A 144179-nucleotide genomic window follows, 5' to 3' on the forward strand; every position below is an offset into this window, starting at 1 on the left:
TTTCTTTTGGAGTGGGACGTTCCTTCGAGTTGTTGTTGTCTTATTGGAGCAGAGCGAGTTGCAATTCGGACGTCCCTACCCCATTGAAGTTGACATTTAAAAATGGTTACGGTACGGGTTATGGTTAGGGTACGGGTTTTTAAGGTTAGGGTTTAGTAGGGTATGGAAGTCCCAAGGATCCCGGATAGCACTAACCAGTAGAGAAGGGAGGTTTTGATTTATTGTAGCCCGCGGCTCCTCTCCTGCAGGCCTCGATGTGCCTGGGGACCCGGTCATCGCATTCCTGTACTGTGTGCGCGAAAATAACCTTCTCTGCCTGCTTATTTCACAGCCTCAGCCTACAGGCTACCGCTACACAGCCAAAGTTTTTTGCAGGCAAGGCCCTAAGAGTGCAATAGCAAAACCTCAGTAAAACAATAGTCCTCATTTTGAAAGCGACCAATATTTTACGTTGTTGATTTATTCCGTTCTGGGATTTAATTTGTCCACTGGAAATTGTGTGTTCACATGCTGCTTCAATAGCCTATATTGGAATGAAACCTGCATCGACCATATATATACATATATATTGCTAGAGCCTAATAGTGCCTATAAAGTTGGAGTGAAACGTGTAGCACTATCCATAGCTGAGCTCACTTTGCAAGGCCCGTTTGAAATGGAGTCCATGACAAAGAAAAACAGAAGTGTCTGGCCCCCGGCTGCAACAGGTGTCCATCATAGTTCATCTCAGGTGACCATTCTCTATTTAATAGACCGACGGTAATGTTTTGACAAAGCTGAAATGGAACTTTAAGACCTTCTCATAAAGACTTTAGCCAAAGCCATGATGATATGGTAACTGTTTTTTTTTGTTAAACACACCAATACACTGTGGTGCTGCTGGGATTTATTTGTTTTAAACGTAGAGCTGACCACAACATTTTTTTTATAGTAAAGATGGTTGCCTATATGATACATTTCAAGACATGATAGTAAATGCAGACCTTGTTTATCCATAGGTTTTTATCAACGTAGGTTTAAAACTAAAATTAGGATTACCCTTTGACATTATAGGCTATTTTATGCAACTACCTGAATATCTATTTATTTTACAGATGCTTACATTAATAAAAGAAAACCGACGTTATGAATATATGCCAAATAATAATAATAATAATCATCATCATTGTTAATGTATTATTATAACGTTTTATCATCTGAAAATTATAGCCTATAATATTGTTGTTTTTGTAAATGTAGACGCTATTAATATTTTGAACAAATAGCCTAATGCCCTATACTCGTGTTCAATGTTCAGCATTCTGCCCCTATAGGTATATGGTTTCCCTGAAGGTAGGCCTGTCCTACAACGACATAGTGGCTCCTCGGAATATCTCATTAGGACTGCAGTATAAATAAATACAAAAAATACATTTTCCAAACTGGGCGTTGTCGAGCAGTAGCTACCTTGAATCATTTAAATGACGAGATAATATTACTTTTTCTTAGAATTTGCGATACACATCTTGATGCCCCCTAATTAACTAGTCGTTAGTGTCCTTCACATCGTAACTAGCAGTGACAAATTGCCTGGTGGTGTAATTAGCATATGAGCCAGAGTAGGATATGCATGGTTTAAAAACAACGATTTCATGTAATCCCCTGCCCGCACGCCGAGGAAAGGTGATGATCCGATGGTTTGGAGCAAGGTGACACTCGCACAAATTATATTGTAGAGTTCGGTCAAGTCATAGCCTAACAGGTTTACTCAAATAAATATTTTAAAGATATTCAATAAAACGAAGTAAAACTGCATAATCTAATCTACTTTTCCATAATCAAAGAAATCCTGTTACAGTAGCCGAATTGAATAGCAGCAGAACTATCGACACACCCTTCGATCAAGGAAACTGGTGTGGCGCCATAGTGAGAAAAATATGCCAATCAAAAGCAAATCCATGTCAAAGCATAGGCTACATTTCTTTAATTCAGAAAGGCTAGGAGTTGACCTAGTCATAATGTTGTTATGTTTAAAATATACTCAAAGCATTTCAAACTCATTTTAGTGAGCCAAGCCGTAGGACAGACGACTGTAGGACAGACGACTGCTGCAGAGACAAATAAAGAAACACATTCTGTCCCGAGACTGTGGGTGGTCCTCCTGTGACAAGAACACGGCATATTGAAAAAATGAAAGCAGAATGAACATGCTATTAAAACGATAACCAGTTGCCTTGGATATAATTTGATTAAATTACATTTGTGTGATTTGTGACCCGAGGAAGACGTATTATTAGTAATCCATGTTTTTATTCTTATTGTGGGTCCCTTTAAGAATTACGCTGATCGTTCCTAGGACAGCAGGCCTAGATGCATCATTATTTACGAGACAACTTTTTAATAGTGTTTCCCAAACAAGCACGTATAGACATAACGTTCACTATCTCCATTCAAATCTTACCTTAACATTCTAATTATTCCACAATAGTCTACTGACAAAGGATTATCTCCTAAAGAGATATTACCACCTATGGCTGCAAATAGGCTATTACATACATTTACATTAACAAAATCACAGATTGGGCACATCATTGCGCACATGTTGTCACACATTATGAAACACATTGAGGCAAAAATGACAGACAGTAACCTAGTCGTAAAATAGAACTCAATTGAACATGAAGTTGATTTCAATATGGTTAAAATGGTATATAGGCCTGTGTATCTTTTAATTCAGTTATCTCGGTTTTCATTTTAAGCATAATTGTATCTTCACTTGTTTGTAACAATTGCAAATACTTTGGCACTTTGTATTTAGTCAACTTCGTTTTGAAGTTATCGGCAGTCACAGCCAGACATATCTTGATTATTAAATGTTTAGCGGAGATCTTCTGTAAATAAAGTGACGTGGAAGGGCTAAAAGGCATCTAACTATGCACTTTGGCTGCTCTACGAAGGTCTGTATCACTCGTAGAGGCGCAAAGGTTTTTAAGAGCCACGTTACTAACGAAGGCTCTGGAAAACAGCTCGGCTACTAAAGATACATCATAAGAAGGTTCTAGTGATGATCTTAACGCTACGAAGGCTCTGGGTTAGGGAAACGAGGCACCGTCTTGTTTGGATTACAGCAGTCTATGATGCCGGAGGCTATCGACAATGGTGCATGCAATTGATCCCTTCATGTCCATGTGTTATAGTGAATATTTGAATCAAAACTATATTGAATATAATATGTGATACAATACCTAACATTCAATATGGCCACGGGGTGAACAGGGGGGTGCAGGCCCGTTATCTACGGTGTGTGTGTGTGTGTGTGTGTGTGTGTGTGTGTGTGTGTGTGTGTGTGTGTGTGTGTGTGTGTGTGTGTGTGTGTGTGTGTGTGTGTGTGTGTGTGTGTGTGTGTGGCACCATGCTTAAAGTGAGCTTCTCCTCTCTACTGTCAAAACGGATTTGGTTTAATTCGTTTTCTGAAGTTGCACTATGAGACAGAAACTGAATTTAAAGAAGATCATATAAAAGGTATACTCTAAGGGCTATCATTAACACGACACCAACAAAAGGAGCGCAAGAGACTTCATAAAAGTCTGACTACCATGTTTGCGTTCTCTTCAAAGGCTTTGGGTGAGCTGAAGGGGAAAGTGGAAGAGGGGAGTCAGCCCTCCCACCCTTTATCCCTAATAATCAACTGTCAAAAACACCCCACCGAGTAATTTAACCATTTGCACACAGATCTGGTAAATAAAAGAGGCTTTTTACGCCCCCCTCTACCTCGGAACATGTGCTCGGCCAACTTCGAAATGGAATAATCGGTCTGTTTTCTGCACTGAGACGAGTCCTGTCCCGCTACCTCCTTTGTATCTGTCCGGAGACAACACAGACGACATGAAAGCGAACAACCGCGCGCCTTTTGAGAAGATCGCTTTTCAGAGGCAAATGTGTGTGTGTTGTCTCCGAGAGGACCCCTCGCTGGGAGCGCATTGAGCATGGGTCTTCAGTGACAACATCAACAAACGGGCAAAACGCCGGAATTATCGTGGATTAGGATCCTTATGAAAAATGCTGCTACAAATTAGCAACGAAACCCCAAGAGATCGTGGGTATCCATGTAGAACGTTCACATTCAATTACAGGCCTCCAAAACTCCGATGTTCCCATTCATTTAGCCCATTGTTACTTGCCAAAAAAGAGTCCATTATAAACGCACTGAGAGCCACAAAAGAGGAATGAATACATGCCCACTCTTCCAGAATATATCTCACAGCAAAATGTGGGAGTTCAGACATCACAAATCTGGATTTGAACGCTTGTTGGCTGTAGTGGTACATAGGCTAATAAATGGGCTAATTTTTGAACATGTAAAATTGATAATTGAGTAGTAATACATACTCCTATCGTTGCACGCAAGATTTAACTGAGATTTAAACCTATGGCACTATTGCGTAAATGACTATGAACGCTTATAATCGTTTCAGAAAGCGGCTTGTAGTAGGACTATCAAAGACCTGCGTATAGCGTTCAAACTGGGCCTACACATACAGACTGAAGTGTGACCTCGGAGCTAGATAAATAAAAACGTAAGCATATTTTCTATTTCCTTGTGGGATTTTAGGCTTTGAAGTCTTAATGGATATTCATATTTTTGAGTAGACCTATGTGTGCAGGCATATGGCCAATAAAACGTTCCAATAAACAAGTTAACAAAGTATTTTTAAATTCACAAACATTTATTATTATTTTCATTACAACAAAAAATGACCTATGAACATTAAGTGTCTGTCTGTACACATAACATACGTTTCACTGATTGATTTCAATGAAATAGACAGGAACGAAAGCACAACAGTTTAACAGGATGAGAGGTAATGCGCTTTACACCAAAACCACATATCTGTCCACTGACAACATGAAACACTATCCATACAAATTCACCACAACACCGGTGTTAAGAGAACGAGGGGTAGTGGGAAAGGTTCCATTTGTTTAAATAACCCCCCTTGTCTCAATGTGCTTTCTAACAATTAAAACCTGAGTTTGCGTCTCGGTAGCCTATTAACAGTGCTTTATTTCACAACGCACACAATATATATAAAACAATATAAACCATAATAAAAATCTCAATTATAGTTAAGAAACAATTAAATCTTCCCTACAGTGAGATTACATGAAATTTAACTTGCGTTAAAATAGCTGGATCTTTGCTCACGATAGGTGAGGGCCAAGGCCAATGTCGGCCAACGAATACACTCAACATTGTCTTAGAATTTGTTTTCTCACTTCATCACGAATCTTCCATTTAGTGTATCCTATACATATTTACAAACCATAAATATAGCCACCTTTTCACTTTCCTCTCTCCGATCAGATCTAAGAAACATAAGGGGAAGAGCAACACTCTTATTTCTCAAAGAATGTTTATCCTACCTTCACATAAGACGAATAGAACCATAATGGATTAATAGGATTTCTGCAAGTTTTGCTTTTGCTGCCAGTTTAGAAATGACACATGTTTAGATTTGTAGTTTTGCTGGAGAATGTCTGTGAGCCAGGCTGAAGCATGGTTTCCTGCGAGAGGTTCAAGTGGTTCGAAGCTGAGGCGAGTGCAGGGTTCAACATGGCCAGGATCTGAGCCTGACTGTGGCTGCCCGACTGTGCGCTGTACGGGGAGGCTACGGAGTTAGCTGCACCGATTATATTGTCTATAGAGAAAGAGGGCCGAGTCGGAGTGTTAGTGTCCGTCTTGAGAGGCGCCAGGCCGGGCAAGGTAGGGCTTAGTTGAGGGTAGAATGGCTTTCGTAAATCAGCCCCTAATAGAGAGGGCAGGGGATGTGGCGTGGGGAATATTGAGGCTGGCGAGGGGAATCCACAAGATGTATTCTGGAAAGGGAAAGCGCCTGCTGGGAGGTGCGGATGATAGGGGTTATGTGCATGGAAGTTCTGCAGCTGGAGTCCGTAGTTGTACCCATAAGGGCCGTATCCAAACCCGGGCAGGAACCCCCCGGCGTCCCTGAGGATTTCGTTGGCTTGGTGCCTCTTGAAGCGCTTCCTCCTGCGTAAAAAACTCCCGTTGTCGAACATGTCTGCGGACTCCGGGTCGAGGGTCCAGTAGTTGCCTTTTCCGGGGTTGCCAGGCTCACGTGGGATTTTGACAAAGCAGTCATTGAGAGAAAGATTGTGACGAATGGAGTTTTGCCAAGCGGGGAATTTCTCCCGATAATACGGGAACCTGTTGCTAATAAACTCACAGATCTCGCTGAGAGTGAGGCGTTTCTTGGGACTCTGGAGGATAGACATGGTTATCAGGGCTATGTAGGAGTACGGGGGCTTGACTAGAGCGTTCTTACCAGGCTTATCATCTATCATGGCCCCTGACTCTATACCAACTCCAACCTGGTCAGCCGGACACTCGGAGCTGCTGAGACCGGGGGAGGAACCCCTCTCCCCCGCGTTCTGAGACAAATTATCGTCCGAGTCATTGTCCAGGAAATCGTGATGAAGGTATTTCCCATCCTTGCCAACGGAGATGTCTCCCCCAACCACATCTATGTCTACATCATCAGACAAAGCAGAGTTGTCGGACATATCCGTACCTAGAGTCATCCTTGGAGAGACTGGTTCTCTTCCTTCCTCTCGTTCCGAACCGAGTCTTTTCAGCTCCCAAGCTGGGTGTACTCAGTCCGTGCGTAAAGCACTCAACCGCTCTTCCGAGGACCAAAGCGAACTCCTGTTTACTTCTCCAAGCTGCATAGAAACATTATTGGAATCTAGATGAGCGCAAGACTAGGCTTGGATCCAGGTGTAACGCCACTCCAACCAGTTGGTATGGAGGCTGTGGTGTCTTTCACCGAGGATGAAACTCTTCTGAATTCAAGCGCAGGAAAACAAAACTGGAATGGAAAATTCAGTCAAGCTATTTACTTGAAGACCACTACAAGCATGTATACAATAATAATGTTTCTTCGTTGCACTCATTTGTGTTTTAGGTCGTTAGTTTACTGTTGCATATCTGTATGAATATCTTTACGCACAGGCACGAAGCAAGTATCCTGCGTCAGCTTCATACTATTCCCATTCATAGCTCTCAAAAGCTATTTATTCAGCCGTCCAAATCACGTGGTCACGGTGTCACTGTTACCAGGAATTGAAGGAACGGGAAAGGGAAGGGAAGACGGACACGGGAGGATGGGTGAGTGCACTACTTTACACCTTCTCTTGGGTTAACGATACTCCAATACACACACATCTTCTAAATATGGAATATCATCAAAAGTATTGGTTTTATGTTGTTGGAATGCATTGTAGCTATATCAAAAGACAAACAGGATGGACGTGTATTTGTTTGTTAGTCAGTGGATTAATTCAGTTGTCACTTGAATCTGATTTACAACATGATTCAAATTATGGCCTACTCAATTTCAAAATGAGTTATAAAATATCCAAAATATTTCGTTGTCCAATTTGCAATTATGCACGCTCTCATACCCTTCTAAACAAAACAAAAATATTGCTTTAGATGCAATACAAATATCCAAGATGGCTTTAAATCGATTTAAAAGTGCTCCAATAATTTCTTATTATCGTTGCAGTTAATTAAATAAGTGGTTATTTTGTTTTCTATGACGTTATGCGTTTGGGTCTAATATTATCACATATAATTGGCCTACCATTTTTACTTTGATTACCACATATGCTATTAACCATTGATAACACACAGTCATTGATAATACATAGTCATTGATAATACACAGTCAATGTAATACAATTGAAAAACTGTATTATTAACTGTACATTTTACAATATTGAAACCCTAATTCAGTCAAATCACGACATATGTTTTAAACAGTATACTTGTGTTTTTAAACTGTATAAATGTGTTATTATTATAATGTATTATTTGTATTAGCCTATTATTATTAATCATATTATTATTACTATTATTATTGAGTCCATTGGGTTTAAACAAACGTATGACTTCTTACTTCTGTCCTCTCAGAGTTAAGGAGAATAGAAGCCAACATGAAAATGTTATCGAAAGTGAGATTTACAAAGTTTCACTTATAATATATATATATAGAGAGAGAGAGAATATATATATATATATATTCTGATTATTCATTTGAAACATGGAGCTGATACAGTAATTGACAGCCGAAACTGACAGGTAAATAATATATAAGTCCACAGTGCAAGTTTTACAATTGAAAGCAATGTTTTTCAGAATTGAGACTATGGGATAATTTTTTTCCATGGAAAGAGTCCTTCGTGAATGATAAAATAATATAATTAGCCTACTACTGTGTAATATTAATGATAGGCCTAATTATACGACAAACAATAACAAGGTTTAATAATAATATGCCCTTTCATTATTTATTTTCAGAGGAGAAAGGCAGCACAAACTATGGAATTCCATGAACATGTCTTCCATTAATTCTCCGATCACTTCTCACGGGTTTTATGTTTAACTTGTCAAAAGTCATAACATTATCCATCTACATTTTCTACATCATTCACATATAGACAAACACATATGCGCCTGCAACCTGCTCTAATTCGTCTTCGTCAGAGTGCGCTATGTATGCTATGGACAGGACAGATGATGGGTCAGTGTGTTTCATGACAGCAGGGGAGCAGCGCTCGCATTCCAGTTCATTATGTTGCAGAAACATGGCGTTATTGTAATACACATCAGCACCTCATCCGTCTCTGTACAGGACCATCAGCTAACAGGACCCTTCATGTTAACACAGGCTTCTCCTGCCCAAAACACCACAGCAACTTTATTGGCAACGTTTGTGTGGGTTAAAATTGCTTTCTTTTGTTTATATAATATTCAAATCGATATTTCAACGAACCTTTCAGGATTTTCCCTTTACATGCCCAAATATCATGAAAAAAAAGGGGAAATACATTTTAGGCGATCCCCACCTGCAAAAGCAAGTTATCGCCCAGCAATGATACACTACATTTAATTTACCTAAATTCGAATAAAAATATCGTCAATTCATGCCAACTCAATTGGATACATTTTACATCTGATGCATGACTCTCAAGTTCAGTTGTTACGGAGGTGGAGAGCGGTTGAAGGTATAGCCTAGCCTAACCGTGCGGAAGTGAAAGTGTCCGGAGTCGACCATGAGGTCCTCTCAATTGTAATTTATCTAAACACACTCACTCAGTCAGCCAGTCCGTCACAGACCCCTTTCCCAATCCCAATCCTTCCCAGCCCAGGGCAGGTCGAGAGGTTGCATTGCTCACATCGCTGAGTTCAGGAACCAGACAGCTGCATGGGAGAAAGGCCAAATCTCAATTCATAATTGTTCTCTCAAGAAGCTATCTCGCCATCTTAGACTTGAGTTGATTTGGTGAGAAATAACATTATGTAGCCTTTGCCTATGATTCAGGGTTTGGGAGTAACTGATTACATGTAATCTGGTTACAAAAAACTGTAACTGTAATCAGTAACGTTAACAGCAAAAATATTGTAATCAGATAACAGATAGCCTACTTTAAAAAAAAACTAGATGATTACCTCTTGGATTACTTTTTTAAAAAACTAGATGATTACCTCTTGGATTACTTTTTAAAAAACTAGATGATTACCTCTTGGATTACTTTTTAAAAAACTAGATGATTACCTCTTGGATTACTTTTTAAAAAACTAGATGATTACCTCTTGGATTACTTTTTAAAAAACTAGATGATTACCTCTTGGATTACTTAAAAAAAAACTAGATGATTACTTAAAAAAAAATTGAAAGGATGTTTGAGGGAAAAAAATACATAATGACACCTTTCTGTTTTTGTCAATGACATTCAATTCAGCACTGAAAAAAGGTACACGTTTAAGTTTGTTCCAGCTGAGCAAGTCTGACAACAAGGCAGAGACCCCTATGATGATACAGAAAATGCGTTTGATGGATCCTTTTGGTCTTCTTCTAAAACTTCTAAAAGTAATCAGATTACATGAATGACTTTTGGTAATCCAAAATTACATTACTGATTACAATTTTGGACAGGTAACTAGTAACTGTAACGGCTTACATTTAGAAAGTAACCTACCCAACCCTGCCATTGATTATAGATGCACAATTACAATTGATCATCTTCCAAACCTAGACTTAGATTTGGCAATCTCATGCGTCTGCATTTCCTCCAGACCCAAAAACAAAAACACTGACAAGAACGAATGATTTAGGAGGCATGTAATAAGCCTTGGTCTATTTCAAAATCACACGAAGAAACAAACGAGTCTGTAATAGCCTATAGCATTTGCAGGATATAAACAAAACGTGTTTGTCTGGATTGCTTGGGACCACCATGGACTGCCAACTTCAAAATAGTGGTTTGTGCAGCCTTTATAGTGGTGGACATTGTAGCCTAAAAGTTTTTTGTTATTGCCTCAAAATATTACATTTTCCTCAAGGGATGAGAACATATTTTACTTCCATCCATATTGGACTTTGGACCGGAAACATAACAAACTCAACAACATCACATTACCATACGTTATTTTTCCTTTTTAGGCTGCTCTGGTTTTCAGTTTGTGACTTATTTGTATTGCATGACACCTAGTGGACAAACTGTAGAATCCGGCACCAATTCCAATCCACAAAGCACTCCAGACAAACGTTTGATAGAGACCGCCAGGTGTCGCTCCAACGACGGGTAAATTATAATCTATTAGGCTACAGACCAACGATGTACAGACTCGCCAGAGGTACAGTTCGACAGTTAGAATATCAAAGGTGCAGGGATTCAATTACAGATACATTTATGTATGTTATGTCCTTGCCGAGTTGTGCATAGATAGGCCCAAGAAGTCAAATATGCCTATTAGCTAGGCTATCTACCATTGGCCTACACGTAAGCGAATATATATCGTGCTCATTTTCGGCCAGAGCATGTAAAATACATCATATTGTAAAAAATCTAATTAAATCAAATTGTATTCGTCATGTACACAGTTTACAACAGGTATAAAGGTGCAGCGAAATGCTTGTGTGCCAGCTCCCTCAACAATGCAGATGGGGAGGGGGACAATTGTAGCAGTGCCAGCAGGCTATTTGTGGTCAATAGATTTGGCTACATTATACAATCTACATAAGCTGACAATAACAGCAACACTATATTCAACACTATATTATTTAGGCGTTAATATGTCTAGACCAAGAAGTCCGTTCGGCCTACGATCTTCTTGGTCAAGTCTGAAACGTGTGCGTAAACATGGATAAATGATAGAACTACAAACATTTATGCTGTGACATTACTTCCAATAACTCTTACTATAACAACCCATACAAATGATCTTACAAGTCATGCAAATACAATACTGCCTATATTCCCTAGAAGTTTGTAATAAAACAAAAGGTTAAATTATGAGACAGTTCAACACGATACACTCGGCCCACGATTCCTGATTTGGTCATTTTTATTTACACGCGGGAAACGAATTATATCAACACCATTAACGAAGTTATAAAGTAAGTATGTAGCCTATATTTCAGAATGAATGTGGAAATTCCCTTGCAGGCCTATATCTGAAATATTAATAGAACATATTTTGTTTGGGTAATTTAAATGTACAGGCTATTGGGTACACAGGAAAAACAAATACGGTTTATGGGAATTGGATTTAAATTATTATAATGAGCAATCAAATATTAATTTAAAGTAGGCATAATTTAAATCAGAGGGGTACGTGCAGATCATAGGCATATTCAGTTCAACAGATGCAAGGAACAAGACCACGCTTATCAAAAAATGTATTTATTACACGAACCAAAAACGGTAAATAGCAATGTAGGCCTATTCAACATAATTCACAAACAAATAAACTATTTACTTTTCACAAAATAGAACAGTATATGTGGCTAATGATATTGTTTAAGAAGTCTTCTTTTTGACAGGTGACAATGACTGGAATTGTCCTCGGACAAAAAAGTATACGCAGATACACATTAATATTAATTTCATAAAACACATAAGGTAAACGAACCAAAATCACTGAGAAATGAGCACAACTATAATGGAATGTATTTTGGCATTTCAAACAAAGAAGAGGCGTCACACCTATTCAAATGGAATGTATTTTGAGGCTCTATTGTTGTTTGTCTCTATAGAAATCAGGTCCTCACATATACCGATCTAGTCCTGACGCAAAGTTGGCTTGCCTCATGTAAGAGTTGTTGTAAGAGTTCATTGCGCTGGAGAGACCCAATAGTTGCTCAGTGTGTTCGGCGCAAGATCCGGAGCGCACGGCCGGTAGAGACATCCGGTTCCCGGTGCAGTACACCTGAGAAGTACCTGGAGAGAAACTGGATTGCGTCATGGAAGGCAGGTGGGGAGGGGATGCTGAGGAAGAGTATGGGTAACCGGGTGCCAGGTTTGATGACAGTCCCCCACCGCCTCTGCCCAGTGAATTCCCTGAGGGATTGACAGTCTGCGTCTGGAAGCAGTTGGAGGGGTCAGTGCCAGTGAGGGAGCAGCTAGCTGACATGGTGTCCAGGTCTCCACCGCCTAACCCCAGCGGGTTGAGCTCTCCTCCCTGCATCACTGACTGCTGGCTGATGATGTTGTCGATGCTGAACATTCTTGGCTGTCCTTGACTGACCCCGGCAGAGGTCTGATAATGATGCAGCATCCCCGGGTGGGGGGAACCTGCCAGCTGTGATCCGTAACCCGATCCTATTCCTGGGTACAGGGTGTTGGGGTATGCCGGTCTGCCCATGGAGGTCGAGGTGAACGCGCTAGAACTCTGCAAGTAACCAGGATAAGTGCTTACGTCAGTGCGCTTGAATCTTTTCCTCCTCCGCAGAAAACTCCCGTTGTCGAACATGTCTTCAGCGGCTGGGTCCAAAGTCCAATAGTTTCCCTTACCAGGCCTTCCAGGTTCCCGGGGAATCTTGACAAAGCAGTCGTTGAGGGTGAGGTTGTGGCGGATGGAGTTTTGCCACTTCTTTGAGTTCTCTCGATAAAAGGGAAAACGTTCCATGATGAATTTATAAATACCACCAAGTGTGAGTTTTCTCTCGGGGGAGTTGGCGATGGCCATGGCTATGAGAGCGATGTAACTGTAGGGTGGTTTCCCTCTCTGAACGGGCCTCTTCCTCCGTCGACTCCCCGTGGGCATGAGCTCCTCGGTTTGACCCAGAGCAGCGCCCTCCTCTCGGTCCGTGTTCGGACTAGGTCCCCGGGGCTCAGACTTGATCAGAACCCCGTCCTTCGTCCGGGCCTGCAGCATCAGTGGTGGTGGCGGTAACGGGGAGTCCAGACTCACGTTAGGCGACAAGACCAGCGGGCTGGCCGCCTCGGCTGGCGACTGCTGGGACTCAGCCGTCATGTTACACATGCCCGAAAAGTAAGAGAAATTTGCAAGATTCATAAAAAAATTATGTTTGATGTATGCTTGAAAGGAAAAAAAATTAATATTCAAATTGCACCTGAAAAAATGCAGGCACCATAAAGTGAGAGGGATGTCTGCTATTGTTTTGCACAGAGACGGTGCGTGCGTTTTGGGTCCCTCCCTATGTTAATTTGAGTCCCTGTCCACCTCGCCGTCAGTGAGCATTCTCTCTTGCCAGGTGAGTGGCGTGGACAGTTTTATAAACCAGGGTCGAGTGACGACACTGGCGATGGAAAAGGGGGGGTACTGCCCCCTGACAGATCATGATTTTCAGATACCGGTATATCTACTTTTCTAAATTATATGTGGTAAGGAAGTTGCACTGTAACTCCAGGGTAAATAACGTAATGATACTTGACCATTTAATTCCCAGAGTAGGATGAAGTTTGCCTCTTTTTTATAGATATGCCCAAATCCTAGTTTTTTTTCTTGTGACCCATGTCAGTTACATTAAAACAGCTAAAACACTTTTTGTTAATGACATATTCTGAAGTTGGAATGCACAGGGAGCTCTCCCTCCCTCTCTGTCCTCTCCATGTGTCTGAGGCTCTGTGGGTTTGCTCTGGACTGCAGTGTATATCTAGGCCAGAAACAACATGGACAGAGCTGCTCTATGGGATTCCAAACCCAACGCTCAATCCACCAATTGAAAAATAATAACAATCCATTAAAAACAAGCGATTGAGCTGTGAAAGCTTTTGGGGAAGAAAATAAAAATATCCCTCCATTTCATTAGGATGTTTGGAAATTGATAATCAAACTTTCCTCAAGGCAGAGGGGAGGGGTTGTGTTTTAGGACATTGTAATAAGAAACAGCATATTGCACAAAGTCACCATACAGACAAGCTATTAAAACACTATAACATGATAGCACTCCTAATTGATTATTTTGTCAAATTGGGGGTGTTACATTAATAAACCAATAAAAGACACAGAAGATAATGTACCAGGACAACTATTTTGATATACGTTTTCAACATAAAAATTATATTAAATAGCTTCAATGGCTTTATTACAAAAATTATTTGAATTGCATCAAATGGAGGACATACATTTTGCCAGTGAAAATAATAATCTGAAGGTTTGTTTATCTGAGTGTGACAGTGTTAGTAGGTGTGTGTGCATGCGTGTGTGTGTGTGTGTGAGAGAGAGAGGCTAAGAGAGGGGGGGACAGTCAGAGTGTGTGTGAACGAGGTGCAGCGAGACACTGTGTTCAAAGCAAAGGTTAAACCAACACGGCTCATTTATCGGCTCTCTCACAGGCTGATATGAAAGAAATGGTGTAATGAATCAAACCAAAGTCATAAACCATAAACGCCCTCCCTTCTACACTTCTCCACTCCCCACTAAGCATTCCCAACACAAAGTCCCCCCCCCCAGCACCCACCCCAGCACCCACCCCTCCCACAGCTCAGACGCACTAAGCCCAGCTAGCCACTCTCAGCCAGTGGCTAACAGCTTCAGACAGGCGTGGGAGCAGGGGTGTATCCAAGCAGGATCTGCCCCCAGAGCTGTCAGGTCAGGCAGGACAAACAGAGGCTATGGCCAGGAAACAGCCCCTCTGCCCTGGGGCCTATGGCCTCACTGTAATCCCTGTACCCTCCCACCTCCCAGTGTTCACGCACACACACACACACACACACACACACACACACACACACACACACACACACACACACACAAAATCTTATTTTCCCTAACCCTTAACCTTAACCCGTAATCCTAAACCTAAACCTAACCCCTAACCGTAATCCTAAACCTAACCCCTAAACTGTGTAGGGTGCCGTCTTTCAGATGGGACATTAAATGAGTGTCCTGATTCTCTGTGGTCACTAAAGATCCCATGGCACTTATCATAAGAGTAGGGGTGTTAACCCCAGTGTCCTGGCTAAATTCCCAATCTGGCCCTCAATACCATCATGGCCACCTAATCATCCCCAGCATCCAAGTGGCTCATTCATTACCCCTCCCCTCCCCAGTAACTATTCCCCAGGTCATTGCTGTAAATGAGAATGTGTTCTCAGTCTACTTACCTGGTAAAATAATGGTAAAATAAAAAAATACAAGCTTAAAATAGCCCTTGTCCTCATGGGGATGTGGATAAATGCCCTTGTTTTACTATCCTTGTGGGGACATTTTGGGATTTCTGGTCCCCGTGAGGATTGAAGAACAAGTCAAGACCACACACACAGTCTGCCCCTTCACCAACACATTGCACCAGTGCACTCCAGGCACTGTGAGGGAGCAACAAATGTATGGTATATGCAACATGCAAGTGTTTATCTTCATTCAATTGGTCACTAATTTACAATATGACACATTAACATGAATATTGATAGTTCTGTTAAGAAACCTTTGAGATGCTGTTTGTAACTAATGTAGAGCTAAGAAGAACTCAAGGTGTCAGATATCTCCAAGCATGTCTGAATGCTACTTTGAAGTTCTTACTACATCAACTCACAGACTCCACAGAGACATTTAGAATTTTCACAGCCAGAAAGAGAATAATCATCTCTCCTCTGTTTCTCTCTCTGTGGGTACATGTTTAGCATCACCACATCTGTCTCTCTTCCTCTCTTTGGGAGAAAAAGAGGAAACGGGAAAGGGAAAGAGAGAAAGAGGTCAGGAGGGAAGGAGGGAAGGAGTTAAAGAGAGAATGAGAGAAAGAGAGAAAAAGGGAAAGAGAGAAAGAGGGAAAGAGAGAAAGAGAATCAGGGGAAGAGGGAAAGAGAGAAAGAGGGAAAGAGGGAAAGAGAAAGAGGGAAAGAGAGAAAGAGAGAAAGAGGGAAAGAGAAAGAGGGAAAGAGAGAAAGAGAGTTGCTGAGTAAACACTTAGAACCCATTCATTCGCGAAGCGGCTCCAGGGGTGGGGGGGTGGGGGGGGGAGCATGAGAAAAATAGGGGGAATGAAAGTGGGACAGAGAGAAAGAGAGAGAAACGCGCTAGAGAGAACGCTACCCTTTTCTTGCCCAAGCTCATCAAGTACGGGCCAGGGCTCCTGAAAACACAGGGATTATCAGAGTACTGGGGCTCTATTGGGCCGGCTAGGCCCTGCTCGCTCCTGCACTGCATGCCTCACTGCCCTGCTATAGCACCGCATATGGTTCTCACACACACACACACACACACACACACACACACACACACACACACACACACACACACACACACACACACACACACACACACACACACACACACACACACACACACACACACACACACACACACACACACACACACACACACACTACCTCTCACTCTAACCCACATACATTGTGGAGATCAGACACCAAAATAACTGAATGTACAGAGTGCACACAGAGTCAGAAAGTGAGACAAAGGACTTGTTCTGTTACTCAACTTCACTGTTACTGCCTCAGCGTCAAGTCCAACGGCTAAAGAACTGGGTTATTTGAGGTCATAGGTAATATAGAAATCAAACAAATGCTAACAAAGATTGTGAAACCTCTATGAAACCTATAATGTACTGAAATATAATTCCACTGTCAACTCTTTTTATAATGGCCACAGCAGCTGTCACTGGTTTGTTCAGACTTTGTCCCCGAGGTCGCTGTCAGGTCAGGAAACCCTCTCTGACAGGTATGAGCAACTCACACCCTGCAGCGCTGCACTCATGCCTCAGGAATGAACTACTGACACCAAAAAGGAGGTGACGTCCTGTTTTCAGATACGCAGAGCAGTTCAACAATCAGGTGACGAGGTGGAAGATGTTGAGACGCCAGGATTACTGGAGAACTGGCCAAGCCCTGTTGGCCATGTTTTACATGATCATTATTTTGGGTCATTCTCACTCTCCCTTTCCTACCTATAAAGCCTAGCTAGTTAGCAAGCAATACAAGCAATAACAGATGATGTGTTTTAGTGTTGTCATTGTTTCCAGTTCTGAGTGGAGCATATGTAGGCCTAATTGACTTACCAACTGTGGCCCCAGCTCTTCATTACTTACCCATTTACCTTATAACCCTTCATCCTCTCCTTTCATTTGGTCTGAAAGGAAATACGGTTTCAATTGGCATAAAATACAATTATGACTGTGTTTTTTGTGTACTATATCAAAGCTAAATACACACCTTGTCGAGTGAACAGTTTTTTCCCAGTCAAATCAATCTCCTGGTAGGATTGGAGAGCCAGTGATAGGCCCACCACTCACAGGCAACATGCTCCCACATACCGTCTTTGAAATAAGCAGGTGGCAATAGCCGAAGTGCATGTTTGCAAAGTAGGCTATTGCTACCTGCTTACTTTGCCTACTTTGCAGTTAAGCACTTAAGGCATACATTTGTTTGCTAAATTTTGTTGTTACATGTCACAAACCTCTACCGCAAAATTGTATGCTGTTTACATTAGTCCATGAGCCAGACCCCCACATTTGGGCCGTCGGGCTCACCAATGTCTCATAATGATTTTCTTCAAGGTCTATGACCCTAGAGTTGGAAAATGTGTGATAACAGTGCAGCAATGACAGCTTTCTCTGTGTTATCACTCTTTCTTTCATCCTTCCATCACATTCATTTTTCCCATAGGGATTTTACCCCATGACAATGTCAGTATTCAACAAGTTATTGCTTACATAATACCCTTTAATCATATGTCATTGGAAAGCTTAGATTCACAGCTATCCATCAGGCACCTTGTCAGAATGTTCAGGTCAACAGAAGTTTGAACGTTGACCTCTAGGGTACATATCAGAATGACCTGTATAAATTGCTTTGAAAAAGGAAACCCTGATTCATTTGTAACTATCTGTACCATTGACATTAGAATGCTGGAAGCTTAGCCATAGAATTCCATCTAGTGGTGCAGCTATATTTTGGAATGGGAACTTTGATGATACAGGCAGCATATTACACACACACAGCTAGAACAGGTTTTAAAAAAAAGATTTGTAGATAGAGGAACATTACAAGATCCAAGCATTAACCCCACATCCACCAACCAACTTAATGGACCAAATTCGCATGACCATACCTGTATGAAATATAATTGTAGTATGCCCAATAATATCTTAACATGTTCATAGTGATGTAGAATACACAACCAAACAAGACAGGTGTGCCGAGTATATAAATATGTTAAATTATTCACAGAATTGTGTTAAGAATGTGCCACAAAAAAACTGTCTGAATCAAATATTTTTGAATATGTTATGATCAATAATTGGAGATAATTTTGATACGTACTCTAGAGGTCAAATGTCAAAGTTCTGTTGACCTGAGCATTCCAAAAATGATATATGATTAAAGGGTATATGTGAGTGTTATGGAATAGGTTAGGTAGGTCAGGTGTTCGGAGCATGATTAGACACTACCACTACCACTTCTACACTCCATCCCCAGGGGGCAGCAGCAACCGGTTTAGTTGATGTGCTCTGCCAGGAAGCCTTGGTAATTATTCAGGTGTGGGCAATCAGAATGATTATCAGTCTGGGAGAGATAGGAGGCCAGAAGCTTCTCAGCCAGCCTTTGCTTGTTTCTTTGTGTTAGTTAAGCCTCTTTAGTTGGCATGCCTTAGTTTCGTTTTTTGTACTTATTTATTTTGTCACCATTAATATATAAATAATCTGCTTGGACTGGCAAACCAAGAGGTCAAGACGGAGCTGGCCCTGAACTCAGAAAGTTTGCTGTCTCTTGGGTACAGATACATATGTTAAATCAGGTTAACTAGGCCTAAGACCCCGAGTGCAACAAAATCAGTAGGCTAGTTATTTGTTTTGTAACATGAGCATTGTCATGGGGTAAAATCCCTATGGGAAAAATGAATGTGATGGAAGGATGAAAGAAAGAGTGATAACACAGAGAAAGCTGTCATTGCTGCACTGTTATCACACATTTTCCAACTCTAGGGTCATAGACCTTGAAGAAAATCATTATGAGACATTGTCACCCTAAGTGAGCCCAACTGACCCTCTGCATGGACAAAATGTTTAGCTGATTATTTGGCGCCACAATACTTCCGGTATTTTGCACCTGTGACATGCGTCGCTTAGTTATTGCACACCCAATGAGCGTTTGAACAATTGGTCATGTGACATTGTTATTCTTATGATTCCTTTTATCTGTGACAGGATGAACTCAAACGTTCAGTCATGAAGATCATCAATGTAATCAAGAAGTACATTTACTTAGGTCTGTATGAAAATAGACAGATTTTGTCAACATATTAGGGTTTTCCTAATGTAGTCTACCCAATAACTAATAATAATAATTTGATGGGTGCTTATATTTGTCCTATTTCACATATGTACAAGTGTGTATTAATACAAATGTGTGAATTGGAAATGTGTTTTTTGTACACCCTCGGAGAGTGGGGTCACGACCAGGGTCTGCCGTTATCAACGGTGACCCTGGAACAATTAGGCTCAAGGGCACATCAACAGATTTGTCACCTTGTTGGCTCGGTGTCACGTCCGTCATATGAAGGAGACCAAGGCGCAGCGTGGGTATCGTTCCACAACATTTATTTTAATGTGAAACTATGCAAGACATACAATAAACTATAACCAAAACAACAAACCGTGACGAAGAGGTGCAACATGCACTAACTCAAAATAATCTCCCACGAAACACAAGTGGGAAAAACAACTACTTAAATATGATCCCCAATTAGAGACAACGATGACCAGCTGTCTCTAATTGGGAATCATACAAAAAGCCCAACATAGAAAAAGGAAACTAGAACATAACATAGAAAAATGACACTAGACAAAACCCCCCAGTCACGCCCTGACCTACTCTACCATAGAAAAATACGAGCTCTCTATGGTCAGGACGTGACACTCGGGGATTCAAACTATCGTCCCAATGCTCTAACTGCTAGCATAGGCCTAATGTAGGCCTAGCTTATGTTATCACTCAAAGTTATTATTCATGTGAATAATGCATGTGCAAAATAACATTTATAAAAGTTTTTAAATAGAAAGCCTCCCATGCATTTCAACAGCCTTTCATGTGAAGGTCATGGAATAGCCAAAAATACTGATCTGATCTAGATTTAGAGTTTTTGGGAGACTGAATGTCCTGCAGAGCTCGGAGAATGGTGTTTAAGATGTTGTAGACATTCCCTTAATACTCACTGTTTAAAGTTGCTACTTCCATTGTTGGACTTCTAATTATATATACCCATTGATTGTTGAAGAATATAATTTTTAAATGCCTCATGAGCTTAGTTCAACTGTCGTACCCCATCAGAACCCCAAATTATAAGCTTGTTTCACTCCAATGTTTGTGAATAATGTAAATGTAAAGCCTCAAAACATGGTTAAAACTATACTTTTGATATAATGGATGGTCAGTCCTTGCATCCATAGCTCTGTATATGAATTTGAGAGTGGTTACATTTCTCCCATCCCCCAGCTTTTTACCTTTGCTTTGTTATTTTTACAATAAAGACTCTAGCTTTAACTTGGCACACACCAACAAAGAGGGCCTAATAACGTAATGCTCTGAGCTCCTGTCTGACAGGGTGGGTCTCGTAGGCCTACCTGCTATTCATAGGGCCACCAAGGAGAAAGATAAGCAAGAGGATCATACTGCATCAGAGAGTTTCTAGGGGAAGAAGAAGAACAGGTTGTTTAGATCTTAAAATAAGATTTTGTCCTTTTCTATGAGATGAAAACTCTCCGAATCTTTCTACAAGCTGTGATGGAGCGAAATAAGTCTGTGTGGAGCATTCCTGGGGGGCTATGTGGCCCAGACTGGAGGAGGATGAGTAGCGGCTTTTGGCAGGAGTGGAGGGGATGAGGTTTGGATCGGGTGGCTGGGTAGTCTTTGTGGGTGTGTGCGTGTGCATGTGTAGAGATGGGGAGGGGTTGTCGACTGAAGATCTATGAAAGTAGCCTAATCTACCTTTCAAATGTCAGAACACAAGGTTCTGAAGATGGGAGTTATTTCCCCCCCATTTTATCAAGCAATATTGTTCTGCGGGACTAAATTAGGTATCAGTGAGGTGACGCAGGCAGACGCGTCATTAGACGTCAGAGTTTCAAAGGACAGAGGAATGAGAGAGAATCACGCTCTGTGAGAGGGGACAAGGAGATCCTTTCAAAGTCTCCTCGCCATCTCTTTTCATAGTGCTAGCTGTCAACAGGTACTTCTCACTCGCTCCCTCTCTCTTCAACGCACTAGACTGAATTCCACTCTATTCTCCACTGAAAAGGGGGTAACAACTAAGAGTTGATCTATCATAACATCCAATATTTCATGCATACAATTTATAACTATTTATTTGATTTACTGAATATCCAAAGTATCTCAACACAAATGAAATCATTATATTGCATGGTTAATACTACAGTATAGATGTAGGACCTTAATTTGAGCCAGTTTACTATAGCAGGAAAATAATCCTCCAGCAACAGGAAATATGAATTGTTATGTGGATTATAACTAATGGACATTTTTGTAGTAGTTGACACATTTTTCGTAAAGGAAAACCAAGTCTGAAATTTCAAAGTGGAAATTACGAACTTCAGAAGCTTTTTTAAACCTCAAACACGATACACATTTTACCTTTCCATCATTGCAGAAAAATGGTTGTCCTGCAACAGGGTGATCAAATTAAGACCCTACATCTGTATATGACAGTGCATCATACAAAAAGTAGACACAAAGTTGTCTCCTGTTGTCTCCATTGCTACAGTATATTCCGCATGCAAATATATTTATTAAATCCAAGGCCTAATCGATTGAATGAGTGCCAATCTAGCCTACTGTTATCACCCTAGACATCAGCAGCAGCACTAGCTGTTCACCTCAAAGCACCTTTTGGCCCTGGCATTACCTGGTGATGACAGACAGACGGACAGACAGACAGTCCACCGGCAGACACCCAGCAGCCCTGATCCTTTATTCCCCAGAGAGAGGGAAGAGCAGTGATAAAACACGGCCTTTACACACACAGACTCAGACAGACAAGATAGGGAGAGCTACACACACGTACACAAGCAATCACAATGTCCCATCCCAGCCTACACATTTATACTTGTGCAAACGCACAAAGGCTCACCCCACATGAGCAAGGAGAGGAGCGCACAAGCACGTGTGAGCTCGCAAACACACGCACGCACGCGCGCACGCACGCACGCACGCGCACGCACGCACACACACACACACACACACACACTCACACACACACACACACACACACACACACACACACACACACACACACACACACACACACACACACACACACACACACACACACACACACACATACACACACTGAGGGCTCCAGTCCCAGAGTTCAACCTTTATCTCCATGAAACTTCATTAAAGCAGAAAGGTCAGCAGCAAACAAGTTTCACAGGTAGACAGGCTGGGTGGTTACACTCTGTACACCCCACCTCCCTAGTACACAGGCAGACAGGCTAGATGATTACACTCTGTACACCCCACCTCCCTAGTACACAGGCAGACAGGCTAGATGATTACACTCTGTACACCCCACCTCCCTTGTACACAGGCAGACAGGCTAGATGATTACACTCTGTACACCCTACCTCCCTAGTACACAGACAGGCTAGGTGATTACACTCTGTACACCCCACCTCCCTAGTACACAGACAGGCTAGGTGATTACACTCTGTACACCCCACCTCCCTAGTACACAGACAGGCTAGGTGATTACACTCTGTACACCCCACCTCCCTAGTACACAGACAGGCTTGGTGATCGCACTCTGTACACCTCACCTCCCTAGTACACAGACAGACAGGCTGGGTGATTACATTCTGTACACCCCACCTCCCTAGTACACAGACAGGCTAGGTGATTACACTCTGTACACCCCACCTCCCTAGTACACAGACAGGCCAGGTGATTACACTCTGTACACCCCACCTCCCTAGTACACAGACAGGCTAGGTGATTACATTCTGTACACCCCACCTCCCTAGTACACAGGCAGGCTAGGTGATTACACTCTGTACACCCCACCTCCCTAGTACACAGGCAGGCTAGGTGATTACACTCTGTACACCTCACCTCCCTAGTACACAGGCAGGCTAGGTGATTACACTCTGTACACCCCACCTCCCTAGTACACAGACAGGCTAGGTGATTACACTCTGTACACCCCACCTCCCTAGTACACAGACAGGCTAGGTGATTACACTCTGTACACCCCACCTCCCTAGTACACAGACAGGCCAGGTGATTACACTCTGTACACCCCACCTCCCTAGTACACAGGCAGACAGGCTAGGTGATTACATTCTGTACACCCCACCTCCCTAGTACACAGGTACTGTCTAGAGACCTATTATTGTTTTTTTATCACTTTTATCACTACTATTTTCACAAATCTTAGTACAAAACTCCAAACTGGTCACACGTGTAATGCGGCCAGTCTTTCATTTAAAACCTGTCATTGTGCATTCGGGGCGGCAGATAGCCTAGTTGTTAGAGCATTGGACTTGTAACCGGAAGTTTGCAAGATCAAATCCCCAAGTTGACAAGGTCAAAATCTGTTATTTAGCCCCTGAACAAGGCAGTTAACCCACTGTTCCTAGGCTGTCATTTTAAATAAGAATTTGTTCTTAACTAACTTGCCTAGTTAAGTAAAATACATTTATTTTGGATTGTAAACATCTCTCACCACACAACCATTGATTCAAAATCTAAGTTTGTTGTGAAATGTAATGAGAACATTGGTTTAATCACCACAACATAATGATATCTTTTCAAGTGAGTTGTTTTAACTACCAGTTACCTCCTGAGACGGCCTTCAGCGGCGGCCTGCAGCCCGGATCCTCCAGTGGCGGTCTGCAGCACAGAGCTTCCAGTAATGATCTACAGTCCGATTCTTCTAATAATGATCCACAGGTTGGTGTTACAGAAGCGGAGGGATCTGCGGGCGGAACGGGGGTTACGCCCGGTGCCACCTCCGTTGCTGGAGGATCGGAGGGATAGGAAGGTTCTGGGTTTAGCACCAGAGCTGCCATAGACTTTTGTCACCCTCCCTAACCTCCCCTTGTGTTTTTGTGGTTGTTTTGTTGGGGTGGGGTTTTGTGTGCAGTCGGGGTCTGCACCTTTGGGGGGGGGGAGGTACTGTCACGTCCTGACCCTTGTAAGAGGTAATTTTCTATAGTAGATGGGCCAGGGCGTGACAGGGGGTGTTTGGTTGGTTTTCTGGTTTTCTATTTCTATGTTTTGCATTCTATGTTTTTTATTTTTATGTTGGGTTTTGTTTGGGTTGATCTCCAATTGGAGGCAGCTGGTCCTCGTTGCCTCTGATTGGAGATCATATTTAAGTAGGGTTTTTTTCCTTTTGGGTTTGTGGGTTGTTAATTTTGAGGTGTGTTTTCCTCTCTGCGTCACGGTTTGTTGTTTTAGTATTTCAGTATTTGGTGTATTGCAACGTTTCACTATAAATAAAAAGATGTGGAACTACAACCATGCTGCGCGTTGGTCCGATCATTCTGACAGCCGTGACAGAACAACCCACCCTTAGAAGAGCTGAAAGTAGATTACACCATTTTCACATTATACAGTACACTTATATTACCCAACAAAATGTACCGAAAGTCTATCATTTCCATAATATCTATCCAATGTGTAATCAAAAGTGTGATCAATGAAGACATGCAAAAAAAAACATTGTATTTTTCAGATATAATTGCAACCTATGTGTACTGTCTGTAATGAAAATGAAACAACATTTGGCGCGCATTAATTTGCATCAAGCATGTCTTGAGCATCTGGCCATACATTCTCATCCACATCACAGTGAATGTCCTCATTATTCATGCACCTCGGGGAAAAACCTTTTGGCATGGTGAATCCAAGCTTGACATGGGTCTACATTGATGTCGTCCATGCCTCATCCATGGCCAGGAGGGTGGCACGCTCATGGGGATGGCAATCTACACCTTCCATCTCTATGCTGAAAAGAAAATAGGGTTGAGGAAAGGACAGCATGGGGGCAGGTATAGGTTCATGAATCGGGATGGGCCCCAAACCATGCCTGAACCACCTGCATCTGCATGGTGGAACCTGATATTGTTCCACACAATAACATAGGTGACCCCATCACCTTGACAGGCCTGCTCAATTTATCTGAGAATCACAATGGGTGTGCAGAGTTTTAGGATCCAAGTAATGGCCGATGTCCAACCACACCATCTTCATAGATAGCGGCACACATGGAGATGTTTCCCACATGTTATCCAGGCACTTGGAAGGTAGGCTGATGGATTCCCCATTGGCAAAGTTGTTATTGTTTTCCTCAATGGACTGCTTTATTTCGGCGAGGCTCATGTCATTCCTGGCCATTACCATTTCCACCACGGCCCAATCCTGCTGGTTGGTCTGCACACGGCCACGGCCACCACCATGGGGTCTTCTGTCAATTCTGAGGGTAGAACAGAGTATACCGTCAATAGATCATACTGTAAGACTACTGTAACATGATTTGTGAATTTACATGCATTACAATATGTAATTTACTGTAAGCGTAATGGTAAAGCATAGTGCATATCATGCAGACTTACAGCTTTTCTTGGCAAAATGTTCTCATGATCGAATTGACACTTGATCTTTTCAGATTGAGGTGAACTAATCTGGCAGCCTCTGCCATGGTAAGGCCTTTGTTTACCACATGGTCAACGACGATGGCCCGGACTTCATTAGACACAACAGTTCCCTGCCATCTGCCTCCCTCTCTCTGATGCCCACCTCTTTGACCTCTTTGACGGGGCCCATGCCCACCTCTTTGACCTCTTTGACGGGGCCCATGCCCACCTCTTTGACCTCTTTGACGGGGCCCATGCCCACCTCTTTGACCTCTTTGACGGGGCCCATGCCCACCTCTTTGACCTCTTTGACGGGGCCCATGCCCACCTCTTTGACGGGGCCCATGCCCACCTCTTTAACCTCTTTGACGGGGCCCATGCCCACCTCTTTGACCTCTTTGACGGGGCCCATGCCCACCTCTTTGACCTCTTTGACGGGGCCCATGCCCACCTCTTTGACGGGGCCCATGCCCACTTCTTTGACCTCTTTGACGGGGCCCATGCCCACTTCTTTGACCTCTTTGACGGGGCCCATGCCCACCTCTTTGACCTCTTTGACGGGGCCCATGCCCACCTCTTTGACGGGGCCCATGCCCACCTCTTTGACCTCTTTGACGGGGCCCATGCCCACTTCTTTGACCTCTTTGACGGGGCCCATGCCCACTTCTTTGACCTCTTTGACGGGGCCCATGCCCACCTCTTTGACCTCTTTGACGGGGCCCATGCCTACCTCTTTAACAAGTCCCTTGTCCACTGGCTCTTTAATTTCTTCCTCTCCCTTGCTGTCTATCTGCTCTATGTTGAAAGAAATTGCAAGTGTTCACACACCCCCTTTCATATGGAGACCAACTGTGCTTACCACTATGTGAAATCAATTAGCAATAAGCGTTGGGCTAGTCATTATGTATGGTTATCATGTATCATAGATGTTTATACTTTACAAACACACATTTTATTTCTGTAGTTCTCAAAATCTATGTATAGTAGACAACCTGTTTAAAATCTATAGGTTTACCTAAGCGGTTAAGTGATTAACCATTAAGCACAGTTGGATTAAGTGATGGTCAAATGTATTTAAACAAATGAGAAGAGAATCGTATGAAAAGTATTGTGAGCATTGCATTGTGAAAGGCAATAACGTTATATGAAAGATATTTCTAGATGGAACACTGCTTGGTGAAATAGTTACTGTGTATTTGTTACTGTGTAATAGTTAATGTGTGTTGTACTTTGTCAATTGAAAATGTATTTAAAGTTTTGAAAAAACAGCCTTTTTGATGATAGGTTTCTAGTTTTGTACTGAGTTGTGGAATTTTACCACATACTTGTGAAAATAGTACCAGAGTGATAAAAAAAAACTATATTACAAAAATAGATTTCAAACAATTTTATGTTAAATATTTAAAATGTTGGTATAAATGAAATTTGTCCCCTGCACAGGATTATGGTCATTTTAACATCTCCTTAACAGCAAGTAAAGATCTCCCTCCCCCACACCCCTCGCCCTGTCATTCCATTGTCCTTTAAGAGCCCAAGCCCAGCTCAAAGAGCTGGGATCAGCACCCATTATGTTCCACAAGACTTTAGGCACACAAATGGCCATTCACCTGGTAGACACCTAGCTAGCCACCAACACACACCCCTCATTAGTGCAGTGTCAGAAGTTCTGTTTCGCTGGTGCATGTCATCCCAGTCTTCACTTCCTGAGGTGCAAGGTTCCAAAGTAGCAAAGCATTCAATCCTAAGACTCTGAGAAACCCCAGGAATTATGGGATTGTAGACTGCACTCATAAAGCTCACTTCCTTACTATCACTTTATTCAAACAGAAATATGGATTACAAAATAGATGAATGAGTTCTAGGGTTAATTGTAAGGTCAATGTATTTTTGGTCAGGAGGACCATCAAACATTGAGATAGGGAATAAAGAAAAAGGTAAGCATTATATGACAGAGGTCAGGTCAGGATGTCAAAACTAGGACTCCTTAGAAAGATGTCAGCAGACAGGCTATCTGTACATGGAGACAATGGATAGTAAAAGACACACCCATACTACCCTCTATTGGACTGTTGTAGTCAGTGCAGAGGAGCACTCCACTGGCCACGTCAATTAAAAACGTTTACTTTGATCCAAGGTGGTTTATTATATGAAGTAATTCTTCGCTGCTTAGATTACATTGTTGCAACTATAACAGAGATTCTGTAGTAATAGAGTTAACAGTGCACAGTAAGACTCACTATATATACATAAGTATGTGGACACCCCTTCAAATGAGTGGATTCGGCTATTTCAGCCACACCCGTTGCTGACAGATGTATAAAATCGAGCAAACAATCTCCATAGACAAATATTGTCAGTAGAATGGCCTTATTGAAGAGCTCAGTGACTTTCAACGTGGCACCGTCATAGGATTAAACAAGTCAGTTTGTCAAATGTCTGCCCTGCTAGAGCTGCCCCAATGAACTGTAAGTGCTGCTATTGTAAAGTGGAAACGTCTAGGAGCAACAACGGCTCAGCCAAGTGGTAGGCCACACAAGCTCACAGACCAGGACCGCGAGTGCTGAAGCGGATAGAAAAAATAATCATCTGTCCTCGGTTGCAACACTCACTACCAAGTTCCAAACTGCCTCTAGAAGCAACGTCAGCACAGTAACTGTTTGTCAGGAGCTTCATGAAATGGGTTTCCATGGCCGAGCAGCCTCACACAAGCCTAAGATCACCATGCGCAATGCCAAGCGTTGACTGGAGGGGTGTAAAGCTCGCCACCATTGGACTCTGGAGCAGTGGAAACACATTCTCTGGAGTGATGAATCACGCTTTACCATCTGTCAGTCTGACGGACAAATCTGGGTTTTGCGGATGCCAGGAGAATGCTACCTGCATAGTGCCAACTGTAAACTTTGGTGAAGGAGGAATAATGGTCTGTGGGCTGTTTTTCATAGTTCGAGCTAGGCCCCTCAGTGCCAGTGAAGGGAAATCTTAACGCTACAACATACAATTACATTCTGTACGATTCTGTGCTTCCAAATTTGTGACAACAGTTTGGGGAAGGCCCTTTTCTGTTTCAGCATGACAATGCCCCCATGCACAAAGCGAGGTCCTTCCAGAAAAGGTTTGTCAAGATCGGTGAGGAAGAACATGACTGGCCTGCACAGAGCCCTGACCTCAACCTCATCAAACACCTTTGGAATACATTCCAATGTATTGGAATGTATTCCAAAGGTCCCCGCAGCAATGTTCAAATATCTAGTGGAAAGCCCTCCCAGAAGAGTGGAGGCTGTTATAGCAGCAAAGGGGGGGACCAACTCCATATTAATGCCCATGATTTTGGAATAAGATGTCCGACGAACAGGTGTCCACATACTTTTGGTAATGTAATGTACAGCATATCAAATAAAAATGAAAACGTGGTTGCTATTTGCTATGGACCTTTATATAGATAAAAAATATATATCTTGACACAATAGGTTGCAGTGCCCCACACACCAATGGCCACTGCTTTACAACAATCCTCATAATTAAACCCCTTTGCATAACACACTCATTCAAAATAATCATTATTGGCTTGTCATAGACTGTTCTCTCTGCTACCGCACGGCAAGCGGTACTGATGCACCAAGTCTGGAACCAACAGGATCCTGAACAGCTTCTACCCCCAAGGCAATAGTTAGTTAAATACTTAACCAAATAGCTACCCGGACTTTCTGCATTGACCCTTTTTACAAGGACTTTTATGGACTCATTACATATTCTGCTGCTACTGTTTACTATATATCTCTTTATTCCTAGTTACATATCTACCTCAATTACCTCGTACCCCTGCACATCGACTTGATACTGTAACCCCTTGTATATAGCCAAGTTATCGTTAGTCATTGTGTATCTATTATTATTATTATTAAGTGTTTAAGTTTTCTATTATTTCTCCATTTTCTTTCTTGTTGGGAAGGGCCCGTAAGTCAGCATTTCATTGTTAGTCCACACCTGTTATTTACAAAGCACGTGACAAATAAAATAGGCTTTAATTTTATTTGGTGGTGGTAACCATAACCTCAATAGACCCAACTTGCTGTTAGTGCAGGGTTAATTGCATCGGTGGATAGACTGGAAGTTGCAAAATTCTCTTGACTTCAGCAAATACCTGGAGGAGACAGGATACGATTAATTAAGCTTTTCGAAGACAATAATTATTTTCGATTAACAACACCACAATCACACAACACTGTACATAGAAAGAATGAGAGGAGTGTTTCACTTGTCAGACACACATGTTCGGAAAGCTGGGGTGGCCTGCTGAGTTGCCCCAGCAGCTCATAGTGATGTGGCGATCCACATGTGGTCATAGGAAGACAGTGCAACAGATATGTGACACTCTCTGTGTGACTGTGAACAGCCTGGGAACATATTACTCTGCATGTAATATACAGTATTACATTTTGACTATATACAGTATATAGTGTGTGTGTGTGTGTGTTGTGTGTGTTGTGTGTGACCTTACTGACCTCCTCCACACACTGCGAGAGGCATCCACGGCGCATACTTTCCTCTGTTGTTCATACAGCTCTGTGACGGGCCGTGTTGACTGCAGGTATGTCTGGACCCTTCAGCGCAGACCAGGAACATACACGAGACACACATCTTGGCATATCCATAAGACAAGACATCTCAGTACCACAAGAATAAACGCCTGGAGGCTTGTTGTAGGTGAGGCCCTACCGCTTCTCTAGACACCCTCTGTTGTCGTCTTAGCGTCCACTGCTCTTCCCTCAATCCAGACACCTGTCAAAACACAACTGCCCACACACACACACACACACACACACACACACACACACACACACACACACACACACACACACACACACACACACACACACACACACACACACACACACACACACACACACACACACACACACAGGCAACCCTGCTGACTTTACCATTCACAATACCACATACACAATAGAGACTGACCCCTTTGTCTTGGGTCAGGTCATTTCTTCATATGGACTGCTGCATTTAGAAGAAACGTATCAGAGATCACACAGCTCTTTCCCTGCTATTCCAGGAGATGTAGTTAGTTGCCTCCCACCTGATTGCTGTAGTCAAAGAAGAGGACGAATTGGACGTCAGCCTTCCCCTCCATGACACAGGTCCAGCCCTGGAAGTTGTCTTGGTTACGCAGAAAGCCATCAATTAGGAAGCGGAACTTTGACTGGTCCAGCTGCATCGTTTCCTCCATCGCCTGGGAGAAGGACGGGGGCAGGGGAGTTGGGAGGGTACAAACAAGATCTGATGACTGTATGTAGGTGTCACTCAATTCCTTCTAAAATAATGCTTCGTCCAGCCTTTCTACTCGGCCCAGGAGCAAACTGAAAAAAGGAAAAAACAATAAGGCAGGGTTTACTCAATTAACTGCAAACAAGATGATGAGGTACCTTCCTCAGTAAGTTGATTGTGATCTCCACAGGAACAATCTTGCCATCCTTGATGTGGCTTCTGATCAGCTGTCCATATTCAATTCCCTCCTGACACCTCTCGGCCCACAAGAGGTTGCCTGCAGACAGGTGAGTGCAGCCATAAGCCTGGAATACATGAACAAGTGAAGACCTAAGTAAAAAGGAAAATACACAAGACAAAGCAATGAATTGTTTCATTAAGAAGGACATTGGAATGCAGTGAATAGTTAATACCTGCACTGTGACTTTTCAAACTAGGTTATCCTCTGTTGGATGTCAGTAAAGGGAGGGACCGTGTATGACCGATATGACTGGTGTTTATGTGAGTGCTTATGCCCTTTGAACCCCAATGTTGACATGTCTACATTCCAGCCTAGGTCAACCCAGGTCAGTGTAGAACTTAAACCCCACGGGAAACCCCTATTGGCTCCCAGGGTTATAAACTTTTATAAACTGTAGGTATTACAGAGTTCCAGTCCTCTCAGGAGGACACCTATGACTTAAAATCAGTTGTGGTCAGTGCCATTTAAGATTAGGGACGATTTTTTTTTTCATCCAGAGGGAGCGCTCCTAGTGGCCGGGGACTTTAATGCAGGAAACTTGAATCCGTTTTACCTCATTTCTACCAGCATGTTAAATGTGCAACCAGAGGGAAAAAAACTCTAGACCACCTTTACTCCACACGCGTACAAAGCTCTCCCTTGCCCTCCATTCGGAAAATCTGACCATAATTCTATCCTCCTTATTCGTGCTTAAAAGCAAAAACTAAAGCAGGAAGCACCAGTGACTGTGTTAATAAAGAAGTGGTCAGATGACGCAGATGCTAAGCTACATGAGTGTTTTGCTAGCACAGACTGGAATATGTTGCGGGATTCCTCCGATGGCATTGAGGAGTACACCACATCAGTCACTGGCTTTATCAATAAGTGCATTGATGACGTCGTCCCCACAGTGACTATACGTACATACCCCAACCAGAAGACATGGATTACAGGCAGCATCCACACTGAGCTAAAGGGTAGATCTGCCGCTTTGAAGGAGTGGGACCCTAACCCGGAAGCTTATAAGAAATCCCACTATGGCCTCAGATGAACCATCAAACAGGCAAAGTGTCAATACAGGACTAAGATTGAATCGTACTACACCAGCTCCGACGCTCGTCAGATGTGGCAGGGCTTGCAAACTATTATAGACTACAAAGGGAAGCACAGCCGCGAGCTGCCCAGTGACACGAGCCTACCAGACGAGCTAAATCACTTCTATGCTCGCTTCGAGGCAAGCAACACTGAGGCATGTATGAGAGGTGTGATCGCGTTTACCGTAGCCGATGTGAGTAACACCTTAAAACATGTCAACAATCACAAGGCCGCAGGGCCAGACGGATTACCAGGACGTGTCCTCCGAGCATGCGCTGACCAACTGGCAAGTGTCTTCACTGACATTTTCAACCTGTCCCTGACTGAGTCTGTAATGCCAATATGTTTCAAGCAGACCACCATAGTCTCTGTGCCCAAGAACACTAAGGTAAACTGCCTAAATGACTACCGACCCGTAGCACTCACGTCTGTAGCCATGAAGTGCTTTGAAAGGCTGGTCATGGTTCACATCAACACCATTATCCCAGAAACCCTAGACTCACTCCAGTTTGCATACTGCCCCAACAGATCCACATATGATGCAGTCTCTATTGCACTCCACACTGCCCTTTCCCACCTAGACAAAAGGAACACCTATGTGAGAATGCTGTTCATTGACTACAGCTCAGTGTTCAACACCATAGTACCCTCAAAGCTCATCACTGAGCTAAGGACCCTGGGACTAAACACCTCCCTCTGCAACTGGATCCTGGACTTCCTGACGGGTCATCCCCAGGTGGTAAGGGTAGGTAACAACACATCCGCCACGCTGATCCTCAACACTGTGGCTCCTCAGGGGTGCGTGCTCAGCCCCCTCATTTACTCCCTGTTCACTCATGACTGCATGGCCAGTCATGACTCCAACACCATCGTTAAGTTTGCAGACGACACAACAGTGGTAGGCCTGAGCCCCGACAATGAGACAGCCTATAGGGAGAAGGTCAGAGTCCTAGCCGTGTGATGCCAGGATAACAACATCTCCCTCAGCGTGATCAAGACAAAGGAGATGATTGTGGACTACAGGAAAAGGGAAACCGAACACGCCCCCATTCTCATCTAGGGGGCTGTAGTGGAGCAGGTTGAGAGCTTCAGGTTCCTTGGTGTCTACATCACCAACAAACTATCATGGTCCAAACACATCAAGACAGTCTTGAAGAGGGCACCACAAAGCCTATTACCCCCCAGGAGACTGAAAAGATTTGCCATGGGTCCTCAGATCCTGAAAAAGTTCTACAGCTTCACCATCAAGAGCATCCTGAGTGGTTGCATCACTACCTGGTATGGCAACTGCTCGGCCTCCGCCCGCAAGGCCCTTACAGAGGGTAGTGCGAACGGCCCAGTATATCACTGTCATGACGTTGGCCTGTGGGTAAGGTTTATGACCCCCCCCCCCCCCCATAAATACCTTTCTCCCTTCCCCTCGCTGACCCTACTGAAAGACTTGAATAGCCTGTGTTAAATATAGAGAGTCTGGGAACATCAAACAAATGGGGAAAAGGAACCATATTTTGGTAATAAAACCAGTTGGAAATATGCTTGGGAACGTAATGAGTTTGTATGTCAGTTCGGTTGTCATCTGAGACATTATGACTGATGACAGGACGACATAAACTGTACCTGAGAAAGTATACACCCTCTAGTTATCAGAGTAACATGGAATTGTTATGCAATTGAAATGTTTGATATTGAAATTGTTTGTTAGGAGATTAAATGTAATTTTAGCTTCCAAATGAGAGATTTGGGTTTTCATAAGGAAAGTGCCCTGCTTGATCAGTGGCCCATCCCTGTGAAGAGGAGGGGTTATAAACGATGAAACACATCCTTCCCCCTCTCCACTATATAAGCCTTTGACGAAAAGATAACCAGGTTGTTCCAGTACGTGAGGTCTGCAGCCTCTACGTTAGAAGGACACACGTCAAGTACAGAACTAAGCCAACCTCGGCGTGAGCTTTGGTGGCGAATGGTATGAACTTTGAGCTTATTCACTACAGAAGTGATACTTCCTAGCCGTTGAGTTAGCAGCGGCCGCTGTAGACGGGGGCTAGGAAAGGACGGGCGACGGATCCAGTCTAACAGACAGACAAAGATACCACCACGTATCCAATTTACCACCAGAGACATTCTTCCGAGGACAGGAAGATCTGTTGGCCAACCCGGCCAGCATCTACGACCAATCTACCGAAGCGCAGCTCAGAGTAAATATTTATTGCATTTTCCTTTTCCAAATGGGCGGTAATTTAGAATGCATAAGATAATGTATTTACGATAGCATAGCTGCTGTTTCTTCGTTCCTAAGTCTTCCCGCTCTTTCATTCAAGCCCAACCCCCTTTCCTTTGTGTAACCAGCCATGATACAGGTTCCATCCACCAGGACGTTTTCTGTATGACATCATTTGTATTCTGTGTATATGTAATTCTGTGTGATTAGTTTAGGTATTTAGTAAATAAATAATTAAACCCAATTTTGTATTGCTGATTCAACTTGTTAGCCAGGGTTCGTGAAGATAGCCAAGAATTTACAACTTTCATTATGAGACTGAAAATAAGATAAGGGTTAATATTGACTGCTATCGATGTAAAATATGACTAAGTATTTTAAGAGTTTATTCGGAAGATAACGACTCTATAAACGTTCTTCCGTGGTGCCCCGACTTTCTAGTTAATTACATTTACATGATTAGCTTAATCAGGTAATATTAATTACAGAGAAAGGATTTTATAGGTTAGCATGTCATATCACTTAATCCGGCATAGCCAAAGACACGACATCACTGTGGCCAAGCTTCCTGCCATAAAGGACCTCTATACCAGGCGGTGTCAGAGGCAGACCCTAAAAATTGTCAAAGACTCCAGCCACCCTAGTCATAGACTGTTCTCTCTGCTACCGCATGGCAAGCGGTACCGGAGCGCCAAGTCTAGGTCCAAAAGGCTTCTTAACAGCTTCTGCCACCAAGCCATAAGACTCCTGATTGAAAGATGAACTGAGGTCCACTCTCCAGTCCAGTTGGTGGTGGTAATGCACCTTAAAGTTGGTTGCCAACCGCCATATAAAGTCCAGATAAGAAGAAGAAGCCTGAAGGAGGAGAGATGAATAGAAACAAACTCAGTTTACCCTTTCATCTGTGGATTAATTGTCAGAGTAGAGGACCTTGTGCATTTCAGGGAAAATACCAAACCAATGTTTATATCCCAGGACAAATTAACTAGCAACAGCAAGCTAGCTAAATTGCCATAAATGTTTAATGATTTTCGACCAGTCCCCAAACTAATATAGTTAGTTCAGAGTTCGTTTTGATATTTCAACCTGCATGTCCTGATCATGTCTGGTGTGTGTGAACAAAATCAACAAGCACGCGAGCGGTGTGGTCAGCGTGTTGGCAAAGGGATCACTGAAGGATGACATTAAAGTCCCAGGGTGCCAGTAATGGGAGGTGCTTTGTTATTACCGTCTACATCAGATTCACTGGCAGGGCCAATGTCATAAACTGAAATGCCATGTCAAATGTCGCTACAAGTGTAGAACCTCCCATTTGTCCTAGTTAACTGAAATTGGGCAGCCTTGTCTGCTCAGAATGCCACGCCTACCTTTATTTATGTAAAGAACTCGACTGTGGTTCATCATCATGTCAAACACATATTAGTAGGCTTTTCATGAAGGGTATAACTTGTGGCCTTAAATCAGAAAATTACTATTTATTTTTTAAGAATATCAAGCTCTCCTGCAAAAATCGATTTAAATTTGCCCTAAAATTATATGATATAGTCATACAATTATAGCCTAATCGTATTGATTGTGCTGCCTTCAAATAATTGCTATAGAGTAGACAATAGCCTGCCATTGCATAATTGGTGTGAGTATGTCGCTCATTAAAAATTAAACCATCAATTGGTCAGGCATAAGCTATAGCCATTCAAGCTATGGAGGAAATGTACAGACTGTTACTGCCAAATAATGGACCCCGGCACTACCACGCGCTCAGTCTCCCTCTGCTTTTCATTGGTTCACTCATCATCATCAGCACCAGGGAAGCTGAACAGCGCCAGAGGACGCATTGCTTTCGGAGAAAAGAGGAGACAAGACAGAATCCCTAATGAATCCTTAATGTGTCTGAGTTCATCAAGCCATGCGGCGACAATTTGATACATTGATTGTCTGATTGGATAGAACTGTGGTAGGCTATATAATTTATATTTTCTTAAACAATTGTTTTTCACCCGCTGATTTATCGAGGCGAGAGGCTGTTGTTCAGCCAATTCTGCAGAGAGGAAGCAAGCGTTCAATGAAAAATGCGGGAATTCTCCGCTTTGGCCTTGTTTTCATCCATCGTTTTACTGTCATAGTGAGGAATGCCGGGTGGTGTAGATTGTCAATGTCATCGCTCCGATCAAGTGCACCTTGTGAGCCGCCAGCGCCGCATCAACAAGCATCACGACCACCACCCGACGGGGACATCGACACGACGCCTCTGAGTCCGCCGCTCTCCTCCGGCTTGTGACATGACAGCCCGGGGAAGAAAGAAGAGGATCAAGCGGCACAGACCTGCAAGTGGACGTGTGGATTTGAATACAAAGGCCGCGGGTAACAATCATTTTGAGGGGCTGGAGCCCACGGAAGCCCGGACTGCAAGAGAGGGCAGTGCCACACAGACACCGACAGGCTACACCTGCGATACGAGACATAGAGAGGATCCCATATCACCAACTGCTGTTATTTCATCTGTTCCCCTATCCCAAGATCAGGCCACCTATCTGTTTTGTCTTCGTGCGTAAATGTGGATGGAACTTATTGCGTTTTTGGATGCAAAAAATGCATTGACTAATGTGCCATTTTAACTATAGCGTCTGGAAGTCGATGGGACGTGACAGAGATTGATGACACATTTATCCCAAGTCCAGTGTTATCATCCCGTCAAGTCCCCCTGACTAGAACTATAACCTCATCATGGGCTGCATACAGAGCATCACCTGTAAGTCGCGCATCAAACGCGAAAATATAGTGGTCTACGACGTTTCCGCCACTATCGACCACTGCCCAACAATCATTGAGGAGAACTCGCCTATAGTGTTGCGCTACAAGACGCCCTATTTCAAGGCCTCTGCGCGGATAGTGATGCCCCCTATTCCCCGTAATGAGACTTGGGTGGTGGGTTGGATCCAGGCATGCACCCAGATGGAATTCTTCAACACCTACAACGACATCGGCATGTAAGTTGAGTTCTCCTCCTGTTTTGTATTCCCCCATCAGGAGGCTAGCTGCTGACTGTCCTTTGTCACAGGGGACTGATGCTCCACCCTCCACCTGGTGATATGTCCTAAACTGTCACCTCTCTGGTGCTCTGGGCAGGTGCCAAAGCAAAGGAACAGACCTTAGTCACTGTTCCAGTGTGTGTGTGTGTGTGTGTGTGTGTGTGCGTGTGTGTGTGTGTGTGTGTGTATGTGTGTGTGTGTGTGTGTGTGTGTGTGTGTGTGTGTGTGTGTGTGTGTGTGTGTGTGTGTGTGTGTGTGTGTGTGTGTGTGTGTGTGTGTGTGTGTGTGTGTGTGTGTGTGCGTGTGTGTGTGTGTGAGAGAGAGAGAGACATCTTAAATGCCACAAATCTCTAAATCGGTTTTGTGAGGCATCAAAAATGACGTGAATGCAATGCAACAGTTGATGTATGGCTGTGTGGGTGCATGTGTTGCAGAGCATTTGTGCACACAGCAGGGTAACTATGCTGTCACCGTCTTTCATTCAAACGCCCACCAATTGATTCTGTTCCTGTGATTTCAGCATCAAAATAGAAACAACTGAGGAGCTAAACAACTGCTTCTAGACACATTGTGTTCACAGAAACAATGGAGGGAGAGAGAGATGCACTGACACTCCCACGCTCCCTCCTCTACCGGAGACACAATCACACACCCACTGACGAGCAACACATACCTCCGCCTCCAGCACTGCCTGGGGGTATTTTTCACTGGAGGAAAAATATGTGAGGGGATGTTTAACCCTGGCTGGAGGTAGGGTGTCTGGGGGACGCAGAAAAACACAGCGTACAGACAGATGGAGTTATTCTGAGGGGGAGACAGTGGCATCAGGTCACACCAGCTGACACCCCCTCATTGGCCAACAAACAATGAGATATGAATCTACTACTAACGCACTGAACACATACAGTATGGAGCCCTGAGGTAGAAAAGAGATGGACATGCTGATTCCATTTATCACACATACAGTATGTATTTGTTTGTCTTCCTCTGTTCTCTTCGAGAATGTCTAATTCCCAAGTGTGTTTGTGTGAAACACCTAAAGCCTTTTGAAACTTCTCGTGACCCTACAGTGTTCCAAGAAACAACACAATGTCAATCAGGGACCAACTAAGAACAGGCTCCAACCCACCATCTGTTAAACTGTAATCTGACCCTTTGTCCTCCTGCAGGTCTAGCTGGGAGCTACCAGAGCTGTGTGAGGGTCTTGTGAGGGCCATCAGTGACTCAGATGGGGTGAGCTACCCCTGGTACGGCAACACCACCGAGACGGTCACACTGGCGGGGCCCACCTCCAAGCCCTCTCGCTTTACCGTCAGCATGAACGATAACTTCTACCCCAGTGTGACCTGGGCAGTGCCCATCAGCGACAGCAACCTTCCCCTGCTCACCCGCATCAAGAGGGACCAGAGCTTCACCACATGGCTGGTGGCCCTCAACACGGCCACGCGGGAGAAGATCCTGCTGCAGACGGTCAAGTGGCGCATGCGGGTGGACATTCTGGTGGACCCTGCCATGCCCCTGGGCTCCAGAGCCACCCTGATGGGCCGGACACACCAGGACCAGCCCCGCGTCCTAACCCGCATGGAGCCTATCCCCCCCAACGCCCTGGGGAGGCCCAATGCCAACGACGCCCAGGTGCTGATGTGGAGGCCCAGGAAGGGCCCGCCTCTGGTGGTCATCCCTCCTAAGTAGAGAAGGAAGGAGAGAGGGAGGGGAGGTGGAACTATGGGTCTGGACATCCAGCCATGATGAGATCAATATGGACAGCTGCCTTAAATCTCCACCACTGCCTTTGAGTAGAGAGGGAGAAGACCATTGCCTGGATCGGGTATAAATACAGGACAGACCCACAGACGGTCCTCTGCCTTAATAAAGTCATTTGGCCTGGAGAAGCAGGGAGGACTTGTGGGTGTGCCAGGCCCAGCAGGCTTCAGAGTAGGCTACACTCCAGGGGAGCAGCCTGTAACCTATTGCACACCATGCTGCCTCACCGAGATGACAGAGCAGCCATCTTTAATCACAGATTGCTCTGGGTCTATGACAGTGATGTAGAGGGCTGTGTCTCAAATGGCACCCTATTACTCTTTGGCTCTGGTTAAAGGTAATGCAGTATGTGGAGAATGCGCTGCCATGTGAGACTAGCCCAAGGTGTGAGAGGCACAAGAGTACATGTATGTGGCTTTATGGGTATAATACAGGTGAGATTGAAGTGTATAATGTATTTTATATGTAAGAACAAAGATTGTGGTATATTTAAAGTCAGCCTTCATGCTCAGTACAGTAACAGAAAGGGATGGATGTGTTACTGGGAGAGGGGAAAGACAGGGTCTCTAAAGTCATCTACAGCATCCCCAATGAGAACAGCAGTGTAGGCCAGGCCAGGTAGTAGATGAGTTTCATTACAAAACGCTATATATTCATTTTCAGAAATGTTGCTAAATTAGCTTTTATTGTTTAAAGAAATAATGAAAGAGATTGATGTTTTTTCACTATCTAATCATGGCATGTTCAATGACAGACATGCATTTGTTTAAATCTATCACTTGATGGTTTCATTTCAGAGACAAATTATATTTTTGTTGTGCAAAATGCTATATATCCACCTCACTCTCTGAGAAATAAGTAGTTACGCTAGGTTTTATAGAATGAAATGTAACAAATAGCTACATTTTTAATAAAGAAATGTACAAATGATACATTTGTGATATCTTTATATATTTTACTTTACAAAAATAATTAAACACAGTAATATGAGATCTATATGTAAAACATTTACATTTGACATTTTAGTAATTTAGTAGATGCTCTTATCCAGAGCTACTTACAGTAAGTGCATTCATCTTAAGATAGGTAGGTGACACAACCACATATCACAGTCAAATATACAGGATAGAAACATTCCATTCGAGCTAAACAATGGATATATAGCGTTTTCCCCACAAAAAACATTTTCATACATATCTAAAATCTATGAATAAAAAATATGAGAAAAGTAATATTTTATACACACATGAAGGTGAAAAAAATATTTCTGGTGAAAAAATACAAATGTAAAAAATTGGTGGATATAGCGTTTTGGAAATCAACTTTTCAGATGCAGAAAGGAGACTGAGTGGGCCAGGCCAGGTAGTAGATGAAGAGCAGACTGAGTGGGCCAGGCCAGGTAGTAGATGAAGAGCAGACTGAGTGGGCCAGGCCAGGTAGTAGATGAAGAGCAGACTGAGTGGGCCAGGCCAGGTAGTAGATGAAGAGCAGACTGAGTGGGCCAGGCCAGGTAGTAGATGAAGAGCAGACTGAGTGGGCCAGGCCAGGTAGTAGATGAAGAGCAGACTGAGTGGGCCAGGCCAGGTAGTAGATGAAGAGCAGACTGAGTGGGCCAGGCCAGGTAGTAGATGAAGAGCAGACTGAGTGGGCCAGGCCAGGTAGTAGATGAAGAGCAGACTGAGTGGGCCAGGCCAGGTAGTAGATGAAGAGCAGACTGAGTGGGCCAGGCCAGGTAGTAGATGAAGAGCAGACTGAGTGGGCCAGGCCAGGTAGTAGATGAAGAGCAGACTGAGTGGGCCAGGCCAGGTAGTAGATGAAGAGCAGACTGAGTGGGCCAGGCCAGGTAGTAGATGAAGAGCAGACTGAGTGGGCCAGGCCAGGTAGTAGATGAAGAGGAGACTGAGAATGTAATGGGCGTGTTCCTCTGCCCAGGTTTTGCTGACGCATGCCAGATCTTACGTGTGAATATTTTAAGTTTCAGCTAACCACAGCATTATGGTTGCGTTCCCCTGTTCAGACGTTGCATGCATCAGCCAATGGTTGCATGCCACATCATCAACTGTGTCATCGACTGACAGATTGCCATAACATATGATATGGTTAGCTGATACGTAAAATACCTATCTAGGCGTAAGTTCTGGCAGGCGTCAGCAACGCCAGGGCAGAGGGACGCACCCTACGTTATAGCAATCTGTCAGTCGATGACACAGTCAATGACGTGGCATGCAACCATTGGTTGATGCATGCAACGTCTGAACAGGGGAATGCAACCAATATGAACTCCTCATGCTGCTCATTACTGAGGTGCAAACCATACTAGCCTTTACACTGACACACACATCCCCTCTGTGACTAAACACACATGCAGACACACACTTATGCACACATCCCCTTTGTGACTACACCCAAGTCATTATCATAGAAGAGGGACGAGTGGGATATTACAAACCATTTGTTTAGATTGGAGGTCATATCACATACCGTGTATGGTGGCCACTGTATGGTGACAAACGTCCATTGAGAGCCAGTCACTCACAGTAACAGACGTGCCTGAGAACAGAATGACTCGGACTGGAGGATGTAGTGGGACAATGTGGGGTGGTACTTTACAGGGTTTCAGAATGGATGGGTGGGAGCTTTTGCATGCAAGCAGTGTTTTTAATTCAATAAAATGATTCAAGTAAAATGTATTTTTTATAGAACCTATTTAAATCTCTCTTTTTAAATTCCCCCCTCAGTTGCACATTGACAGTTCATGGGTGTATGTGTTACAGGGGGTCTCATGCACAATATGCACTCACTCAGAAAATGTATTAGTGGCAGAAACAATAGGGAGTGCATCAGTTTGACTGTGTGTGTTCATATCATGGCTCAGAGCACTTGTAAAACTTCTACAAGGGAGCATTATATGACACACAATGTTACAACAACAGAGTCGTGATATAGAATGACACACTCGTCTTTGACATAGGAAACATTTCCTTTATGGACTTCGTGTTCCTAATGATTGGTAAATACAGTAATAAAGTCAACCTTCCCCACTTCCCCAAATAACACACAAATCACGTTACGCCAATGCGTGGAAAAGTACAGAGGTCTACAGCAGTGAAGCAGTAACATAGTTCATCAGTATGTCTGCAGAGTCCAACACATCCGGACTATTGTCACAAGTCATGAGTGAACATTATGGCCTTCAGGGAAATGCACAAGTCAGAAAACTTCCCTGCCTGTGTCTTTGTTTTATCCATCATCTTCATTATTAAGATGACAATAATATAAAGACAGGGGACCCTACCCAACCAGTTTTGACCCAGTGCAATAACCTGCCTGGCAGGTGTGTCCAGTACACTGCTGAGCTTGGTCATGACTCATGGGTCTATTTCTCTGTGGTGGCAAATTCCTGATCACACTTTTTTAGTCGAGGAACTTATTGGGCTGCGTTTACACAGGCAGCCCAATTCTGATATTTTTTTCACTAATTGGTATTTTGACCAATCAGATCAGCTCTGAAAAAGATCTGATGTGATTGGTCAAAAGACCAATTAGTGGAAAAAAATATCAGAATTGGGCTGCCTGTGAAAACACAGCCACAGTGTCTGAGGCCCATGTCAACAATGCCTCTAGGCTAGTGTCCTTCGCTCCTCCTCTTTTCTCTCTTCCGCTCCACTGTTTTCTTCTCTTCCCTGACACCCCCTTCGGTCCTCGGTGATGTCCCCTAGGCACGCCTGGGGTTGGGGGATGGCTTGTCCTCGTAGCCATACAGGAAGGTGGCCACGATGACCAGTACTGCACCAAGGAAGAACACACTGGAGAGGACACAAATAAATGAAAAACACAGCATTACACATGTCAGAGCCAAGGGACATTAAAATAGGAAATTGAAATAACCTGGCTAGAATGTGTGTACTTTGTGGGGTCGAAGTCCTGCAGCCAGAAGTAGGATATGAGGGTTGACAGGATGATGGAGAGTGACGTGGCAAAGCCCTTCAGGATGTTGTCTGCATACTTGATGACAGCTGCTATAACCAGCCCTCCTAGTGCCTAGAGAAACACACACCAGACATGGAGTGGATGAGCAGAGTGGGGTAGTTTGGGCAAAAGGGACACTATAATACTGCTAGGCTTATACATTTGGAATCAGATCAAGCAATATTCCCTTAGTAAAGAGGCACGGCAATATTAATTCTGCAATATTAACAGAGCAAGCTTTTTCCACTTAAAACGGAACACTATTTGACTGGAGTCTGGTTAAGTGGGTAACACTCTCACCTCTGAAACCATATACTTATAAAAAACGTAACATTATTTCTCCACATTGGTAGCTTGCGAATGAGTATTACATTTGGCTAAATTTGACCTAAAGCTGATAGGTGAAGTGAAAAGACAATAGTGAGATGTACCTGCAGAGCCACCACTGTCCAGGTGATTGTGTTGTATCCTTTGAACATCCCAGATTCCCGGACTCTCTCCCCATCGTACGCAAACATCCCCATCAGACCAAACACCAGGCCAAACATTCCTACAGCCAGACACACAGGTCAGATGATATGACAGTTTGAACTGATGTAGGAATGATAGGAAGGTAGATTTAGTATAACCCGCCCGCGTTCATCAAAAAACAATAACCTGTGGTGCTTGACTGGAAAGCAAAGACAAATCATGTCTACATGCATAGACATGAATACATTCATGCTAAAAACACTACACTCATCCATTCTTTATGAGGATGAATCAAGTCTCTTCTCTGTACATACACTCGATACAGGAAACTAGCACAAGTTCACACCAGGAAATGAATCACAGGAGAATTAACACACGCTTCACACGTTCAGAGGTAAAAATAAACTCAGCAGGAAGACTCATTTGGCAGAAAAGGAGCTGAGAGACAAACACAGTGTTTCTGTGCAGTGAAAAGGAAAAAACACTGTAAAACCTCCTTTAAGGACCCGGTAGAGATACTGAAGCTCTGTCATAAATAACATATCTTTAAAAATAATGGGGCAATTCTGGGATGAAAAAGTGCCCTTATAGCAAGAAAAACCTACTATAGTAGAAACCTTTCATGCTTGCTGACCCAGTTGGATGTTGCGGACCCAGACGCTCTGTTTGGTCTCTTTGAGGATCCTCTCAAAATAAACCCCAGCGAAGCCACTGGAGCAGCAGGCCACCAGCACCGCCACCACGCCCACAAACTGGGACCCTTCGGACATCTGCTCCTTCTCAGTGTCTCCGAGGGATTCAGAGGGCCACTAGACATCAGACACACAAAAACACACACACTTGCACTAAAACAATTTAGTCACTGAAGTGGGTAAATGCAGGTTTCAAAAAAGTGGATTGTAAAGGAGTTAGAGTAGAGTTTACCTGCACAAGTGCGACCCCAGCCATGAGGATGAGCAGGGAGAGCCACTGGTACACACCCAGCCTCCGGCCCAGCATGCACACTGAGAACAGGGCTGTGGTGAGGATCTTCACACAATTACAAAACAGACACACACACACTCAGTGGAGGCTGCTGAGAGGAGGACGGCTCATAATAATGGCTGGAACGGAGCAAATGGAATGGCATCAAACAGATGGAAACCATTTCACTAATTCCGCTCCAGTCATTACTATGTGCCTGTCCTCCCAAATTAAAGTTGCCACCAACCTCCTGTGCACACACTCCATAACAGGTTGTCTTACCTGGTAGGTGGCAGCGTCCAGGTTGGACAGAGCCACATAGAGCAGGTTGTTCTGTAGGGTGTAGATCCCAAAAGGAATGGCCAGCTTCAGGGTCTCTATAGGCTTGTGAGTGATCTCTTGCCTCAGAATACTGTTCAGAGCCCGAACATTGTAGCCTGAGAAACACAGCCAGACAGGAGAGAGTGAGAGAAGAAACCATTACATTGGACAGTGTATGCCATGTGTATCATGTACATATATGACTAATACAACTTGAAACTTGAGATGGAGACAAATGGAGGGTCAGCTTGCCTAAATGTATACTTGCACATGTATATTTTTGAACAGTTGTATTTTCTTTGAGGACACTCACTGTGCCCCTTGAATATGAGCAGCACACAGGTGATGATCTTCATGAGCTCAGCCACCACCACAGCAGAGGCGGCCACTGCCCTTAACCAACACAAAAATATCCTGTGGCGTTCTGCATTAGCATCGAATAGCTCCCGTGATATGCAATTTTTCAGGGAAGTTAGAAACCAATACACAGGCAGTTAGAAAAGCCAAGGCTAGCTTTTTCAAGCAGAAATTTGCTTCCTGCAACACAAACTCAAAAATGTTCTGGGAAACTGTAAAGTCCTTGGAGAATAAGAGCACCTCCTCCCAGCTGCCCACTGCACTGATACTAGGGAACACTGTCGCCACTGATAAATCCACTATAATTGAGAATTTCAATAAGCATTTTTCTATGGCTGGCCATGCTTTCCACCTGGCTACCCCTACCCCGGTCAACAGCACTGCACCCCCCACAGCAACTGCCCAAGCCTTCCCCATTTCTCCTTCTCCCAAATCCAGTCAGCTGATGTTCTGAAAGAGCTGCAAAATCTAGACCCCTACAAATCAGCCGGGCTAGACAATCTGGACCCTTTCTTTCTAAAAGTATCTGCTGAAATCGTTGCAACCCCTATTACTAGCCTGTTCAACCTCTCTTTCGTGTCGTCTGAGATTCCCAAAGATTGGAAAGCAGCTGCGGTCATCCGCCTCTTCAAAGGGGGGGGGGACACTCTTGACCCAAACTGCTACAGACCTATATCTATCCTACCCTGCCTCTCTAAAGTCTTCGAAAGCAAAGTCAACAAACAGATTACCGACCAATTCGAATCCCACCGCACCATCTCCACTATGCAATCTGGTTTCAGAGCTGGTCATGGGTGCACCTCAGCCACGCTCAAGGTCCTAAACGATATCTTAACCGCCATCGATAAGAAACAATACTGTGCAGCCGTATTCATTGACCTGGCCAAGGCTTTCGACTCTGTCAATCACCACATCCTCATCGGCAGACTCAACAGCCTTGGTTTCTCAAATGATTGCCTTGCCTGGTTCACCAACTACTTCTCTGATAGAGTTCAGTGTGTCAAATCGGAGGGCCTGTTGTCCGGAGCTCTGGCAGTCTCTATGGGGGTGCCACAGGGTTAAATTCTTGGGCCGACTCTTTTCTCTGTATACATCAATGAGGTCGCTCTTGCTGCGGGTGAGTCTCTGATCCACCTCTATGCAGACGACACCATTCTGTATACTTCTGGCCCTTCTTTGGACACTGTGTTAACTACCCTCCAGACGAGCTTCAATGCCATACAACTCTCCTTCCGTGGCCTCCAACTGCTCTTAAATACAAGTAAAACTAAATGCATGCTCTTCAACCGATCGCTGCCTGCACCTGCCCGCCCGTCCAGCATCACTACTCTGGACGGTTCTGACTTAGAATATGTGGACAACTACAAATACCTAGGTGTCTGGTTAGACTGTAAACTCTCCTTCCAGACTCACATCAAACATCTCCAATCCAAAGTTAAATCTAGAATTGGCTTCCTATTCCGCAACAAAGCTTCCTTCACTCATGCTGCCAAACATAACTTCGTAAAACTGACCATCCTACCGATCCTCGACTTCGGCAATGTCATTTACAAAATAGCCTCCAATACCCTACTCAATAAATTGGATGCAGTCTATCACAGTGCCATCCATTTTGTTACCAAAGCCCCATATACTACCCACCACTGCGACCTGTACGCTCTCGTTGGCTGGCCCTCGCTTCATACTCAACGCCAAATCCACTGGCTCCAGGTCATCTACAAGACCCTGATAGGTAAAGTTCCCCCTTATCTCAGCTCGCTGGTCACCATAGCAGCACCCAACTGTAGCACGCGCTCCAGCAGGTATATCTCTCTGGTCACCCCCAAAGCCAATTCCTCCTTCGGCCGCCTCTCCTTCCAGTTCTCTGCTGCCAATGACTGGAACGAACTACAAAAATCTCTAAAACTGGAAACACTTATCTCCCACACTAGCTTTAAACACCAGCTGTCAGAGCAGCTCACAGATTACTGCACCTGTACATAGCCCATCTATAATTTAGCCCAAACAACTACCTCTTCCCCTACTGTATTTATTTATTTATTTTGCTCCTTTGCACCCCATTATTTCTATTTCTACTTTGCACTTTCTTCCCTGCAAATCTACCATTCCAGTGTTTTACTTGCTATATTGTATTTACTTCACCCCCATGGCCTTTTTTTGCCTTTACCACCCATATCTCACCTCATTTGCTCACATTGTATATAGACTTATTTTTCTACTATATTATTGACTGTATGTTTGTTTTACTCCATGTGTAACTCTGCGTTGTTGTATGTGTCAAACTGCTTGCTTTATCTTGGCCAGGTCGCAATTGTAAATGCGAACTTGTTCTCAACTTGCCTACCTGGTTAAATAAAGGTGAAATAAATACAATTAAAAAAATTAAAAATAAATAATATGGATATAGTTAGTATGCCAAAAGTTCCCGGATGTTGCACTAAATTCGCCAAAATACGAAGTATAAAAGCAGTGGACACTATTTCCGTGCTTTTACGGCCCATAATGCAATTCTTCAGAAAATGGACGTGGCTTCAACGTTTTAAAATTTGAAGCAAATGGCGGAAAATATGCAGGCACAGTCCGACGAGAGCGGATACAAATTAATTGCTTTAACTAATTATGACAAATGTTAAGAAAATGTTGAGCAATGTAATAAAGTCATGACTTTTCAAATAAGTTACGTTGGCTGGCAATTTGTTAGCAACGCTATCCTTACCGCAGTATGTACCGGTATGTTGGCTAGTTACCTAACTTTAGTTGGCTACTAATAACGTTACATCGAACTTGCCAGGCAGTATATTAACTATCTGCTATCCAACTACCCAACGTTTATTGACTTGATTATTCACATTATTAGCTAAGTGGTATAGCCGTTGTGCGTTTCAATGGGCATTGTTAATTCTGGCTATCTACTCCAATTTCAGAGTGCTCTCATCTGAGTGTGGCAGAGCGCAGAATAACGGATGAATACCGGTTGAATATGGCCGGTGTCAGTAAACAGCATAATAATATTGTTGCCAACAACACAGTTACAGTCACCAACGCTCTGGATAACATGAAAACTGCCGAACCAGCCCTGCTTAGGCCAAGTAAAATGGTCAGAGTGAAGTGTTCTCTCATTTGTGTCTGGAAGTAGCTAGCCAACGTTTATTAGGGATCCCTCTTCATGGGGTCCAAACATATTAAAGCACTTGCATTACATAAGTAGAAAGATAAAACAGTACATCATATAACATTATTACACTACTACATATATACAATACAAAATGTTTGATACCACTATACAATAATATCCCAATGCATGTCTGTACCTTTGTGTGTGTCTCTTCACATTCCCCATTGTTCCATAAGGTGTATTTTTACCTGTTTTTTAAAATCTGATTCTACTGCTTGCATGAGTTACAGAATGTGGAATAGAGTTCCATGTAGTCATGGCTCTATGTAGTACTGTGTGCCTCCCATAGTCTGTTCTGGATTTGGGGACTGTGAACAGACCTCTGGTGGCATGTCTTGTGGGGTATGCATGGGTGTCCGAGCTGTGTGCCAGTAGTTCAAACAGACAGTTCGGTACATTCAGTTTGTCAACACCTCTTACAAAAACAAGTAGTGATGAAGTCGATCTCTCTTCCACTTTGAGAGATTGAGATGCACGTCATTAATGTTTTTATCATTATAATTTTTTTAAGGGGTGTCGTTGGGGCTACAGGTTAGCAATGAACCCCGAGCCGGGATTGCTAACAAGGCTGGAAATTCAAAACATCAAAAATCTAATAATTTCAATTTCTCAAACAATCAACTATTTTACACAATTTAAATGATAAACATCTCCTTAATCTAACCACATTGTTCGATTTTCAAAGAGGCTTTACGGCAAAAGCATAAAGTTAGATTATGTTAGGACAGTACATAGCCACAAAAGTACAAACATGCATTTTCAATTCAAGGTCAGGCGTCACCAAAAGCAGAAACCAGCTTGAATTATGCACTAACTTTTGTCAATCTCCATCAGATGACACTCCTAGGACATTATGTTATACAATACATGCATTTTTTGTTCCATCAAGTTCATATTTATATCCAAAAACAGCATTTTACAGTAGCATGAAATTCAGATTTTTTTCTTCTCTGAAATGCTTCCGGTGAACATAACAAAATTACTATTCGAAAACATTGGTAAATTATAATATTGTCATTCAAAGAATAATATATTATCATCTCGTAATTGCTACCGAATGGCCAGATCTCAAAATAACTTTACTGGGAAATCACATTTTGCAATAAACGGGGTACTATGCTAAGAACAACAGGCTATGCTATACAGTTAGCATCATCTAAAATCGATAATAACATTGTAAATACCCCCTTACCTTTGATTATCTCCATCAAAAGGCAGGATCCCAGGTCCGGAAGGCATTCCAGGTCCGGAACAAATGTGGTTTCTTTTGACAAAGTTCATAATTTATATCCAAATAACACCAAGTACTTAGCGTTCATTATGCTCCCACAAAACGTGGTGGGGGGCTGGTAAAATCACGCCGAAAAGCTAAAAAAAACCTAGTAAATAATCTATTTATGTTCGTTCAAACATGTCAAATGTTGTTTAGCATTAATCTTTTGTTCCATTTTTAACGTTAAACATCAGTAATATTTTCACACAACCTATCCTATGTCTAGATAAAAAATGATGACAAACTCACGTTTCTCAGATTTATGCGCAGGCGCAAAAAAATGAAGTGATGACATGTCAACTTCCTTGGATTCTAATTTGCTCTCTGTTTATCATAGACGCTTCAAACAACTTTATAAAGATCGTTGACATCTAGTGGGAGCCGTAGGTGTTGCGAAATGAATCCTTTCTCACTATGGTATCTATAAAACAATGACACTAAATAGTACAGTCACAAAATTCACATTTTTTTGGATCTATTTTTCACAGGTTTTTGCCTGCAATATGAGTTTTGTTATACTTACAGACACCATTCAAACTGTTTTAGAAAATTCAGAGTGTTTTCTATCCGAATGTGTTAATAATATGCATATCCTAGCTTCTGAGTTGGTGTAGGAGGCAGTTAAAAATGGGCACATATTTTTTTCAAAATGTCTCAATACTGCCCCCGAGCCCCAACAGGTTAACCCTATCTGATCCTACCCCTGGCCAACGACCTGAGAGGACGGTAACCCTATCTGATCCTACCCCTGGCCAACGACCTGAGAGGACGGTAACCCTATCTGATCCTACCCCAGGCCAACGACCTGAGAGGACGGTAACCCTATCTGATCCTACCCCAGGCCAACGGCCTGAGAGGACGGTAACCCTATCTGATCCTACCCCAGGCCAACGACCTGAGAGGACGGTAACCCTATCTGATCCTACCCCAGGCCTACGGCCTGAGAGGACGGTAACCCTATCTGATCCTACCCCAGGCCAACGACCTGAGAGGACGGTACAATACCACTCAACACACCCTGTAATTATTTTCTTTTTTCCTGAATTCAAACCTCGTACCCCCAAGTACTTCTCTGCAGCTGCCACCATAACATCTATTTTCTGTGACTTACGTTCCATCTCTGCGGTACAGTTGATAACCATTGCTATGAACACTAGGAAGCCAACCTTACTGAAATATATCACACATTGGCCTATCCCTCTGTTCTGGCACAGATCTACTATTCACAGGGATCCTCTCAGAATCCCTCACCCTTGATCCACGCTCCTCTACTTTCTTCACTGTCTCAGCATACATCTTCTGCACTACTCTGACCCTGGCCACCGCAACCTGCCTCCCTTGCACCAGACATCGCAGATCCCCAGCAACATGGGCACCTGTACAGATGACACACACAACTTTTCTCACCAAAACTATGCATTTCTCTGTCCCGTGTCCTCCTGCACACGTCCCACATCTTGGAATCTCCATCCTACAGTGCTGCCACATGCCCATAAGTGTGACACCTATAATGTGAATTATGGATTTGATGCTCTTGAACCAGTGTCTCGAACACAGCCCTTGTCTGTGAATTTGGAGAGGAATTGAGTCATGGGTAACTGCATCTACCTCAGTGAACTGCATATGTGGAGTGTGTCTGGAAGTGGGGGTTGGAAAACAAGTGGGAGGATCAACACAAGTGGGTCTATCAAAAACTAACAGCTAATTGGGCAGATCCTTTTCCTAACCTTAACCTCATTCTCGTAACCTGCTAGGGTAGTTCTCCTAACCCGCCACATTAATTCACCTAACCTGCCATGTTTATCCTAACCTGCTACCCTAATTCTCCTAACCTGCTACATTAGTTCTCCTAACCTGCCACGTTAATTCTCCTAATCTGCTATGTTAGTATTCCTAACCTGCCACGTTAATAATACGAACCTGCTTAGCTAAAAGGATACAAGGAAGGAAGCAGCCACATCAAACAGTCTTGAGTGGCAACCAACCTGCCCAATTAGCTGTTAGGTTGACACACTTGCTGGTGTTGAGCAGTTACTGTACACCTTGCACACATCAACAACTGACACCCACGAAGCAACGTTACCCATCGCGCCACCCTACTTCAAGTCTCAGAGCGAGTGACGTCACTGATTGAAATGCTATTAGCGCGCACCACCGCTAACTAACTAGCCATTTCACATCGGTTACACTCACTTTGACCTCCTCTTTTTTCCGCAGCAACCAATGATCCGGGTCAACAGCATCAATGTAACAGTGTAGGTTCCGTCCCTCTCTTCGCCCCAACCCGGGCTCGAACCAGGGACCCTTGCACACATCAACAACTGACACCCCACGAAGCATCGTTACCCATCGCGCCACAAAAGCCGCAGCCCTTGCAACGCAAGGGGAAACCCTACTTCAAGTCTCAGAGCGAGTGACGTCACTGATTGAAACGCTATTAGCGCGCACCACCGCTAACTAACTAGCCCTTTCACATCGGTTACACTTGGATTAATTAGGTCTTTACTGTGTTCTCCACTTTCACATGAAGTGGCTATGCTACACAAAGTCTGCGGACAACCTTTCAAATTAATGGATTCGGCTATTTCAGCCACACCCGTTGCTGACAGGTGTATAAAATCGAGCACACAGCCATGCAATCTCCATAGACAAACATTGGCAGTAGAATGGCCTTACTGAAGAGGTCAGTGACTTAACGTCATAGGATGCCACCTTTCCAACAAGTCAGTTTGTAAAATGTCTGCCCTGCTAGAGCTGCCCCAGGCAACAAGTGCTGTTATTGTGAAGTGTAAACATCTAGGAGCAACATCGGCTCAGCCACGAAGTGGTAGGCCACACAAACTCACAGAACGGGACCGGCGAGTGCTGAAGCGCGTAGTGTGTAACAATCGTCTGTCCTCATTTGCAACACTCACTACCGAGTTCCAAACTGCTTCTGGAAGCAACGTCAGCACAGAAACTGTTTGTCAGGAGCTTCATAAAATGGGTTTCTAAGACCGAGCAGCCGCACACAAGCCTAAAAGCAACATGCGCAATGCCAAGCGTCGACTGGAGTGGTGTAAAGCTCGCTGCCTAGTGGAAACGCGTTCTCTGGAGTGATGAATCACGCTTCACCATCTGGCAGTCTGACGGACGAATCTGGGTTTGGCGGATACCAGGAGAACGCTACCTGCACCAATGCCTAGTGCCAACTGTAAACTTTGGTGGAGGAGGAATAATGGTCTGGGGCTATTTTTCATGTTTCGGGCTTGGCCCCTTAGTTCCAATGAAGGGAAATCTTAACGCTACAGCATACAATGACATTCTAGACGATGTGTGACTGCAACTTTGTGGCAACATCAGCACCCGACCTCACTAATGCTCTTGTGGCAAATGGAAGCAAGTCCGCACAGCAATGTTCCAACATCTAGTTGAAAGCCTTCCCAGAAGAGTGGAGGCTGTTATAGCAGCAAAGGGGGACCAACTCCATATTAATGCCCATTATTTGCTTTAATTATTGCTTTATCAGTGAATTGGTTCAATGCCAATGTAATACAGAAAACAAATGTTATAATATGCATTGTTTTGAACAGTTTATTCATTTTCATTTCTAAAAACAATTTGTGTTTTACCATGAGAATGACACGTACGTGCACAATAGGCAGATATACAGAAATAAAGTCAGACTTTTTAGATCTATAATATGTATCATTTCTTTTATTTCAAATCACAGGTTTTGTTCTTTATAAACGCATATTTTCCTCATCATACAAATATGAGGGGAAGCTACTTCATATAACGTATATATATATATAATGGTTAGCAGAAAAAGTACAAACATACAAAACTTGTTTATATACAGCACGTAAAAAAATAGCCTTGCATAATGCGGCATTTAGGTGTACATACCATGCTCCATGAGGTCTGCTGATTTGATTATGTGGATAGTACATCAGAAGTAATTTGTAGTGGGGGATATTAAGTGCCAGATAGGGGAATGGGAAAGGACTTTGGGGATTTTGGTATGTAGTTTTCATAAAGGCACTCACAAGATGCCTTACCATGTGTGACGGGGCGGCAGGTAGCCTAGTGGTTAGAGCGTTGGACTAGTAACCGAAAGGTTGCTACATCGAATCCCCGAGCCGACAAGGTAAAAATCTGTCGTTCTGCCCCTGAACAAGGAGGTTAACCCACTGTTCCTAGGCCGTCATTGAAAATAAGAATTTGTTCTTAACTGACTTGCCTAGTTAAATAAAAGGTATAACAATAATCATTGACTGTATTTGGATTTTGCTCTGTCAAAGCCACATTAATCTTTCAAATACAGTAACAATAATCCACTTTGATTAGACAACATTTCCAAAGAACACTTTCAACAGTCACCAATGTCATGGATATACAACGATTTGCAATTAATCACTTTGGTCTTAGAGACATTGATGTTCCATTTATCGGTACAAAATAGAAACAATCAATGATTGTCTAATCACAGAGCATTCACATAAGGCTGTGCTCATATGAGAAACATAAGGACGACAAAAATACTCATTATACAATTGTTTTTATCTTAAAAGACTTGGTTTATGAATCACAAAAAAAGATACACAAATACACTAATTGTAATTAAGCAAAAAAGTGATTATATAATTTTGGGAGAAATACTGTACCTCAACGCTCAACTGGTCTAACAAAGTGATTGATTTAGTAACATCATGTAAAGCATCTTTGTCCTCGTCTTATTTCACACACCATAGTGAAACCCCCATGGTGAGAGAACATAGAGAGAGACAGTGCAATTTCAAATGTTGCCTTTTTCTCTCATTTGGTATTTCAGTCACAATCTTTTCTTTTGTATCCATAACCGTACCATACATCTTAAACTCTTCAGTAACACAGATTCTCCTGACACAGAACACCACAGCCCCCACTAACTGACATCCTCCCTAAGGTGTAGGGGAGAGACAGAGGCTACACTGTAACAAAGGCAATAATGAAAAACAATACAGGAACTTACACCGAGTGTACAAAACATTAAGAACTCCTGCTCTTTCCATGACATAGACTGACCAGGTGAATCCAGATGAAAGCTATGATCCCTTATTGATGTCACTTGTTAAAATCACTTTTTAAAAAAAATCAGTGTAGATGGGAGACAGGTTAAAGAAGGATTTTTAAGCCTCGAGACATATTTTGTATGTGTCATTCAGAGGGTGAATTGGGCAAAACAAAAAATGCAAATGTCCTTGCATAGGGTATGGTAGTAGGTGCCAGGTGCACCAGTTTGTGTCAAGAACTGCAATGCTGCTGGGTTTTTCATGCTCAACAGTTTCCCGTGTGTATCAAGAAGTCTGTTCTTAGGGCAAAAGAAGGGGTGCATCTCAATATTAGGACCGTGTTCCTAATGTTTGGTATACTCAGTGTACATGACAACTATTTACACCACAGTTTAGCTTAGAACCACACATTGAAGAGATGTATCTGCATGTTTTTAGCTTGTGTGTGTGTGTTTATAACCACACAATAGCCCCTCAAATAGCATCACCACATCCTAATCAAATACATTCCATAATACGAATCCACAAGGCAGTCTTCGCTTAATGAACACATCTTAACATAAGCGAACGTAACCCATCATATAAAAAGTCAAGTTAATTTTCAATGAAACAGTTATGTCCTTGGCAGAGGTCTACATAAAACAGTGAATGAAATTGATAGCACGTTAAATGAGCAATTATTTCCTTAAAAAAAATGTAAAAAAATAAGTCTCAGCCCAAAGAAACATCCCAAGAGGGATGACAATAAGAAGCAGAGTTAGGCAATATCCAATGTCGATTCTGTCTTGGTGAACAGTCCATTTTCCTTACATGATCACCGTTTGGCTCTGGTTCCTTGTTTGATTTCTGATTGATCCGTCACTTTTAAAATGTCAAAGGTACTTAAACAGTTTTTGGTTTTAGTTGACAATACTCCTACAAGACTATACACTATCTTTAAGTGCAAAATTGAAGAAAATCGTGTGACAATGAAGTGTAAAAGTGATTACTGTAACCAGAGAGACAATAAGACAAAAACAAATGACGAAAGAAGTGATGGATAAGAGTTTAAGTGTTGTAACTACAAAGATCAACAAAGCATTTAAGAGTTGGGCACTTTAAGAGAGTCCTCTTGTCTATGCAAACACCTGCATGTTGCCACGCTGAGGCTGCTGGGGGTTCTGTTGTGTCTGCTGGGACTGCGGCTGCAGCTGCTCCGGAATGTGTGTGTGATGGAGAGGCGGCAGTGCATGGGGGTTCCCCAGGGGGGTGGGGCTGGTGGTGACGTCAGACCAGTCTGAGTTGGAGTGGGGGGAGGAGGAGGACCAGGGGTCAGGGGACTCAGGGGAGGGGGTGAGGTAAGGGTGCTCGCTGGGCGGGTGAGCCGGATACCCTGGGGTGGTGCCCTCCGAGCCAGCCGTAGCGTAGCTGTGCTGAGAAGGAGGGGTTGGGTACTTATCCACGGGGCTCTGCATAGCCTGATAGGGAGGGAGCTGTTGGCGGGACTGGCCATCCTGCACCATGCCGTGGGCCAGGCCATGGGGGTGAGGGAGGCTGTGAGACAGGCTGTGCTGGAGGCTCACATTGGGCATTTGGTACAACATGCCCTGGGGGCAGTGCAGGTGAGTAGGGCCCTGCTGAGATTGGGGCTGGCCCTGGTTTTGCCCCTGGGACTGCACCTGCCCAGGCTGGGGCTGCTTCAGCAGGGCCTGCCCGCCCCCCGGCGCCATCATCTGGAAGGTAACAATGGGAGGCAGCTGCTCGCGGCTCATGGTGACATTCATAGGGGTGAGCAGGCCTTGGCCGTGGTGCTGGGACATGCTAGGGTGGCCACTCCCCATCTGCTGGGGGAGGAGGCTGAACATGTGGCCACCGTAGCCATGCTTCAGGCCCACCCAGCTCTGCTGCTGGCCCAGCATGTGGCTGACTGGGGGCAGCAGGGGCCTGGAGGAGGGGCTGCCCAGGAGCGGAGAGTTGGTCGTTTTGGAGGCCCCGGCAGCATCTCCTATGTATAAGTGTGGAGACTCCAGGGAGTCGACAGGGGACATGGTGACTGAGCTCTCCAACAGCCCTCCTGCAGCTTTAGTGCCGTTGCCACTGGCTCCTCCCACTGCAGGCCCCTCTCCTCCCGTTGGCTTCTTTCTCCGCTTGGCCTTCATGTCTTTCAGCTCTTTTGCTGTAGCCCCACCCACCCCTCCAACCTTTGCCCCGCCGCGCCTGCTCTTCTTGCCCTGGGGTCCGGGGCGCATGCCCATGTAGCCAGCGCCATTGCCTCCACAGACCAAGGAAGAGTGTCCCCCGCCCATGTGGTTGGGGCCATTGTGAGGGCTGTGGACCAGGTTGTACTGGTCAAGCAGACGTACGATATCATGGTGCATGCGCTCCTGTGCGGTGTCACGGGGCAGCCGGTCCAGGTGGTCTGTGATGTCCCTATTAGAGTAGTGGTCCAGCAGAACCTGGGCCGCCTCAAAACTACCCTCTCTGGCTGCCAGGAACAACGGGGTCTGCTCCTGAAGGAACACAACAGGAGAAACAACCCATGTAGGCATGTACCAAGCTAATAAAACATTATCCTCGTGATAGAATATGGGACATACAGTGCATTCAAAAAGTATTCAGACCACTTCACTTTTTCCACATTTTGTTACGTTACAGCCTTATTCTAAAATGGAATAAATACATTTTTCCCCCTCTTCTCAAATCTACCAATACCCCATAACTTAAATATCACATTTACATAAGTATTCAGACCCTTTACTCAGTACTTTGTTGAAGCACCTTTGGCAGCGATTACAGCATCGAGTCTTCTTGGGTATGACATTACAAGCTTGGCACACCTGTATTTTGGGAGTTTCTACCATTCTTCTCTGCAGATCAGTCGCTGCACAGCTATTTTCAGGTCTCTCCAGAGATGTTGTATCGGGTTCAAGTCCGGGCTCTGGCTGGGCCACTCAAGGACATTCAAAGACTTGTCCCGAAGCCACTCCTGCGTTTTCTTGGCTGTGCTCTTAGGGTCGTTGTCCTGTTGGAAGGTGGAACTTCGCCCCAGTCTGAGGTCCTGAGCAGGTTTGTATCAAAGATCTCTCTGTACTTACCTCCATTCATCTTTCCCCTCAATCCTGACTAGTCTCCCAGTCCCTGCCACTGAAGAAAATCCCCACAGCATGATGCTGCCACCACCATGCATCACCGTAGGGAAGGTATTGGCCAGGTGATGAGCGGTGCCTGGTTTCCTCCAGATGTGACACTTGGCATTCAGGCCAAACAGTTCAATCTTGGTTTCATCAGACCAGAGAATGTTGTTTCTCTTGGTCTGAGAGTTCTTTAGGTCCCTTTTGGCAAACTCCAAGCGGGCTGTCATGTTCCTTTTACTGAGGAGCGGCTTCCATCTGGCCACTCTACCATAAAGGCCTGATTGGTGGAGTGCTACAGAGATGGTTGTCCTTCTGGAAGAGTTCTTCCACAGAAGAACTCTGAAGCTGTCAGAAAGACCATCAGGTTCTTGGTCACCTCCCTGACGGCCAGCTCTAGGAAGAGTCTTGGTGGTTCCAAACTTCTTCCATTTAAGAATGATGGAGGCCACTGTGTTCTTGGGGACTTTCAATGCTGCAGAAATGTTTTGGTACTATTCCCCAGATCTGTGCCTCAACATAATCCTGTCTCAGAGCTCTACAGACAATTCCTTAGACCTCATGGCTTGGTTTTTGCTCTGACATGCACTGTCAACTGTGGGACCTTATATAGATAGGTGTGTGCCTTTCCAAATCATGTCCAATCAATTGAATTTACCACAGGTGGACTCCAATCAAGTTGTAGAAACATCAAGGATGATAAATGGAAAGAGGATGCACCTGAGCTCAATTTCAATTCTCATAGCAAAGGGTCTGAATAAGTTATTTTTGTAATTATTTTTTCCCCAAAATTTCTAAAAACCTGTTTTCTCTTTGTCATTATGTGGTATTGTGTGTAGATTGATGAGGGGAAAAATGTATTTAATCAATTTTAGAATAAGGCTGTAACTTAAAAATATATAGAAAAAGTGAAGGGGTCTGAATACTTTCTGAATGCACTGTAGCTTGACTTAAAGACTACTTTTGAGGTTTGAAAACATGTGCAATACAAGGTAGAGACGTGAAATGCAAACTGAGGTAGTACAAACCTTGTTGTCCTGCATGTCTCTGTTGGCTCCATTCTTCAGCAGCACCAGAGTGGCCTCCACATTGTTCACAGCAGCTGCCCAGTGCAGAGCAGATTTACCTGAGCGAGAGAGGAATATGAGTCAAAGACAGACATGCAAATTGCTCTGTTACGGCACAAAATTATTTTGACTAAACACTTTTTATTTTTTTGAGAAGGTTGGTCCTCAAGCAATGGCATGACCGAAATGCAAATGACAAAACCGCAACACAAATTCATGACCCAGCTTTAATGGAATTGTAATGGTAACTGGGCTCCATTGAGAGCAAGATTGAAACCATGGGACTATAAGGTTCTGACTTTTTTAAATAGTTAAAACAACACAATTCATCTTTAGATGGTTCTTCATATGTCTGTGAAGTAAAATGTTTGATAGTTAATTTTAAGTGAATAAATGAAAAACTAAAAAGTTCTCTCTGCATAAAACTATTTGAACTTGCCACTATAAGGTTCTATCTGCAATCCAATCACAAGCCTGAACAAATAGACAGACCAATCAGAACACGTTCTTGCCATCTCTCTCCATGTATGGGCTAGTCTAGCCAGCAATAATGGCACATAAGCAAAAAACAAGTAAATGTTGTCACATAGTTATTCAGTGATGACAGTAATTTGTCTGATTATCATAATAAATTTCTTGATATATTTGATGTGTTTTGACTGTCTTGGTAAAATAATGTTATTCTATAATTTATAATGTATTCAAATAGCTACAGTTTTCTGTCTAATCCAGAAAGAAGCTTGTGGCTGAACCCAGATTGACATGTCAGAGCCATAAGGTTCTATCTGCAATTGCATCCCCTTAAAAAAAACAGATTTACAAATGTCTCAGGATTTTGATATTCTGCACTTTAGGTACCTATAAGGTGAGGACCTTAATGGGTTATGAAAGAAGAATTCACTTCAAAACAGTTCTGAGATCTGAAAACGATGCTTAATAGGGGCGGTAGGTAGCCTAGTGTTTAGAGCATAGGGCCAGTAACCGAAAGGTTGCTAGATCAAATCCCCGAGCTGACAAGGTAGAAATCTGTCGTTCTGCCCCTGAACAAGGCAGTTAACCCACTGTTCCTAGTTATCTGCAGTTAACTGACTTGCCTAGTTAAATAAAGGTAAAAAAAAATAATCTCAGAACTATGCTTTCTGCAGATAGAACCTTACAGTACCAAGGTCTTTCCTAATTCTTGCCCTGTATGGCAGTGCTCAATGAGAAAATCACTAAAACAACATTTCCTATTTAAGTATTACTGAACAGTTAAGTCTCAGTTTAGAACAAATCTCTAATCCCAATGGGATCACCTGTATAAAACAAATGTAAAATCATACAATATACATGTAAAAACAATGCCAGTGCTCACCGTGGTCGTCGACAGCGTTGATGTCAGCGTGGCAATGTACCAGTTCCTCCACCATGCCTTCCACAGCCAGCCTGGCAGCCAGGATCAGAGGTGTGGTTCCATCGTTCATCCTGGCATCCAACTCCGTGGCCCGGTTACGAATCAGGATCTGAGAGGGGAACAGTGTTAAAGGGGCAGTGCAGTCAAAAACTTTATTTTCCTCTGTCATGTTTTGTACACTCAGTATATATTTAACAGTGGTTTAGATTCTCTACACTATACATTTTTTGTTTTATCATAAACTGAAATTAGGTGAACTATTAGAAATTTAGCAACCAGGAAATGGCGGAATGATTTCTGCATATTGCACATTTAATGATATTTCCACACTGAGGTTGTAATAACAATGTAAGAGCCTAATAATTTATTTTATTTTTTTTAAACACCTGGAATTTCAATATTTTCAGGTGGGATAGAGTTTTTGGCCCACAGAATGACATCACAATCTGATTATTCTGACCAGCCCCACTAATGGCTGCACCTATGCCCAGTAAAGTGAAATCCATAGATTAGGGCCTAAATCATTTATTTAAATTGACTGATTTCCTTATATGTAACATAGTAAAATCTTTGAAATTGCTGCATGTTGCATTTATATTTTTGTTCAGTATATTTTAAGTTATTTTCCATTAAATAAACCCACAGTGATATATTAAACATACAGTGATGATTTCCAAATAACATTTAAAAGACTGCATGGAGACTAACTCGATAAGCGCAATATGATTTTTGAACTGGTGCCCATGTGAGCGCAGTACGAGGAATATGTTTTCAGCTGCTCCAATGAGTCTCTGTATTTCTAGCCTCTCACCTGGAACACTCCCTGGGCATCGGCTGCCACAGCAGCGTGGAGAGGGGTGCGACCCATGTTGTCGTGAGCGTTGGCATCTGCCCCAGCGTCCAGCAGCCTCTTGGCAGCGTCGGCCCGGGCGTAGCGAGCAGCCAGGTGGAGCGCTGTCTCCCCGGTGCGGTCTGTCTGGGCCATGAGTGTTGCACCCTGGGTGATAAGGTCTGAGATGGCGTTGGGACATGGCTCGTCTCCCCCGCTCTCTTCCTCCTCCTCCGCCTGCAGGCCGCAATCAGATGCCCCTCCGTTTCGGAGAGAGGCCAGCATCAGGGGGGTGAAGCCATCTGGACAATAATTTTGCCATTTGGTCAGCGTCAAAAACAACAGAGTTACATACACAGCAATCACTTCTCAGTTAGGTATCCTTACACTTGATTGACACCAATCCTATTCAATCTTAAACTCTACCTGGTCCTTTGACATTGACATCCAGGCAGTCTGCCTCCAGATCAGTCTGTGGTGGAGTGAGAGAGATGTCAGCAGCCTTGTGGTGCTGCAGGGTCCACTCCCGTCTGTCCACTCCTCCATCCACACCCATGGGCAGTAGGGGCTTGTCCTCAGTCTGGGGGAGAGGGAGGCAAAGGAGGAGAGATTTTTAGACACTGACTCAATGCCATTATGTATAGTAGGGTTATTCCGCCAATTAGGTGCCTTTAGAGTAGTGATACTTCGTGGATTTCACCTAATTTTACCTTTCTGACAAAGACCACATAAAAATAAATAAAAAATTCCCATCTCAAGAGGTTAAATAAAACCTAACTCTGGGTAACAGGGTTGACGTGTTATGCTCAACTCGCTCAGTTTTCCACCACAAAGAGTACAACCAGCTCACCTGCTTTGACACTAGGACATTGACTGTTCAATGTCTCTTTCGAAAAAATCTTTAAAAAGGAATATTTTCACCATCTGGAAACAAGAGTTCAGTTCACGTAAAAAGGTTGACCTTAAAATTAATCACTTATCACATGAAATAAATTATAACCTGTAGAAATGACTATGTTAAAACAACAAAATAACTAGGGCTTTACAATGTTGGAGAAAAGTTGGAGTTAAGATCTTCCTAGAAGTCACAGAGGATGCTTAGAAGGACATGTCAAAATGTCCCGGATTTATTTAATTTTCCATATAGTTTATATTAGAAGGGCACTTCCTTTAATATACAAGGCTTTCAGATATTAATATTTGTCCAACATTTCTACTTAAAATATCAAAGGGAGGCAAAAGTCACTCATTTCCTGGAACGACTCAGTAGCTGGTGAGCGTTCTGACCCAAAATGGCTGCCAAGAATGGTTCCTCTTCTCGCTCACCCTTACTTTCTTTGGCGGAGCCTCCTCTTCCATCCACCTCTGGCCTCCATCTATCATCCCTCCATCCTGGGTCTTGAAGTTCCTGCAGGGAGGAGAGGAAAAAGAGGTCAGTGTGTGGCTCAGGAGAATTACACCCTACATTATGGTACACCAGTCAAACATTTCTCTCAGTTCAGTACCATTCTGAACATACTAGAGCCCGGTACAGTATAGAGGTACACATTTGTCTTTATTCCCGGTGTAGTGCAGTAATTTAATAAAACAACAAATATATATTGACCGTATGCAGGCCCTGGTCAAATGTAGTGCACTATACACGGAATAGGGTGCCATTTCAGACGCAACTTCTGTCTTTTCTCCACTCACTTCATGCCGAAGTCGTCCTGGCCCACGGGTTCTCGCCTCTTGTCATCCTTCTTGGCCAGGAAGCCATCGGGGAGCCAGAGGACGCCGTGTTTGCGTTTCCTCTTGGCGGCCAGCACGCCCAGCACCAAGATTAGCAGGATGATGACGGCTGCTCCCACAGCCAGGTAGAGCAGGAAGTTGGGCTTATAGGGTTCCGTAGGGTCACCTGGTGGTGGAGGAGACATGGAACTCTTAAGTAGGTGATGCTATCTGAAATGGGCTCTGCATTCAGAGCATGGAACCGAGTGTCCATTTGGTACCAAAGAACATGATAAGTGGGTTTAATCAGGTCTGTAATCAAAGATAATTGTGTGCTGATGTAACATAACCATTAGGGTGTTTTAAAGGTGTCTCAGAAATCACACTGGGAAGAAAGGAGAGGGACTTACTGTTGACAGAGACCACAGGGTAGGGCAGCTCAGATTTCAAGTACTCAGCAGCGATGAAGGATGCAGCCAGCTCTGTGCTGGAGAAGCAGTCCATGGAGCGCTCAGAACACTTACGGTTATCGATCTCCAGGTACACCTTAGACCTGCAGCAAACAACTTCCGTTAGTCTTACTTGCCAACATTCAAGACTATACACACACCTCATCTTATCTAGTAGAGAAAGAGAGACAGGATAAATACACATCTCCTTACCCGATAACCTCCTTGTCTAGCTCCCGTTTGCCTCTAAGCGTCATTGTAGAAGGTTGTCCTTCATTGCCGTCGTCGTGCTCCAGGCCGTAGTACGGATACAACATAGGTTTCTGCTGGTCGTCCATCTTGACACGGAGGTTGGTATGCAGCAGGGTTCCCAGGGAGCGCAGGAAGCCTCTCATGTCTCCCATTAGCTCCTCGGGCTGCAGTAACACTACGATCACCAGCGTTCCGTCAGCCACCTCAGCAGGGGTGTCCCCAGAGCAGTCCAGGCCATCCCAGCCACATGCCTCCGTGTTACAGCCCTTATCACAGATCTTGTTGGCATAGTGGGCCGCACAGTACTTATCATACCTGTATATAGGACAAGGGAGAGGGTTGGGGAATTCAGAAGACTCTAGGAGGTCCTATGGGTTAATAAGCTTTGAAGTTTGAATGTAATTAATAAGACATATACACTGAGTGTACAAAACATTAAGAACACATGCTCTTTCCATGACAGACTGACCAGGTGAATCCAGGGGAAAGCTATGATCCTTTATTGATGTCACTTGTTAAATCCACTTCAAAATCAGTGTAGATGAAAGAGAGGAGACAGGTTCAAAATGTATTTTTAAGCCTTAACCTGTTAGGGCTAGGGGGCAGTATTTACACGGCCGGATAAAAAAAACGTACCCGATTTAATCTGGTTATTACTACTGCCCAGAAACTAGAATATGCATATAATTATTGGCTTTGGATAGAAAACACCCTAAAGTTTCTAAAACTGTTTGAATGGTGTCTGTGAGTATAACAGAACTCATATGGCAGGCAAAAACCTGAGAAGATTCTGTACAGGAAGTACCCTCTCTGACCATTCCTTGGGCTTCTTGGCTCTGTTTATTGAAAACTTAGGATCTTTGCTGTAACGTGACACTTCCTACGGCTCCCATAGGCTCTCAGAACCCGGGAAAAAGCTGAATGATGTAATTCCGGCCCCTGGCTGAAAAACATTAGCGCCTTTGGTAAGTGGTCTATCAGAGGACCATCAGACTGAGGTGCGTGCACGGGGCGACACCATGTTTTATTTTCTCTCTCTTTGTACTAAAACACGATTTCCCGGTCGGAATATTGTTGCTTTTTTACGAGAAAAATCGCATAAAAATTGATTTTAAACAGCGGTTGACATGCTTCGAAGTACGGTAATGGAATATTTAGATTTTTTTTGTCACGAAACGCGTCGAGCGCGTCACCCTTTACCCTTTCGGATAGTGTCTTGAACGCACGAACAAAACGCCGCTATTTGGATATAACAATGGATTATTTTGAACCAAACCAACATTTGTTATTGAAGTAGAAGTCCCGGGAGTGCATTCTGACGAAGAACAGCAAAGGTAATAACATTTTTCTTATAGTAAATATGACTTTGGTGAGGGCTAAACTTGTTGGGTGTCTAAATAGCTAGCCCTGTGATGCCGGGCTATCTACATAGAATATTGCAAAATGTGCTTTCACCGAAAAGCTATTTTAAAATCGGACATATCAAGTGCATAGAGGAGTTCTGTATCTATAATTCTTAAAATAATTATGTTTTTTGTGAACGTTTATCGTGAGTAATTTAGTAAATTCACCGGAAGTTTGCGGGGGGTATGCTAGTTCTGAACGTCACATGCTAATGTAAAAAAGCTGGGTTTTGATATAAATATGAACTTGATTGAACAAAACATGCATGTATTGTATAACATAATGTCCTAAGATTGTCATCTGATGAAGATCATCAAAGGTTAGTGCTGCATTTAGCTGTGGTTTGGGTTTATGTGACATTATATGCTAGCTTGAAAAATGGGTGTCTGATTATTTCTGGCTGGGTACTCTGCTGACATAATCTAATGTTTTGCTTTCGTTGTAAAGCCTTTTTGAAATCGAACAGTGTGGTTAGATTAACGAGAGTCTTGTCTTTAAAATGGTGTAAAATAGTCATATGTTTGAGAAATTGAAGTAATAGCATTTCTAAGGTATTTGAATAACGCGCCACGGGATTCCACTGGCTGTTACGTAGGTGGGACGAAATCGTCCCACTGGCCCTAGAGAAGTTAAGACATGGATTGAGCATGTGTGTCATTCAGAGGCTGAATGGGCAAGACGACAAATGGAAGTCCCTTTGAACGGGGTATGGTAGTAGGTGCCAGGTGCACCAGTTTGTGTCAAGAACTGCAACACTGCTGGGTTTTTCACGCTCAACAGTTTCCTGGGTGTATCAAGAATGGTCCACGACCCAAAGGACATCCAGTCAACTTGACACAACTGTTGGAAGCATTGGAGTCAACATGGGCCAGCATCCCTGTGGAACGCTTTCGACACCTTGCAGATTCCATGCCCCGACGAATTGAGGCTGTTCTGATGGCAAAAGGGGGCGTGCAACTCAAAATTAGGAACGTGTTCTTAAATGTTTGGTATACTCAGTGTACATGTGTATTGATGTCTTTATGTTGTTGCAAACTCTTGTACTTACTTGCAGTAAGACTGTGCGCTCTCCTGACACTCGAAGCTGTCGAAGAGGCAGCCAGAGTTGTCACAATCGGGGTCACATCGACCGTTGCGGAACAGCTCCCAGCAGGGCACCGGGGCGGTGCAGTTGACCCATGGCTGGCGCCAATGTAGAGAACAGTCCCCTCCGTCCCATTGGCACTCATGGCTGTTGCACTGCGGGTCACACACCTTATCCCCAGAATGCTGCTCACACTCTACGTAGGGGCAGGAGGCGGGGGTGCTGGGGGACGGATCGAAGATGACATTCTCACAGTGCCTGCCTGAGAAGTGGGCTGGGCAGTGACAGCTGTACTGGTAGTGTGGGTCCTTCATACAGGTGCCTCCGTTCAGACAGGGCCGGTTCTGGCAGCTGTGGACGGTCTCGCAGCGTGGCCCACTGAAGCCTGGCTGGCAACGGCAGTGCGGACGACCAACCTGAGTCTCCTGGCAGTGCCCGCCGTTCTGGCAGCGCAGCTTGGCACAGTTGTAGCCCTCCACCTCTCCACAGTTGAAGCCAGTGAAGCCCTGAGGGGTCGGGACAGAGTGGGCATCAGACATGTGAACAGACTGGCTAGACAGATACCTGTGGTCTCTGTTTTACATCTCTAACATGCATTACTGCAGTTGACTAGTCAGAAAAGCTGGGAGAATCTACTAAGTTTGGTACCTTCCTACAACACTGCTGTTCTCAGTCATACCTGACCTGTGTTGTTTCACCCTCTGAAGCAAGCGTGACAATAAGGAGAAGGAAGGGGTTAGTGGTTTGGAAAACAAGCCAGCAGGTCAGGGTTTCCCAAACTCGGTCCTTGGAAACCCAAGGGGTGCACGTTTTGGTTTTTGTCTTAACACTACACAGCTGATTCAAATTATCAAAGCTTGATGATGAGTTGATTAATTAAATCAGTGGTGTAGTGCTAGGGCAAAAACCAAAACATGCACCGTGTTTGGAAACCCTGCAGTAGGGAAAGAATACTCACTCCATATCTACATTAGAGGTAAATACAATTTATACAGCACAATGCAATTTCTATGCAGTTGGAAATCCATTCAAAACAAAGAGAGAAAGATCAGCAAGCTGGCACATGCAGTACTTTGTAACACAGCAGTCTGGCAGTTGGAAAACAAACATTGAAAAGGGTAGAGTACCGTTATATGACTTACTGGTTGACAGATGCATGTGTATCCATGCACTGAGCTCATGTTCATGGAGCAGGTGCCACTGTTATGGCACGGCTTCGACTGGCACAGGTCCACCATGGACTCACAGTGGCGTCCTAGGACAACAGACAGACAGACATGTCATGTTATACAGCATGAATGTGGGGTAAGCTAGGTAACTTGATACGTTCTAACATATACAGAGGGGCACTCTACCTGTGTAGCCCAGGCGACAGCGGCACTGGTAGTCATTGGCCAGCTGTACACAGTCCAGGCTGCCAGGAGAGTGACAGGGACCAGAGAGACACTCATTGACGTCCCCCTCACAGTGTTCCCCAGCGAAGCCAGGGGGGCAGGAGCAGGTGTAGCGTCCCACCCCGTCCACACACTGGCCCCCGTTCAGACAGCGAAGCTCCCAGGAGCCAGGCTTGGGAGCACAGTCGTCCACATTCACCTCACACTGAACACCTACAGAGAGGGGGTGGAGAGAGAGAGGAGAGAGGGAGGCAGGGAAGACCATCAGTTCAGAGGTCAGAATTATAGTTGTACATTACGCAAAACCAATGGGCCAGAAAGAGATAGATAAAGCAAGAGAATCTTCCGGTATCTTTACCATTAGTGCCAGGTGGGCAGGCGCAGGAAAAGCGGTTGATGAGGTTGATGCAGGTTCCTCCGTGGTGACAAGGATTAGAGTGACACTCATCCACATCATATTCACAGTTCACCCCCTGGTAGCCAGCCTTGCACTGGAACAGAAAAATACATTTTTAGATGTTTCCCTGGGTGCAGTACACTAAGTGCAATACTTAGATCCCACACGCAGACACACATTCATACACAACTTACCATACACTCATATGTGCCCTGGTAGTCCATGCAGGTGGCCCCGTTGCGGCAGGGGTTGGAAAGGCACTCATCCACCATCTCGTTACAGTAGCTGCCCGTGTAACCAGGCAGGCACTGACACTGGTGGGCATTACCCACGTTCACGCAGCGACCCGAGTGCTTGCACACTAACTCCACTTGGATACCTGGCCGAGACAAAGACACACACAAAGACACGTTAACCAGAGACGCATTATGCGTAATATATCTTCATCAAAAATGGTCATTATCTTTACCTATATAAGTTCCATAGTTCACTGGTGACAGAGAGGTGGCTGAATGAAAGAAATGGTACTATAGAGGCAGTGCCTGCTCACCGTTCCGAGCAGCATAGTCCTGACAGGACATGTTGGGGACATCACAGTACATGCCAGTCCAGCCCACAGGACAGTGACACAACCAGGTGGTCTCTGACTGGGAACAAGACCCTCCATTTTGGCACAGTGGCTGGCTACACAGGTTCACAAAGTTCTGCATGGAGAGAAAAGTGAGTATAAAATGTTAGCATTGATTTTCAAATGAAGAACCAGGCAAGAACCATACTACACACACACTCTACCTGGCAGTTCTGTCCATTGTAGCCCACAGGGCAGGTGCAGCGGTAGGAGCCCAGGCCGTCAGTGCAGGTTCCTCCGTTCTTGCAGGGCTGAGAGTCACACTCATTCTGCTCATACTCACAGAAGGTGCCGTAGAAACCAGGCCGACAACGACACGAGAAGGTGTTGATGTCATCAACACAGGTCCCGTTATTCAGACAGGAACTAGAGGAAGGGAGAAACAAATTGAGGGAGAGAGAAAGAGAGATGTAGTCATGCATGATGGAAAGTCGAACATATGTAGGTAGATAGGAATTCCTTGTGTGTTGCAAAGGAAATTCATTTTCAATAAATGTTCTATACATCTAAATGGGTCTCAATCCACATATCAAAAAGGAAACTCATTGAAGGATAATTCTGAGTGCATCTCAACGTTAAACCCTTTAAAATAATAACTATAGTTACAGTCCTTTGTAACCCACCTCTCAGTGCATTCTGGGATGTTGTGTTCACAGAGGATTCCGTCGAAACCTGGCCGGCACACACAGACAAAGCTGTTGACGTAGTCCCGGCACACAGCTCCATTCTGGCACGGCTGACTGGCACACTCGTCCACTTCTGCCTCACAACGTTCACCATCAAACCCTTGCCGGCAGTCACAGGAGAACCCTCCCACTTCGTCCACACAGGAACCACCGTTCAGACACGGGTCTGAGAGGGAGCGAGAGATACAAAAAGAAAGGGTTGGAGTCAGACAAGAAGTTTAAAAGACCCTGAATAGTAACTAACTACGGAGATGAGTGTACAAGGTGCTCATGGAGAGTACTCAATATGCAGTAGTATACGTGTTGATAGTACAAATTAAAGTAAAAGAGAGATGTGCGATAACTCACTGGGGGAGCAGTCATCGATGTTGGTCTGGCAGTTGAGACCGCTGTAGCCTGGTCGACACTTGCACACGTAGCTGCCCTGGCTGTTGATGCAACGGGCCCTGTTCTGACACGGGTTCTTCCTGCACTCATCCACATCCTCAGTGCAGCGGGGGCCTATTCACAAACATACCATTTCAATTAACATCAACGCAACGACTGAATGGTAGAAAATGTCCCCCAACACACACACAAATCTTTTCTCTCTTTCTATGAATACTCACCTTGCCAGCCGCTGGGACATCGACAGGTGTAAAAGGTGTAGTCCGGGGTTGGCTGACACACACCTCCCCTCTCACATGGATGAGACGCACAGGGAACCAACTCCTCCTCACAGTGTTTTCCTGTGGACGCACATAGCAATATTGGTAATATCCAAAATGCCCACGATACAAATCAACTCAGCTCCAACAGAGGGAATGTGTCCAGGATAGTACAGTAGTGTGGCTGGTGTTGTTACCGGAGTATGGAGGATCACACAGGCAGCTGTAGGTGTTGACTCCGTCCACACAGGTACCATGGTTCTCACACGGGCTTGATGCACACTCCTCCATGTTGAACTCGCAGTTCACACCTGAGGGGAGAGGGATGTTTTTAACTAAAATGGTGAACAGAAAAACACATGTATCTGTTAGGTATTGCAGTTTAATGGGATCATCTGTATATTAATAAAGGATAAATGAAACCCTGATTCAGACCTGTGAATCCGGGGCGACACTGGCAAGAGTATCCGTTGAGTCTGTCCACACAGCTGCCGCTGTGCTGGCAGGGGCTGGACTGGCACTCATCCTTCTCCTGGTCACAGTGCTGCCCCACCCAGCCAGAATCACACTCACAGTTGTACCTACATACAGACCAGGGGAGGGGTAGGAATATTATTTTACATGAAGTACGTAACTCAAGAAAAAGATAGAGCGATAAGGTGAGGAGAAGCGTACCCGCTCTGCTGCTCTACACAGTCTCCGTGTACACAGGGCTGGGGGGCACAGTGGTCGGTGCCAGAGTGGCACAAGGGGCCGTGGGTGCCAGGGGGACACTGGCAGATGAAGCCGTTTACCTTGTCCACACACGTACCCCCACTCATACACGGGCTGGAATTACACTCATGGATGTCCACGTCACATTTTGCACCTGTGAGAGAAGGAATTCAGAAAGTTCATTCATTCACTGGGGAAAAAAATCAGGTTGTCATTAACATGGAAATGCATCTGAATAGTTGAGAGGGAGGAGTGTGTGTTAACCTGTGTATCCTGGAGCACAGACACACTTGTACTCGTTGATCCCGTCCTGGCACTCTCCATATTCACAGGGGTTACTGGCACAGTCGTCAACATTGAACTCACAGTTCACCCCTGAGAAGAAAACCAGAAGACAAACCATTTAGTCTTGAGTCTAATGTAAGAAAGGAAGGATGCATTTTGAAGTTACTTGAACAGGCTCTCCATAACACAAGGTAAATGCAGTTCCAATGGCCTCCAACAGGGGGAGCTGTGGACTAGCTGATAGTGCTTAACAGGTGTGTTCCAAAGAGAGCTGAGTGAGTGAAAGTGTGTGACCTAAGCTAGCCAACTGGCTGGCTGACTGACTGGCTGTATGTGTCTGTCCCGGTCGGTGTGTGTGTGGGTGTGTGTGTGGGTGTGTGTGTGTGTGTACAGCACCAGTGCTCTGGCCGCACTAATCCCCCCCAGGCCACGGCAGCGTGCTGGGCACAGCAGGACAGAGCTCGGCCGACCCTTATGACCGTTCCACTCCTGTCTGAGTGCATTGAGCTGAGAGCTGCAGGAAGCCCCTTCCACACCACAGAACACAACAGAACTGAGTAGGAACTGCTGGTGTTTCAGGTTCAGAGCAGCACAGCACAGAGCTTTTGGGCTGAGAGCACCTTGTGAGCAGCAGTGTAAGTTGGGGCTACATGACACCAATGAAGTCATGGTCTACTAAAGTTTACAAACTATAGTTTGGTCAAGACCAGAGTTTTACACATAAGTGTTTTCCCTGTGATTTTTTCAGCAGCTGTGGCTAAGGTAGTGGGGTCGGGGATACCCCACCAGGAGATTTGTTTTGGTAGAATGACTGCGAGGCCACTTCTGGTGACTATTTAAAAGGACATTCTACTCCAAAACGTATTTACATTTTAGTCATTTAGCAGACGCTCTTATCCAGAGCGACTTACAGTAGTGAATGCATACATTTCATGCATTTTTGTACTGGCCCCCCGTGGGAATCGAACCCACAACCCTGGCGTTGCACACACCATGCTCTACCAACTGAGCCACAGGGACAGCCACAGTATGAACTTAAAGTTGTGCTCTGCTGCTCCTCTCATCCTTCTTTGTGCTCTTGCTCTACCTCAGGGGTGTCACACTCATTTTGCAACACGGGCCACATTCGGTATTCACTGAGGTCCGGAGGGCCGCAAAAAAAAATGGTCCTCTATCCAAGAGGTCTTCAACCTTTTCTTGCCCAGGGAACCCTCCCAGGCAAACCGGCGACCTAGGGAACCCCATCATAGAATACGTTTTAACAGGTCTTTTCTTATCATCAGGTATAATGGATAATGGAAAGGAGAAGTGATCAACATTTAAAAATGTATAGATTTGGTAGATTGTTTTAATGTCCATACATAATTGGAAGAGGAAGTGTAAACTAACACAGCCAATAAGATAGAAAGGTAACTCCAAACACGTTTTCACTAAGATCAGCTATTTAGCTGGTTAATCAAAGGTTAGACATACATTTTTGCCAACACATGGCTAAGTCAAGAGAGCTAACCAGCAGCGCTTGTTGCAAAAGCAGTGTTCTAAAATGTTATTTGTCATATGCGCCTAATACATTGGGTGTAGACTTTACTCCAGTGATCCAGTCAAATACTCCAGTGAATGTAATTTGTTGAGAAATAAAGTAATTAGAAATAAAATTAATCTCTTTTCTACTGTATGTAATTACATTTGTTTTTCTATTGTTGCTAGCGATATTTATAAAACATTTTAAATAAACACGTTTTTCACAACAACAAAAACAATGTAATTTTTTTAATGCAGACCCCCATGCAATGCAGACCGCCGGTTGAATACACCTGCTCTATGCATCACTTTTGGCATTTTTGACGCTCCCTGACTGTCTAGCTTTTGTTTCGATGACTGTTAGCGAACAGGTCAGAGTGAAGGAACTATAAATGTAAGTACACTACATGACCAAAAGTATGTGGACACCTGCTCGTTGAACATCTCATTCCAAAATCATGGGCATTAATATGGAGTTGGTCCTCCCTTTAGCTGCTTAAACAGCCTCCACTCTTCTGGGAAGGCTTTCCACTAGATGTTGGAACATTGCTGCAGGGACTTGCTTCCATTCAGCCACAAGAGCATTAGTGAGGTCGGGCACTGATGTTGGGAGATTAGGCCTGGCTCGCAGTCGGCATTCCAATTCAGCCCAAAGGTGTTGGATGGGGTTGAGGTTAGGGCTCTGTGCTAGCCAATCAAGTTCTTCCACACCGATCTCAACAAACCATTTCTGTATAGACCTCGCTTTGTGCATGGGAGCATTGTCATGCTGAAACAGGAAAGGGCCTTCCCCAAACTGTAGCCCCAAAGTTGGAAGCACAGAATCGTCTACAATGTCATTGTATGCTATAGCGTTAAGATGCCCCTTCACCGGAACTAAGCCCGAACCATGTAAAACAGCCATTATTCCTCCTCCACCAAACTTTACAGTTGGCACTATACATTCAGGCAGGTAGCATTCTCCTGGAGTCCGCCAAACCCAGATTTGTCCATCGAACTGCCAGATGGTGAAGCGTGATTCATCACTCCAGACAAAATGTTTCCACTGCTCCAGAGTCCAATGGCGGCGAGCTTTACACCACTCCGGCCGACGCTTGGCATTGTGATCTTAGGCAAGTGTGCGGCTGTGCGGCCATGGAAACCCATTTCATGAAACTCCTGACGAACAGTTCTTATGCTGACGTTGCAGTTTGGAACTCGGTTGTGAGTGTTCCAACCGAGGACAGACAATTTTTACGTGAGCTTGTGTAGCCTACCACTTCGCAGTTGAGCAGTTGTTGCTCCTAGACGTTTCCACTTCACAATAACAGCACCGGGGCAGCTCTAGCAGGGCAAAAATTTGATGAGCTGACTTGTTGGGAAGGTGGCATCCTATAACATGCCACATTGAAAGTCACTGAGCTCTTCAATAAGGCCATTTTTGTACCAATGTTTGTCTATGGAGATGGCATAGCTGTGTGCTCGATTTTATACACCTGTCAGCAACGGGTGTCACTGAAATAGCCTAATCCACTAATTTTAATGGGTGTCCACATACTTTTGTATATAGTCATTTCAATGCCATTCGAGATCGTTTTCCCCCTATTATTTTACTTCATATTTTTGGGAGAGGCAATGGTTTAGCAGATGTAAGTTTATTTTTCTGTTTGTCCAAACATTCTCTTGTTGTTTTCCTCTTATTACAAAGTTTTTGTTCAATAAAATGAGAAATATTCAACCCATTTTCTGTCTCTGCTCACCCGAGGTGCCAGGCAGACAGTTGCACTGGTACTTGTTGACCAGGTCGATGCAGCGTCCACGGTTCTGGCAGGGGTTGCTGTGGCACTCCATGACCTGGACGTTGCAGATAGAGCCGGTGTAGCCCGGGTCACAGTCACAGGAGAAGGTGGCGATGCCGTCACGACAAACCCCGTGGTGACAGGGCTCTGGGTCACAGTCATCTATGTTCTCCTTACACAGCGGCCCCGAGAAGCCTGGCGAGAGAAACCAAACATTGAGTAACAGTTAAAGATTCCCTGTATTAATGCTTTAGTTTAGACATCATGTTTAAAAATGCGAGAAAGGTACGTTAATTAAAGTTGAGATAGTGAAGGCTGTCTAGTACCTTCAGCACATTCACACTCGTAGCCGTTGGGACGGTCGATACACTTGGCCCCGTTGAGACACGGTGTGCTGGAACACTCGTCAATGTCGATCTGACACATCTCCCCACTGAATCCTAAAGGCCAGGGACGAAACCCAGCTTCAAATACTGTAGATACAAACCTTCTGAAACACTATGACAAATGAATTTGATTAGAAAAAAGCAGACGAACCTAGAGGGCACTGGCAGACGTAGCGTTTGACTTGATCCAGACAGGTCCCTTGGTTCAGACATGGAGAGCTAGCACACTCGTTGATGTCAATCTCACAGTGTGTTCCCTCAAATCCTGGAAACAGAGAGCGAATATTTCACAACAGTACTGTGTGTGTGTAATTAGAAAGAGATTTGGGAATCACTGATCACACACACCTTCCATACAGATGCAGCTGTAGTCTCCTATGCGGTCCAGACAGGTGCCGTCATTCTGGCAGGGGCTGGACGCACACTCATTGATGTCTGTCTCACAGCGCGGCCCATCATAACCTCTCGCACAGTTACATGTGAACGAGCCATCTGTGTTCACACACGATCCTCCATGCTCACAGGGGTTTGGACCTGAGGGGAAGCCTGAGAGAGGTTAGATACACAGAACTATAAAGGAGTAACGAAAGTACCAAAGGGAAAGGAAGGATTTTTCTTAAAGAATAGTCTGTATAGTCAAATTACAAAAGCACTCTAGGTATCATGTGTTCTGATCTGTCCCTCCTCACCTATGATGCACTCGTTGACGTCGTCATTGCAGGTGCTTCCTATGTAGCCTGGGGCACAGTTGCAGTTGAACATGCCGTTGATGGGGTTGGTGTCGCACTGCGCCCCGTCCCGGCACGGGCTACTAATGCAGGCATCGTTCACGTGGCAGAGCAAACCTGGTAGGGAATACTCAACAGTCAGCCTGTGTGTTTTCTGTGCTTATTAGATACCCCTTGGGGATTAATACACTCCGTTTCAATTTATCCATCAGTCTGTCCATAAGAGATGTCTGTATATATCTATAGTATAGACAGGCTTTGTCCCACACCTGTTTTTCCATAGGGGCAGACACAAAGGAAGGATGCCACACGGTCAATACAGGTGGAGCCCTTGGTGCAGGCAGCCGTAGCACAGTCATCTATGTTCTCAGAGCAGTCCAGGCCACTCCAGCCATTGACACATACACAGGTGTAGCTGCCCTGGATGTTGCTACAGGTCCCCCCGTTCTGACATGTGTTGGGCTGCAGGCGACACTCATCCACATCCTCAGTACAGAACTGACCTGTAGGGGGAAAACAGTTGGACATTCGAGAAGAAAAAACTCCCCCAATTTGGACACAGAGAGAAACCACAGACAAACCAAAAAACACAGACCCTGAACGAAAAACTGAAACAAAGAAGAAAAGCCAACCAGACAGACACAAAACCACGGACTATTCTTTATCCTTACCAGTCCATTCTGGGGGGCATTGGCAGTTGTAAGTATTGACACCGTCCATGCAGGTCCCTCCATTTCGGCATTGATGGTCGGGGCAGTCGTCAATGTTGTTCTCACAGTTAGTACCATTGAAGCCTGCCATGAGAGAGACAAAGACAGATATGATACTTAGGCTAATTACACTACATGAAAGCCTGCACTATAGGCCTACCTCTCGCCAATCGGATGGCTCAGATTACCGTGTCTGCAGTAAAGTAGCAGGCAGAAGAAATCTACAGCAAAGTTGATACTGTGAGATTTCAAAATGTTTAAAACCATAACTAGAGAAAGAGTGTCAACGAATACAGCAAAGAGCTGCTGTTTTTATAACTTCATGTTTAAGTTCTTACTCAGCACTGTCAACTAGAGGTGGACCGATTAATTAGGGCTGATTTCAAGTTTTCATAACAAATCGGTAATCGGCATTTTTGGACGCCGATTATGGCCGATTACACTGCACTCCGCGAGGAGACTGCGTGGCAGGCTGACCACCTGTTACCCGAGCGCAGCAAGGTAAGTTGCTAGCTAGCATTAAACTTATCTTGTAAAAAACAATCATTCTTCACATAATCACTAGTTATCTACAAATGGTTGATGATATACTAGTTTAACAAGCTTGTCCTGCGTTGCAAATAATCAATGCGGTGCCTGTTAATTTATCATCGAATCACAGCCTTCTTCGCCAAACGGGTGATGATTTAACAAGCGCATTCGCAACAAAAAGCACGGCCGTTGCACCAATGTACCTAACCATAAACATCAATGCCTTTCTTAAAAACAATACACAAGTATATTTTTTTATGCCTGCATATTTTGTTAAAAGAAATTCATGTTAGCGGGCAATATTAACTAGGGAAATTGTGTCACTTCTCTTGCGTTCTGTGCAAGCAGAGTCGGGGTACATGCAGCAGTTTGGGCCGCCTGGCTCGTTGCGAACTGTGTGAAGACCATTTCTTCCTAATAAAGACCGTAATTAAATTTGCCAGAATTTTAGGGATGCCCCCTGTTCGATAAAATACGGAACGGTTCCATACTTCACTGAAAGAATAAACATTTTGTTTTCGAAATGATAGTTTCCGGATTTGACCATATTAATGACCTAAGGCTCGTATTTCTGTGTGTTTATTATATTATAATTAAGTCTATGATTTGATATTTGAGAGTGCAGTCTGACTGAGCGGTGGTAGGCAGCAGCAGGCTCGTAAGTTCTCATTCAAACAGCACTTTACTGCATTTGCCAGCAGCTCTTCGCAATGCTTGAAGCACAGCGCTGTTTATGACTTCAAGCCTATCAACTCCTGAGATTAAGCTGGCAATACTATAGTGCCTATAAGAACATCCAATAGTCAAAGGTATATGAAATACAAATAGTATAGAGAGAAATAGTCCTGTAATAACTACAACCTAAAACTTGTTCTGAGCAAGGAACTTAAACGTTAGCTTTTTTACATGGCACATATTGCACTTTTACTTTCTTCTCCAACACTGTGTTTTTGCATTTTTTAACCAAATTGAACATGTTTCATTATTTATGAGATTAAATTGATTTCATTTATGTATTATATTAAGTTAATATAAAAGTGTTCATTCAGTATTGTTGTAATTGTCATTATATATATAAAAATAATTGGCCGGTTTATCGGTATCGTCTTTTTTTGGTCCTCCAATAATGGGTATCGGCGGTAAAAATCATAATCGCTCGACCTCTACTGTCAACACTTTGTATTCAACACTTTTATAAGCCATAAAATGCACGTTCTTCCCATTTCCACTCAGCGCTACAACAAGCACTGCAGCAGTGAGTAGGAAAGGGTAATCGATAGGCTTGCGTTCTAGTTGTTATTAGCAGCTTGGATCTTTTTTCATCTTTAGGAATATTTCACTTTCTTTGTTCATAGAAGTAACATGAATTTGTGCATGCAGAAATAATGAGGTGCGACTGGAGTTGTCATCATCCGCTGGAAGATGGTGTCCCTTTTTGGTGAGAGTCAGTGGAGGAAAGAGAGGAGACTGACCGACCATCAGATGCAGGCATCATCAGCTCAGTAAAATGAAAAGCCTCAAGTAATACAACAACGTATTTATTACCAGTGTGATCATATAGAATACCTCCTATTTTGAAATATATTTTTTTAAATGGTCCGTACAGGGCAATTCAAGCAAAGCCAGTATGCAGTGATAACATATTGGGCCTATAGCTTACTGCACAAACATCATTGCTACAGAACTGTTTTTAATTTGTTAATGTTGCTTAGGCTTACATTTTTTAAGTCATGTTAAAAACAAATCTGAGCGGTAGATCTAGGCTTGCATTTTGACTCAGAAAGTGATCTTGACTCAGAAAAGGTTGGTAACCACTGTTCTAGAGCTTTCCCTGTTAACACTATCAACGTTTCCCTTTACTGTGGCAATTGTGATCGAATCAGCGTAATTAGTCACTTTTAATGCAACTATCCGAACAAAGCTAAAGCTTGCGCTCAACAGACCTGAAATTTGCCCAGTGCCCAATTTTTTTTTGAGGGAACATTGGTTGGCACTATGCATTCAGGCAGATAGCATTCTCCTGGAATTCTCCGGACTGCCAGATGGTGAAGCATGATTCATCACTCCAGAAAACACGTTTCCACTGCTCCAGAGTCTAATGGTGGCGAGCTTTACACCATTCCAGCCGACGCTTGGCATTGTGCATGGTGATCTTAGACTTGTGTGCAGCTGCTCGGCCATGGAAACCCATTTTATGAAGCTCCCGACAAACAGTTCTTATGCTGACGTTGCTTCCAAAGGAAGTTTGGAACTCCGTAGTGAGTGTTGCAACCGAGGACAGAGGATTTTTACGCGCTCCGGCGCTTCGGGCACTCGGCAGTCCCGTTCTGTGAGGTTGTGTGGCCTGCCACAGACATTTTACAAACTGACTTGTTGGAAAGGTAGCATCCTATGATGGTACCACATTGAAAGTCACTGAGCTCTTCAGTACAGGCCATTCTACTGCCAATGTTTGTCTATGGAGATTGCATGGCGGTGTGCTCGATTTTATACACCTGTCAGCAACGGGTGAATCCACAAATTTGAAAGGGTCTCCACATACTTTTGTATATATAGTGTATTTCACTACTATCAGTCTTGCTGGCAATCTCTGTCATATAATGTATAATTTACATAGTGATGACAAGTTATATTGTAAACAGATAACATGGGCTAGGGTTGACAGTTGATTGTTGTGCCCACAAAGCGCCATTGGGAACAGTAGGGATTTAATACATAGTGTCTAGTATTATAGCGCCAGTAGGATTCTAGTGCTTGGACCTCAAACATTGATTGCATCAAGCTGCATTCATACAGGCCTCACTAGGCCTTTCTCCATCTTTCTTTCTTTCCCTCTCCCTCTTACCTGGCAGGCAGTGGCACCAGTAGCTGGTCTCAGAGGTTGGGCGACACGTGCCCCCGTTGAGGCAGGGCGAGGGGGAGCAGGGGATGTAGGGGGTCTCACATTGGCGGCCAGTGAATCCGGGGGCGCAGTTACACCTGTAGGAGCCGGGGGTGTTGACACACCGCCCTTGGTTCTGACACACCGGGGCAGAGGCAGCACACTCGTCAGTGTCGTTGAGGCAGCGAGGACCCAAGTAACCTGGAGGACAGGTACAGCCGAACTTGCCCCCAGGCGGAGAGCTGCAGGTGCCTCCATTAGCACAGGGTCCTGACAGACAGCTGTCCTCACGATTACAGCGCATGCCTGGACACACAGGGAGAGAGGCAGTGGAAAAAGAGATGAGTGGGCCGAGGTTATATAACAGAGAAATAGGGGAAACAGTGGGGAGGGGGATACCTAGTCAGTTGCTCAACTGAATGAATTCAACCGAAATGTGTCTTCCGCATTTAACCCAACCCCTCTAAATCAGAGGTGTGGGGGGCTGCCTTAATCGACATCCACGTCATCGGTGCCTGGGGAGCAGTTGTTGTTGGAGTTTAACCGTCTTGCTCAAGGGCAGAACGGCAGATTGTTCCACCTTGCCAGCTCAGGGATTCAAACCAGCGACTTTTCGGTCACTGGCCAAACGCTCTTAACCGCTAGGCTACAGTGCCTCATGTCCTTGGTTACTTATCATGGCCACAACATACAAAACAGACTTCTGATCAATGCAAAAGCTAAGGACTGTCCTGAATACATGCACCAAACAAATGATGACATAGTAGAAAGAATGGATTTGAACTAGTGAACTGCACAGCACTTAGCACTTATCAAGAGCGCTTGTACAGTATTAAGCAACAGTTTGAGTCAAAGAGAAGCTGACCTGTCCATCCGTGGGCACACTGGCACTTGTACTTGTCGAGGGAGAGCAGGGTGCAGACTCCTTGGTTGGCACATGGGTTGTTGGGGTAGCAGGTGGAGTTCTGGGGGGTCTGGCAGTGCTGCCCGGTGTAGCCCAGGGGACAGGAGCAGGTAGGGCTGCCCGGGATGCCCGACACAGCCACAGAGCAATTCCCCCCATTCAGACAGTAACCAGGGTGACACGGGTCTTTGTGATGGCAGTAATCACCCAGGAAACCTGCGGCACACCTGTGGACAAAGGACAACAGAAGTTGTCTCATCAATACATCACAGACAGGACATTATCAGCTATAGAAACCTACAGAACAAACACTATAGATCAAAGAGGAACCAGGAGCAGCAATAGTGGACAACCATGCAATGATTACATCAAGCTTGTGACTCTGCAAACTTGTTTGATGCATTTGCCGTTTGTTTTAGTTGTGTTTCAGATTATTTTGTGCGGGGTAAAGATTGACAGCAAGGTCAAGTTCTCAAAATATTTAAAAGCAGAAGGATGCGACGAGGTGGTGTTAGATGGAAGTGGCAATTTACCACAGGTGGACTCCAATCAAGTTGTAGAAACATCAAGGACGATCAATGGAAACAGGGTGCACCGGAGCGCAATTTTGAGTCTCAGCAAAATGGGGGACTATGTTCAAAAAGTGCTGTAATTTGTAAACTTTACCCTCAAATTAAAGCTGACAGTCTGCACTTTAGCCTCCTAGTCATATTTCAAATCCAACGTGCTTGAGTACAGAGCCAAAACAACAATAAAATTGTCACTGCCCCAATACCTCTGGAGCTCACTAAGTCAGAGAGGGTATGTGGGATAACGTAATGAATACAGGGAAAAATACTACACTGAACAAAAATAAAGGCAACATGCAACAATTTCAAAGATTGAGGTACAGTTCATTTAAGAAAATCACTCAACTGAAATAAATTCATAAGGCCCTAATCTATGGATTTCACATGACTGGGAATACAGATATCAATCTGTTGGTCACAGATACTGTACCTTAAAAAAAGTAAGGGTGTGGATCAGAAAACCAGTCAGTATCTGGTGTGACCACCCTTTCTTTCCCTCATGCAGCGCAAGATCTCCTTCGCATAGAGTTGATCAGGCTGTTGATTGTGGCCTGTGGAATGTTGTCCAACTCCTCTTCAATGGCTGTGCAAAGTTGCTGGATATTGGCGGGAACTGGAACACGCTGTCGTACACGTCGATCCAGAGCATCCCAAACATGCTCAATGGGTATCAGGTGAATATACATATCAGGTGAATATACAGGCCATGGAAGAACTGGGACATTTTCAGCTTCCAGGAATTGTGTACAGAGCCTTGAGACATGGGTCCGTGCAATATCATGCTGAAACATGAGGTGACAGCGGCAAAGGAATGGGACAACAACGGGCCTCAGGATCTCGTCACTGTATTTCTGTGCATTCAAATTGCCATAGATAAAATGCAATTGTGTTTGTTTTCCATATCTAATGCCTGCCCATACCATAACCCCACCATCTGCCCAGTACAGTTGAAACCAGGATTCATCTGTGAAGTGCACATTTCTCCAGCGCGCCAGCATTGGTGAGCAAGAAGCCAGATGTGGAGGTCCTGGGCTGGCGTGGTTACACGTGGTCTGTTTGTGTAAGGCCCGTTGGAAATACTGCCAAATTCTAAAACGACATTGCTTATGGTAGAGAATTTAACATTCAATTCTCTGGCAACAGTTCTCGTTGACATTCCTGCAGTCAGCATGACAATTGCACAATCCCTCAACACTTGAGACATCTGTGGCATTGTGTTGTGACAAAACTGTACATTTGAGTGGCCTTTTGTTGTCCCCAGCACAAGGTGCACCTGAGAGAAATACGTTTTTTTGTACGTATGGAACATTTCTGGGATCTTTTATTTCAGCTCATGAAACATGGGACCAACACTTTACATGTTGCGTTTTTATTTTTGTTCAGAATAGTTGGACTAGTCATGTTCATGTCACTGGAGCTACTGTAAATCATTTGAATAGAGCTGAGCAAGGGAAAGGGTGACAGCAAGGTCAAGTTTTTTTTTTTTTAAAGCAGAAGGATGCAGCGATGTGGTGTAAGATGGAAGTTGGCCAAGTGGCAAAAACAAAAAACAATCATATGTGAAGTTGCAAATACTTGTAAACATAAAAACAAGGACGTAAGGCCAGCTCACCATCGCTAGATAGTGAGTTTAGTGTGTGTGTGTGTGTGTGTGTGTGTGTGTGAGAAGTCACAAGACATAGAGAGAAGAACAGAGAAAGAAATGCCCTGTGTAAAGTGATTTAACGACATGACTAACAGCAGAGTGGGAATTACAATATTGCACAAAAGGACAAATGAAAACTGCACCATACTTTCACTGTCTCTTCACTTCTTGACATGACCCTCTCAGTTTGACATTGTCATTTTGTACTGAGTCAGCTCGAAGTCTGTGTATATTGTATTTTGTATTGTCTATTTTCTTAAGTTCTGTCTGCTGGTTGTGGTCACAGACCGATTGAGGTTGAAGCATGATCAGTGGTCACGCTGCTCTAGACAGACATGGTCTCAGGGCTCTTTTGCTTCTCAGCACACCGGAGTGTGTGTCTGGCACACTGCCAACACACTGTCAAGAGACTCTCAGCCAGAGTAAACTGCTGACTATCAGATATAGGTCTTCACATCTACCTCCCTGAAGGGGCTCAGCGCAGGCGGCTGGTGACATCTTAATTGGGGAGGACAGGCTCATAGTAATGGCTGGAACGGAATAAATTCCATTCACTGACACACGTCCCCCCTCCCTCCCACACTTCCTTTTCTCAAAAAGGAATACATTTTTATTTCACAGATCATTGAATGACAAACATGTAAGAGCACAGTAAAACGGGAATAATTATAATCTTTTGAAATGGAGATGGGAATAATTTTTAAATGTAGTCTCACATGTACTATATATATATTCTGCACTACACCCAAACACAGCTTGAAAATATTAGGTTGAGAGAGCATGGGAAACTCTGACTGTCATGATTCATGACAGTGAGAATTCCAGAGTAGATCGATTGAAAGTGTATAAGTGTAACCCTAATATTTATCACACAGTCCCAGGCTTCAGAGGATTCACATACCTGTTTTAACATGCTTGTTTCACACATACACAACCTTAAAAAACAGATCTTCAAAGAGCTGTAACACAGACCTCCTCACCTCTCGCCGATTGGACACGCTCCACAGGCATGACTAGGCTACTTCCCTATAATACCTTCTCATCCCTCAATCCCTCCCTTGTCTCCTCTCCGTCTCAGCACTCCTCTCCTCGTCTTTGGTTACACTATGCCCTCACCCCACCCAAATACACACACAACTAAGCACAGCCTGTCAATGATATCACAACAATACTGCTACCCTGGGAATTCACACTCCCCTCTACTCTACGCCAAGGCAACCTCTCAACCCTCTGAAAGAATCATGACACGGCCCCTGACATAGATCACTTTAGCAGCCTGTCAAATAAAGCTGACCATGTCCATGTAGGTAATCGTTTTATATTTCAGAAGACCTATAATGTATGAGTAAAGGGGAACATGATATTTAACAAAAAATAAAATCTCTCTGGAATTCAACTGTGTTGAAAGAAAAGATGATATAAGTTTGATTTCATTTAATTGGGTTTATCATTTCTGTATCATTTCTATTTCTGTTGACAGAAAGAAATGTCTTGTCCTTCAGCTTTGTATGCTGTATTTAATATAATATTGCCCCCTAACCAAAATCCCCCTACAGCTAAAGAACAAGGCTGTGAATGACACACAGCATTATTTTTCGCAGGAAGTTTCTAGGTGAAAACAGGAGAGGACCTAATATGACTTCGTCAACCATTTTGAAAAGAAGGTCGATGACATCCGATCCTTGTTTGTTAAGTCAAACGACACCGCTGGTCCTGCTCACACAGCCCTACCCTGTGCTTTGACCTCTTTCTCCCCTCTATCTCCAGATGAAATCTCGCGTCTTGTGACGGCCGGCCGCCCAACAACCTACCCGCTTGACCCTATCCCCTCCTCTCTTCTCCAGACCATTTCCGGAGACCTTCTCCCTTACCTCACCTCGCTCATCAACTCATCCTTGACCTCTGGCTACGTCCCTTCCGTCTTCAAGAGAGCGAGAGTTGCACCCCTTCTGAAAAAACCTACACTCGATCCCTCCGATGTCAACAACTACAGACCAGTATCCCTTCTTTCTTTTCTCTCCAAAACTCTTGAACGTATCGTCCTTGGCCAGCTCTCTTGCCATCTCTCTCAGAATGACCTTCTTGATCCAAATTAGTCAGGTTTCAAGACTGGTCATTCAACTGAGACTGCTCTTCTCTGTGTCACGGAGTCTCTCCGCACTGCTAAAGATAACTCTCTCTCCTCTGCTCTCATCCTTCTAGACCTATCTGCTGCCTTTGATACTGTGAACCACCAGATCCTCCTCTCCACCCTCTCCGAGTTGGGCATCTCCGGCGCGGCCCACGCTTGGATTGCGTCCTACCTGACAGGTAGCTCCTACCAGGTGGCGTGGCGAGAATCTGTCTCCGCACCACGTGCTCTCACCACTGGTGTCCCCCAGGGCTCTGTTCTAGGCCCTCTCCTATTCTCGCTATACACCAAGTCACTTGGCTCCGTCATATCCTCACATGGTCTCTCCAATCATTGCTATGCAGACGACACACAATTCATCTTCTCCTTTCCCCCTTCTGATAACCAGGTGGCGAATCGCATCTCTGCATGTCTGGCAGACATATCAGTGTGGATGACGGATCACCACCTCAAGCTGAACCTCGGCAAGACGGAGCTGCTTTTCCTCCCGGGGAAGGACTGCCCATTCCATGATCTCGCCATCACGGTTGACAACTCCATTGTGTCCTCCTCCCAGAGTGCTAAGAACCTTGGCGTGACCCTGGACAACACCCTGTCGTTCTCCACTAACATCAAGGTGGTGACCCGATCCTGTAGGTTCATGCTCTACAACATTCGCAGAGTACGACCCTGCCTCACACAGGAAGCGGCGCAGGTCCTAATCCAGGTACTTGTCATCTCCCGTCTGGATTACTGCAACTCGCTGTTGGCTGGGTTCCCTGCCTGTGCCATTAACCTGTTAGGGCTAGGGGGCAGCATTGACACGGCTGGATAAAAAACATACCCGATTTAATCTGGTTACCACTCCTACTCAGTAACTAGAATATGCATATACTTATTACATATGGATAGAAAACACCCTAAATTTTCTAAAACTGTTTGAATGGTGTCTGTGAGTATAACAGAACTCAAATGGCAGGTCAAAACCTGAGAGATTCCTTTACAGGAAGTGGCCTGTCTGACCATTTCTGGAACTTCTTTGCCATCTCTATCATTTACTAAGGATCTCTGCTCTAACGTGACACTTCCCACGTCGTCCATAGGCTCTCAGAGCCCGGGAAAAAAGAGAATGTCGTCATTCCAGCCCCAGGCTGAAACACATTATCGCCTTTCTCAAGTGGCCCATCAAGAGACACTAGCTTATGCGCGTGACCCCGACCGCCCCCGCCTTTGGGATTTTTTCCTCTGTTTGCCGAAAAGGAGATTCCCTGTCGGAATTTTATCGCTTTTCTACGAGAAAAATGACGTAAAAATTGATTTTAAACAGCGGTTGACATGCTTCGACGTACGGCAATGGAATACTTTGAATTTTATTGTCAGGAATTGCGCCAAGCGCGCGACACTTCTTTACTATTTCGGATAGTGTCTGGAACGCACGAACAAAACGCCGCTATTCGGATATAACGATGGATTATTTTGGACCAAACCAACATTTGTTATTGAAGTAGACGTCCTGGGTGTGCATTCTGACGAAGACAACAAAAGGTAATGACATTTTTATAATAGTAAATATGATTATGGTGAGTGCTAAACTTGCCGGGTGTCTAAATAGCGAGCCCGTGATGCCTGGGTTATGTACTTAGAATATTGCAAAATGTGCTTTCACCAAAAAGCTATTTTAAAATCGGACATATCGAGTGCATAGAGGAGGTCTGTATCTATAATTCTTAAAATAATTGTTATGCTTTTTGTGAACGTTTATCGTGAGTAATTTAGTAAAATGTTAGCGAATTCCCCGTAAGTTTGCGGGGGGTATGCTAGTTCTGAACGTCACATGCTAATGTAAAAAGCTGGTTTTTGATATAAATATGAACTTGATTGAACAAAACATGCATGTATTGTATAACATAATGTCCTAGGGTTGTCATCTGATGAAGATCATCAAAGGTGAGTGCTGCATTTAGCTGTCTTCTGGGTTTTGGTGACATTATATGCTGGCTTGAAAAATGGGTGTCTGATTATTTCTGGCTTGGTACTCTGCTGACATAATCTAATGTTTTGCTTTCGTTGTAAAGCCTTTTTGAAATCGGACAGTGTGGTTAGATTAACGAGAGTCTTATCTTTAAATGGCTGTAAAATAGTCATATGTTTGAGAAATTGAAGTAATAGGATTTTGAAGATTTTGAAAATCGCGCCACAGGATAGCAGTGGCTGTTACGTAGGTGGGACGAATTCGTCCCGCCTAGCCTAGAGAGGTTAAACCCCTACAACTCATCCAGAACGCCGCAGCCCGTCTGGTGTTCAACCTTCCCAAATTCTCTCACGTCACCCCGCTCCTCCGCTCTCTCCACTGGCATCCAGTTGAAGCTCGCATCCGCTACAAGACCATGGTGCTTGCCTACGGAGCCGTGAGGGGAACGGCACCTCCGTACCTTCAGGCTCTGATCAGTCTCTACACCCAAACGAGGGCACTGCGCTCATCCACCTCTGGCCTGCTGGCCCCCCTACCTCTGGCCTGCTGGCCCCCCTACCTCTGGCCTGCTGGCCCCCCTACCTCTGAGGAAGCACAGTTCCCGCTCAGCCCAGTCAAAACTGTTCGCTGCTCTGGCACCCCTATGGTGGAACAAGCTCCCTCACGACGCCAGGACAGCGGAGTCAATCACCACCTTCCGGAGACACCTGAAACCCCACCTCTTTAAGGAATACCTAGGATAGGATAAAGTAATCCTTCTAACCCCCCCCGCCCGTAAAAGATTTAGATGCACTATTGTAAAGTGGTTGTTCCACTGGATATCATAAGGTGAATGCACCAATTTGTAAGTCGCTCTGGATAAGAGCGTCTGCTAAATGACTTAAATGTTAACAAGACAACAAACTATGTTGGCCTGTGTAGTCTACTCGCTGCAATGTGCTGAAGCATGTTGAAAGAAACTAATAAAACCCATTAACAAAAAAAGAAAATGGGACAAAACAGTGCACAAGGACCTACAGTCAAATACAGTCCAGACTGCTCCTCACCACACAGTAGTCAGTAGTCAGGAAGAACTCAGTGGTTCTGCAGCCAAACTCATCTATAGGATTCTTTGTTATCTCCATGTGGGATTTTTCATTCCCTCCCGCTCAACCTTCTTCCCTGTCCTTCTCTAAGTGCAGTTCACAGCAGCTTTCCTCTCCCTCTCTTCTCGGGGTGTCAGGTTTCTACAGCTGGTTCACATTAGAGAGCCCCGGTCCCATCAATGCACCTCCTCTTCCTCGGCTCTCTGATGGCTGACCTCTCCCTGTCCTGTCAATGTGGGCGTGGGTTAGGGCTTGCCTCTCCAACTCTCTCATGGACCCCCGCCTGCTCACTGATGCCTAAACTCCATCATTGGTACTCTACCCTGCACGTTAGAGACTACTGTCCTATGCAGTGCCGTCGGGAAGTATTCAGGCCCCATTACCTTTTCCACATTTTGTTATGTTACAGCCTTATTCTAAAATTGATCAAATAAAAATCCTCATCAATTTACAAACAATACTCCACAATGATAAAGTGAAAACAGGTTTCGAAATTTTTGCAAATGTACTCAACATAACTGAAATACCTTAAGTATTCAGACCCTTTGCTATGACACTCAAAATTGAGCTCAGGAGCATCCTGTTCCCATTGATCATCTTTGAGATGTTTCTATAACTTGGAGTCCACCTGTGGTAAATTCAATTGACAGTGCATGTCAGAGTAAAAACCAAGAGATCAAAGGAATTGTCAGTAGAGCTCCAATAGACAGGATTGTGTCGAGGCACAAAACTGGGGAAGGGTACCAAAACATTTCTGCAGCATTGAAGGTCATCAAGAATGCAGTGGCCTACATCATTCTTAAATGGAAGAAGTTTGGAACCACCAAGACTCTTCCTAGAATGAGCAATCGGGTCACTCTGACAGAGCTCCAGAGTTCCTCTGTAAAGATGGGAAAAACTTCCAGAAGGAAAACTCTGCAGCACTCCACCAATCAGGCCTTTATGGTAGAGTGGCCAGATGGAAGCCACTCTTCAGTAAAAGGCACATGACAGCTCACTTGGAGTTTGCCAACAGGCACCTAAAGACTCTCAGACAATGAGAAAAAATATTGTCTGGCCTGATGAAACCAAGATTGAACTCTTTGGCCTGAATGCCAAGCATCACATATGGAAGAAACCAGGCACCATCCTTACTGGGAAGCATGGTGGTGGCAACATCATGCTGTGGGCTTGTTTTTCAGAGGCAGGGACTGGGAGACTACTCAGGATCGAGGGAAAGATGAACGGAGCAAAGTACAGAGAGATCTTTGATGAAAACCTGCTCCAGACCACTCAGGACCTCAGACTGGGGTGAAGGTTCACCTTCCAACAGGACAATGACCCTAAGCACACCAAGACAATGCAGGAGTGGCTTCGGGACAAGTCTCTGAATGTCCTTGAGTGGCCCAGCCAGAGCCCGGACTTGAACCTGATCGAACATCTCTGGAGAGACCTGAAAATAGCTGTGCAGCAACTCTCACCATCCAACCTGAGGGAGCTTGAGAGGATCTGCAGAGAAGAATGGGAGAAACTCCCCAAATACAGGTGTGCCAAGCTTGTAGCGTCATACCCAAGAAGACTCGAGGTTGTAATCTCTGCCAAAGGTGCTTCAATAAAGTACTGAGTAAAGGGTCTGAAACCTATGTAAAATGTGATATGTTTTTTAAAAGCCCGTTTTTGCTTTATCATTATGGGTTATTGTGTGTAGATTGATGAGGGGAAAAAACGATTTAATCCATTTTACAATAAGGCTGTAACATAACAAAATGTGGAAAAGGTAAAGCGGTCTGAATACATTCCGAATGCACTGTACATAGTCATTGACCACTGGTCAATTTAATAATGTTTACATCCTGTTTTACCCACTTTATATGCATATACTGTATTCTAGTCATGGACATCCTATACAACTACTGCTGTACACACCTTTTCGATTCATATACTGTCCATATATTCTGATACGTCCAATTTCTTGCTCTTTTTTAAACTTTTGAGAATTGTTTTACTGTCATTGTATTGCTAGAAATTGCAGCACTGTGAGAGCTAGAAACATAAGCATTTCTCTGCACCGGTGATAACATCTGCAAATCTATGACCAATCAAATTTGATTGGATGTAGGGCTGACCCCATTTAGTCGACTGGTTAATTGTTTTGTTGATAGAGATTTTTTGAGTTGAGCAGTGGCAAATATATATATCAAAAAAACTATTATGGCACACGAGACACCTGTCTGACTCACACATTTACAAAGTTTGTTTGGTTACGGTACTCTCTGTTAATTGCATTCAATATATTATTGTTACAGTCTTATCGTTGTCATTGTAGGAGTGGACATGTTTGCAGAGCGCACAACCTAGGCTACACTAATTTCATTCCTTTTAAGAGTTGTCAATTTATTCATTGTCTTTTGTTTGGAGCGCTACTGTCAATCTTGAGTAACATGCTGACCACACCGCTCCCATTACGTAAAATAAATAAATGTAGACATACACTACCGGTCAAAAGTTTTAGAGCACCTACTCATTCAAGGGTTTTTCTTTATTTTTTACATTGTAGAATAATACTGAAGACATCAAAACTATGACATAACATGGAATCATGTAGTAACCAAAAAAAGTGTTAACCTCTTACATCTAGACGTTCCGCTAGCGGAACACCTGCTCCAATATCCAATGATAGGCGTGGCGCGAATTACAAATTCCTCAAAAATCCCAAAACTTCCATTTTTCAAACATATTACTATTTTACACCATTTTAAAGACAAGACTCTCCTTTATTTAACCACACTGTCCGATTTCAAAAAGGCTTTACAGCGAAAGCAAAACATTATAGATTATGTCAGCAGTGTACCCAGACAGAAATAATCAGACACCCATTTTTCAAGCTAGCATATAATGTCACAAAAAACAAAACCACAGCTAAATGCAGCACTAACCTTTGATGATCTTCATCAGATGACACTCCTAGGACATTATGTTATACAATACATGCATGTTTTGTTCAATCAAGTTCATATTTATATCAAAAAACAGATTTTTACATTAGCATGTGACGTTCAGAACTAGCATTCCCACCGAACACTTCCGGTGAATTTACTAAATTACTCACGATAAACGTTCACAAAAAACATAACAATTATTTTAAGAATTATAGATAGAGAACTCCTTTATGCAATCGAGGTGTCCGATTTTAAAATAGCTTTTCGGTGAAAGCACATTTTGCAATATTCTGAGTAGATAGCTCCCCATCACAGGCTAGCTATTTTGACACCCACCAAGTTTGACCCTCACCAAACTCAGATATACTATAAGAAAAATTGGATTACCTTTGCTGTTCTTCGTCAGAATGCACTCCCGGGACTTCTACTTCAATAACAAATGTTGGTTTGGTTCCAAATAATCCATAGTTATATCCAAATAGCGGCGTTTTGTTGTGCGTTCAAGACACTATCCGAAGGGTGACGAGGGGTTACGCGCCCGACACGTTTCGTGACAAAAAAATTCAAAATATTCCATTACCGTACTTCGAAGCATGTCAAACGCTGTTTAAAATCAATTTTTATGCGATTTTTCTCGTAAAAAAGCGATAATATTCCGACCGGGAGTCGTTTTCGTTCAAAGACTGATAATAAAAACATGGTGTCGGCTCGTGCACGCGCCTCCAGTCTCATTGTTCTCAGATCGACCACTTACCAAATGCGCTACTGTTTTTCAGCCAGAGACAGCAGAGTCATCATTCACCGTTTTGCCGCCTTCTGAGAGCCTATGGGAGCCGTAGGAAGTGTCACGTTACAGCAGAGATCCTCAGTTTTCAATAAAGAGAGTGTAGAAGGCCAAGAAATGGTCAGAGAGGGCACTTCCTGTAAGGAATCTTCTCGGGTTTTGGCCTGCCAAATGAGTTCTGTTATTCTCACAGACACCATTCAAACATTTTTAGAAACTTTGGTGTTTTCTATCCAAAGCTAATAATTATATGCATATTCTAGTTTCTGGACAGGAGTAATAATCAGATTAAATCGGGTATGTTTTTTATCCGGCCGTGAAAATACTGCCCCCTAGCCATAACAGGTTAAAATAGATAGCCCTATTTGGTAAAATACCAAGTCCATATTATGGCAAAGAGAAAGGGCAGTCCATCATTCCCTTAAGACATGAAGGTCAGTCAATCCATAAAGTTTCACAAACTTTTAAAGTTTCTTCAAGTGCAGTCGCAAAAACCATCAAGCACTATGATGAACCTGGCTCTCATGAGGACCGCCACAGGAATGGAAGAACCAGAGTTCTCTGCTGCAGAGGATAAGTTACCAGCCTCAGAAATTGCAGCCCAAAAATACTTCAGAGTTCAAGTAACAGACACATCTCAACATCAACTGTTCAGAGGAGACTGTGAATCATGCTTACATGGTCAAATTGCTTCCACGAAACCACTACTAAAAAGGACACCAATAACAAGATGGGGAGACTGATTGGGCCAAGAAACAAGAGCAATGCACATTAGACCGGTGGAAATTTGTCCAAATTGGAGATTTTTGGTTCCAACCGCCGTCTTTGTGAGATGCGGTGTGGGTGAACGGAGGAACTCCGCATGTGGTTTCCCACCGTAAAGCATTGAGGAGGAGGTGTGATGGTGTGGGGGTGCTGTGCTGGTGATACGGTCTGTGATTTATTTAGAATTCAAGGTACACTTAACCAGCATGGCTACCACAGCATTCTGTAGCGATACTCAGCCCAAACCAGATGGGATGGCGTGAGACTATAATTTGTTTTTCAACAGGACAATTACCCAACAAACCTCTAGGCTGTGTAAGGGCTATTTGACAAAGAAGAAGAGTGATGGAGTGCTGCATCAGATGACCTGGCCTCCACAATCCCCCGACCTCAACCAAATTGAGATGGTTTGGGATGAGTCGAACCGCAGAGTGAAGGAAAAGCAGCCAACAAGTGCTCAGCATATGTGGGAACTCCTTCAAGACTGTTGGAAAAGCATTCCAAGTGAAGCTGGTTTAGAGAATGCCAAGAGTGTGCAAAGCTGTCATCAAGGCAATGGGTGGCTATTTGAAGAATCTCAAATATAAAATACCTTTTGATTTGTTTAACACGTTTTTGGTTACTACATGATTCCATGTGTTATTTCATAGTTTTGATGTCCTCACTATTATTCTACAATGTAGAAAATAGTAAAAATAAAGAAAAACCCTTGAATGAGTAGGTGTTCTAGAACTTTTGACCGGTAGTGTACATGTTATTCAAGCATTTCATCCAAACTGCATACCCTGGTGCTAAAATAAATTGTAAAAAATGTTTACACTTGATGTGCTGCATGTCCACACTCCAATCTCTTCATTGTTTTTTAGGAACATATACCCACATGGGTGATAGAAAGCTGTACTGCGGTCCACACTCCAGTCCAGTTAGTGGTGGTAATACACCTTAAAGCTGGTTGCCAACCGCCATATAAAAAGTCAGAAGATGACTGAAGGGGGAGAGATCACTAGAAACTAACTAGGTTGACCCTTTTATCTGTGGATTCATTATAAGAGTAGAGGACCTTGTGCATTTCAGGTAAAATAAAAAAACAAATTAGCTAGCAACAGCAATCTAGATATCTAAACGGCCCTGAATATTTCATTCATTTCGACGTGACCCAAATTAATATAGTTGGTTCAGAGTTTGTTTTGGTATTTCAACCTGATCGCGTCTGGGGTGGTTGGACAAAAATCAACATGTGCGCGATGGCGGACACACGCATGCCTGATCTAGTTAGCACGTAAGGACACGCACCTGATTATGCATAGAAGTAGGCCTAGGCCACCTGGCCTGCGTGCAAATTGTGCCCATTTGGGGGATCTGATACTAGGTCTGATTGTCTTCATTTCTCATCATTTTTTTTATTAGCCTCAAAAACAGCAAGTTAACAAAGTCTGTTTTTACATCAATTGAGAATGACAATAGTTCTCTCAAATGTAGCCTATATGAACATCTTTCCAGTGCTTTCCCTTTTGATAACCACTCAGCATGAAAGAGAAAAATGTCATGCTCTGATCCTGTGGAAACGTCATAATAAGTAATCAGGTAGGCATATTTTATCAAGGGCTTGACTTGGACTGAAATAGGTTCTGGTACTCATTCTGTTTATATTTAGGTGCAGGAGCTCCACAATACTTTTAAGATAATATTCTATAAAGAGGAACAGGAGCTCAAGCAGTAGAACATTTGAGGTGCTGGTACTCAGCTCCGGTGAGCTCCTGCCCAAGTCAAGCATTGCTTCTTATCCCTTCCGCAAATTTCCTAAAGCTGTGTCTGTCCCGAGCTCACTGGTGCAGGAAACTGAGGGCCCAGAATTGTATATGCAATGTTGAAAGTTTTACTAGTGCAAGCTTCAGGTGGACCCAAGTTAAATAGTTGATACAATGTTTCAAGTTCAATGCAGACAGGCATGTGTAACCAATGTGATTTATAGGATATTTATTTTAAAAATTAGGATATTTTCTACCTGCAGGCTGCAATGTTTTTATTTGTTGGCTTTATGGAGGCTATTTTCACATTGTTGGAAATGGCAATAGAAGTTACTTTTTAGGTTTGTATCATTTTAACTTGGATTTGTATAGAATTTTGATTAACCACATGCCAATGATATTAAGATATGAAGAAGTTATAAATTAAATGAAACTGTTTCACGAAAATGTGCATATGAAAACCATAACTTGCACGCAGATCGGTAGAAATGGTAGGATAAATTGGCATTCCACATGAGAAAGGTTGCCGACTCCATGTGTAGCCTATAACCAGCAACTTCAGGAGAGTGATGGCAGAATCTGAAAGCCAGCAGGAGCGGGAGAATAGTTGGGTCAGGTTTTTTTTCTTCTGGTTATCTAGATCTCTGGTGCCATTTTGAGGCATGTCTTATTTCATCAACCTGTAAGCTTAAAGCATCAGACAAGCTCAGTGCATATAATTTATTTTATTAAAACACATAGGGTGTGTCTATATATGGAAAAATAAAAGTTGAAAAATTTCGACCAATAGATTGTTTTTAGCCAAGGACAGCCCTATCTCCTCCTCTCCCGTCGACCGTCACACATAGACCAGGCTGCATAAACAAGGTGCTCCTGCTCACATTTCACACTCGCCGCTTTGGCTGGTTGGACTGGAGCGGAGGTGGTCTCTCTGGTGCAAGTATGTAGTGTGTGTGTACACACACACACACACACACACACACACACACACACACACACAGTATTCTACAGTAGAAAGTTTCAATTCAAAACCAAAAATAATGGTGTAGGTTGAGAAGATTTTGAGATGTGTGCCTTATGAGATCTAGGCTATAGGACACGGTATAATAGGAAAAGTCTTCCTTGGTTTCTTTACAATAACACAATTTGTCTCATCCCTTTTTGCTCAATACCTTCTATGCTCTTTACTCAGAGGAAATGTTAGAGTAGTATTTTTGGAAGCAAACACTTTCATAAAGAGCAGAAAGGCTGCAAAAACATCAAGTGATTGGGGGGGTGCGAATTTGCGAACGGCAAGAAATGAAGAGAAAATGTGTGGCTTGTAGGGAGATGGGAGAGAAGGAATGAAAGGCAGGAGAGGAGAGAAAAAGAGACTGTCAGAGAGTGGAGACTGACTTTGGGCTGTGGTAAAATAGCACACTATATTTAAAAGAACACTCCAAAAGAATCAAGATCCGACAGACTGAATAAGGAATCCATTTTGATTCTGTATGCTCCATCTGCTTTCCTCTGTTGTGTGGTGTCATTTAGTTATGAATCTCTAGGAGGCCTGAGGCCAACATCTTTCATTGAAGTCATGCAACCACTGGGCATTTGAACTTCACAGGGTTAGCCTACTTTGTTGTCATTATCACCACAGCTCGTCACTGCAGTGTCTTGTGGGTTTAGAATCTGGTTGTTACATTCCCCACTATTCTGTAGGGCTTCCTCCCTTTCAGATTGAGAGTGGGTGTAGGGGTGAAACACACAAAAAGGGACAGTCCCTCTTGGCCAGGAGGCCATGTTGACCCTATCTAGTGAGTTGACAACGATGAATGGTCTCATCTCCACCCCATCAAGACCCCTGCCATAGACCATACACACAGGCCTAGTCATACCCCACTCTAACATCCAACAACACCCCCACCGGCAGACCCCTTTCTTAGCCCTCTGTGCCAGCCACACTTCAGCTCTTTCCCTGCCCCACTGTCCCAGGGCCAGCAACTATCTTGTCTCAAGGTGCCCCTGGGCCTGTCTTCAGTCTCTTATCTGTGTGGTTTCATTATGTCAGTACATCTCATTGAGCTGTGGTGGGCAAGTGGACTGGGTGAAAAATCAACGCCCTGGGTTTGTTTCTTCAAAATCACAAGGTTTTGTTAACCTGTTATGGCTAGGGGGCAGTATTTTCACAGCCGGATAAAAAACGTACCTGATTTAATCTGATTATTACTCCTGCCCAGAAACTAGAATATGCATATAATTATTAGCTTTGGATAGAAAACACTCCAAAGTTTCTAAAACTGTTTGAATAGTGTCTGTGAGTATAACAGAACTCATTTGGCAGGCCAAAACCTGAGAAGATTCCATGCAGGAAGTGCCCTGTCTGACAATTTCTTGCCCTTCTTGATTATCTCTATCCATTACAGAGGATCTCTGCTGTTATGTGACACTTCCTACGGCTCCCATGGGCTCTCAGAAGGCGGCAAAAAGCTGAATCGTGGCTTTGCAGGCTCTGGCTGAAAAAAAGTAGCGCGTTTGGGTAGTGGCTGGTTACAGTACTGTGAGACTCAGGCTCGTGCCCGGGTCGACCCCATGCTTTGTTTTCTTTCGTCTGTTTACCTAAACGCAGATGCCGGTCGGAATATTATCGCTTTTTTACGAGAAAAATGGCATAAAAATTGATTTTAAACAGCGGTTGACATGCTTCGAAGTACGGTAATGGAATATTTAGAAATCTTTTGTCACGAATTGCGCCATGCTCGTGACCCTTATTTACACTTCGGATAGTGTCTTGAACGCACGAACAAAACGCCGCTGTTTGAACATAACTATGGATTATTTTGAACCAAACCAACATTTGTTATTGAGGTAGCAGTCCTGGGAGTGCATTCTGACGAAGAACACCAAAGGTAATCAAACTTTTGTAATAGTAAATCGGAGTTTGGTCAGGGCTAAACTTGGTCGGTGTCTAAATGGCTAGCCGTGATGGCTGGGCTATCTACTCAGAATATTGCAAAATGTGCTTTCACCGAAAAGCTATTTTAAAATCGGACATATCAAGTGCATAGAGGAGTTCTGTATCTATAATTCTTAAAATAATTATGTTTTTTGTGAACGTTTATCGTGAGTAATTTAGTAAATTCACCGGATGTTTGCGGGGGGTATGCTAGTTCTGAACATCACATGCTAATGTAAAAAAGCTGGGTTTTGATATAAATATGAACTTGATTGAACAAAACATGCATGCATTGTATAACATAATGTCCTAGGGTTGTCATCTGATGAAGATCATCAAAGGTTAGTGCTGCATTTAGCTGTGGTTTTGTTTTTTGTGACATTATATGCTAGCTTGAAAAATGGGTGTCTGATTATTTCTGGCTGGGTACTCTGCTGACATAATCTAATGTTTTGCTTTCGCTGTAAAGCCTTTTTGAAATCGGACAGTGTGGTTAGATTAACGAGAGTCTTGTCTTTAAAATGCTGTAAAATAGTCATATGTTTGAAAAATTGAAGTTTTGGGATTTTAGAGGAGTTTGTATTTCGCGCCACGCCCATCATTGGATATTGGAGCAGGTGTTCCGCTAGCGGAACGTCTAGATGTAAGAGGTTAACTCAGGTTTTGGTCATGGGTTTGCCTGGCCACTCAGTGTGTGTTATCAGCTACTGTGGTTGTGTGTGTGCTGGTCTGCTGGAGTAGAGGAGAAGCGGTACGGAGTGGTTGCAGTGAAAGGAGTGAGGGAGAGAGAGATTAAGCTAACGCAGTGCTCCTCCACTCAGCTCTCCCTCCTCCCTTGTGCTGGAGTTTCTGGTTCTCTCCTGTTTCACCTGAGGCTATGGGAGGCTCAATGGGGATAGGAAATTACATCATGGCTCTCATTAGGGCAAGCTCATGACGAAAGAGAACTGACATATATAGACAGGGGTAGAAAGGTTGGTGAGGTTAAGTCAGTGGGGCAAAGGCAAGGGGTAACAGAGGATTTCAGGGTCTGAGACAGACAAAAAGTAGGGTGGAGGGGTTAAATGAAGAGAAAGAGATGGTGGAAATAATGAAAAGGGGGATCAATTGAGGGAGAGAGAGAGCGAAGGATTAAGAGGCCAGGTGAGATGTGTCCAGAGGCATTTAGCCCGACGGAATGAGGGATGATTGATAGAGTGATGAGGAAGGGGCAGTGACAGGGTAATTTCTGTCCCTCTTTCTCCTCCTCATCCCCCTCTCTCCCCTCCCACACCTCTCATCAGTGACAAGTCAGCTCTGAGATACTCTCCTCAAATTACTGCTAAAGAGACATCCTCCTTTCTTTACTCCCTCTTTTATTCCTCTTTACTCCCTCTTTTATTCCTCTCTCTGCCCCAAGCTAAATTCTATCCTGTGTAGGGTATATTTATATATATATATATACCCTACACATATATACATATACAAAATATGTTTAATTGGAAACCTTTTAAGTTTACTAGTAAACTACCAGAATTTTGATAACTCAAGGATTTGATGTAATTTCTCTGAAGACATCAAGTGGCCCTTTTGGGTCCTTCAGATTATCACATGCATCTCCCTGGCCCTCTGTGGGCTTATCACATGTCAAATATATCAAATAATAAATAAAGATCAACACACTTTGCTCTGACTTACCAGTACACTTGGGCACTAACAAAAGCCCAGGCTCAACAGACAGTGACACACAAACACACAGTGGTGACACACGCCTCTTTCTCACACCCTGGCTGAAGGCTTGCAGTCCCACCGGTTCAACAGCTTAAACACACCCTGCTCTGCCAGCCAGCCTCTCCCTCCCAGACTCATCTTTCTCTCATTAGGTTCTCAGTAAGCAAAAAGACAGACAGAAATGAGTGCTTGGGTGTCACCTCCACAAAAAAGCATTACTAAGCATCAGCTGAATGTTCCCCTATTTCCTTCTCTGTATCCACCTGTTCCCTTTGCACAAAAGTCAACTGGCAGCCATCAATCTGTCTTGGAGCACATGCCTCGTCCCCCAGTGTTCGGCCTTGTCCTAAAGACAGCATATCAACACAACAGTAGTCGTTATAATTAACTCTGACCCCTGGGCTGCTGCACAGTCCATAATTGCACTTGTCTTGAGGGGGATGGACCAGGCACTGTTTTTTCACTGCTTGCCTTAATATGTTGGAAGTCTAATAAACACATAATGGGATTTTCACACAATGACTCTTGAGGTTAGCCAGCGGGCCGGCAGGAGGGAGGGATCTGGGACTGTGTGTGCGCCGTCTGACTGGTTAATCAGTCTAACAGTTGCCCTCCTCTGTCACCCAACTGGCCTTGGACTGAAAGACTCCTCTCTTCAGGAGGAGCAACCCGCTGCCCAATATGGGACAAAGGATTAAATGAATTCAAATAGATAATAGAGAAACTTCCTTCTGGGGCAGTCAGCCAGTTACACAAGTCACCGTTAAAACCAGTGTGTGACTCAAGCGGTCTGTTCAGTGTTCTTTGTCTTGGGCTCACTTGTCCTCCTACTCACTCTCATTACAACCACTGATGGTGAAAGCTAGGCCTAGCTCAGGTCAGTGTCTTGTTCTACATCAGAGGCGAACACAATGTAGGATCCTATAAAATCCATAAAGCGGAGAACGCAGACGGAATCACGGAATCTAGACATTAAAACGGAATTCAACAACATTCAAAAATGTATTGAACTTAGTATGAAATCAAATAATGTATTCAACTTACTACATGTATTAAATTTGCCCAAGACATTCAAAAATGATTCAGTGATTCTTATTTCCTTCAACTTTCTGAAGAGGCAACACACAGGAATGCCCGTGCGTTGACTATTTATTCTGTTACTATGATTTTATTTAGCAAATATTTGTCTTACTTTTTAACTCTACGTTGTTGTGGATGAGCTGGTAAGTAAGCATTTCACGGTAAAGTCTACAACTGTTGTATTCGGTCCATGTAGTCAATAAAATGTGATTATCCAGTGGCGATTTATTTAGCAAACTCTGCAATTACATGTGTGGTACAGAAACACAGCTAACCAAACAAGTCTCTTGCTGGTGCTCAGTTGAATTAAAGGGCATCTACATTTATTAGATTTTTCCCAGACCCCAAAAGTGGTCTCCTGATGGGGTTTAAGCACTTAAAACATCCAAAAGATGTGATTTTGAGAGCGAAACCCCCCCAAAAATGAAACCTGGAAAAACAAAAATGGAAAAAACAATTTGGGAAAAACATAAAGCAGACTTTATAGGGCTCCAATAATAACCTCCATACACCTGTAGGGGAACATATTTGTTTTACAGTTGAATTGAAAACATTGACTATAGCCTAGATGTTTTCTATTTATTTCGGAAGCAGCAAACTTTTCAGATTCCACAGGTCTGGGAACAGAAACAGAGCGTGACTCACATCCCATTACATGCAACGTGATAGGTTCATGACCGAGCTGTGTGTTTCTATAATTGGTGTATAGATTGGGAGTGTCCGTTCTTACTATGCTAAGTAAATTCATAATTACAAGCACTGTCAAAGGCACTAGGCATATATCATGACAAACCGAAATAATTGCAGACCTTTATAGAACATTAAAAAGCAATACCCAATCTGGATTTAGACAGTCAACCATTGAATACAGTAGAAGAGTCTTGATTAATTTGGCAACACGAGACTCCTTTGAAAATGTACGACTTGGGAGATCCCCGTAATCTCTACAAAAAAACAGCTTGGAGGTGGAAGTATGCTTTGGTGGGGCTGCCAGTATTGTTATTACTCAGTGATCCTTGGGTTGGTACTGGACCCAACAACCACCTGAAGGGTTTCTCCTCGGCCAAGCCAGTCTTACCTGCAGTATCCTGTCCCGTTGGTGAAGGTGGCACACGTAGCATTGTTGACACATGGCTTAACAGCATCCAGACACTGGAGAGCTGCAACAGACAGGAATACAACACGTCAGTCAAGAACACACAACCTGATGAATAACTTTAGTGATTCTTTCCAATAGGCCTTCATCTATCTGTTTATTCAGAATCCTCTTGAAAACATGCATTTAAAAAAAATCCTAATATATTTCAGTCTTATGCCATCCAAACTCAAGCACATCTTACCACTCCTGCCACCCAACCCCAGGTGATCATATTAATATAGGAAACTACAAGAGCCACATGGGCCAGCCAGTGAACATGCAGCAGACAGAGACATCAGTGAGCCTTGATAGAGACCACAACGTCTCATCTATGTCAGGGTTTCCCAAACTCAGTGCTGGGACCCCCCCGTTGCACCTTTTGGTCTTTGCAGCACTACACAGCTGATTCAAACCAACTCTTCATCTAGCTTTGATATTTTGAATCAGCTGTGTAGTACTAGGGCAGAAAAACAATATATATGTGCAGGGGGGGGGGGGGGGGGGGGGGATTCTGGGAAACTGCTAGTCAGACACTCAGGCTCAGCATGACTTCCCTGTCAAAATAAAGGTTGAAAAAAATACGTAGAAAAATAAAAACACTTCCTCTATTGTGTGAGGAGGATGCAACCAGAGACGGCACTCAAGTGCTCCTGATGCATACCAGGTGGTAGTTAGGCTTGGGCAGTATACCGTATACCGGGGTATTTGGAAAAAGTCACAGGGATGTTTTTTTTAATACCGTCAAAACTATTTATTTGAAGTTTTGTATCTACTTTATTAATGAATACCTGCAGTCAATTTGTGCAGAATGTTAGGAGATGAAGTACGCAATCTGCTTCATTTCACCCGTCACATTATTTTACATTATGAAGCTTACCGTAGTTCCCCAGAACAGTTGAACCAGTCACGTGTTTGTTTGGAAATAGCACAACGGGAGACGTCCATAGCGTTCTATATCTATCGTCAAGTCTCCGTTGTGCTGCGCACATGAGGTGATGACGTTTCACTTGTATGCAATTCACTACTAAATGTTTGCCATCAGATATCTTATAATGCCTTTCTGCCAGAAGTCAAAGAGCTCTGGATGAGTTGCCTGGACAGCTCCAATTTTTTCCTTGTGATACCTACTAGTGTTTTCTCCCCCTCCTCCGTTCTTCTCCCCTCTGCTCCATGTACACATGCTGCTATTCCTTCAGAAACGCATGCATCACAATTTTGTTAATTTGTACAATTTCTCATTCGCTTTCACTTGTAAAATGTCCACACTCACTAAAAACGACATTCGGTAGCTACTAGCTACGCTTGTACAACTTAATGAGCTGGATTTGCACGTCTTTGCAATTAGTTTGTTAATTGTCTTTGTGATTTTGCTATTAGTTTGTGTACATTTTGTTAGCATTCCGGTAAGAGACGTCCAATGGGCTTTTATTGCGTTTTTAGCACACCGTTGTGTGCTATGATAGTAATTCCATAAATCCCAGGAAAAGATAAGGACTGTATGACAATATAAAAATCTGGATACCGCCCAAGCCTAGTGGTGGTATGCCAAATAGCATGTTGATGTTGCCAATATCAATTTAATATGTGGGCTGATAGTGTTGATTAAACTCGAGGTATGAAAAAAGCTGACAGCATTTCAAACCATCGTGCACCCACTTAAATATATACATTTTAACAGGAAGGAAAAGAATATGTGAAGGAAAAGAATATACTTCTTTTTTTAAATAATTCCCCCCCCCCCCCCCCCCGCTTTTCTTCCATTGATGTTTGATTTAACTTAGTCTGAATCTTAGCCTGGGGTTCACTGTCATAATCAACCAGGGGGGGCCCCAGCACCGAGTTTGGGAAACCCAAAACACAGTGCTCTTTCCTGGAAGAAAGGGCAGGTCAAATGACTGCACAGCAACGCCAATCCTCACATGACAGCCACGTCATCAATGCACAGGAAGTGTGCTCAGCATTAACACTACTTCCTGTGACAAGACTGTCACATATTGTATGCACCACTCTGAAAGGAAGAAGTACATGAACGCTCACACACACACATCTGGAGCTACTTCTACTTTAAAGGACAAGCCTAGTAATTTGAACAACCGAGTGCTGGTTGGAATCAGACTCCAAGGTCCAAGAATCACAGATATAAACTCAGTCAATCATAGTGGTTATTGGTTCAAATCAAATTTAGGAACAATGGTATTAAACACAACCACACTACAATTTAGAGCAACAGAATGAGCCTGGAACACCTGAGGCAAGAGACACATGTCATAAGGCCAGTAAATATCAGCTGACATATCACACCAGATACTGCTGTGCTGCATACAGCTAGGCTGTGATATCATGTGTGACTTTGCATGATGACTGACCACGAACATAATACCCCCCATTACTCATGTTACGAGACTGTAAGACATCACAGATCACACTGAGGTCACACCCTGTGTGGATCCTTCACTTTCATCTCCATATGACTGATCATTCAAGGCTAACTTGTGATAGGAGGTTAATGCACATAGCTTAGCCTATAGGCATAAATAGGCTATGCATTGATTATTAATGGGATATTTGCATGAAAATGCATGTCAAGAAATTATATACAGTACTTAGGCCTAAAATGTATTTGGAAGCTCTAGAAGCAGACATACTTTTCCTATGCCGTCTCATTGGTGGTCACTGTGGTTAAAAAGAGGTGGCAAAAATATGCACATGATTGAACAGTGAAGTTCGCATCTGGGGTTTCACTCTCTCTACTGACATTGGCTCATTAAATAGGAAATACTTCAGAAAAAAAACTGCTCCAGCCAGCCACAATTCTTAACTTTTCAGACACGAAGGAGAGAAATAGACAGAAAGCAGGAAGCAAAATATACAGGGGTAAAGAAAGACAGTAGACAATGAGCAACTGAGGATAAGGATATCAAAATAGTATAAGGAGGAGTGCTAAAAAGAGCAACAGGGAGAGAAAGGGTGAGGAGAGAGTGAGCAGCAGAGAAATCTCTTTCCCCTGACTGATTTGACGAGCTCCAGTCCACATACATGCACGCTGTCACAACGCCAGACGTAATGATCTCACAGGATTTGGGACAGGCTGACACTAATTACTCCATTTCCATTCTGAAGCAGGCCACCAGCCCGGGCTCTGGGAGAGGGTGGGGAGGGAGGAGAGGATCCCCCCATTGCAGCTCGGCCCCACCACTCTCACACAGACGCAACAAGCAAACAAACAATACCACCACGCGTCACAGACCCCGCTGACAGATAACTTTTACCAGCCTGTTGTAACTACAACTGACATTCTTTCTTCTCCCTAATGGAGGCTCTCCTACTCTATCAGTGAAAGCTGGTTTAGGGGAATTTTCTTATGATTGTAGACATGATAAGAACCAGGCGGCTAAGGAAAACAGGGAAATTGGGGTTGGTTGAAGGGGGGGGGGCAAATTGTATTTAACACACAGATGAGACGACTAAAACATACTCATCGTCCTTCAGGCCAGGCTAGTAGGCCAGACACACATACAGAGAGAGTGCCAGTAATGATGACTCCACTACACACGTAGTGGCGCGAGAAGGAGCATGTGTGACTGTGGTCAGACAGACTGTGTGGGCTAGACAATGGAATCCCAACATTCGTAGAAATGGAAGTGAATCTCTCGCTCGCTCCCTCTCGTTTTGTCTCTGTGCACTGTATGTTGTTCTCTGTCCATTTTAAGAACAGAGCAAGGACATACAAACGAAGAGTATGTCTAGTCAGGGTCATGGGCTTTGGCATTTGGCTGTGCAGCTGGCTGGCACACGTTGGTTCCTCCCTCAACACACACCACTGCTTTGTCACTGAATCCACTACAAAACCCTGGGAGGGGAGGCTCTGTTAGTTGAGTCTGATTGCGGAGAGGGAACGAGTGACGGATTTGGCTTTGAACTAATCACTGAGGAGATGGGGAAGTAATTACGAAACACTGACAAAAGAGTGCACACGAATGGGCGTCCCCGAGCACAGGCTCCAGTCCCATATTGGAGAGGACAGGAAGTTGTTCGCACCAACTGAGGAAGTAGCCCAGTTTCCTGGAATTGCTATAGCCTATATCCGTTGGCAAAACAAATCAAATTTTATTGGTCACATACACATGGTTAGCAGATGTTATTGTGAGTGTAGCGAAATGCTTGTGTTTCTAGTTCCCGACAGTGCAGCCATATCTAACAGACGACAAGCAAACAGTTGCCATGGTAGGGCTCCAGACTAACATTTTCCCCTGATGGCACTGGTGCCACTAAGTTTTCAGTACGTGGCACCAGCCCATGATTTGGTTGCACCAATTTTTTTCCACAGCGTCACACAATAGAACAAATGAGTATCATATTATAGCGTAATTCGCAGTGATTTGTTAAAAAGTTCAATAGTCTACTGAGATGGTATTCAAGAAGTAAGTTGTTTCATCATCTTTTCATGTTGTGATTCTAAATATTCTCATGTGCAACCTAATCCAGTGATTGTCATGCATGTTGGGTTGACAATTAAGCTATTGTTGTTATATTTTATTGTTAAAAATAGTGTTGCAGGGGCCTCCTGAGTGGCACAGTGGTCAAAGATACTGCATCGCAGTGCTTGAGGCGTCACTACAGACCCGGGTTCGATCCCAGGCTGTGTCACAGCTGGCCGTGACTGGGAGACCCATGAGGCGGCGCACAATTAGCCCAGCGTCCTCTGGGTTAGGGAGGGTTTGGCCAGCCGGGATGTCCTTGTCCCATCACCCTCTAGCGATTCCTTGCGGCAGGCCCGGCACCTGCGAGCTGACTTCGGATGCCAGTTGTATGGTGTTTCCTCCGACACATTGGTGCAGCTGGCTTCCAGGTTAAAACCTGTTGGGGCTAGGGGGCAGTATTTTCACGGCCGGATAAAAAACGTATCCGATTTAAACTGGTTACTGCTCTTGCCCAGAAACGAGAATATGCATATTATTATTAGATTTGGATAGAAAACACTCTAAAGTTTCTAAAACTGTTTGAATTGTGTCTGTGAGTATAACAGAACTCATATGGCAGTCAAAACCCTGAGACAAATCCTAACAGGAAGTGGAAATCTGATGTGTGGAATCACTTTCAAGCCTTTGCCTATGAAACACACAGTGAGTTAGGATTCATTTAGCACTTCCTAAGGCTTCCACTAGACGTCAACAGTCTTTACAAAGTGGTTTGAGTCTTCTCCTGTAAAAACTGACTGAACGAGAAGCCTGGAAAGTTTGTCATAGGGGGAAGGCGATTACTACTATGATGCGCGTGCATGTGGGTACTCTTTCGTTCCGAAACGTTTTGTAAGACAATGCAATCGTCCGCCTTGAATATTATTGAAGTTCTGATTGAAAAAGGCCCTAAAGATTTATGCTATACAACGTTTGACATGTTTGAACGAACGTAAATAAAAAAAGATATACTTTCGTGGCGACATGTTCCGCGCGCTTCGTACATTTTGAGTAGCCTTCGAAACGCGCTAACAAGAAGGCGCTATTTGGACATAAATTATGAACATCTTCGAACAAAACAACATTTGTTGTGGACCTGGGATTCCTGGAAGTGCCTTCTGATGAAGATAATCAAAGGTAAGGGAATATTTACAATAGTATATTTGATTTTAGATGACTCCAAGATGGCGCTAGTCTGTATCGCCTAGCCTATTTTTCTGAGCATAGTACCTCGTTTATTGCAAAGTGTGATTTCCCAGTAAAGTTATTTTGAAATCTGCCAATGCGGTTGCATTCATGAGATGTTAATCTATAATTCTTTGAATGACAATATTATATTTTACTAATGTTTTCGAATAGTAATTTTGTAAATTGTAGCGCTGATTCACCGGCAGTTTTGGAGGCAAAATATTTTCTGAACATCACCGCCATTGTAAAATGCTGTTTTTGGATATAAATATGAACTTGATAGAACAAAAAATGCATGTATTGTCTAACATAATGTCCTAGGAGTGTCACCTGATGAAGATTGTCAAAGGTTAGTGCATAATTGTAGCTGATTTTCTGCTTTTGGTGACGCCTGTCTTTGCATTGAAAATAGCTGTGTGTAATGTTTTGTCAATGTACTGTCCTAACATAATCTAACTTTATGCTTTCGCCGTAAAGCCTTTTTGAAATCGGACAACGTGGTTAGATTAAGGAGATGTTTATCTTTCAAAGGGTGTAAAATAGTTGATTGTTTTGAGAAATTTAAATTATTCGATTTTTGCTGTTTTGAATTTCACGCCATGTATCTTGTCAAGCAATCCCGTTACCGGGATCCGAACGGGAAGGGGTGGCCCCAACAGGTTAAGCGAGCAGTGTGTCAAGAAGCAGTGCAGCTTGGCAGGGTTGTGTTTCGGAGGACACATGACTCTCGACCTTCGCCTCTCCCGAGTCCGTACGGGAGTTGCAGCGATGGGACAAGAATATAACTTCAAATTGGACAAAATTGGGGAGAGAAAAGGTTAAAAGTACCAAAAAATAAGTTAAATAAATAATTATTGGATTGCAGAATCGTAAAAAAAAAAAAAAAAAATTTTTAAATCAATAGGATAAACTTCCCTGGTCTTTATGTGCACTAATATCATAGGCTAATTTATTTGGGGTTAAAGCTCACCGTATGCTTCCAAATTGAAAGAGTTTGTGCATATATTATGACTCAATTGTGTGAGGTTTTGGTTAATTTTTGTCTTTGGAAGGTTTTTTTCAGCAGTTTGTGCACACAAAAAAACATCTTGAGGCAAGTCGAAGTTCAGTAACCGAAGTCTACGCCCCTTCGTCGGTGATTGGTCAACAGTACTACTCCTAGTTGACTTAGCATGCACAAAAAGTAAGCTAAACGACTTTGCCCAAGGGTTACTTATGTCTGTGGCCCACAAAAACAGCAGCATCAACATCAAGCTGGGTTTGTACTAGGACTAGTAGGTCACAAAGAACGAGGGAGGTGACAAATTGCCCAGTTCCAATAGCAACAGTAAAGTCCTGATGATAACTTTGCTGTTACAATTAGGAAGAAGAATTAGCACCCCTGATCTAAATCTGTGTACACAGAGGGCCATCCTCTGCAGGCGGAGTGGCCTTCACACTGCAGTGCTGGGGTGTAGTGTAGAGCTGTGGACATGGGCACCAGCGCTCTGCCCTCATGGCTCCAGGATTATTGAGCTCTGCTGGGGCAGGAATGTAGGACATCTTAATTCTCTGTTCATTTGCTAACCTGCTCAACAGTGCAGTCACAACTCTCTGTAATCACCCCCACTCTTCACAGCAGCACCTCCCATTAACCACACCAAGCCCCCCTTTGCATCAGATCGCCTCCACTCGACTAAAATCCTATCTGGAGCACACTCCTATTCCGTTCTTATCACACAGCTGTTCTTTGCTGCTGTAACTTGAGGTAATTTACTACGACAACAACCAAAAGAAACAGGCAAAAAAACATGTGTTTTCTTCTAATATGTACATACAGCTTAGGGAGGAGAATGGGTTAGAAGAAGAATCAACAAACACAGAAAAATATTTCAATTGTCTGGAGGCGGACTGAGCTGGGATGAACTGATGCTGCGACCACTGTGCCCTCCACTGGCATTGTGAAGAGCCAGTGCTCAGCAGCTCAGTAATGCAGGCAGGTCAATAAACAGAAGCTTGTGTTCCACGTGGAGGGCGCAGCATGTCACAGATAAATCACATTTCACACCATGCTCCAGCATGGGTCAGACTGCAGAACAAGCAATGCAGTAACAGGCACAATCACTGGGCTTTTCATTGCACAGGCATGCTGTAAGGACTGAGTAAATACATGCAGCCATGGACCCACGCAGTGGAGGCAGGCAGGCAGCACCACGTCGTGTGCCACAAAAAAGTCAAAGCTTCATCCTCAAGGGACATCATCTGCTTGACACAATAGGGAGGCAACAGCCGATTTCTATGCTGTAAGAGTGGATGGGTGAGTGAGTGTGTGTGTGAGAGAGGGAGAGAGAGAGAAAGCATGAGGGGTCAGAGAGAGAGAAAGAGGGAGGAATGTCAAACACCAACAGGAACATTCCACCCACTTCTTCTCCTGCCTGCAGCAGCTTTACATTGTCTTGTGTTCTTGTGTGTCAATCCTCTGTCCAAAACGTGAGAAATTACGATCATGAGGTGGAGGCAGAAACATGGCTCATGTAATCACTTTTATGTTAATGTCTCTTACCTGGCTGGAATTCATGTGTTTTGCTATTAACCACCATTTCTGTGCTATGACTGAATCTGTAGCAGTACTTTGATGAATTTGGGAACTATCACAAAAGGAGCAATAATAGTACAGAGCAGATGGTAATAGTAACAATTTCAGTATGGATATCATTGCCATTAGCCCAATTATTAATTGTGTAACGATTAAAAGTACTGATTAATAATACTACTGTTAGAGTTATGATAATTGTGATTATCATCAATATGTCATGTTATAGTTGTGTTGTCATAAAAAAAATGAGTCAAAAGTAGCCAATCAGCAATAAGCATTAAAAACACGCCCAAAAAACGAACAAAAGAAGAACAAAAATGTCAAATCTATACTCCAAACTCAAATTACAAAATATATATTTATTTGTAGCTAACACAACAAAACCATTTTGAATTCCATTCACCCTAACTATATTGGGCGAGCGCGCTGGTTAACTAACATATGGGCAGCGCTGCGAGACATCGAGCATAGGTGTCAATAGCTAAATTGTTGCAACTAAATATAATTTCTAATTAAACACCATCCACAAATCTTACTTGATACTGTGCGTGTACTGTCGGTTACACTAGATTTGAGATAGACGTATACAATGTATTCTAAAGAACAAACTGCCAAAAAAAAAAGTACAGTTGTGCTGTAACTTTTTCCCATTCTTCACCTTGTTGCGAGCTGCTACTGGCTACTTTATTTGTTACAAAGTTACTAAACTGATGCATAAGAGGCACGTGACAAAGTATTAATATCGACATGTGTTACTTTGGATCCAAAAGTCGCCTAATCAGCCCCTGTTATTATGCAGAAGCGTGTGCAGATGCTTCGCCCCATGCCAGCACTGATGCTAAGTCATTAGCGAGAGAATACGATTTAGGTCATAGAAATGTATCAAAAGCAAAACTTATCTCAGTAACTTACCCAAAGAAAGTCTAACGCAACAGACGACGATGACTAATACTTTGCCCGAAGAGAAAACGGGTAATTGGCCCATATTTTCTGTAAAATCCACATAGAGTCGCCAGCGCGAGGCTGAGCTCTGTCTCCGGTTAGGTGAACTAAACTTCTAAATGTGTCGTCAAGAACAATACTATTACGAAGTTAAAATAATAAAGACCCCGTTCCCCTTGTTTCGTCCACGTCTGTTTTTTCTTTAAAATCTTCGTTTTTGTTTCTATTTTCCTATAAAAGACAACAGCACTGTAGTCAGTTTCTTCACTCCTCACCTCGTCACTGAAGTCACTAAGAGGAAAATCTATTCCTCCGCAGAAGTTACAGAGAAGGATCTATCTGAGCAGTATATATGAGTGTCGGCACATTTGAAGATACACTTGACACTCACTAAATCAACATTGCATTACAAATTGATTACTGAGATATTTTAGTGTTTGTAAATGTGGAACTGTTTTAGAATTCCACTTTTCGAATTTTACTTTTATTTTTCTCTGTCGCCGCGGCGGAGGAATTTTCACATATTTTCTACTTCTCAAAGCTTCGTATGACTGAAATTTAACCCGTTCATAGATGTTTTTCTCTCTCCACATTGGGCCTAGATGTTGACGCTTTTCCGTTCAGCCTTTTAACTCCCACTCTTTCTTAATTGTACTACTATAGGTTGCCCTCATTGGCAAGTTTACTGGTATTTGTGACTCATGAAGGTGATCAGAATATTTCCCTTCAATAACTATACCATAGTGTTTACTGTCAATGTTGTTTTGATGAACAATATTACTTTCAATAACCAGATTAGTAAAACAAATAAGCAACATCAATAAACGTGCAGTCACAATGCAATCTGGTAGCCTACAGTATATAGTGTGATAGGCTATACATTTGAATAATTGTAGGCCTTGTCATACAGTATTATAAATAGGCTGTCTTGTGATTTGTGATAATATAGCCTATTTCCATCATGAGGTTTAAGAACAAGAGCAGCACTTTATTGTTATCATTCAACCTCCAATATAACAATAAACTGAATTACTTTATATTCACAGATACTAACAACAGTTATTGCAGGCTATTATGGTCACATCCTTCTGATCCAGGTGTAAATCACTGACTCATGACCTAAACACAGAACTCATCCCATTGTTTGTTTTTGACACCCTGTTAGAGAAACTTTGCAGGACCCCTGCTGTTGGGACCATAGACATTAAATCCAGGATGTTCGTCTGTCCCTATTGACCCCTCATGAAAGAGCTGGGACCAGGGGGAGCAAATTGATCTCCTCAGGGGTTCCACCTAAATCAAATCAAATCAAATTTTATTGGTCACATACACGTGTTTAGCAGATGTTATTGCGGGTGTAGCGAAATGCTTGTGCTTCTAGCTCCGACAGTGCAGTAATGTCTAACAAGTAATATCTAATAGTTTCACAACATATACCCAAAAAACACGTACATCTAAGTAAGGAATGGATTGAGAATATATATAGATATATGTCAGAGTGGCATTGGACTAAGATACAGTATAGTATAGAATACATATGAGATGAGTTTCTTTGTTGACTACGAACTTGCTTTACCCAGTGGGACAGACTATGTTTGTTCTTACACTCGGGACTCTGACTCTCTATTGGTTACACAGACTTTTGGCCTCCCATCCCATTCTAACCACCTCTCGCCGGCTTTGTATTAATGTTACCTGATGAAATTGCTGTACAATATGATCTTGTTGCTGTCTGATGCACATTCAGATGTCATAAATCAGCACTGCAGAGCTCCCCTCTCCTATGCCGTGCCTTGATTGTATTACTGTTGATGATATCTGGAAATGTGCATGTACATCCTGGCCCTTCTACCTTTGCTAGCCCCAATTGTGACTTGTGCTCTGATATCTGCTTCACTGATTTCTGCTCCTGTAAAAGCCTGGGTTTTCTGCACGTTAACACTAGAAGCTTATTACCTAAAATGGATCAATTGAAAGTGTGGGTTCACCCCTCCAATCTAGATGTGTTGGTAATTAGTGTTTTGAATACTTATAACCTTTCTGGTTATAACCTTTTTCGGCAAGATAGATCTTCCAAATGTGGGGGAGAGGCAATCTTTACCATGGATCGCCTTCAGTTGTCTCCACCCCAAACAATTTGATGGTTTAAACTTTCAAATAGCTCTTTGTTGACTGTTGCGATGATCCTCAATTTTTTATTTAACCTTTATTTAACTAGGCAAGTCAGTTCAGAACAAATTATTATTTACAATGACGGCCTACCAGGGAACAGTGGGTTAACTGCCTTGTTCAGGGGCAGATTTTTACCTTGTCAGCTCAGGGATTCGATCCAGCAACCTTTCGGTTACTGGCCCAACGCTCTAACCACTAGGCTACCTGCCGCACCAAAATTATTAAAGTGGCTCGTGTTTCATTTCCTTAAAGTGGCCAGTGATTCCTAATTTATGTCTATAGGCAGCAGCCTCTGATGTGCTGGAGATGGATTTTTAACAGTCAGTGGTGTAGTATAGAATACAATACAGTATATTCATATGAAATGGGTGATGCAATATGATAGCACAATTTAAAACATTTACATTTACATTTAAGTCATTTAGCAGACGCTCTTATCCAGAGCGACTTACAAATTGGACTAAGATACCGTAGAATAGTGTGGAGTGCAGTTTATACATATGAGATGAGTAGGGAACATTATTACAGTGGCTAGTGATCCATTTCTAAAAGTGGCCAGTGATTCCTAATCTATGTCTATAGGCAGCCGCCGTTGATGTGCTAATGATGGCTGTTTAGCAGTCTGATGGCCTTGTGATAGAAGCTGTTTTTCAGTCTCTTGGTCCCAGCTTTGATGCACCTGTACTGACCTCGCCTTCTGGATGATAACGGAGTGAACAGGCAGTGGCTCGGGTGGTTGATGTCCTTGATGATCTTTTTGGCCTTCCTATGGCATCGGGTGCTGTAGGTGTCCAGGAGGGCGGGAAGTTTTTCCCCCGGTAATGCGTTGGGCAGACCGCACCACCCTCTGAAGAGTTTTGCGGTTGTGGGCGGTGCAGTTGCCGTACCAGGCAGTGATACAGCCAGACAGGATGCTCTCAACCTAACTCTATTGTTGCTGTAATCAATGTCAAGACAAGCCTTAAGGCAGCAGGGTAAATGTTAGGTAAACCACAAAAAAACTAACAAAATTGATCACACATTTGCTCGCTTTCTATTCCTTTATTTACAGTAACATCCATTTATCTTTCTCTCTGTTCTCCCATCTGGCTTCATGAAACACTATGTATTCTCTTTTAACAGCCAGGACACAAATTCACTGCTGTAGAAACAATTCATGCAAGTAAAAAATATCAAAAGAGTTTAATGATAAATCATGAGTGGGCCCTGTGAAAATACACTCTATCCCAAATGTGAAAATCCCAAGTTACATGAAAATGACACAGACTTAAACTGGCACTATGCAATACATTTCACAATGGAGTCTGCGGTCATATGTGTCAAAAGTCATGTAAAAGGAAGCATTACAGTTGGTCACTGTCTAGTGTACTGTTATTCATATGATGTGGCCTTCCGAAGTGTGTATGAGAGTGTGGGCCTCTAGCTTAGCCATGTGCAGAACTAGACGATTACTGCAGTTCCTCATCACTATTGCACTGATGAAAAAGAAGCAGGGACTTAAGAGAAAATAAATTAATAAAATAAATTAATAAATACATCATAATAGAGTTGGAAAACGCCTACTTGATCAGCTATAACACATGGCATTATACCTCAGCATCAACTCTGAACAATGGATGTACTACTAGAATACGGGTTGCTGTATGACTCTGCTTTAGTTTTTGCAATCCTTTCTTGGTGCATTGGTGTCTGGCTGCCACATGCTCATTAATTACTGTTCTCACAAAAAACTCTAGTATTTTTAATAACCAAGGACATATAGCCTGAAACTATCCCACTCACTTCAGAGTCTTTGATTGAACAGTGCAGTGTCACAAAGGATGACCTGAACAATTCGTGTTTGAGTCCGTAGCACCCATTTCCTGATGTGGGAGGCAAAACAAGGATACAAGCTATTAAGATAAAGAAAATGATCTGTTCAATTAAGGAAGATGTAGGCCAATAGATATTGAAATGTTCTGTATAGTTCTGTGTATGTATACTACTGGAGATTCAACATGTGTGTTTGCCAATCGATATCGGAGCAGTGCAGTTCACACCAGTGTAGTGATCATCAGGAAGACTCCAGCTGTCAGACAATAGATTTATAGCAGTGGACATTGGTGTCAGGGGGCAGATAAAGGGCTGCAGAGTAATTGCCCGTGGATTGGTCCCCCCCTCACACCACAACTCCCCCACCCCGATTTGATAACCGTGGGAAACCAAATCACTGGTTGTCATTTTAGAAATAAATGCTTCAACTATGCCCCTACGTTCTGTAGGGGCATAGTTGGCATGCAAGAGGAATATATAGTTAGACATGTAGACATGAAGTCTGATGGTTGGTGGAGTTGTTTACATGTAATTCACTACACTCATCTACAAAACATGGCGCCTTGTGGCCTCCTGGACTGATCCACTAAACAGAGGTGAATACATACAAATGGATAGAAATAGTTATACAGTTAGTGATAGCTGCCGTTATTTAATTAACCTCATTCATCAAACATGGCCCCTCATTGTGGCATCCTAGACTGGTCAACAGAACAGAGACCAACAAAGATCAAAGACCACAGGACAGTGGACCTAAAGTGTTGAAAGTTTGGACACAGCTACTCATTCCAGGGTTTTTCTTCACTTTACTATTTTGTACATTGTAAATTAATAGTGAAGACATCAAAACGATTAAATAACACATATGGAATCATGTAGTAACCAAAAAAGTGTTAAACAAATCAAAATATAGCCACCCTTTGCCTCTCAACCAGTTTCATGAGGTAGTCACCTGGAATGCATTTCAATTAACAGGTGTGCCTTGTTAAAAGTGAATTTGTGGAATGTATTTCCTTCTTAACGCATTTGAGCCAACCACTTGTGTTGTGACAAGGTAGGGGTGGTATACAGAAGATAGCCCTATTTGGTAAAATACCAAGTCCATATTATGGCAAGAACAGCTCACATAAGCAAAGAGAAATGACAGTCCATCATTACTTTAAGAAATGAAGGTTAGCCAATGTGAAAAATTTCAAGAACTTTGAAAGTTTCCTCAAGTGCAGTCGCAAAAAAACATCAAGCACTATGATGAAACTGGCTCTCATGAGGACCGCCACAGGAAAGGTAGACCCAGATTTACCTTTGCTGCAGAGGACAAGTTCATTAGTTACCAGTCTCAGATATTGCAGCCCAAATAAATGCTTCACAGAGTTCAAGTAACAGACACATGTCAACATCAACTGTTCAGAGGAGACTGTGTGAATCAGGCCGTCATGGCCAAATTGCTGCAAAGAAACCACTACTAAAGGACACCAATAAGGAGAAGAGACTTGCTTGGGCAAACACGAGCAATGGACATTAGACCGATGAAAATCTGTCCTCTGGTCTGATGAGTCCAAATTTGAGATTTTTGGTTCCAACCGCCGTGTCTTTGTGAAACGCAGAGTAGGTGATCTCCTTATGTGTGGTTCCCACTGTGAAGCATGGAGGAGGAGGTGTGATGGTGTGGGGGTGCTTTTCTGGTGATACTGTCTGTGATTTATTTAGAATTCAAGGCACACAACCAGCATGGCTACCCCAGCATTCCTTTTGTTGACCTTCCTGTAAGATTTTACATTTAGATTAGATTAATTTATTAGTCACATGCACAGGGACGCAGATGTAATTGCAGTGAAACTCATAAGCTCAGAAATCCAACAGTGCAGGTCAAAAAGAGAAGAGAATGAAACAATAATAAAAATTATATATATATATACTGCTCAATAAAATAAAGGGAACACTTAAACAACACATCCTAGATCTGAATGAAAGAAATAATCTTATTAAATACTATTTTCTTTACATAGTTGAATGTGCTGACAACAAAATCACACAAAAATAATCAATGGAAATCCAATTTATCAACCCATGGAGGTCTGGATTTGGAGTCACACTCAAAATTAAAGTGGAAAACCACACTACAGGCTGATCCAACTTTGATGTAATGTCCTTAAAACAAGTCAAAATGAGGCTCAGTAGTGTGTGTGGCCTCCACATGCCTGTATGACCTCCCTACAACGCCTGGGCATGCTCCTGATGAGGTGGCGGATGGTCTCCTGAGGGATCTCCTCCCAGACCTGGACTAAAGCATCCGCCAACTCCTGGACAGTCTGTGGTGCAACGTGGCGTTGGTGGATGGAGCGAGACATGATGTCCCAGATGTGCTCAATTGGATTCAGGTCTGGGGAACGGGCGGGCCAGTCCATAGCATCAATGCCTTCCTCTTGCAGGAACTGCTGACACACTCCAGCCACATGAGGTCTAGCATTGTCTTGCATTAGGAGGAACCCAGGGCCAACCGCACCAGCATATGGTCTCACAAGGGGTCTGAGGATCTCATCTCGGTACCTAATGGCAGTCAGGCTACCTCTGGCGAGCACATGGAGGGCTGTGCGGCCCCCCAAAGAAATGCCACCCCACACCATGACTGACCCACCGCCAAACCGGTCATGCTGGAGGATGTTGCAGGCAGCAGAACGTTCTCCACGGCGTCTCCAGACTCTGTCACGTCTGTCACGTGCTCAGTGTGAACCTGCTTTCATCTGTGAAGAGCACAGGGCGCCAGTGGTGAATTTGCCAATCTTGGTGTTCTCTGGCAAATGCCAAACGTCCTGCACGGTGTTGGGTTGTAAGCACAACCCCCACCTGTGGACGTCGGGCCCTCATACCACCCTCATGGAGTCTGTTTCTGACCGTTTGAGCAGACACATGCACATTTGTGGCCTGCTGGAGGTCATTTTGCAGGGCTCTGGCAGTGCTCCTCCTGCTCCTCCTTGCACAAAGGCGGAGGTAGCGGTCCTGCTGCTGGGTTGTTGCCCTCCTACGGCCTCCTCCACGTCTCCTGATGTACTGGCCTGTCTCCTGGTAGCGCCTCCATGCTCTGGACACTACGCTGACAGACACAGCAAACCTTCTTGCCACAGCTCGCATTGATGTGCCATCCTGGATGAGCTGCACTACCTGAGCCACTTGTGTGGGTTGTAGACTCCGTCTCATGCTACCACTAGAGTGAAAGCACCGCCAGCATTCAAAAGTGACCAAAACATCATCCAGGAAGCATAGGAACTGAGAAGTGGTCTGTGGTCCCCACCTGCAAAACCACTCCTTTATTGGGGGTGTCTTGCTAATTGCCTATAATTTCCACCTGTTGTCTATTCCATTTGCACAACAGCATGTGAAATGTATTGTCAATCAGTGTTGCTTCCTAAGTGGACAGTTTGATTTCACAGAAGTGTGATTGACTTGGAGTTACATTGTGTTGTTTAAGTGTTCCCTATATATATATATATATATATATATATATATATATATATATATATATATACACTGCTCAAAAAAATAAAGGGAACACTTAAACAACACAATGTAACTCCAAGTCAATCACACTTCTGTGAAATCAAACTGTCCACATAGGAAGCAACACTGATTGACAATAAATTTCACATGCTGTTGTGCAAATGGAATAGACAACAGGTGGAAATTATAGGCAATTAGCAAGACACCCCCAATAAAGGAGTGGTTCTGCAGGTGGTAACCACAGACCACTTCTCAGTTCCTATGCTTCCTGGCTTCCTCCATGTGCTCACCAGAGGTAGCCTGACTGCCATTAGGTACCGAGATGAGATCCTCAGACCCCTTGTGAGACCATATGCTGGTGCGGTTGGCCCTGGGTTCCTCCTAATGCAAGACAATGCTAGACCTCATGTGGCTGGAGTGTGTCAGCAGTTCCTGCAAGAGGAAGGCATTGATGCTATGGACTGGCCCGCCCGTTCCCCAGACCTGAATCCAATTGAGCACATCTGGGACATCATGTCTCGCTCCATCCACCAACGCCACGTTGCACCACAGACTGTCCAGGAGTTGGCGGATGCTTTAGTCCAGGTCTGGGAGGAGATCCCTCAGGAGACCATCCGCCACCTCATCAGGAGCATGCCCAGGCGTTGTAGGGAGGTCATATAGGCACGTGGAGGCCACACACACTACTGAGCCTCATTTTGACTCGTTTTAAGGACATTAAATCAAAGTTGGATCAGCCTGTAGTGTGGTTTTCCACTTTAATGTTGAGTGTGACTCCAAATCCAGACCTCCATGGGTTGATAAATTGGATTTCCATTGATTATTTTTGTGTGATTTTGTTGTCAGCACATTCAACTATGTAAAGAAAAAAGTATTTAATAAGATTATTTCATTCATTCAGATCTACGATGTGTTATTTTAGTGTTCCCTTTATTTTTTTGAGCAGTATATATATATATATATATATATATATATATATATATATATATATACATATTTACAACTGTAACAATGATAAATGTCCATTGGGGCCAGGGTAAATGTCCATTAGATAAGAGATGCGGCCTGAGACCTTCATCTCCGTAGTGTCTCCACACACATACAGCAACCCGTATTCTAGTAGATTTTGTGTGGAGACACTGGTCTCCACACAAAATCCCATACAAAACTCCATCAGGTTCTACAGCAGCACACAATATCATATTGCACTTCATGTTCATACATGCAAATCTGCTTATTTCAAAACCTCAACAGAATAAGTTGGTTAGCAGCACATGAGGCTCTTGCTTGTGCTTGTGTTGTCATTGGCGCGCCAACGTGCCAAGTCATGGCGTTCCACAGTGGTCAGGATTAGAGGGTCAGTGAGCGCGAACCGAGGACCCAGTGACCAGGCAGGCAGGATATAGGCTGGATGCCTTCAGAGCAAATGGGTCCTGCTAAGGGGGATGTGGAGAAAGCAGTGGTTGGCGGGGAAGCAGTTTGAAGGTGTGAGGTTCTTTGGGGAAGTGGGAGGGGAGGCATAGGTCCTGAAAGGTGACCTGGGTGCTGGCAGGGCCAGGTGGGCTAGAATGTGCTGTTGTGCATGGGATCTTCCCTGAGCGGCCCTGCCGTCACCCCACCCTACTCTACCCTGGGCTATTTATACTGCACTGTGGGAAAAGGATGGCCCCAGCAGTGTGAGCTGGATTCTGCAGGGTTTATTTCTCAAAGTAATATTAATGACCCGGAGGCTCAAAGACATGAAACGTGGAACTGTCTGCCACAGGGTCCAGGTCTGCTTGTAGGGTGGTAGGGTTGAAGCTGATGTGACTGGAGCAGATTAGTTAGAGGAATAATAGGGGGAGTCCTGAGGTCAATACCAGGACCTCTTTAATACCCCATAACAAATGCATGTGTATGTTGGAGTCATTTGACTTGGTATATGGGCTGAAGTTGGACTTCATAGTGCCAGCTCCCTCCTCCCTGCCTCTCTAGCCCCAGGGTACACTGAGGTCAAACTCATTTACCATAGTCCATGACATTTTAACCACACTAACACACTGACTGGGTGAGAATGTGAGAGAGGAAGGGAGTGGGAGGGGGGAGAGAGAGAAAAAATGAAAATAAAATGGCGGGAAAACATTGTACAGAGAAGTACTGGTGCTGTAAGTCAGTGACGAGTGTTTATCAGGCTTTTGCAAGTGAATGCACTGGTGTGTATATGAGTGCATGTGTGTGTGTTTGTACTTGTACGTGTTTGTGTGTGAGAGTTTGACACACTGAGTAGGCTAGTAGCCAATGCTCAAAAAGGGCTTTGGTTTTTGATATTCCCCTTCCCGAGGTATCACAAAGCACAGCCATGTTTTTCACTAAGGTCTCCCATATAAAAATACAAATGTTTTTAAATGGTTAAAGTGATAGATATTTTTGACACACCCCCTTAACTCAAACAGTGCAGGATAATGCCTGGCTGGGGGGGGTGACAGTGACAACCTAAGCTCATGTAACCCAATATTGTAAGCTCTGATATTGCAAAAGAAAATGAGCAAGTAGTCAGTTATCTGCACTAGATACACAAACAACAACATTAGGATATCTTAATGCATCTTGGAAATATAGACCTGTAAACACACAGATACAATAGTCTGAAATATCAACTATGAATATTTATGATGAATGTAAACTTCACTTTTTGGTAGCTGTTCAAATTTGCTCTCATTCAGTGCTGTATAGTGCCAGTGTAGGCTGCTGAGGGGAGAATGGCTTATAATAATGGCTGGAACGGCGCAAATGGAATGGCATCAAACACCTGGAAACCTTTTGATGTATTTGATGTATTTGATACCATTCCGCTGATTCCGCTCCAGCCATTACCACGAGCCCGTTCTCCCCAATTAAGGTGCCACCAACCTCCTGTGCTATGGTCCTGCTTGAGAAAAAGGCATACATGTTTTTTGATGTTATGGCCATTGTAACCAGCTCTAAGGCAAGTGGGCTCAGACACTGAAAATTGTCATTTTTCCCAGTCAAAGGTTCCTCTGTGGATGTTATATGTTTAGCCCCTACTCTTGCAATTACGTTAGTGGGCCCCCCTAGATTTCAATCCAAATCCAATATGGCTGCCACATTACCATTAAATGGTGGTTTAATCACCTGTATCTGTACATGTTTTAAATGAGAGCCATTTTTCAGATTTGTGTACTGAACTTATGACCTGTACTCAATACTATTTTTGTGTATGTCAACTACTGTATGTTAAGAATCCAATATACCCACCATATACACTCAAACACCTTTATCTGGATATATAAAAAGGCAGCAGACAGCTTGGCATGGCAACACCAAGTATTCTTAGTCACAAGCCTCTTTGAGGATCAATAAGACAACTAGGAGGCTCCAACGAAAGGTAAGAAAATCCAACCCTGGACTCTAACATCCTCTCCCTAACTCTACAACTTGCCCCTCCAGGATTGGGCTCTTAAGTCAACTCCTTATCATTTAGAAGTGAGCTTTGATTCATTGCTAGTCCAATACATCTGCCTGAATCCAACATGACCTTATGCTGGCTCACTGCATTTGTGATGCATATTAGGATGTTCCGGTGCACTCTTATCCTGTTTGGGTTGACCTGCCACATTGCTTCTTCCAGACAATCATATCCACTATCCTGACTGTCTGGCCTGGAGTTGCTGTATATGTTGACTTGGTGACAGTTATGGTGTATGGGGAGGATGCAACCACACATGACAAGCCAAAAGACAGGTGTTCACTACAATGAACCAACACAACCTGAAACTCATTTGATAAGAAATACCATCAACTTATTGGGCCTTCATGTCATAGGACTTGCACCTCCCCAATGTCAATATCATCCTGAATCTCCCAGAACTGTCCATGATAGGCCCACTCCACCATCAGTCCTCCCCTTAGGCAGTTAATAGAGACAGAGACACCATGGAACTGGACTGCCACATGTCAGTACGCCATTCCACAGCCAAAATGCTGTCTGGAAATTTCTGCCGTGTGTACCTATGTGTTCTCATATGTACCTATTTTGCTACCAACCCTGGCTGGCCAGCCCATGTGACACTTGAACTGGACTCACATGTGAAGAATGAGCTTTCATGCTGGGGTGACTCATGCATTGGTTTGGGAAACTACAGTAATCCCAACATCCCTGTACGGACATGCCATTTATGGCAAACAAGAGGCACTGTAGGATGGTAAAACTAGCTGTATGGGATCATTTATGGTGGCTGGGTATTGACTGTGAGATAGTGGTCTTTGTGGACCATGCTTCATCAGCTCCACCTCCTCTGCAACCCTTTTACTGTTTGTCAAAGCCCAGGGATCATCTTCAAATGTATATGTGTGTGGAGCTGTGCTTCGTCCCTCACAACCAACGCTTCTTAGTCATAGTCTATGACCTACACTCCAAGTAACCTCTAATTAACCTGAGGTCGCCCTCACCGGTCCAGTTACTCTCCTCATCTCCTGCTGGGCATGCTCCAGTCTGCAATCAATGCCAACCACCCACAGTTAATATCAGCCAAATTATAATCCTATCTGACTTCCAAAGGAATATAAAGAAATATGTAGGATGTGACCTGCAAGACTTTTTGCGACATTCAACATAAAAAACTCCACCCACAATTAGGCATTGGAAAGTTTGCCAAGTCTGTTTGTGACAGCCCTTTCACAGACTTTCCTTCAGAACCAGACAACCACCCATTCTACTACTGGAGTATCCCCAGCATCATCATTCAGGCTATGATAACATTCCTGTAGTTCTGGGGCCATTGGGTCTCTTTGGTATACAAGCTGCATCTGCTAACTGCCTATAGCGAACTGTAGAAATGGAAACTGATCACACCACAGCCAGTCATACAGAAAGGATACTACCCTTGTCGCTGCAGATTCCACAGAATGACCAGTTAGCTGTGCAAGCTGATCAGACCCAGAACTACAACCCCCACTGGCTGCTGGTCATGGCCCCAGAACTACAACCACCACTGGCTGCTGGTCATGGCCCCAGAACTACAACCACCACTGGCTGCTGGTCATGGCCCCAGAACTACAACCACCACTGGCTGCTGGTCAGGCCCCAGAACTACAACCACCACTGGCTGCTGGTCATGGCCCCAGAACTATAACCACCACTGGCTGCTGGTCATGGCCCCAGAACTACAACCACCACTGGCTGCTGGTCATGGCCCCAGAACTACAACCACCACTGGCTGCTGGTCATGGCCCCAGAACTACAACCACCACTGGCTGCTGGTCATGGCCCCAGAACTACAACCACCACTGGCTGCTGGTCATGGCCCCAGAACTACAACCACCACTGGCTGCTGGTCATGGCCCCAGAACTACAACCACCACTGGCTGCTGGTCATGGCCCCAGAACTACAACCACCACTGGCTGCTGGTCAGGCCCCAGAACTACAACCACCACTGGCTGCTGGTCATTGCCCCAGAACTACAACCACCACTGGCTGCTGTTCATGGCCCCAGAACTACAACCACCACTGGCTACTTTGTCTCCACACCCGTTAAGGACACACTCATGTCCTGGTCACCTCAAAGACTTTGAATCAACCTTGCATACTTAGTTGAGGTGGGGAAAAGAGGGCTATACATATAAACTATTAGGGTAGCTAACTGTTGTACTATGGTTGCTTTCCTGTAACTTGGTTATGCTAATGTGTGCTTGTGTCGTGAATTATATTTTGTGGAATTTCCCATTGTTGATATGCTGTAAGTGTGTGAATGAGATTAAAACATGAACACACATTGAAAAACTAGTTGGCTTCAGCTATTCAAACACAACAGAGTCATGTCAGTGCCACTCATAGTCCTAGATAAGATATACCAAGAGCCTTACAAAACCATTTTAAAGACAGAATAACACAATACAAAATTAACAGGGGCTACTTACATTCAGGCAACAGTGTTTGAGTGTAATCATGTTGGACATATTGGATTCAGAAAAAAAAAAATTCATACCAACAGTATTTATAGGCATGAGTGTTGTACACAATAATAAAAAAAAACATATTTACAGGTGATTTAACCTCCATCAAAGTTATTGTGGTAGCCATATTGGATTTTGGACGCCATATTGGATTTGAGGCTCAATAGGAAGATCATCTGTGATGGCCTCCTGATTTAATTGCAAGACTAGGGGCTACATTTTCAAAATCCTTTAAGGAACATGTCTGAGCCCACTTAGTTTTCTTAGAGCCAATTACAAGTCACAACATCAAAAACATTGTAACTGTATGCATTTTTGTCAGGCAGAACTATACAGCGCTGAATATCTATCAATTTAACCACTTTTGCAATACATGGGAGACCTTACAAAGAGACCTTGCAGATATGGAAACACATGCTTGTGTTTTGTTATATCTTGGGTATAGGTATCTAAAAATAAATGTGGGGCTTTGCCACTAGCCTAGAGATAGTGTAAAGTGAGTGAGCCTGTCGTTTCTCCAGGCGGGGGTTAATTGTATCATAAATTCACGAGTTGTTAGAGGACAGGCATGACTGGTATTCACACCTCACCGTTCTAGCTCAGAGAAGAGGCCAGGGATCCACATAGGACACTATTAATAAACTCAGATGGTGCATCACCATCTCAAAACAAGAACCATAGGCCTCCACAGTCAGGTGAAATTGTAAATGGTCTGTATCTCGGTGTACCCAATATAATGGCAGACAGTGACCTAATATCTGATCCATTCAGACATACAGTACATAGTGCACATTTTCTATTTCTGTTGCCAGACCTGTGACTTTGCCATAAATTCTCCCATTGTGATGTGTGTTTAGGGCCACACAGCAACAGACACAATACCTGCATGTGATCATGGTGGGAACAAATCTGTTGTAAAGCAATGGTAAGCAAATGGTTTTATTATGGAGCAAACGGTGTCTTGTTGTCCATACTGTATACTCTCATGTCTCATTATGACGGCTGTGGACTTGTGATGGGGTGGTAAAGTACACAGAGGGTGATGGGGGAAGCAGGCCCGGAGAACAGCCCTGCTCCACGCTGCACCGTGGTCCTCTGTGAGAAGAGGACAGTTCCCAGGCCCCCGTGTGTACGTTGGAGGGTAATAACTCAGAAGGTCCCCCTTACTTCCTCTTTCGGCCCTCGCTTTTACGACCCCGTCCACTGCCGTACAGCTGCTGCCTCCATGTGCCTGGATGGGAGGGAGTGTGAGAGAAGAGGAACAGGAAGGGACAGGGAAGCATCAGGACAGCTGGGAGGAGACACACTGGTTGCATGACATTGATTGTTATTGATATTATTCAATACTGACCAGGGGAAAGGAGGAACTCCCATTTACTGTCAGCATCATATAATTATCCATAACAGTGGGTGACAATACTTTTTGAAATTATATTTTTCCGTTATAGTAAATATAATTATATTGAAGTTGTAGAACTACAATAGAGAGCCTTGTACTACTATAGTAAAAATTGATACCACTCCATGGAAGTTTCAGGGACACATGCACATTTAAACTCATGGTAATTTACACAGGACAGTTGTGTGTGTGTGGGCCTTTATATCCTCACATCCTGTCTGGTAAGGCTCCTGGTCTGGACTGAATCCATGTTTCATAAGCTTGAAATACCGATCTGTCATTGAATTTCCACTCAAACAAGGTCTACAGAATGTGGCTCGGATGTCATAAATTTCAAGGTGCTGCTGCTTTTTAAAGTAAAACGTGCAGGAGACATGAAGGACTAAGGGTACCTATTCGTCTGTTTGCAAGTCTTTTTTGCAGTGAACTTCTTTAATGAAGTAAGCGGGGCATGCATTGCCTATTGTGTCTATGTCACTGTGGTCTAAATTTGGATGCTATGCGCTATGAACTTAACATGAATGTGTGTGTACGTATGTTGTGTGTGTGTCTGCCTGTGTCTGTGTATATATATATATAATCCGTTTATGATGCGTTTAGTGTGTGTGCAGTTTTCCTGACCCCTGATCACACAAAGTATTTTAATCCAATCAGCTTCCTATTCACATAACTGTTACGCACCCCCTGCTGCCATGGTAACATACAGAGGAGGGAAAAAGGACAGAAAGTAGAGCAGTATATTGCTCTCACAAGTCTTTCAGTCTTTTTATCAGCCTGACATTTTAGCTCTCCCATAGTAAGGATCATGCCATAGGGTGGAATTCTACTCCCCCTTCCCCCTATGCTGCTCATGCTACATATAAGATATGTGTCTGAGGTGAAGACATTGCATAAATCATCACATACTAATTTTCTACTTTGTTTCCAAATGAGACTTTTACAGTTTTGGAGAACTTACAGTATGTGGACACATAACAGGGGAGACAGGGGCAGTGAACTTCATGTATGAACTTCAGTAGGCAGGAGATCACTATTGTAGAAGAAGCAGTCTGATTTAAAACAAAGTTACTCGAAACAGAAGTCGATGTTGATGTTCCTAAAACATAATTGAGATATGGAGGATGACAGTACGGTAGCCGATGTCGGCTCTTCCTATCATTGTGAAGCAGAATTCACCAAGCATTGGATTGTTCACCCACTAATAGGGAACGTGAGCTGGGATTGGACCGTCGTGAGACAGGTTCGTTTTACCCTACCCTACATCTATAAGATGTGCTCAAAAATATAGTTAATGTGCTTTTTATGTCGGTTTTTACGAAGTTATGTTTTTTTAAACCCTGCCCTACTAGTAAATTTGGTTCGTTGGAGGTTGTGAATACGTACGTTTTTTCTTTCCCAGTGGTTCTGGGAACGAAGCTATAAGTATCCTGACTGGTAAAACTGAACGTTTTTTTTACATTCTGAGAACAGAAGTGAACATTTTGCTTGTTCTAGGAGTGTAAATAGTGGGCGTGGCCAACACCTGAACACACTGAACAGGAAAGAGGACAGAGAGAGTTTTGTTGACGCTGAGAATGGAATGTATATGTTTTTAAATAACATTCTTATAACGTTCTTTCTTGTGGTTTCTATGGAAAGTTTTCTTAATGTTCTGAGAACATGACATTAAATAGAACCATGAGGAAACCTGCAGAAAATATTATGCCGAGTACAGAAATTCCCACAGAAGAACGTTGTTTCTTAACGTTCTCTAAACATTCTGAGAACATGACTTTAAATAGAACCATTAGGAAACTTGTAGAAAACGTTATGCTGAAATTAAACATTAGTACTGAAAATCCCACAGAAGAACGTTTTTTCCTAACATTATCAGAACAATTTGAGAAAACATGTCTTTAAATAGAATCATGAAGAAACCTGGTGGAAATGTTTTGCTGAAGTACTGAAATTCCCACAGGAGAACATTGTGTCTTAACATCCTCTGAACTATTGGAGAACATTCCCAATGTCATACCAGATGGAGAACATTCCTAGAACATGACCAAAATAAATGTAACCATGTTTGAACTTTTAGAAACATTATGTTAAAGTAATACCAAGAAAATAACGTTATTTTGTCAAGATCCTTAAATGTGATGAGAAAGTTCCAAAGCCAAGTAACTATCCAGCACCATTCCCAGAACGTTGTGGGAAGGTTGTATGCAAAATAACCATAGGACAACCACACTCACAAAACTCACCAAACTCTAAGAAACACCAAACTTGGTGGGTGATAAGTGCCTCAGTAAGGAATAGCACAATTTTGATATCTTATTTGTCAGGAGCCATGAGTTTGATTATAGGAGAGCCCATTTGTTTGTGTAGGCTATGGCATCTCATGAATTGAATGCCAGTTTACAAAAATGTTTTAATTTACTGTAGCTAGTCATACAACAGCCTACACAGCATCATATAGACTAGGCCTACCTGGTCTGGAAGTGATAGACTCAGGGGCGAAAATCTGATATCAACTTTGGGGGGGACAATTACATGAAATTTTCTCAAGAGCAATTCCTGAGGGGGACACCAAAAGTAGTGCTGTAACACATAGCCTACATTGTAATATGGTAAATGTATATTGAGGAACCAAAGAAATAAGGTGTTTGCCGTACTCCTAACTACCGGTACCCAAAACTACACAACTACTCACAACAGCAATACCATTGCCTTTAACAAATCTTAGTTCAGTCACCAGTTTAAGTTGAGAGTGGGGGTATCCATGGCATTTTCCAATTATGTTCCTATTTTACAAGTAAAAAAAATGGAGAACCTTTCATAATGTTGCCAAACAAAGACTCAACAAACTTACCTGAGACTCCCTGTCTCTGCCAGTCTGTCCCTGCATATCTGTCCCCAACTCTGCTGTCTGTGTGCCATCTGTTGCCTGCTCTGCCTAATGACATCATTGTGAAACATTTCCATTAGAATTTCATTTCTTTCTTATGAACATTTTATCAACTAGTCTTTGAGATATTAGGCTACTAGGGTTCTTACTTTGCGTTTTGGTGTACTGAAAAATACTCTGATGTCCGTCTTTTATTTTTCTGCCATTTTTCTACCTGGCTGGCTGGCTACACACACACACAGTGTGTAGGTTATTTACAGTAGGAGATGGGCTTCTATCATCTTATCTTTTATCATTCTATTTGGGCTTCGATCTAAAAGGTAGCTAGCAAATGTGAAACTGATTAAAATGACAAGAGTTGACAGCTGTATGAGTTCACCATTTCCACAACATATGCTGCAACCTTTTGTAATTTTAATAGTTTGTTTCATATTGGCTGGCTTCCAACAATAGCTGAATTTGCAAAGCTAGCGAGCACCAATTCTGTTTCAGTGGTGTTTGCTATAATCTTTGCTACCCGGGTTAAATAAAATAAATAAATAAAAGTTCCCTTGCGACAATTTAGCTTTTGCAACGAGACCATTAAATATATTTAAGACAATGGTAGAAGAGAGTGTGGTTCTGTTCAGTTTGGACTTCAGTTTATCGCTAACCTTATCACAGGGACTTTGAAGCACTAACTTACATCATCTGCATGCTGATCTCGGAATAAATTGACGATAGCAAAGATTCCATCTTTGACGAGGCCACATAAATGGAATAGGTACTAGCTAGCTTAATAGTTCATATTTGCGCGCTAGCTCTGCATATTCAGCTAGTGTGTGTGCGCGATTGACTGGATTAACCTCACGTCAGTTACGTTCATTGAGTGCCTTTCAGACAGTGGCTACGACCCCTCTATTACCTTGCCAGTGGATCAAACCATTGTGAGGAAAGGGGTGGGGGGGTCGCAATCTTTTGAAACTTGAAAACGCACTATTAAGTGTCTATAATCAGCACAATTGCTTTCATTACGTATTATTAATATTATTTAAATTACATAGTTATGTTTCAGTGATATATTGGGGGGGACAAATGATATTTTTCCCAGGATGGGGGGTTCGTGTCCCCCCCGTCCCCCCCGCGATTTCCGCCCCTGGATAGACTACCTGTACAAACCTTGCAGCAGCGTTAATCTTCCACCTTGAATCATCCATGTAGCCTAAATAATTAACCTTATAATATAGATGCGGGCAGCAATGAACGAGGCAGATAGGACACAAGATCAGTTGGATAACAAAGCATGTTTAGCAGCACTGAGCCATGCATGAGAGCACCAGCTCTTCCAGATGACTGGGTGATCACGCACTCCGTAGCCGATGTGAGTAATACCTTTAACATTCAGAAGGCTGCAGGGCCAGACGGATGACCAGGACGTATTCTCAGAGCATGCGCTAACCAGCTGGCAAGTATCTTCACTGACATTTTCAACCTCTCTCTGACCGAGTCTGTAACACCTATATGTTTCAAGCAGACCGCCAAGGTAACATGTCTAAATGACTATCGCCCCGTAGCACTCACATCTGTAGCAATGAAATGCTTTGAAAGGCTGTTCCTGGCTCACATCAACACCATCATCGCAGACACCCTAAGCCCACCCCAATTAGCATACCGCCCCAACAGATCCACAAGATGATGCAATATCTATTGCACTCCACACTGCCCTTTCCCACCTGGACAAAAGGAACACCTACGTGAGAATGCTGTTCATTGACTACAGCTCAGTGGTCAACACCATTGTGCCCTACAAGCTCATCACTAAGCTAAGGACCCTGGGATTAAACACCTCCCTCTGCAACTGGATCCTGAACTTCCTGACGGGCCACCCCCAGGTGGTGAGGGTAGACAACAACATATCTGCCATGCTGACCCTCAACACGGGGGCCCATCAGGGGTGCGTGCTTAGTCCCCTCATGTACTCCCTGTTCACCCACGATTGCGTGGCCGCGCACGACTCCAACACCATCATCAAGTTTGCAGACGACACAACGGTGGTAGACCTGATCACCGACTACAATGAGCCAGCCAAAAGAGAAGAGGTCAGAGACCTGACAGTGTGGTGCCAGGACAACAACCTCTCCCTCAGAGGAGTTGATCATAGACTACAGGAAACGGAGGGCCGAGTACGCCCCCATCCACATGAATTGGAGAATGGAACCAAGATGGGGTAGCAGTCGGACGTGTGTTTTGTCTTGTCCCGTGTAAATATCGATTTTCCTTGTTTTTTTGTTTGTTTATATTTCGTATATATTTTAATATCACTTTCCATCTACGGACAGAATATCCTCTCCTGCAACCCGCCTCACCCAATGTGGTACGGATTTGCTATTTTTTTATACTTAAGAACCGGAACCCCCATCAAAAGCTAGCCAGCTAACTGGCTACTAGCTAGTAGTCAGTTAGCCATTGCTAGGCCCATCTCACGGCAAGCCGAAGAGGCCCATCAACTGACTCCTCCGTCGCGACGTCCCCTGAATGCCCACCCGCTAGCCTGCTAGCGGCGGCCCGCTAGCTGTCTAGAGCATATCGGACTATTAGCTTAAGAGGCCCATCGGACAAATTCTTTGGCCACTATACCTATTTTGCCAATTGGCCTGGTTTACCACACGGAGCCCTGCTGATCCGTCCTCTGAACCGGAACCCCCAAACTCATTCCGTCAGTAGAGGATGCATGGTTATTCTTTAAAAGTGCTATCCTCACAATCTTAAATAAGCATGCCACATTAAAAAAAAAAATGAACCAGGAACAGATATAGCCCTTGGTTTACTCCAGACCTGACTGCCCTTGACCAGCACAAAAATATCCTGTGGCGTTCTGCATTAGCATCGAATAGCCCCCGTGATATGCAACTTTTCAGGGAAGTTAGGAACAAATATACACAGGCAGTTAGGAAAGCAAAGGCTAGCTTTTTCAAACAGAAATTTGCATCCTGTAGCACAAACTCAAAAAAGTTCTGCGACATTGTAAAGTCCATGGAGAATAAGAGCACCTCCTCCCAGCTGCCCACTGCACTGAGGCTAGGAAACACTGTCAACACCGATATATCCGCAATAATTGAGAATTTCAATAAGTATTTTTCTACGGCTGGCCATGCTTTCCACCTGGCTACCCCTACCGCGGTCAACAGCCTGCACCCCTCACTGCAACTTGCCCATGCCTCCCCCATTTCTCCTTCACCCAAATCCAGATAGCTGATGCTCTGAAAGAGCTGCAAAATCTGGACCCCTACAAATCAACAGGGCTAGACAATCTGGACCCTCTCTTCCTAAAATTATCCGCCGAAATTGTTGCAACCCCTATTATTAGCTTGTTCAATGTCTCTTTCATATCATCTGAGATCCCCAAAGATTGGAAAGCTGCCGCGGTCATCCCCCTCTTCAAAGGGGGAGACACTCTAGACCCAAACTGCTATAGACCTTTATCTATCCTACCCTGCCTTTCTAAGGTCTTCGAAAGCCAAGTTAACAAACAGATTACCGACCATTTCGAATCCCACCGTACCTTCTCCGCTATGCAATATGGTTTCCGAGCTGGTCATGGGCAACTCATCCTCCTCTTCAAAGGGGGAGACACTCTAGACCAAAACTGCAACAGACCTATATCTATCCTACCCTAGCATTGTTGCTTCTTTCTGTAATAGTAAGGGTTTGTTCTTCTACGCCGTCACACCGTTTAGTATGGTCTTCAAAAGCCAAATTAACAAACAGATTACCGACCATTTCGATTCCCACCGTACCTTCTGCGCTATGCAATCTGGTTTCCGCGCTGGTCATGGGTGCACCTCAGCCATGCTCAAGGTCCTAAATTATATCATAACCGCCATCGATAAGAGACATTACTGTGCAGCCGTATTCATCGACCTGGCCAAGGCTTTCGACTCTGTCAATCACTACATTGTTATTGGCAGACTCAACAGCCTTGGTTTTTCAAATGATTGCCTCGCCTGGTTTACCAACTACTTCTCTGATAGAGTTCAGTGTGTCCGGACCTCTGGCAGTCTCTATGGGGGTGCCACAGGGTTCAATTTTCGGGCCGACTCTCTTCTCTGTATACATCAATGATGTCGCTCTTGCTGCTGGTGATTCTCTGATCCACCTCTACGCAGACGACACCATTCTGTATACTTCTGGCCCTTCGTTGGAAACTGTGTTAACTCTTGACGACTCTGACTTAGAATATGTGGACAACTACAAATACCTACAGTGGGGGAAAAAAGTATTTGATCCCCTGCTGATTTTGTACGTTTGCCCACTGACAAAGAAAGGATCAGTCTATCATTTTAATGGCAGGTTTATTTGAACAGTGAGAGACAGAATAACAACAAAAATATCCAGAAAAACGCATGTCAGAAATTGCATAAATTGATTTGCATTTTAATAAGGGAAATAAGTATTTGACCCCCTCTCAATCAGAAAGATTTCTGGCTCCCAGGTGTCTTTTATACAGGTAACGAGCTGAGATTAGGAGCACACTCTTAAAGGGAGTGCTCCAAACCGAAGCTTGTTACCTGTAAAAAAGACACCTGTCCACAGAAGCAATCAATCAATCAGATTCCAAACTCTCCACCATGGCCAAGACCAAAGAGCTCTCCAAGGATGTCAGGGACAAGATTGTAGACCTACACAAGGCTGGAATGGGCTACAAGACCATCGCCAAGCAGCTTGGTGAGAAGGTGACAACATTTGGTGCGATTATTCGCAAATGGAAGAAACACAAAAGAACTGTCAATCTCCCTCGGCCTGGGGCTCCATGCAAGATCTCACCTCGTGGAGTTGCAATGATCATGAGAACGGTGAGGAATCAGCCCAGAACTACACGGGAGGATCTTGTCAATGATCTCAAGGCAGCTGGGACCATAGTCACCAAGAAAACAATTGGTAACACACTACGCCGTGAAGGACTGAAATCCTGCAGCGCCCGCAAGGTCCCCCTTGCTCAAGAATACATATACATGCCCATCTGAAGTTTGCCAATGAACATCTGAATGATTCAGAGGACAACTGGGTGAAAGTGTTGTGGTCAGATGAGACCAAAATGGAGCTCTTTGACATCAACTCAACTCGCCATGTTTGGAGGAGGAGGAATGCTGCCTATGACCCCAAGAACACCATCTCCACCGTCAAACATGGAGGTGGAAACATTATGCTTTGGGGGTGTTTTTCTGCTAAGGGGACAGGACAACTTCACCGCATCAAAGGATGGGGCCATGTACCGTCAAATCTTGGGTGAGAACCTCCTTCCCTCAGCCAGGGCATTGAAAATGGGTCGTGGATGGGTATTCCAGCATGACAATGACCCAAAACACACCGCCAAGGCAACAAAGGAGTGGCTCAAGAAGAAGCAAATGAAGGTCCTGGAGTGGCCTAGCCAGTCTCCAGACCCTAATCCCATAGAAAGTCTGTGGAGGGAGCTGAAGGTTCGAGTTGCCAAACGTCAGCCTCGAAACCTTAATGACTTGGAGAAGATCTGCAAAGAGGAGTGGGACAAAATCCCTCCTGAGATGTGTGCAAACCTGGTGGCCAACTACAAGAAACGTCTGACCTCTGTGATTGCCAACATGGGTTTTGCCACCAAGTACTAAGTCATGTTTTGCAGAGGGGTCAAATACTTATTTCCCTGATTAAAATGCAAATCATTTTATAACATTTTTGACATGCGTTTTTCTAGATTTCTTTGTTGTTATTCTGTCTCTCATTGTTCAAATAAATCTACTATTAAAATTATAGACTGATCATTTCTTTGTAAGTGGCCAAACGTACAAAATCAGCAGGGGATCAAATACTTTTTTCCCCCACTGTAGGTGTCTGGTTAGACTGTAAACTCTCCTTCCAGACTCACATTAAGCATCTCCAGTCCAAAATTAAATCTAGAATCGGCTTCCTATTTTGCAACAAAGCAGCCTTCACTCATGCTACCAAACATACTCTCGTAAAACTGACCATCCTACCGAACCTTGACTTCGGCGATGTCATTTACAAAATAGCCTCCAACACTCTACTCAACAAATTGGATGCAGTCTATCACAGTGCCATCCGTTTTGTCACCAAAGCTCCATATACTACCCACCACTGCGACCTGTATGCTCTCGTTGGCTGGCCCTCGCTTCACTCTCGTCGCCAAACCCACTGGCTCCAGGTCATCTACAAGTCTCTGCTAGGTAAAGCCCTGCCTTATCTCAGCTCACTGGTCACCATAGCAGCACCCACTCGTTGCACACGCTCCAGCAGGTATATCTCACTGGTCACCTCCAAAGCCAATTCATCCTTTGGTCACATTTCCTTCCAGTTATCTGCTGCCAATGACTGGAACAAACTGCAAAAATCACTGAAGCTGGAGACTCATATCTCCCTCACTAGCTTTAAGCACCAGCTGTCAGAGCAGCTCACAGATCACTGGACCTTTTTATAGCCAATCTGTAAACAGCCCATCCAACTACCTCATCCCCATACTGTATTTATTTATTTATCTTGCTCCTTTGCACCCCAGTATCTCTACTTGCACATTCATCTTCTGCACATCTATCATTCCAGTGTTTAACTGCTATATTGTAATTACTTCACCACCATGGCCTATTTATTGCCTTAACTCCCTTATCTTACCTCACTTTCCGGCTACCCGGATAAAGCACTAAATAAACTTCAGTTAGTGCTAAATACGGCTGCTAGAATCCTGACTAGAACCCCAAAATTTGATCATATTACTCCAGTGCTAGCCTCCCTACACTGGCTTCCTGTTAAGGCAAGGGCTGATTTCAAGGTTTTACTGCTAACCTACAAAGCATTACATGGGCTTGCTCCCACCTATCTTTCCGATTTGGTCCTGCCGTACATACCTACACGTACGCTACGGTCACAAGACGCGGGCCTCCTAATTGTTCCTAGAATTTCTAAGCAAACAGCTGGAGGCAGGGCTTTCTCCCATAGAGCTCCATTTTTATGGAATAGTCTGCCTACCCATGTGAGAGACGCAGACTCAGTCTCAACCTTTAAGTCTTTACTGAAGACACATCTCTTCAGTAGGTCCTATGATTAAGTCTAGTCTGGCCCAGGGGTGTGAAGGTGAACGGAAAGGCTGGAGCAACGAACCGCCCTTGCTGTCTCTGCCTGGCCGGTTTCCCCTCTTTCCACTGGGATTCTCTGCCTCTACCCCTATTACGGGGGCTGAGTCACTGGCATACTGGTGTTCTTCCATGCCGTCCCTGGGAGGGGTGTGTCACTTGAGTGGGTTGAGTCACTGACGTGGTCTTCCTGTCTGGGTTGGCGCCCCCCCTTGGGCTGTGCCGTGGCGGAGATCTTTGTGGGCTATACTCGGCCTTGTCCCGGGATGGTATGTTGGTGGTTGGAGGTATCCCTCCAGTGGTGTGGAGGCTGTGCTTTGGCAAAGTGGGTGGGGTTTCATTGGATGGGGCCACAGTGTCTCCTGACCCCTCCTGTCTCAGCCTCCAGTATTTATGCTGCAGTAGTTTATGTGTCGGGGGGCTAGGGTCAGTCTGTCACATCTGGAGTATTTCTCTTGTCTTTTCCGGTGTCCTGTGTGAATTTAAATATGCTCTCTCTAATTCTCTCTTTCTCTTTCTTTCTTTCTTTCTTTCTTTCTTTCTTTCTTTCTTTCTCTCTCTCGGAGGACCTGAGCCCTAGGACCATGCCTCAGGACTACCTGGCTTGATGACTCCTTGCTGTCCCCAGTTCACCTGGCCGTGCTGCTGCTCCAGTTCCAACTGTTCTGCCTGCAGCTATGGAACCCTGACCTGTTCGCCGGACGTGCTACCTGTCCCAGACTTGCTGTCCCAGACCTGCTGGAACCCTGACCTATTCACCGGATGTGCTACCTGTCCCAAACCTGCTGTTTTCAACTCTCTAGAGACAGCAGGAGCGGTAGAGATACTCTCAAAGATCGGCTATGAAAAAGCCAACTGACACTTACTCTTGTGTTACTGACTTGTTGCACCATCGACAACTACTATGATTATTATTATTTGACCATGCTGGTCATTTATGAACATTTGAACATCTAGGCCATGTGCTGTTATAATCTCCACCCGGCACAGCCAGAAGAGGACTGGCCATCCCTCATAGCCTGGTTCCTCTCTAGGTTTCTTCCTAGGTTTTGGCCTTTCTAGGGAGTTTTTCCTAGCCACCGTGCTTCTACACCTGCATTGCTTGCTGTTTGGGGTTTTAGGCTGGGTTTCTGTACAGCACTTTGAGATATCAGCTGATGTAAGAAGGGCTATATAAATACATTTGATTTGATTTGCACTCACTGTATATAGACTTTTCCTACTGTATGTTTGTTTATTCCATGTGTAACTCTGTGTTGTTGTATGTGTTGAACTGCTATGCTTTATCTTGGCCAGGTCGCAGTTGCAATTGAGAACTTGTTCTCAACTAGCCTACCTGGTTAAATAAAGGTAAAATTAAATTAAATTAAAATTAAATCCTACCTCACTTGCACACACTGTATATAGACTTTCTCTATTGTATTATTAACTGTTTGTTTGTTTATTCCATGTGTAACTCTGTGTTGTTGTTTGTGTCGCACTGCTTTGCTTTATCTTGGCCAGGTCGCAGTTGTAAATGAGAACTTGTTCTCAACTAACCTACCTGGTTAAATAAAAAATGTAAATAAAATAAAATGGGGCTGTAGTGGAACAGGTTGAGAGCTTCAAGTTCCTCAGTGTCCACATCATTAAGGAATTATCATGGTCCACACACACCAACACAGTGGTGAAGAGGACATGTCAACACCTCTTCCCCCTTAGCTGGCTGAAAGGCATGGGCCCTCAGATCCTCTAAAAGTTCTACAGTTGTACCATTGAGACTATCTTGACTGGCTGCATCACCGCTTGGTATGGCAACTGCTTCTCATCCAACCGCAAGGCGCTACAAATGGTAATGTGTACAGCCCAGTACATCACTGGGACCGAGCTCCTTGCCATCCAGGACCTCTAAACCAGGCAGTCTCAGAGAAAGGCCTAAAAATGGTCAAAAACTCCAGCCACTCAAGTCATAGACTGTTCTCTCTGCTACCGCATGGCAAGTGGTACAGATGCACCAAGTCTGGAACCAACAGGAACCTGAACAAGCCATAAGACTGCTAAATAGCTAGTTAAATAGTTCATCAATAGCTACCTTTAGTTTCTGCATTGACCCTTTTTGAACTAATGCTACTGTTACATTTTATTATCTAGCCTGTTGCCTAGTCACTTTATCACTACCTACAATATATGTACATGCAGTATCTTCCTCAATTACGTCGTACCCCTGCATATTGACTCGATACTTACCCAGTATCCAAGTTATCGATACTGACTATGTATTTATTCCTTGTGTTATTATTTTTATATTTTTATATTATTTTATATTTTTTTCTCTCTGCAATGTTGGGAAGGGCCCGTAAGTAAGCATTTCACTGTTGTTCTACAACTGTTGTTTACGAAGCATGTGATAAAAAAATATATATATTGATCTTTCAATACCACAAGGATGACGCAAGTGAAGTTTGGTCTAGTGCTATAGGTTGGTTATATTTGAATGCAGCAGGTAATCATTTTTAAACTCATTACAGTGCATTCGGAAAGTTTTCAGACCCCTTGACTTTTTCCTACATTTTGTTACATTACAGCCTTATTGTAAAATTGATTCAATCGTTTTTTTTAACTTATCAATCTAAACACAAAACTACATAATGACAAAGAAAAAACAGGTTTTTAGAAATTTTAGTAAATTTATAAAAAATCTAAAAGGAAATATCAAATGTACATAAGTTTTCAGACCCTGTACTCAGTACTTTGTTGAAGCACCTTTGGCAGCGATTACAGCCTCAAGTCTTCTTGGGTATGACCCTACAAGCTTGGCACACCTGTATTTGGGGAGTTTCTCCTTTCTCATTGTTCCTTGCAGATCCTCTCAAGCTCTATCAGGTTGGATGGGGAGCGTCGCTGCACAGCTATTTTCAGGTCTCTCCAGAAATGTTCGATTGGGTTCAAGTCCGGACTCTGGCTGGGCCACTCAAGGACATTCAGAGACTTGTCCCAAAGCCACTCCTGCCTTGTCTTGGCTGTGTGCTTAGGGTCGTTGTCCTGTTGGAAGGTGAACCTTCGCCCCAGTCTGAGGTCCTGAGCGCTCTGGAGCAGATTTTCATCAAAGATCTCTCTGTACTTTGCTCCGTTCATCTTTCCCTTGATCTTGACTAGTCTCCCAGTCCCTGCCTCTGAAAAACATCTCCACAGCATGATGCTGCCACCACCATGCTTCACACTAGGGATCGTGCCTGGTTTCATCCAGATGTGACACTTGGCGTTCAGGCCAGAGTTCAATCTTGTTTCTCATGGTCTGAGAGTCCTTTAGATGCCTTTTGGCAAACTCCAAGCGGGCTATCATGTGCCTTTTACTGAGGAGTGGCTTCCATCTGGCCACTCTACCATAAAGGCCTGATTGGTGGAGTGCTGCAGAGATGGTTGTCCTTCTGGAAGGTTCTCCCATCTCCACAGAGGAACTCTGGAGCTCTGTCAGAGTGACCATCGGGTTCTTGGTCACCTCCCTGACCAAGGCCCTTCTCCCCCAATTGCTCAGCTTGGCCAGACGGCTAGCTCTAGGAAGTCTTGGTGGTTCCAAAATTCTTCCATTTAAGAATGATGGAGGCCACTGTGTTCTTCGGGATGACTGCTTATAACAGCGCGACGTATAGGCCAATCCATGTAGTTATTTTTGACCAAGTTACTCAAGGCCTCGTAGTTTCTGTGTGCCAAATTAGAAAAAAAGTGACCAATCTATGCTTGAGTTATTTGACCATGCCAAGGTTTAAAAAAATCCAAGAATAACAGTGTCTACAATGGAGCAAGTGGACCACGCCTGAGATGGTTTCACTGGCTTAATCAAAGGGAATGTGGAACCACGCCGCAAACAGGTAGACCTAGGCCTACTGAACGTAAAAAGGCACTGCTTTACTGATCTTAATTGCTACAGATAGGCTATAGAAGGCCCACTGCTGTGATATTTACAGATGTTTATCATTTAAATCCCATCTTAAAACATGTTAAAATGGTGGTCAAATGGCTCCACCATTTGAGAGTTGTTATGCTACACTTCTCCAGGTGCACCCCTCAGCTTTAAGTCTATAACTAACCAAGTGGCAGGGCTACCGTTTAAATGTATTTTTAATTCAAGAGTTGACCTATAAAATGTGATCAACTAGGTAAGCCTTACATGGAGTGGATTGGCTATTTGATGGGAGCCATGCAGTGTTGTGCGTGTCACTTTTTGCACGTGGAGATGACGAGAATGAGGTTGATGCATAAGAGCAGGAGGAGAGTGCCTGATATTAACAAGCACAAAACTGGACATGTTCAAATTTAGTAGGATCAGGTTCTCAAAATCAAAGACTTGTGTTCTGATGACATTGACAATGCGTCTAGACATATTTTAATTGTGACGTCGTGTGTAGTTGTTATGTTTATGATAATGACAGCTCAGTTCATTGAGTCTGGGGACAATTCACGGACGTGTTTTTAACAGAGCTATTAGTACTACCACAATTAACAGGTGGGTAAATTGCCTTATGCCGTCCAGTGCTATCAAGTCAGTGCAAGTGAAGGAAATAAGGCGAAGAGAGAAAGTTAAGATTTCAACACCGGTGTTGCTTCGAGGACCGGAGGTCTATCATTGAGCAGCTGGAGAAGGAGGCTCAGAGGACTATAATGCCTTCTCTTAATATAGAGAAAGGCTGTGCTCCAGTCCTCCTCAACTTCCTGAGAAGTCTAACTGATGAGTACATCCCCTGTCTTTCACTCTGCTTGCACAGTTATCTTCTGCACATCTATCACTCCAGTGTTTAATTGCTAAATTGTAATTATTTCGCCACTACGGCCTATTTATTGCCTTAACTCCCTAATCTTACCTCATTTGCACACACTGTATATAGACTTTCTCTATTGTATTATTAACTGTTTGTTTGTTTATTCCATGTGTAACTCTGTTTTGTTGTTTGTGTCGCACTGCTTTGCTTTATCTTGGCCAGGTTGCAGTTGTAAATGAGAACTTGTTCTTAACTGGCCTACCTGGTGGAATAAAGATGAAATAAAAAAATATATATTAAAAAAGCTCACAGAAAACAACAACAGTCACTACACACAACCTTAACCCTCACTTAAACGGTATCCCTAACTCTAACCATAAGCCAACAACAAATGCATCATGTGCCACAAAAAAGGACTTAGGAAAATTGCAATTGGCTTGAACAGGGCAGCACGGCTGGCCCTTGGATGTACACCGAGAGCTAATATTAATAATATGCATGTCAATCTCTCCTGGCTGAAAGTGGAGGAGAGATTGACTTCATCACTACTTTTATTTATGAGAGGTATTGACATATTGAATGCACCAAGCTGTCTGTCTATACTACTGGCACACAGCTCGGACACCCATGTATACCCCACAAGACATGCCACAAGAGGTCTCTTCACAGTCCCCAAGTTCAGAACAGACTATGGGAGGCACACAGTACTACATAGAGCCATGACTACATAGAGCTCTATTCCACATCAAGTAACTGACGCAAGCAGTAAAATGAGATTTAAAAAACGGATAAAAAAACACCTTATGGATCAGCGAGGACTGTGAAGCAAACATTGGCACACACCCACACACACACACACACACACACACACACACACACACACACACACACACACACACACACACACACACACACACACACACACACACACACACACACGATGACATACGCACTATACATACACATGGATTTAGTACTGTAGATATGTGGTAGTAGTGGAGTAGGGGCCTGAGGGCACACAGTGTGTTGTGAAATCTGTGAATGTATTGTAATGTTTTAAAATTGTATAAACTGCCTTAATTTTGCTGGATCCCAGGAAGAGTAGCTGCTGCCAAAGCAGCAGCTAATGGGGATAAATAATAAATACAAATACAAATGTACTTGGTAATCACTTTAATGGAGTAGACACCTTTGTTCTACCTAATGGCTATCTGGTGACTCCGTAACTTCTTTAACAGCAATGAACACAAACTAAAATATGTTTATTTTCTTATCCAGCCAATGAAGAGTGATCCAGCATGTCATGAATAATAATATCTCTTCATTTAGGGTTCTGGTCAAAAGTAGTGCATTATATGGGGAAAAGGGTTTAATCAGAAAGACTTATTTGAGCTATTGACAAAACACTATAATGTTTGTTGGCTACAGCTCTCCATAATGTGCCTGAAGATAATTAAGATTGTGACTCAGACGGTCCTCAAGATTCTGCTGCCAGCGCTGGCTTGTATCCTTGGGCTGAACCTGAGGAGTGAGGTGACCTCCCCAGAGTCCCAGTGCTCTCTGGCAGAGTTTGACACCTCTTCAGTGAGCCCGGAGGACAGAAGGCTGCTCGCTTGTGAGATGAAATACTGGTCCAAGCTGATGAGGAGGAGTCACCTAATAGGTATGTTCACAGTAATGTTTATACATCACATCACCTTATTTTACGAGCCTAGCATCCATTACCCATAGACCTACTTCATCAATCCAATGCACTCTGTAATTTCAATTTCTGGGTACAAACGCTGCCCCTGAGGTTGTGGGTCTTGGTGAAATCTTTAACTGGGTAATCCACAAACATAGAAAACATATACACTACCATTCAAAAGTTTGAGTTCACTTAGAAATGTCCCTGTTTTGAAAGACAAGCTAAATTTTTTGTCCATTAAAATAACATAACACATCACATCAGAAATACAGTGTAGACATTGTTAATGTTGTAAATGACAATTGTTGCATAGGCGTACAGTGGCCCATTATCAGCAACCATCACTCCTGTGTTCCAATGGCACGTTGTGTTAGCTAATCCAAGTTTATCCTTTTAAAAGGCTAATTGATCATTAGAAAACCATTTTGCACTTATGTTAGCACAGCTGAAAACTGTTGTGCTTATTAAAGAAGCAATAAAACTGTCCTTCTTTAGACTAGTTGTGTCACACCCTGATGTGTTTCACCTGTCCTTGTGATTGTCTCCAGCCCCCTCGAAGTGTCGCCCATCTTCCCCATTATCCCCTGTGTATTTATAGCTGTGTTCTCTGTTTGTCTGTTGCCAGTTCGTCTTGTTTGTTCAAGTCAACTAGTGTTTTGTGTATCAGCTCCTGCTTTTTTCCAGTCTCTCTTTTCTCGCCCTCCTGGTTTTGACCCTTGCCTGTCCTGATTCCGAGCCTGCCTGACCACTCTGCCTGCCCCTGACCTTGAGCTTTCCTGCCGACCTGTACCTTTGCTCCCCTCTGGATTACCGACCTCTGCCTTACCCTGACCCTGAGCCTGCCTGCCACCCGATACCTTTGCCCCACCTCTGGTTTACTGACCCCTGCCTGCCTTGACCTGTCTATTGCCTGCCCCTGTTGGAATATTAAACTATTGTTTATTTGACGTGGTCTGCATCTGGGTCTTACCTTCATACCTGATAGTACGAACTGGCCATGACTGACCCAGCAGACCCGGACCAGCTGAGCAACACCATCTCCTCCCAAGGAGCCTCCATTGGTAGGCACAATGAATTGCTTTGTGTGTTGATGGAGGGGGTCCAAATGTTGGCTGAGCGCCATGACCAGGCGTTGGACATGCTGCTGGAGCAATTCCGCAAGTCATCTGGGAGGCAGCCTGCCAAGGTGGTAACCCCACCGCCCCTCAGCAACTCGGCGGTTAGCAGCGCCGCCCAACCGGCCATTCCACCTTCCCGGGAGCCCCAGTTACCTCCTCCGGAACACTTTAATGGAGAGCCGAGCACCTGTCGGGAGTTTTTTAGCTCAGTGTACCCTCATTTTTTAGCTTCAGCCCTCCTCCTTTCCCTCGGATCACTCTAAAATAGCCTACCTCATCACGCTGATGTCTGGAAGGGCTTTGACCTGGGCTACTGCCGTATGGGAACAGCAGCTGGCCATATGCGCGAGCCTGGAGGGGTTCGTGGGAGAGGTGAGGAAGGTCTTTGATGCCCCAATCTCCGGGAGAGAACATGCCCGCACTGTGGCCGACTATGCGGTGGATTTCCGTACGTTGGCAGTGGAGAGTGCGTGACTCGCCTCCGAGTCATTCCGGAAGTCCCCAATGGTCCCATGGCCGAGAGCACCCGAGATTTCCCAACCTTCCTCAAGAGTCACCGAGGAGGGCCAAGACACTGTTTCCCGAGCCCCTGCAACTAGGCAGGGCTGGGCTGTTGCCAGTAGAACGGCAACACTGGATCAGCACAAGGAGCTGTCTCTATTGCGGGACTTTTGTTCATTTTGTGTCCTCGTGGCCGGTAAAAGCTTCCCTTACTCGCATCCCTTTTCATGTCATTCTGGTTTGGGGAAACCAGTCCAAATCTCTCTGGGTCCTCATTGACTCTGGGGCCGAATAGAGCTTTTTGGACGCCACACTGGCTTCCAAGCTGAACATCCCCATTCCCATTCCCATGGATGTTAGAGGGTTGGACGGGCGCTCTATAGGTCGTGTTACCCATAACACCACTCCCATCAACCTACAGGTGTCAGGGAATCACAGCGAGACCGTTCAGTTCCTGCTCATCAAGTCCCCCCAGATCCCCTTGGTTTTGGGAGTCTACTGGTTCCGGTGACACAACCCACTCATCAACTGGTCTACAGGTGCCATCATGGACTGGAGTCTGTCCTGCTACGCCCATTGTCTGAAGTCGGTGCAACCTGCCCCGGGACGTCTTCCTGGATCCTCGGAGGTGGTTCTCTCTCCGCCATTCCCACGGAATACCAGGATCTCTGGGAGGTGTTCAGCAAGTCCCGGGCCACTTCCCTTCCGCCGCACTGTCCCTATGACTGTGGGATTGACCTTCTCTCTAGCACCACGCCGCCCCAGGGGCGTCTGTACTAGCTGTCGGGAGCTGAAACCATGGCTATGGAGGACTACATTTGGGACTCCCTAGCTACTGTATTTATCTGTCCCTCTTCTTCGTGGAAAAGAAGGACAAGACCCTGCGCCTGTGCATTGACTACCGGGGACTCAATGGTATCACTGTTAAGAACCGTTATCCACTACCGCTCATTTCCTCGGCCATCGAGCCGCTTCAGGGGGCAACTGTGTTCTCCAAGCTGAATCTACGTAATGCCTACCACCTGGTGCGGATACGAGAGGGGGACGAGTGGAAGACCGCCTTCAACACAGCCAGCGGCCACTATGAATATCTGGTCATGCCCTTTGGCTTCACCAACGCCCCTGTTGT

General features: G+C 43.8%; 6 protein-coding genes across 8 annotated transcripts; 1 reads left to right on the plus strand and 5 right to left on the minus strand.

The window, feature by feature from the left end:
* Positions 1 to 4685: 4685 nt before the first annotated feature.
* Positions 4686 to 7055, minus strand: LOC106584377 (forkhead box protein D2). Its single transcript, XM_014169613.2, has one exon. The coding sequence runs from the start codon at positions 6577 to 6579 to the stop codon at positions 5473 to 5475; it is 1107 nt and encodes a 368-aa protein (XP_014025088.1). The 5' UTR covers positions 6580 to 7055; the 3' UTR covers positions 4686 to 5472.
* Positions 7056 to 11731: 4676 nt separating this feature from the next.
* Positions 11732 to 13363, minus strand: LOC106584257 (forkhead box protein E4). The gene has a single exon (XM_014169307.3). It carries the CDS (start codon positions 13361 to 13363, stop codon positions 12113 to 12115), a length of 1251 nt encoding a protein of 416 aa, XP_014024782.2. The 3' UTR covers positions 11732 to 12112.
* A 10835-nt stretch (positions 13364 to 24198) lies between these two features.
* LOC106584236 (UMP-CMP kinase-like) lies at positions 24199 to 36942 on the minus strand. Its single transcript, XM_045705911.1, is given in 7 exon segments — positions 24199 to 24298; positions 25568 to 25759; positions 30422 to 30520; positions 30636 to 30712; positions 31012 to 31164; positions 31358 to 31504; positions 36910 to 36942. Coding segments are annotated over 7 exon segments (801 nt in total).
* LOC106584378 (protein FAM78B) lies at positions 36365 to 40248 on the plus strand. The gene is made up of 2 exons (XM_014169614.3): positions 36365 to 37719; positions 38931 to 40248. Exons 1-2 carry the CDS (start codon positions 37457 to 37459, stop codon positions 39451 to 39453), a joined length of 786 nt encoding a protein of 261 aa, XP_014025089.1. The 5' UTR covers positions 36365 to 37456; the 3' UTR covers positions 39454 to 40248.
* Positions 40249 to 40729: 481 nt separating this feature from the next.
* On the minus strand, positions 40730 to 45605 carry LOC106584379 (UDP-N-acetylglucosamine transporter). Its single transcript, XM_082968245.1, has 7 exons — positions 45563 to 45605; positions 45211 to 45365; positions 44890 to 44994; positions 44592 to 44774; positions 43926 to 44063; positions 43433 to 43566; positions 40730 to 43331 (listed from the first exon to the last, which is right to left on the minus strand). Exons 1-7 carry the CDS (start codon positions 45603 to 45605, stop codon positions 43241 to 43243), a joined length of 849 nt encoding a protein of 282 aa, XP_082824371.1. The 3' UTR covers positions 40730 to 43240.
* An 8127-nt stretch (positions 45606 to 53732) lies between these two features.
* On the minus strand, positions 53733 to 110532 carry LOC106584380 (uncharacterized). 3 transcript variants are annotated; one of them, XM_014169622.3, is made up of 34 exons: positions 110167 to 110532; positions 100975 to 101056; positions 80537 to 80802; positions 79636 to 79977; positions 76221 to 76343; positions 75819 to 76052; positions 75511 to 75666; positions 75170 to 75355; positions 74973 to 75086; positions 74762 to 74875; positions 74397 to 74630; positions 71116 to 71226; positions 70813 to 71005; positions 70573 to 70718; positions 70335 to 70448; positions 70099 to 70218; positions 69839 to 69991; positions 69428 to 69656; positions 68969 to 69170; positions 68727 to 68880; positions 68371 to 68555; positions 68138 to 68270; positions 67741 to 67992; positions 67528 to 67640; positions 66350 to 66891; positions 63859 to 64212; positions 63607 to 63749; positions 63179 to 63383; positions 62813 to 62894; positions 61913 to 62066; positions 61469 to 61788; positions 60619 to 60766; positions 59226 to 59323; positions 53733 to 57576 (listed from the first exon to the last, which is right to left on the minus strand). In XM_014169622.3, the coding sequence occupies exons 1-34, from the start codon at positions 110237 to 110239 to the stop codon at positions 56203 to 56205; spliced, it is 7449 nt and encodes a 2482-aa protein (XP_014025097.2). In that variant the 5' UTR covers positions 110240 to 110532; the 3' UTR covers positions 53733 to 56202. The 3 variants fall into 3 exon arrangements, with proteins under 3 accessions (XP_014025097.2, XP_014025096.2, XP_014025095.2); XM_014169621.3 differs by having other exon boundaries at positions 62819 to 62894; positions 75170 to 75367; XM_014169620.3 differs by having other exon boundaries at positions 75170 to 75367.
* Positions 110533 to 144179: the final 33647 nt, after the last annotated feature.

Source organism: Salmo salar, chromosome 23, assembly GCF_965601325.2.
Source record: "Salmo salar chromosome 23, fSalSal1, whole genome shotgun sequence".
Taxonomy (NCBI): Eukaryota; Metazoa; Chordata; class Actinopteri; order Salmoniformes; family Salmonidae; genus Salmo; species Salmo salar.

Coding starts and splice junctions, on each gene's coding strand:
- LOC106584257 (XM_014169307.3), bottom strand. CDS start 13,363: ATGAATCTTGCAAATTTCTCTTACTTTTCGGGCATGTGTAACATGACG.
- LOC106584377 (XM_014169613.2), bottom strand. CDS start 6,579: ATGACTCTAGGTACGGATATGTCCGACAACTCTGCTTTGTCTGATGAT.
- LOC106584379 (XM_082968245.1), bottom strand. CDS start 45,605: ATGAAGATCATCACCTGTGTGCTGCTCATATTCAAGGGGCACA. Junction 44,995..45,210: donor TGGACGCTGCCACCTACCAG/GTAAGACAACCT, acceptor AATTGTGTGAAG/ATCCTCACCACAGCCCTGTT. Junction 44,064..44,591: donor ACATCCAACTGGGTCAGCAA/GCATGAAAGGTT, acceptor CATATCATCTGA/CCTGTGTGTCTGGCTGTAGG.
- LOC106584378 (XM_014169614.3), top strand. CDS start 37,457: ATGGGCTGCATACAGAGCATCACCTGTAAGTCGCGCATCAAACGCGAA. Junction 37,720..38,930: donor ACCTACAACGACATCGGCAT/GTAAGTTGAGTT, acceptor GTCCTCCTGCAG/GTCTAGCTGGGAGCTACCAG.
- LOC106584380 (XM_014169620.3), bottom strand. CDS start 110,239: ATGGGCCAATTACCCGTTTTCTCTTCGGGCAAAGTATTAGTCATCGTC. Junction 76,053..76,220: donor ATGCCCCCCAGAATGGACTG/GTAAGGATAAAG, acceptor TTCCCCCTACAG/GTCAGTTCTGTACTGAGGAT. Junction 66,892..67,527: donor ACACATGCATCTGTCAACCA/GTAAGTCATATA, acceptor CCGACCCCTCAG/GGCTTCACTGGCTTCAACTG.